At 37.8% G+C, this 109068-nt stretch overlaps 3 protein-coding genes across 6 annotated transcripts; 1 reads left to right on the top strand and 2 right to left on the bottom strand.

Moving 5' to 3' along the window:
* Positions 1–6849: 6849 nt before the first annotated feature.
* LOC134678555 (formin-binding protein 1-like) lies at positions 6850–83844 on the bottom strand. 4 transcript variants are annotated; one of them, XM_063537168.1, is made up of 15 exons: positions 83622–83844; positions 29469–29584; positions 28357–28407; positions 27176–27320; positions 26092–26243; positions 24805–24961; positions 23223–23360; positions 19573–19779; positions 17754–17783; positions 15633–15731; positions 14614–14707; positions 12379–12538; positions 10467–10723; positions 9820–10017; positions 6850–6860 (listed from the first exon to the last, which is right to left on the bottom strand). In XM_063537168.1, exons 1-14 carry the CDS (start codon positions 83643–83645, stop codon positions 9848–9850), a joined length of 1800 nt encoding a protein of 599 aa, XP_063393238.1. In that variant the 5' UTR covers positions 83646–83844; the 3' UTR covers positions 6850–6860; positions 9820–9847. The 4 variants fall into 4 exon arrangements, with proteins under 4 accessions (XP_063393238.1, XP_063393237.1, XP_063393240.1 ...); XM_063537167.1 differs by having other exon boundaries at positions 10467–10738; XM_063537170.1 differs by lacking the exon at positions 17754–17783 and having other exon boundaries at positions 10467–10738; positions 15633–15707.
* Positions 83845–83988: 144 nt separating this feature from the next.
* Positions 83989–87287, bottom strand: LOC134679150 (dynein regulatory complex subunit 5-like). The gene is made up of 11 exons (XM_063538020.1): positions 87122–87287; positions 86797–87047; positions 86547–86721; positions 86009–86186; positions 85673–85860; positions 85215–85362; positions 84935–85112; positions 84633–84846; positions 84408–84541; positions 84197–84286; positions 83989–84117 (listed from the first exon to the last, which is right to left on the bottom strand). Exons 1-11 carry the CDS (start codon positions 87285–87287, stop codon positions 83989–83991), a joined length of 1851 nt encoding a protein of 616 aa, XP_063394090.1.
* Positions 87288–87888: 601 nt separating this feature from the next.
* LOC134678261 (myotubularin-related protein 2) lies at positions 87889–105508 on the top strand. The gene is made up of 13 exons (XM_063536743.1): positions 87889–88160; positions 88491–88679; positions 90424–90498; positions 92232–92417; positions 93439–93654; positions 94621–94757; positions 95719–95844; positions 96247–96328; positions 96974–97144; positions 97810–98017; positions 98685–98815; positions 100714–100800; positions 105348–105508. Exons 1-13 carry the CDS (start codon positions 88035–88037, stop codon positions 105492–105494), a joined length of 1881 nt encoding a protein of 626 aa, XP_063392813.1. The 5' UTR covers positions 87889–88034; the 3' UTR covers positions 105495–105508.
* Positions 105509–109068: the final 3560 nt, after the last annotated feature.

Here is a 109068-nt window from a genome sequence, read left to right on the forward strand (position 1 = left end):
GAATGTTGTAGAATTACGAAGAGCATAAAGCTATAATTGGATAGTTAGATTGATGTAGGTAATTAATTACTTGAGACACATTTTTTCTCAGTACCGATAAAAGCTCGTGATCATGAGTAGAAATAATATAAAAATTCCCAAGTCTAACACAAAATTTTTTGGTACAACTTTAAATAGAAATGCCCATCTATTAGTATTAATAATGGTACCTATCTACTACACTGCTACCTACTAGATAAAGTCAACATCCAAAGTAGCAGATCAGCCGGCCTAGCCAAGGTTACAATCGCTATCGCTTCGACAACGAAAAGCATTGTGTCTCTCTATCACTCTTCCATATTAGTGTGACAGTGACAGTTGCGTTTCGATCGCTACGGAGCGTAAGCGATTGGCATCTTGGCTACGCGGCCAGATGCGCCTCAAAATTATCTACCATTCTCATATGTAAGTAGAACAAATTATTAATACGCGAACTGTAATATCTCTCTTTGGAAAAGTATTTCAGGGTGGCAAATACGTTATTTCATTCGCTAGTAATGTTGATGCTGACTGTACTACCTAGTTGTTGGTGCGTGACTACAGAATAAATAATAGTACTAGGTACAGAAGATTCACTCTCTAACAAAACGCGTCTGTTACGATCAAAGAATATAATACTCACTAGGAGAAGAACGGTAACTCCATACAAAAAAATGTCCCCAACCGTTTATACGTTTATACTAGTGGCGCCGTCTTTGTGTACCAATGGAACTAAAGTTGACAACCGGTTTAGCCTGGCGGGTATTGGTAGGTAGTAATTCTGTTGAGAAACATATTTGTTATCTTCATATCACGAAATATATGCAAGATGCAAATATTACCCCTTGTTTGTGGTACATATTATCAATTGATTTAAATAAAAGGCATGTTTATGTTTATAACATTATATAAATTATTTATTAAAAAATGTTTTACATATAAAAATATATACTGAAAACTGGCAACTGGCAACTTAATAAAAAAATAGACATTAATAAAGCGCATTCATAAAGTTTTCAGTACCTTTTATAGAAATAACATTAGGCATGCCTACCTATTACACTTTACACACAGATACACTACACTTTACACACGGCATTTTACACAGATTTCCAACTTGTATTCATACATTTCTTCACGGTTAATTAATACGCTATCCAGATGCGTTATGACTCGGTTCCTTCTGAACCCACTAAAGTTGTAAATTTCACTCTGGCTGCTTCAACAGCCGTTGCTCCGCATTTAGCACATTTTCTATGTGCATTGCTGTAATACATGTAGGTACAGACTTACAGTCTTAAGTGGTACGTAGCGGTACACGTTGTATGTATTATTTAAAGAGTTAATAAATAAAATTTTCGTTATGAACTTTAACCACAGCAGTTGGACAGAGTCATTGACAAATATATTTTTTATTATGGTGGGTAGACGTACCTACCCTCCATATATTTTATGAACATTGATAAAGACAGTTGGAAGCAAATATTCATTATAAAACTTAATCGCATGTAATTAAGTTTTAAGCGTTTTAAGTCCCGTTTTATGATTAATATTGTATAAAATTCGTGATAATTTAAATCAGAGTTGGGAGCAATGTTGCTGTAGAGAAATGTTTTTATTTTTATTACTCGCAACTTTTTCCCGGAGGCCAACGCACACATAGAAGCTTAAGGCGCACACATGCGCAATTATTTGGGGACATAACTTTCTTAGGAAGTGAATAGGCCTTGCTTACGATCAGCACAGATATGGCCGCTAGGTGGCGACAGCGCCACGCGCGGCTTATGGCTTTCCCCAAAGTAGGGGTGGAACGGATGTACTTTTAGCTACCTGTAGCAAAGCGACGAAATCGCGGAGTGAGCCACGCTTGGCGTGACGAAAGTGTTGTTGTGTTGTTTAAGCCTCGTTAAGGTTTCATAGTGGTTGTCTCCACGGGGTATTTCTCTTACGGATCTTTGACAGCGTCACGTAACCAGCTAGAGTACATCTGCCGGTGTTGAATTGAATAATCCTAATATTATAAATGTGAAAGTGCGTATGTTTGTATGTTTGCTGTTGTTGCTCAATCACATAAGAACCGCATAATGGACTTGGTTGGAAGTTGTCACGCAGATAATTTATAATTAATGATAGGTAGATGGTATGGATTTCTTAAGTTATTAGTTAAAAGTTAGTATGAAGGCTGTGGGAACGGTATAGTTCAAATCAAATTAGAAATTACGTAACGCGGGCTAAAATAAAAATGACAAGTGTTATTTTCAAAAACTATTGATCCGAATGAAAAAAATATGTGTCGAATAGGTATAATAAAGTACCGAATCGAGCGATTATAATTTTTTTTTTTTTTAATAGTGTTAATATGTTCCGGAAACGCGGCGCTATCGGTATACACGTTGTTTCCGGGTGTGTAATTGTTCTAGTCGGGATATGGTGTTTGTGTTTTGTGATTGTTAAGTGTAGTATGTGTGTGTGTTTGTGTGTAGCGTAAAGTTATTTGAAACGCAAGAGATTGAGAAATGAGCAAATGAACAAATGAGTGATTTCGTTTTAAGTGCCGTTGAAAGATTTTAAATTGTTAACAATATATTCTAAGAAATCGTTGAAGCATTTTGTGGTAGATTCTTTTGTAAGTATGGCCTGTAAATTATATGGGTCTATGTTAAGGTTTTGACAGGTGATGAGTAGGTTGTGGCGTCTTGGAGAGAATCTTGGACAGTTATATATTAAGTGGTTAAGTGTCTGTGGTATGTCTGTATTTGGATCGCATGGACATTTATTATCAGTGACTATCTTAAATCTGTGTAAATATGTCTTGTGATAGCCGTGATTGCTTAAGAATTGGGTTATGGCAAAGGTAAGTCTGGTCTTTTCCAGGTACTGCATGAGATCATCGTGGGTGGGAAATAGGGTTTTAGTGTACAGGCAGTTGTTTGGGTGGTTATAGTAATCTTTCCTGCGGTTCTGAAGCTCGGATTTTAGTAGATATTTGATGTGACTAATTGGTATTCGTAAATAGTCCGGGGCGCGGTGTAATTTAGTGGCAGCTTTTGCTGCAGCATCTGCTAACTCATTCCCTTGTATACCACAGTGTGCCTTGGTCCAGAAAAATTCCACGTTTGTAGTCTGCTTGTGCTTGTGAATCAGGATTTGTATACCGTTAGCTAGATGGTTGTAACTGTTTGGGTTCGCGATTTCAGTGAGTCCCGATTTACTGTCTGAGAACACTAGAATTTTGTGTGGACGAGCTTGGTCACCTAACGCAAATCGGAGTCCCTCTTGTATAGCCAGTAATTCAGCCTGGAATACCGAACAGCAGTCGTGCAGTTTCAGCTTCTTAACAATTGGCGGACGGTTGTGTTTTTCTATAACAAAGGCTGACCCGACCCTGCCGTCGACTTTGCTTCCGTCTGTGTATACGTGCCACGAGTTTGGAGCCAGGTGATTTTCTGTTATAGTATCTAGTTCCTGTTGATTGTTGATGTGTTTGTATTCGATTGTGCGTCTATGGGCTGGATGTAGCAGAGATGATGGTGGTGCAGGGCATTCGATTGGTAAGTCGTTCGGTAATAGGGAGGAGTGTCGGCTGATGCGTGCTAACTCGACCTCCGACGCGTAGCGCACAATCGCAGGTAGTGGCGTGAATCTGGCCAGTGTGATGGACAGCGGTGTATTTAGCGTTTTAAATCCTTGGACGCATTTAATTGCAAACAGTCTTTGTAGAGATAGTAGTTTTATTTATTTTAAGTACCATGTAAGTATACTTAGGGGTCATCCATTAATTACATCACACGTTTAGGGGGAGGGAGGGGGTCAAGAAAATGTGACATATTGTGACATGGGGGAGGGGGGAGACACAAACTTTGTGACGTCACTTTAACTTCTTCAGTAACCGAAAATTTATTTAAATTATATTATTCGCTATACAGTTAAATAACAAGTTTTGCAAACGATAATCGTTTTTATTCGTTTAATTTTCTTTCCTAAGCAGTTTTGGGTTATAAAATTACTAATATTTATATCGTCAAAAATATTTTGATAATACTTAGGTACTTACTTAATTCGATTTGGCGATTTCGTAGAAAAAATGTGACGTCACACTAGGGGGGAGGGGTTTGCCAAATGTGACCAAGTGTGACAAGGAGGGGGGGAGGGGTCAAAAAACTTAGAAATTCGTGTGACGTAATTAATGGATGACCCCTTATCTGCTTTTTCATAATTTTCCAGTTGTATTTTGCTAATTTCAATTTGGTTTCCATTGTTTCCATGTTGACGTGTAAAGTACCCTTGTGGCCTATTTGCTGAATAAATGTTAAAGTTTGAAGAATTAAAGTTTAAAGTATCAGCAATCCTATTTCATGCGAGTTGTTAAGCTGTTTTGACATCACCATGTTGAACACGAACAACAGCTTTTAGCAGTCCCATGCGCTCTCCCTGTCCGTATAATTTATAGGAGACTGAAACAACAGTTTTCATATCTCTTTTTATGAGCGTACGAGCTTTTAAAATTATCTGCAGACACCGCTTGACGCAGTATAAGGATCGTATCTAGTACTATTAGCTGCATGAATCAGAAACTTAAATTCAGACGTGCTTATTTTGAGCGGAATTAATATAGCCGCTCTGCAATATTTGCTCATGACGTTCAGGTGCGTCATGAGCAAATATTTTATGGAGTCTATCACTATTAAAATGTTTATTTTTTCAGCAGACTTATGACGCGATATAGCCGTACAATCTTACATAATTCCATAATATAGAGCGCTGACAGAGTGGGCAAACCTAATTAAGGGTTCTCACGGCTAAATTTAATTCCACTCAAAATAAGCACGCCTGATAAGTTTACTTTCCGATTCATGCAGCTAGTAGTACTAGACGCGATCCTTATACTGCGTCAAGCTGCGTAGGTATATAAAACGATAATGTTTTTGAGATACCATCTTAGGCATGTTGCTGCAGAGGTTTATGACGACCTTGACGACCAAAATTAAGTCCCTTTCGCCTACAGATGTGCAAGTTGCAAATGTTTCAAAAAGTGAAATGACTTCTCCGTAATTTCAGTGGAAATTCACAGGAAACAAAGGAATCTTTCAGTTTGGAAATGAACAATTTCGAACCTAAAACTACTAGAAGACTATACTATACCTAGACTTAGGTATGTACACTATACGCTAAGAGAATTTGCTATAAGTACGTCTTATAACCATACGTCGGACTCCAGCGGGCATTTTCGTGGCATGTCAGAATGATTGGTAAGGTTCGCAAATCAATCAATTCACTTTCGAGTATTTGTACTTAGTATTTGGTACCTAGTAATTATAATATAACAAATAAAGCAAATCTTTCTATTGATTAGACGGCACTCTACCAACAAATATAAGTATGAACAACAGTCATAATGACGCATGTCAGCTATTTATTTGTTTTTTAAGTGGCCACTTCAGTGTGCTATCAGTCATCACTTCAAAGAGTATTTACACATTAAAGATGAATAAAATGATAACGGGTAACTAATTTAATTAACTATGTTACAAATACTAGGTACATTATAATCCTCGTAAGTTAAGATTTTTTTGTAAACCTTACCTTGCCCTCAAACTGCCCCCTATAGTCCGACGTTTGCTTATAACTCTTATAAGTATAGAATAGATTTTTTAACGTCCACATTTCTCTGACATCCATTACGACGGAAAACAATTCCGGTACGACTTAGTCGCATGACCGCCATGATCCAATTTATGAAGAGTTGATAAAATAATTCCATTAAAATCGCATACTCACACTAAACTGACCGATGGCGGACAGCGCTATCTGCTGGACAACGAGTGTAGATCTAAGCTACCTTTTTCTTCATAACTCGCATCACAAGCGTTAGTTAGTTCAACGTGGCACGAGATGTCTCTTATAGCAAGTTTAACACGGGCAATTCTAGTCAAAATTCGACGATGAAGCCACGACGAGACCATATTGTACAATCGACGTCAAGATATGTTTACACTTTTTGCCTTATTACAGGTGCAAAACTGTAAACATATTTTTGACGCAGACTGTACTATAGTTCGTCTCTTCGAGCAACACCGGCTTCCGACACGTCGGAAGGGAGGGGCCCAAGCGATATCTCACCGTACAAATCTTTCTGCCATTTTTCGCGGGGGGAAGGTGCACACAGTCGCACTTCTCACACACTTACATACAAAATCTAATCAGAGGCCCTACCGCGAACCACGTTCGACGTGTTGCCTCTCTATGGCACTTGTAAATTCATACGTAAGTGTGGCAGGGAGGCAACACGTCAAACGTGGTTCGCGGTAGGCCCTCTGTAATAACGACACAAATACATAGAAAATGACACACGTCAAAGACAAATCTTGCAAACCTCGATCTCTTTTTGTGTACGGACGAGTGACTAGTGTCACAACACGCACACTAACACATTTTCGTTGAAGTATGTCACTGTATTCTGAGAGATGAGAAGTCGGATTTGTTGCTCGACCGATCCGCAATTTGTACTGAGCGAGCAAAATTGATAAATCCAACAATTACTTGAGACTAAAATATAATAATTGTATTTAAATGTAATTAAACGTATGATATGTAAAAAAAATATTAAATGTGAAATGTAACACTTTCTTTTTGTAAATTTGATGTCCCCGACCTCTTTTTATAGCAAAAAACCGAGCAAACAGGCATTTTTGTGCAGCAGTGTTCACGCGCGCGTCTGGACTCGGTCTAGTGAAAAATCCAAGTGCAACTAGTTTTATTACCCGCGCTAGATTAGATTGACGCGCTAATCTTGTACCTCGGCAGAGGGGAAATAGTGCGAATGCCGCCTCCCTTCCGTGTTGCTCGAAGGTTCGTCTACACTAATTTTGCACCGATTTGAATATAAAAAGGCGAGGGAGTACGTTATAGACGTCAATATTTTCATAAAAAATTGACATTAATGATGAGATCGCCACAATACCAACCAGATTTAGCTTGGTCCCACTAGCGCGGCGTCGTATTTTACACGTAACATAATTGCCTGTATGCTCCCGAGGTGCTTGTCAACGCTTAGAATAGGTGCAAGTGTACCAAGTACCAAGACATTATTCTCCTTTATACAATACATTTGTTGGCATATTCATACTGAGCTGCATGAATTGACAGCCACAAATTTTTAATTTGTACATCTACGACATGCCAGAGACTCAATCGAGGAAATTCGCTTACGCTGACGATATAGCGTTAGTCGCGCAGGATCGCAATATAAGCACCACTGAAAACCGCTTAGAACACGACCTTGCTGTCATGGACGAGTACTTTACTCGCTGGCGCCTGTGTCCTAACTCCGCGAAAACTGAAGTGTGTTGCTTCCATCTGAACAACCGACTAGCTACCAAGAAACTCAGCATCTCGTTCAGGGGCTCCGTGCTCAATCACAACCCGTCTCCCAAATACCTAGGTGTTACTCTGGACCGAAGTTTGACTTACAGCTCCCACCTCACCAACACCGCAGCAAAACTTAGGACCAGGAATAACATTCTACAAAAACTAACGGGGACAACGTGGGGAGCCTCGGCTAGCTGCCTACGAACATCGGCCTTGGCTCTTGTATACTCAACAGCTGAATACTGCGCCCCCGCATGGCTCAACAGTGCCCACACGAGCGCCATTGATACGCAGCTAAATGCTACAATGCGCCTCATCACGGGATGCATGAAGCCCACCCCTGTGCACTGGCTCCCAGCTCTAAGTGGAATTGCGCCTCCTCACCTCCGCCGCAAACACCACCTGCTCAGAGAAGCTGACAAAGCCCTTGAACGCCCGGAACTACCCCTGAATAGAGACTTGGCTACGTTCAGGTGCACAAGGCTGAAGTCCAGAAACCCACCGGCTCTCCTTATCCACCAACCACGCTCCCAGTGGAACCTGAACGACGCCTGGTCCGAAGAATGGTCGCAAGCAGACGTTCCATCTGATCTCTTTGAACTAAACCCGCGGAGCCACGCGCCTGGTTTCAATGAATCACGCCGTACCTGGTGCATGCTCAACCGCCTGAGAACAGGAATTGGCCACTGCGCCTACCTCCGGAAAAAATGGGGATGGAGCGACCAAGAATGCTGCGAATGCGGTTGCCCAAAGCAAACTGTTCGGCATATTGTTTTGGAGTGCCCACTTACAAAGTACGACGGCCCAGTGGAAGATTTTAAGACCATAACGAGTGCAGCCATCACCTACTTGGAAAAATGTAGATTTAGATTATAAATTAACTATGTAATGAATGAACAGTGTAATGTAAATGCCATACGATAAATAAATAAAAAACAGCCACAAAAGGATCGGGTGAAGGTACAAATTAAATGCATAGTTGTAATGTCCTCATATAATTTTATATTTTATATATAAAAATCAAATGCGCTCGTTCATTCCTCCTCTGACTATAAATACATGAAACTATCAGCTCCTTGCATACAGCAAATATTCAGAAAATAGCATTGCCTAATTACGATATTTAGCTAGCATTATAACTATGCAGAATTGAATTAACATTAGCTTTATAATACATCGTGACATATTGAATACACAATACAATAATCAGTTACTCCTTAATCGTAAACTGTACGGGTCTATGAGATAAAAGATTCAGTATACAATATATATTTTACACATAAACATTATACATTTATCTATTTTTGCTATAATTTCATATACTTAATGGCTGAATCACATGAAAGCAAGAAATAACCACTAGGTATTATAATAAGTACGAAAGAACCTTAATTCATAAAAGCTGGCACAATAAAGAGCTAGATGAGTTACACAATCATTAACATTAACATTACACTATTACTGCCATACGGCACACATGAAAATATGTATGTCATATAAACAACGCTATACATAATAAATAAAATCATGGAATGTTATTATGATTTCCTCTTTTTGTTCATATATGGCAAACGCCATAACAACAATCGGAATAGAAAGGACACGTTACAAAAAGAATGCTAAAATTGTCCATTACGATAAATTATAGCAAAAATACTTGTTTACTATATAGGCCAGAAAACAGTGAAAGTGGATACGCTACTGGCAGCTGGCCTTGTGGCGCCGCGCCGCCTGCGTCCTCCGCCGCGCCCTGCACCTTCCGTGTCGCATTACATCTGGAATCCGAATATAAATATGAACATACATTTTAGGTACAGTCAGCAGCAGAAGTTGCTAAGCGGGCCAGTTGTTCAAAATGATCTTGACGAGACTTTATTGTTCAATTCAATTCAATTCAAAGTATACTTTATTCATGTAGGCCTCGCAACAAGCTCTTGTGAATCGTAATTAATCTTAATCTAATTATTATTAAGAGAATAAGAGCACGTCAAGGTTATTTTGAACACCTCGCCTGCTTAGCAACTTCTGCTGCTGACTGTACACATATTGAAAATAAAAACTCGTACAGTTTCACCAGTCTAGCAATCTACAGTTATATTTTTTTCTAGGTTATAGAGACAATGTAAATCATTGTAAATCTTGAGCAAGCTAGAATGTACATTTATTACAGCTTTAGTTACTTTATTTTGTTCAAGTAAATTAATTAAAATGTGTCGTGCGTATAGAAAATCAGAGTCAGTAATAGCAACAAGTAATGCCATTTTTCACCAAGGTTTGACAAATCTAATCAGCCGTTAACACACGCTTGTCGCCATGAAACAGTCGTGTATGTTTTTAGAAAACGTCAATTTTCAGTAGTTGTTTGCTTGTTTTTATGAATAAGAGGGTTAATATATTGAACATTTTGCGCAGGATAGCACTTGGCACTTGCACCAACCTCATTCGGTGTCCGCGGTGCGGGCTAGTGGGCCGCGTCGGCGTAGAGCGTGGTGGCGATGTATGTGGTGGGCACGAAGCCCTCCTCGCGCGTGAGCTGGCGGCGCACGCGCGTCCAGCCGTCGCCCGCGTCCGTCTCCAGCACGAGCAGCCGTTCGCCGCACTCCATGCGCATAGTCGAGCCGGTGCCGTTTGCTACACCACATTCATATTATTGTAACTAAATGATTATAGAGTTACCTGCAATAGTATGGTACATTTCGAAGGCCGCAAAAATATGTGACACGCTCTTAAGGCTCTATATATAAGACCTTGTTAGTTATTTTTGCGGTCTTCGTTGTGTAATATATTATTGAAGGTGACTGTACAGGATGTAACAAAAATGTGGGGATCCGTTTAAGACCATATTCGGTATCGTGTTTTAATTAGGGAAAAGTAGACGAAATTTTGTTTGCTACTAAAAGTTCCAAGCCTAGTCACATTATTGAGATTATATTCTGGTTAAAGAATAATTCTGGTGCTAGGACTGGGGAACATATTTTTTCTGTCAACATTTGTCTGTCTGCGGGTCTGCGTTGTGCTATTAGACGACTTCAGGGTCTTCCACCGTCCATAATCAAAATTAAATAAGTATACCAGCTCACCTTCAAACGGATAGAGTGCCTTGCAGTATCCGAGCGGCTGTAGGTCCGGTTCGTAGTAGTAGTCGAAGTCTGACTCGTGGTCGTTGTCGTGGTCGCCGTTGGCCTCGGCGTGCGCGGCGGCCAGCTCGCCGCCCAGCCCCGACTCGGGCGAGCCGCCGGCCGCGCGGCCCCCCGCGCCGCACACCGACCCGCCGCCCGCGCCCGCGCCCGTGCCCGTCGACACAGACGACTCCGACGCGGACCGCGACAGGGAACCGCTGTTTGAACCGATACTGGAAATTACATTCCTTCTTTAACTTGATTCCTTGTGCACTCTCAACCACACTATTCAGTTAAGAAGAATCTAATTCTATATTGACATTATCACAAAGCTTACAGCCATCCATGTTATAAAGATTCGCTTGGCATTCATATAAGAGTCAGTTCACAAAACAAAGGTCCTAAACTTTGAACTAAAAGTGCAAATATTTTGGATTACTTCTCCAAACTAGCATAGGTTGTATCAAAGCAATTTCAGTAACATTTAGTACAGTTAAGTGTAAAAATATGGGTGCACAAATCATACTCAATAATATGTCCCATAGCTCATATGTCAGCGAATTAGGGACTATGAAACATATTTTTGAGTACTTGTCTACATCCATATTTTTACACTTGACTGTACCTTGTCACAGTGACAATAGTGTGAGGTCTCTAGCAACATTCATATTAACTGTCACGAAATGGTACTAAAATTAAACTCTGATTATACATTCAAATGAAAACAAAATACTAGAGCTCCAAAATACCTGCCTGGTTGATCACCTACTTACTTCGCTTCAACATTTAATAATAGTTTATGGTAAGAAGCCACTTGTAACTATAATATATTCGCATCAGTACAGTAAAGTAAAGCAAAATCGCTAAATAAGTAAAATGCTCGCTAAACAACATTATAATTTATATCAATAATAACACTTCGCTGAGCGCTTCAACTGATTGCTCGCCGGAAGCAAAGTATATGCTCGTTAACACTCAAACACCAAATCATACACATAACTAATTAGCAGAAGCAACCCAATCATTTCGCAACCTCGCAGTGCGTAGCTCAATTAATAACACACATATTGCCAAATGACCTTACCAGTTAGACGATCGGTTTTTTGCCCGATATAAAAAGTCGGTAGTAAAAGTTATTGTTCATTAAATTGAAAACGTGATTTTTATGTAGCTCCAGAGACATTTTTCATAGCGCCAGGGACGCCAAGTGTAGGCCTAAAATTTTATTCGTCCAAATAACTATAATTTTTGCCTTTCAGGAAATTTATGATAATAACCATTTGTGATATAACATACCTCTTTATAGTTTACATAAGGAAAATACCAAGTGGCAAGTCAATGATAAGTCTTGCGTGTATAAATTCGCGCGTGTTAGGATAAGATTACATTTTTTTTTTATAATTAGTGTTTAGTGCGAGTTCATAAATTATTCGTTACTAAACACAACGCAAGTAGCGAATGTATCAATATACTAGCACTAAACACTAATCAATGTGTAAAAAAGCCCTAAAGGCACGTAACGTAGGCAGACTGTGTAAAATGTGCTGTTAAAATATATGGGCACTGCTTTGAATAAAACTCGTATTTTATTTAGTCAATCAAAAAAATATTGTGTCAATGTATGGGATGCATACATATAGAATTACTGCCTTTCAACTTTGAGTAACAGTGAGATTTTTTTCAAAGTAATGCCTATTAGGGCCACCCTACATTTAGCGTCTTTCGAGCGTCGGCGTATGGTCAGCGCTATGGAAAATGACGTCGCTGCGCAGTTGCGTCGACGTTGCGTCGAGCAGCGGCCATAGAGTTGTAGACGCCGACGTTCGAAAGACGCTAAATGTGGGGTGGCCCTTAGGTATGTGTGTTGTATTACCTGGTGGGATGCTGGGGCGCGGGCGCGGCGCCGTTGGTCCGCGCGGCGGGGTTGAGCGGCGCGGCGCACACCTGGCTGTTGGCCTCCGCCAGAAGCTCCTCGAACTTGCGCAGCTGCGCGCGCAGCTTCTTCAGCTTGTCGCAACACTCGTTCAGTTGCCCTGCCGATTACTCTCGTCACAATGTGTGGGACAATAACTTAGACACTAGAATGGCACAGTGACGACACGCACTGTGCGCATTCAACGACGCATGGGAGGCATGTATGTGACGAACGCGACAGTTGAGTAGGTACACTCAATGCAGATCACTTGATACAATTAATTATAGAAAGTAAATCATAAATCTGATTAAGGTTACGCTAGTCCGAACGGAAAATACGCAATCCGCGTAAAAAATGAACAAGTTACATTATTACTAGGGCATATATTCATTATAGCGGAAGCAGTTATAAAGTTGACCCAAAAATTTTTTATTAAGCTATGAGCTTCATCACGTATGTTCCTTGAGTAATTCTAAGCATTTCAAGCCTGGGAGGCAATAAGAAATGTGTGTCTACTCGGATTTGTAATGGATTCAAACTTTCAACCCCTTTTTAACCCTGTTAGGGGATGAATTTTACAAAACGCTGAAATAACTTTTCCTGTCTTTTAATAATATCCCCAAGTACAAAGATTCAAGTCCCGCGTACGAAAAATTTTTTTGATATCCATACAAATTTTCAACCCCTTTTTCACCACCTTAGGGGATGAATTTTCAAAAACGCTGAAATTAGTTTTCTTGTATTTTAATAATATATCGTTTTGCGAAGTTTCAAATTCCTAGCTTAAAATAAAACTTGAACCCCATACAAACTTTCATACCCTTTGTAACCCCCTTAGGGGTTGAAATTCTCAAAATCGCTTCTTATCTCTTGTACACATTACAAATGTAATCTATTGTGCAAATTTCAACTTTCTATCTTTTGTAGTTTCAGCTCCGCGTAGCAAAAATCTCCAACCAAAGTTTTCACCTTTTTACGTTTTTCTTGTAAAATTACTATGAAACTGAAAAAAACAAATATCAGCAATGAATTCTACGTCTTTGGTTTATACGAAAATGATACCAAACTTGCCCTAGTACCCACCAGGATCAGAATAGATTTTTTTTAAAGATGACGGGTGGCGGCCGTCTTTGTACCCCAACCTCCCCCCACCCCAGGCTAGAAATGCTTAGAATTACTCAAATATCAGATGTGATGAAGCTCATAGCTTAATAAAATAAATTTGGGTCATGTATGGCAGAGTTACATAACTGATTCCAGTATTATATTTAACAATAAATGTAAAATTGTAAACTTTAGTTAGGTATTAACTTCACACATCTTTTTAAATATATTTTTCCTTAAAAGCGTATTTCCCTAACCACAGAAAATAAAGCTATGATTAAGGAATTAACAGCAGTAAACACGTAAATAGTTGAGCAATCACCAGCAAGACATGTCACTAATTGTAAGTCTACCTCATTGTGATGATGAGTTGATGATCCAGATGGTATCGTCTTGGGTCGTCCCATTCGTTTTTCGTCAAGTTCTTAAATTAGTCTTATTCTGCTTTCGTCACTCATTCTACATTGAAAGCCACCGACGATTGTGACGAATGTAGAATGAGTGACGAAAGCAGAATAGGACTAATTTAAGAACTTGACGAAAAACGAATGGGACGACCCAAGACGATACCACCCAGATCATCTGATGACGTTACATTACATAGTTTGGTGTTACATCTGAACCATGCGCACTAAAATCCTATCCTACCTTAGTCATCTAATATTATCACTACACCAAACTCAAAAACTACTGGACGGATTGTCATGCGGTTTTCACCTATCAATAAAGTGATTCTCGGGGAAGGTTTAGGTGTATAATTTGTTAACCCGTGCAAAGCCAGGACGAATCGCTACTTCAATTATACATCAGGTAAAGGTCAAATAAGTATAACAATGTCAATGACAAATTTATAGCGGAAAAACCATTAAGTAAAAGAAATCATAGTTCGCAATAAAAAATTGGTTTGACGATTAGTGACTATTGGTGTTAGTTAAACTTTGTTTTCTCGTGAAGTGTTGGTTAAGATTTATTTAAACTGCAAACAAGTATGCTTTCATTTCATTTAAACTTCGGATACAAGAGAGATACTTTAGCACCTTAGTCTCTCTATAACTTATATGTATATGGCATAGCCGATTTTTATCTCACCTTCCACGGTCATTGGATCTCCTAGCGTGGGATTCGTTTCGTAAACTCCTTTCATCTTCATCAGGCCCTCCATGGCGGCTTGTTCCTGGGCCACCTGTAATAAACATTTAACAATATAAGATTCAGAAGTGTATGTTGAGTATTATCAATCTTGATCAGGCTAAATAAAATACATATGTTATATTTTCAAAATCGGTGGTACAGTCACCTGCAATAATATGTTACTCTTTGAACGCCGCAAAAATTTGTGACACGCTCTTATGGCTCTACAAATAAGATCGTGCAAATAATTTAGCTGCCTTCTCTGTGTAACATATTATTGCAGGTGACTATACTGTAATTTTATACGAAGGAAAAAAACAAATTTGAATTAGGTGTTCTGTGTGCACTGAGAGAAAAGTACAACAAAAATACACTTAGAATTACAAAAATAAACTTAATCCGGGGACAAGGAGAGTTAACTAATAGGAACAAATTGACTTTTGCAATTTCTATTAGTTCTTGCAATTTCTATTATCCGTTTGTTGAAATTATATTTGGGATTACTGAGCTGATTGTAGAAATAAATAAACTTTACAGAAATAGTGAAACGTCCATAATTATTACTAAAATTAATTTTATCCCCCAGTACAGAACTGTTTTTTAATTCCTGGTGATGATTCTTCACTCAGTGTGGTAATAGTAAACGATACCTACTGTGGTTATCATGGTTGGTTTTCGAGTAACTTAGTGATCGATCAAATTTTTGGTCTCGGCAAATATATACGATTTTTAAATTCTGGTCAAACAATCCTCAAAAACATCTCAGGCAATAAACAATCGGCATATCTTTCTGACAAGGCTGGTAAAAATGATTACGGAAAAACTATCTAATAATGTAATGATAGGAATTTTAAAGTTGGACATTGGCCCCCATATTAGTGAAAAATCACCACAGCTGCCTTTAAATAAGGTCATTCATTTTAATCGACCCGATATTATTAGTTCACCATATATGGTCGAACAAAAAAAACACTTGCCTGTTTGTTGAGTTCGTGAACCTTGGCTTGCAGTTTCTTTTTCTTCTGATTCGGCGGCAAGTCTGAGTAGTCCTCCTTCCCGTCCGTAGACATATTGTTCTGTAAGCGTTCGACACACCGTGAACATATTATAACGAGAAAAACACACCACACGATCTTCACACACAACTACCTACTAATGTCCAAATACCAAATTATATAATTTACTAAGTTTATAACCATAGTTATTACAAAAATCAAAGTTGCTCACGTTTCAAATTCATATCACCTCAAAATCACTCATAAAATTAGTAACAATATTACAATAGATGTACCATAAAATGGCCCTACTTTGCATTTTCCTTCCTCGCTGTCTATAATATTTCAGTAAAAACAAACATATTATTTCTTTTTAATATTTATGGTTAGTCATTGTATGCATATTTGGTGCCTTCCACTGTACGAAGTGTATTGCTAGGTTCCAATAAAGTGAATACTATCTGCGTTTCCCGACCGATTTATTACATTCAGTAATTCACACTAAATTATACGGAGCGTGAGTGCGGGTAAGTAGTCCTCTTTTACGGTACGTGGAGGGTAACTACGATACACATAAAACAAGAAAAACTACTTTTATTATGTATATACATTTTATACAGATACCAATACTTCATAAAACTGACAGCCCTGTGCCGAAAATACTGAAAGCCGTGCAAGCATGAAAGTTAGACAAGCGAGACGAAGGCAAACTTACGGCCCATTGTTTACGACAAACGTGTACTCGTTCTGATCGGCGTTTACGACTATCATCCGAATGGAGTTACAATTTGGCTTGGTATAGTCATAGCTTTATTAATTGCGTATAACTATTTACTTCGAATCTTGACTTTAGTAATTACACACAGTGTTTACATTAAGGACTGTATCGTTTATTATAAATACAGATAAAACCTGGTCTAACTGTTGACGTGTGTATTATTTTGTATTACTATGTTCTTAAGGTATAATCTGGGGGTATTTTTAAGACATATCTGATATAAGAATGTTTTACATTTATTTTATTTTAGGGACTTTATGATGATTTTAATACCTTCTAGCAAATGTAATTCGGACAAGCCTATCGAGCTTAATTTGAGACTATTTCACCGATTCCTTAGTACGATTTAAAGAAACAAAAGGTTAATATGCTGCCAAAATATGCCATCTAAGTGTCCTTTTCATGATTGCTCAATTGAACATCCACAGAATAAATGTGGTGTATTTTATCTTTACATGAAAACGACTTTTTATGCAACATTTTGGATTCCCGTCAATTTCTGACGCCAGGGAAATGACGGAAACAGCTAAAAGAATCTACCGAAATCCAAAGCCTAACGGACATTCATGGCGTTGAACCATGGCTAGAACAGGTCGATAGAAACGCTCCATGATGGTTATATTGTATACCAAAGTCGGGGTTGTCGTAAGTAACATGCCATATTTTCAAAAAGGCCACCAAGCACAGATCCAAAACTTTTTTTCCAACTAAAAGAAATGATTAGACTATGCCCAGATGTTTCGCTTTACGAATCATATGTAATTGCTGTTTACATAGTACGATTTTTTTTGTGTAATACTTATCTTGTTCGCAAACCGTAAATTTTCTTGTAGTATTTGTCCGAAATCGTTGTAGTTACTCGGGAGGATTGGGTAAATATTGTCCAAACCATATGCTTTACGTGATCTCCCAGGACGAAATGTTACTTATTATTAAAGCACTAATTAAACTATATGTGTAATTTTTTAATAAAAACATAATACCAGAAAAAACGGCTAAGTAAAGTTGTATTTATAATAAACGATACAGTCCTTATAACATAATTATACATATTTCTTTTACAATTGCTACAGTTATGATATGACTCATTACATTATCCTGTGTGTAATGAAATCGTGAATCACTCTCAATATAAATATCGTGCCGTAGTATAGAACAATTTTATATAACCATCTCAATCACTAAATCATGCACTTTATCCTTAAGGATTATTGACACTTAGATAAGTGACCAGTTAACCAGTAGGTAAATGCAAGCCATAACACCGCGACAAGTATCATGTTGTCATAAACAGTGAGGGGCCGAGTGAGTCACGCTGCACTGACCTTGAACGAATTGCACGCCTCGACAATCTTCTGTGGCCAAAGCGTTACGGCGCGGAGTCGCGGGGAAGGCAAACAAACAACATTAAACAAAAAAATGACAGACCAGGACAACACCGCTCGACAGCCACACGAGTGACACAAGCCAACAGGCAACGGACGTCATCCTGCCGCAAAGGGTGTGATCGAAAAAAGCGATATGTCCTACAGTGATTATGATTCAGAAAAGTAAATGATCAACCAAAACGAAACTCAAGTTTTATAGCAAAACAGGTTGTGTTAAATAAAATAATGTAGTGGTATTTATCATGCTTCTCTTACGTCCCCAACCATCCGTGGCTAACTTACATTTTCCATTCGTGACAAGCCACCGGCCGCAGGCAGCCAATTAATATCAATCGGTTGTTATGTGAACCCATGTTAGGTGGGGATCGAGGGAGTAACAGACAAAAATAATTAGTACCTCCAAATTATATTAAATATATAATGTGTAAGCTGGCGTATAGTCATCAAGTGTCCGAACAACACAAACACTTCATTCATTATTAACCGAGCCAGAACAATAACACGGATTACATAACTAGATTCACTAGACACCAGCTGTATTATCATTACATTACCAAATAATAAAAATATAACAATATATTCGATAATGTACGTTCAATTACGTAAATAGTACACATAACATACTTCATGCCGGTGCTCCTACTTATATAAAATAGATATCATATCATTCATATCACATACATGGATCAAGCTCTATGTAGAATAATAATAAGCATAGGTCCTTTAACCATATATGAAAAGCGTACCAAATTAACGTATTAAATCGAAAAAAATATTATCTGACTGCATAAGAAAATATCTACGGTACCAAGACGCTTATGTCTATAATTTCTAGAATTTAATTTCTTCCCAATTATGCTTAAATAATAGAGTCTGTGCGGAAAGAGAAGAGTCTTGAAATGTATGGACGTCCAATACATTCTACGACTCTTTTCTTTCCGCAAAGACTAGACGAAATTAATGGTATACTTACTCTCGCCAACGATCCCCAAATACTAAAGTTATTTTTTAGGATCCTGATAAACTTATGGATCGACAATATTAGTCGTACATGCTGACAGTTTCATTTTTTACTGTCGTATTGTCGGCCACGGAAAGAATTTTACTATGGACCTAACCCCGAACTCTTAATCAAAGCGTGTCTTGGTTGATTCATTTTCATACCGATACGTTTTCTATGGAACAGAGTTGTTATTAAAAAGGTTTGTATGATCCCTGTATTAACCAGATCGTAGGAGACTCCCATGTACTTCTGTTTCGGATCGATATCATTTTACAATAACAGACCTGCTAGCTGCGTTCTCGCGCGCGTCTCCATACATCTAGCGCGTCTTCAAGTATGGACTCGTGTACGAGAACGCAACTCAAGGCTCATTTAGACGATGCGAGAACTCGCATGCGCGTTTCATTACATTGCGGGTTTTGATCGGTCGGTTGAATTGGTCGCAACCAACAGTCCGCAATGGTGCCGTGTGGTGCCGGCATCAGAAAAGAATAGCACCACCCCATCTCGTCCCGTGGGTGCCGTATAAGGCGACTAAGGGAAAACTGGCGACAGACATGCATATGAGCAAGGCTCGCCCGTATCCTTAGCGGGGTCCTCGCTCACAAGAGCTGTGCGCGCGCCACATCGAAAAAAAAAAACAGTCCGCAATGTAACAAAAGTCGCACGCGAGTTCGCGCGCCGTCTAAATCAGCCCTCATGGTAGACCGGCAGATGTCGTAATGTAAACAAGAGTGGCGGGCAGCGGCTCACCTTGTTGGAGCTGAATATGGAGAGCAGGCCGCCGCGCTTCTTTATCCGGTTGCCGGAGACGGTGCCGCGCACGGTGAGCTGCGCGTGGTGGTGGTGCGCCGCCGCCGCCGCGTCCGTCGTGTCCGCGCCCGCGCGCTGCTCCTCGAACGGGAAGTCCTCGGGCGGCACGAACCCCGACTTGTATCTGTCTATTACTAGTTGTGTGTCCTGCGTAACCATTATCAAATACATTACAAAATGAACCTTAACATAACCTCTTAAGTACAAAATTCATACCCTTGTACATTTTATCCGTGATCTGATAGTCAAGTTTAGATAAATCCGTTTCCACCTACGCGCTGCCGTTAGTAAATTGCAAAAACAGAGTCGCTCGAAATTGGCTTCATGCATGAAGTTTAAATTTCAATCAAATATTTTTTATTCGGATGATTGTTGCTATTATATCATGTTACAAATGCATTTCCGTTATTAAATTATCATTGAATTGTTTAAAATAATAAATAAGAAGTACAAAAATTTGCCCGCGAAAAGCTAGTGAACGAAACGCAACGCCATTGGTCGAAACGTTACGTGACGTCACTCGTTGAGTTTAGTGTCATTTTATTTACGCATTAAGCATGTGACCCCATATTAGATCCAATACACTGCATGTGATATTTCTGAAAACATGAATCATAAAGATATCTTTTATTTATAATTTTTATAATCATGAAACTTTGTAAGTATCTGAACGTTTAGTGCTCTCATCTAATTTGTCATTGTCATGCGCACGGGATACTCAAAGCGCGCCATTTCAATTTTATCAATGCAAAATGTGACGTTCCACGGGAAAAGGTACCTTATGAGGGTTTCTAGTTTCGGAGATATGAAATGTTTTGTAAAGAGGTGAAAAAATGCTAATTTTTTTTTTATTGTGTGATCTGAAACCTTAATGCGTAACGTTTGTTTACCTGTTTTTATTTTTGTTATAAGTTAGTTATAAGCCTAGTAATGTCGTCTCAGAGTTTAGTCGAAAAGGTACCTTATGGAAAAAAAATTGAAAATTCCCAAAAAAAACTAGTCATTACGGGAAAAGAAGTTTGGTAGAGAACTGTATTAGCATTCTGCAAAACTAATTTGATAATTTCAGTTCTGGTTGGGGCGCCTAGCAAATATTATAACCGTACATCGACCGACATTACAAATCCAAGTAGCCTGCTATTATACCAAAGTTACTCTCGTCAAGTCTTTCTTAACTAGTATAATCTTCATTTCGTTTGGTCGCATGCAATAAATCAGCCATTGGTTTGCTGAAAAATGCCAATACCCGACGCATTACCTTATGGAATATCTGAGGTCATTGAACCTCAATGCCGCTTGTCTTCAATGGCAACCAAAATATATTATTGATAAGAAATAGACGATTTATACCATCTTTACCCCAAAATATTATTAGTTTATCCTAACTGTTCCATCATCATTATGCCTCATCATGTAACTTAACCACAAGGTACCTTTTCATTACATACAAATTATTGGTCTTTTTTAAGATTATTATGACGAAGAACTAATTAAATTTGTGGCAGTTTAATGTAAATTAATATTTTCTATTCATAAAAGATAAACTTCAATGTGATTGATGTTTTGTAGTGATGTATTATTAGATTTATTTCCATAAGGTACCTTTTCGTAAATGTATGGAGCAAATACTGTAATTGTTATGTAAGTTTAAAGTGGCATAAGGGGTTAAATATAGTATTTAGTTGGGGTTTTAGGATTTATTTCATTTGAATGACAGAATTTCTTTCATATGTGCTCAGAAAAATTGATTGTGTGTTACATTAAAAGTAAAAATATTCAATTTTCTGATTTTATATGAAAAAGTCAGAAAATACATTTTCACCTCTAAATCGGTATTGTTTTTTGCTTAAACTGTCTCTCAGTGTCGTTTTCTAATAGATACAATTTAAATCTTGAGAGCTCATTGCAATCAATCGTGAAAATGAAATAAAACTTTATTTTCAAGAGATTGGTTAGTATACACATAAATCAGTCGATATCAAAGATTTCTATTTGCATTACAGAACAAGTCGCAACATTTTTTTAATCTCAGATATATAAGGTATTATTATTTGTAGTCAACTATGTAACTTACTTCAGGAACATAGTTTTTTAGGCGGCTAAACTTAAAACTTCTCTATCGTAAAGTTGCTCATTTCACAACATTATTTTCAAAAAATCATATCTCTGTAACTACGCAACTTAGAAGGTTGATCTTTTGTGTTATCGATAGCTTATTTATTGTAGATTACTAGGGTATGCATAACTCCATACCCGCCATAAGGTGCCTTTGCCCGTGGGACGTCACAAATATCCAAACAACAAAGCGGTGGAAATTTAAGTGAAATAGAAAATATAAGTATTTATCAAAGAAAACGACGCCACCGAGACGATGACGGACAGCGGGTTTGTCAAAGCGCAATCGGACAATCTACCACACATATGTAGATGCTTTCATGATGTCTGCATATTTCGCCAACAATAAAAATTTCGTTTCCGCTGAGATGAAAGGAAAGAAAGCTGAAAGGTAAATATAATAATATAATGAATTTTACTATGTGTGTGTGTAAAGCTCAAAGAGATAGCAAATGTATAGTTACCATAATAAATAACCTATAAACTGTGTATGTATATTTTCTTTGAAAACGCAAAGGACGAGTAACGTTTTATGAGCATGTATGTGTCAACATTGTTGTAATTTTACAACAATGAAAAGTAGTTTTGGGGTTTAGTTTTCCTCTTTTCATAAGTTTACACCATCGTTTGCGTACTTTCGCATCTCTTGGCACGTCAAAAAATGTTTTCTCGGGTGCATTCTTGGTAGTGTTTCTACACATTGGTACTAAACAATACCTATTAGAAGTATAAAATGTTTTTTTTAGGTTTTTCCATGTTATTAACAACAATACAACGAATAAACACAGAAAGAGCGGAGTTGCTTGCATAAGTTTCATAGAACAGTAAATAATAACAAACGTCAGTTAGTTCACGATCCAACGCGTGACGTCATCGCGTCATCAAGAATTCGCGCCAAAAATTATGAGCGTTTCAACCGCTCAAAATTTTTCAACATTTTAAATATTTTTTAATAAAATAATGGGAAACTTTATCAAAGAATTTTTATATTTTCCGGTGTTCAAACGATGTAAATAATGATTTGAAAAATTAAAATAAAATCACGCATGGGGCTAATTGTTTCTCCAACTGGTTAAAATAATTAGAGTTGGCCTACCTACCTACCTAGACCTATATGCGTATAATGTTTCCTCCTAGTCGAGAACTATAACTTCATAAAATCCAAGACTTGTGGTCGACAACGATAACTTCATAAAGTAATTTTAAACAATGTCCCAGAATCTAGTGAACGGGTTTCATAACGGATTGCTCAAATGCCCATGGTTTATACGGGCCAACGAGCGAGGTCAATACGTGTATTGCTCTACCATTATATCATAATTAGTAATGCATTTAATAAACTGTACTTTTAATCAAATTCGCTATAAATATAAAAACATAAAAACTCTCTAAGCTAATCATACGAGTAGTTTTAAATAAACACATGTTTGACGACCCGCTGTAAAGACCTTTAAACTTTATAAATACTACGTTACCTCTTTTTCATTAATACTATTGGCGGCGTGTTCCATTCCATCTAAGCACTGCTTTATGATAGGAAACACTTTTCTCTCGACCTCGACAGAACTCAACATGAAATTCTTTATGTGTTTGATTCGTTTCTCGTCCAGGTCCTGAAAAATAAATAAATAATATGTATAAATATTTGGGGATAATCTTACACAGACAACCTAGCCCCAAACTAAGCAAAGCTTGTACTATAGGTACTATAACTACAATATACATACACGTATACAGATAATAAATACATACATACTTATATACATTGACTTATATTCATCAGACTAAATACCCTTACCGGGATTCGAACCCGGGATCATAGCAGGCTTCAAAGGCAGGGTCACTAACCACTAGGGGATCGGTCGTCTACAATATACAACGTCATTAATATTAAAAAAAAAACTTAAGTTGTATTAAAGTACATATACCTATATATTATATCTATAGTAAAGTGGTTTACTGAAATAGAAGTGATTTTTCAGTTGTAAAGTGTTTCCATGTGACCTAGTTGGCGTAGTGCCAGAGCGCATAAAGCAGCTCTCGAAAGCGGCATTTCCCGAATTATTCCAAAGTTCACGTGACTCACGGACACGCTATCAGTGAAAGTTGTTATATATCGATAAGTCAAAAACACACCCATGTTTACTTCCGCACCGAGTACTGGTTTTATTAATCCTCGAGTCACGGTTGGACGATTGAGGCTTGGCAGCGAATTGCAAGCCGATTTGTTTTTCCATAAGTTAATTACTGTTAATACCACTTGGAACATAATCACTTTGAAGGAAATTAATCCCATAATCGTATTTCTATAGGCTCTTACCACGCGTACATGGTTAAGTAGTATATGCAAATTAAAGAACATTTTTTTCTATCTTAGAAACTTGAATTGATATTTTAGAAATAAATTTTAATATATTACAACTCTACTCAGTGATTAGTCTACCGACAAGAACATATAGCTCTTAAGTAATGATGATGAATTGATGATCCGAACGATTAATCAAGTTATCATTTATCAACCATTTCGGAAGAGATCCTCGTATGTCTTATAGTTTCAGATTTTCCCATACTAACCGATTTAAATGGGCCACCCTTTATAGTATGTTGTTGACAAAATGCAATGTGCCGTAAAGCCCAAAGAAGACATCACGAGCGGTATTGACTTGTTATCTCACCTCATAGACTAGGAATCCTCTAGACCGAGTTTAGAGCAATTATTTCATGCAACCGATGATGCTAAAAATGCGGGGGTGCGCGGGACGAGGTGAGCGAAGTCCCGTGCCGTGATTGGTCCGTTCAAAGACACGGACGCCACACAAAGACACTTTCGACTCGAACATGGAGTAAAATTACCGTATGCGTGGTAGAGGGGGTAGCGCGACAATGCTAAGGGTCGATTGCACCAAACTGTTCGTATCATTAAAGAGTTCGCTAAATTATGTATGGAAAGTTTCATAGTATAGCGCCGGGGCGCGCGGGCTGACGTTGATCATTCTGTCAAATGTGGTTGGTGCAACTGGCCCTAAGTCTGGAGGATGTTTTTTGTCTGTGTCTCACCTGTAACTGTTTGAAGACATGAGGTAGCCGCTGCTCGTAGTGTTGCCGCTGCGCCTCATTGGTCTTGCGGAGCTGGTCGGCATACTCGTGCTTGGCATCTTCGCACGCTTGACTTCTGAGTTTCATGTTTGCTTTTTGTTTCTCGACCTCAGCGCGGCTACGAAATCAAAAAGAAACGATTATTGTGTGCAAGGCTGCGAAGATTTCACACTCGCTGCTGAAGTATTTTCTCAAACATGTATGCAATATTGCCGGTATGTTCCTTCGAAGTAGCCCATTTCGGGCGCTACTACTAGAGGACTGTAATGGAATTTTCATACAAAATTGAAGGTGCAAAGCAAACGTCTTTTATTTCAATGCATTCGTTTTGTTTTTTTTGTTTGTACGTTTTGGTGGGAAAAGTGTAATTTTTTATAGTATAACACGATTTCACAGTTTTGTTGTGGTTTTATTACACTGCATGTTTCAGCAAAGCACTAAACATGCTTGTTTTCGTGAAAAGGCCTTGCCAGCCTCATACGCGTGAGATGCTGTCGCGGCGCAATAATGTTTCTGTGCAGTTTGCAGACAACGAAATTTGTAAAATTAGTCGCTAGGCAAAAATTAAATTAACACAATAATTTATATCTCAAATCGAATTACTAAATTGTATGATCAAGTATTTTTACGAACGAGGAAAATTAACACAATTATTTATATCTCACATCAAATACCTAACTAAATTTTATGATCAAGTACGTTTTACGACCGAGGAAAAGGTTGAAGCATGTGTATAAAAAGTTCCGAGGTCAAACTAGTGCGAAATTAGCGATAACAGCTAGGCATACAAAGGTGTTCCATAACACCCGCTGACCCGTTTAAGGTCATTAATTATTGGTGTGTATCGTATTCTTAGTGGGAAGAGGTAGGCTAAATAACATTCGTGGTCATAATAATATATGTAACAGTACTATGCTTTTAAATTGGTAAAATAAGTGATACGTCATTCACGTAACTTTAATTTTAGTGTATTGTTTCGTCACCGTCTATACACAGTGGTTCTATTGAATTTCAGTAATGGTTAAGTACGTTTAAGAAGACTGAATGGCATAGTTAATTTAAATAGTTATTTACGATACAAGTGCGGATACAAGTGGCGAAAAATTAAAACACGACCGAAGGGAACGTTGTACGATACACGTGCGAACGCACGAAAAGTGCTATTTCACGCACTAGTGCGGGAAAATAGGACCATATATACCTACTGTAAAAAATATTATAACCCTTCTGCGAAGTAGATGTGTTTACCTCAAATTGAGATCTGCATCTGCCCTTTGGAACGCTTCCAGCGCCCGTTCGGATTCTCTCGCTGCGCGCTCGTACGCTCTCCTCGCTCGGTCTAAAGAACCTATGGCAGAGTTCAGGACGGCCATCTGTTTTGCGCCTTCGTTTAAATGTTGCTGAAATAGGTATCATACGATTTAACACAAGCTTATGCAAGAACAATAATGTTTATTAATTACGTTCGTGATGGATACAAACGCCGAATACTGCATCCGAATGCAATAACAATATTATATTAGCTACTTAATGCTTTAATTACAATACACCTTGTCATCAAGTTGTACGTTATAAATAAGTGAATAAACTCTTATATATGTTGTTAAATTAATATGAAATCTAAAATTATTTTATCAGTCTTTAGAATGGTCACGACAAGCGAACAGCGTAACTACAAATTGGTGACGAAGCTCCGCCGCGATCCGGATCAATGCAGCTTGTTTAGGAATTCATGTTAATTGTCGTAGGGCAAAACGGTTCTTAGAACTAACAGTTCCATAACAAAAAGAGCTTAATACTTTACATTGTCCAAAAGGAATACTTAGAACGAATGTTGTACGTGACCGAGTTCCCGTTCGATAAGACTCGCTGTACGTGCGTCAAACGATTTTTACATGGCACTTGCAAATGCATTAACAACATGTCTAACTAACTAACTATAGTCTGACAAACTAAAATGTCAGTAAAATTATGTCAAAAATTATATTTGAAATGTGTTGCCTGTTTACATTTACAGTACTGAGCCGCGGTCTCCGTAAGCACAGATGTGAACTAGGTCATGTCAAGTAAGTAGATTGTCCTTGTATATTTCAAAGATAACTTATCACTGTTAAGTTTACTATAGTGCTAGTCATCACAATACTATATTAATAAACAACATGCGCAGTTTGTTTCTCGGTACTTTTCAGTGTCAAACATTGGGTAGCTGACCCTACTATTCGTTTTTAAATTTAGATATTTGTATGCGTAATAATAAATTATATTATCATTTAATATTTTGAGATTCGTTTTTCTAGGTTGTTCGGTTGTCAAAACAGAGTCACAAGCGTACCTTCCGTTCTTCTCTGAGTTCCTTCGCTAGCAAATGCAGTTCCCGGACAACATTGGACTGTAGGTTCTCAGCGACTACCTCGCGCTGACCCGCGAAGTCGCCCAGCTCTTGTAACAATTGTCTAAACGCTTTACATGATGTGTACCTGTAACACAGATTATACAATTATAACTATGGAAATGGACTGTGACATTGCGGTATCATTTTTGCTCGTCTCATTCGGTTTTCGTCTTAAATTTCTTATTCCACATTCTGTATTCGTCTCATTGGTCGTATAAGCAATGTTGATCGCATGCCATAAACATATATTTTATAGGAAAATCTTACGAAATCAATTGGCAACAAATTAAAGATAAGAGGTTATGTTACCAGCTTTTTCCATTTTTTTGAACGATATGTATCTTGTATCGTCAAAAAATATACCTACCCGACACTTGTGACAGTTACGAAAATTACACCCTTAGGGAATTATACAAAGATAATATTAATCTGTGTATATGTATATCGCAGTGTACACTTAACTCTATTCTTCGTTATGGTTAAATAAGCTTCTTCTTTGTATATTACTTAGATTGATGATTTTTTTATAGATTTCACTTGATGACATAATATATTCTCGTACATACATGAAAGCAACACGTAATAGTTTCTATAGGGCTAACAAATACAATATTTTTCCTAGAAAATGTAAAGTAGTTACGGAGCATTGCCATAACTCCGGTTCCATAACTAAGATTTATGGTCGTCTACCTAGAGTCTCTTAAATAGAATTCATAATTTTATTCCAACAGGCCGTTATATTATTTAAATTTATTAATAAGTAAATTTCCATATATAATATTTGACTTAATGGAGGCCTAAATCATATTAAAGTATATCGATTCGATTGTATAACGACGGATATATGCACATTTGTTGTTTATATAATGAAATATTTGTTTTTTTATTAATCTATCCTTACCATTTTTAATGAGAATAATAAAACAATACAACGTGTTAAATCCTTATAATTCCAATGAATTTCCTAGTGTTTATTAACTGTTTCGAAATGATAAGCCAGAAATAACATTCGCGTGCGTTTGATCTCAAAACAATCATCGAATCATGTAGAGGATTTTGTAGTAACGGCGGCCAACAACTGGACACAAGCCAAAAATAAGTCAGCGGAATAAAATACTCACTGGTATTCGTCTTCTTCTTTCCTTTTTGGTTGATAATTTTTGACAAGCCTCCTGTAAAGAAAATTTGAAAATAAAAAAAAAAACAGGCCAAGTGCTTGAGTTGTAGACTGGAGTTTGATTCGCATCTCGCATCGCAATTTCATCGTAAAAGGTTATGAACTCCATTTGTATAATAACAAAAAAATCTAATCCAATTTGTTGTTATAACGCCAATTGAAATGTACACGCTGTCAAAAACACTGTTTTCTTATGGCGATTCATTAGATACAGTCTTCTGGCAGACGGACCGACGGGAAACGGAGGTTTAGTAATTACAATAACTCCGGGTCACGTTGCCACCTTCTTCTGATGAATTATACAAATGATTCGTGTGAGTAATCACTAACAGCATAAAATAATTAAGCTGTATCACAACTGAACAAATACACATCGTATTACCTATACACACAGACAAAACATCCTCTAGACTGAGCATAGTCGCGCTACCCCCTCTGCCACGCATACGGTAATTTTACTCCATGTTCGAGTTGAAAGTATATTTTCACCACACCAGCTCGGAAAGGCTTACTTTGCACTTCAAAAACGGATAGCAAAGTTGCATTTTATTCACATGTGAGGCAAAGTATACAAATGCAAATTTTGAGTTGTTTTCCTATGTTTGCTGGTAGAATTGACTTTTGATGATAAATATTTAATAACATTCATTTGGATTTGATTTGGTTTGATTTTGTTTGATATTTTACATTTAATATTTGCTTCGGGTTGGTGTAGTGAAAAATCCTGTGTTTCACTCGGGGGCAAATTTTGTTTAACCCTCGTGCTTTGAAACCCTCGCAACGCTCAAGATTCCATTTTTTTAACCACTCGCTACGTATACGTATCAATATTAGCACGAGCGGTTAAACAACAACTTTGCCCCCTTATAAAACAAATAACTATTGTGTGACGTCCGCGTCTTTCAACGGACCAATCACGGCACGAGACTTCGCTCACCTCGTCCCGCGCACCCCCGGTTTTTTGGCATCATCGGTTACATGAAATAATTGCTCTAAACTCGGTCTAGAGGATTCCTAGTCTATGCCTATAAAGTGTTGTTTAGTGTGAGCGCTCACCTAAGTTTTCCTGCGTATTCTAATTCGATCGCGCATCTCTCCTTTACGAAGTTACCGTATTTGTCTAGAAATTCAATTCCTTTCTGTGTGTGGGCGGACAAGTTATCATATTGATCCTGTGAACAAAGAAAACGAACATGTTAATGACAAAATAACGATATGATAAAAAATAAGTAGGACATTAGAAAAATATTTATTTGGTCATCGTAAAAATGAAAAGGGAACTGGAAGTGATACGGGGTCGGCAAGCCGGGAAGTGCCCGCTGATAATAGGCGCGCGTCACAATGCATATTTACATTAAAGATTTCTCTTTACTAAGCGAAATGCATCATTCATCTCACTATTCACTCCGTATACGCATGCGTCGCTCATCTGAATGGTAATAATAATAGCATTGTCATTACCTCCTCTTTTTGAATTAGAACCCAAGAAAAGAAACAAAAAACAAATGATATTCTAGCGTGGTTCCCACCGGTGATCGATCAGTCGGAACGGGGAGATGGGGCCTGCATTGCGTGCGGAGGTGCACGCGATGCAGCCATCAGCGCGGGCGCAGGTCGTGAAGGCAGACGCATCGCCCTTGACTCCTCTCGAGGTGCGCCGGGTGCAACGACACCAGTGCCAATCGCTCTGGTACTAAGGATGCGAAGCTATGCGTTTTACACTTCTATAAGTAGTTTTTCAATACTCGGGATATTCACTATTTCGGAGCATGGAGTAGAAACGCGCAAAACTAACACATTAATTTTATTTCAACACGTGAATACGAGCGCTCATTAATAGTCATACCATGTGGTAATAAACTGATGTAGTCAACAATTAATAAAATTTACCGAATATGTGGCCTCACACTTGTGTTGATGTGCCAATGAAAGAGCGTTATTTTAGATTGGGACGACTGTGTGGGTGGGTGTAATAGCCTGTGTAGACTATCAATAAAAAGACTATCACGTTAACAACGAAAGAACCAATTTTGAATAGACGATGAATGAATAAAATCAATGCTGAATAGGTCAATAAGGCAATAATGGTAGGGAACACTGTCACAATTCGAATGGATGAACAGGATAGATACAGATACATAGGTATATGAGTTCCATTGTGCTCAACGTAATATAGCCAGAACACAATCCTCATGTTGGTATCGAGCAGCTCTCTATTATAGGTTCATCAGCTTATTGTAATAAACCTACTCGTATATCAAAAGTAACAGGTTTATCACAATTGTACCGTTCATGTGCTCGATGTCTAAATACCCGCACGTATTGACCCACGCCATTATGATGATATTTATTACTAAGGCCATAAGGTCAAGTGTAACTTTCAACCCTGTATAATAGTGTGAAGTTGGGTAATGAGGAATATAATTGCTATAGTAACAACAGACGGGAATGCACTTATGTAATTTATGCTTGTTATGTCCAAATGTCCATGTGAGCGGTTGTTAATTTGATTTTATGAAACTGCAAGCGATAAGGTGGCGACATGTGGAAAATTGCTGGTTCGTTAAGAGCGCTCTTACAAGAAAAGTCGAAATAATGCAAAATTGATGATACTAGTCGACGAAATTCAGGACTTTGTGCTCATTATTAGAAACAATGAGTACTTGTTCCAGTAAAAACGTCTTCTTATCTTTTTAAATATCGTTGTAAATATTAGAAAAAGGACTTATTAAATTAGTAATGAATTTTTTTCTGATGGTCATTTCCGAAAAACCGCGTGAAGCACTGAACGGCAAGCTCTTATTTGGAAATGTTGAGAAGTTTACTCTGCTAAACCTGGCTATTTTGTATTACTAATACCCTGTACTTTAGGCATATCAAACGATATTTTTCCTACATACCTTTGAGAAAGAGAAAATCAAAGTAAAACGAACTCAATTTTCTCTCCGAAACAAGTGTCAATTTCTACGAAAATCTACTTAATATCGAAGTGATTTTCATACTCAAGCAATCTGCAACGTTTGCTTATACTGTTGGTATACATTAGTGTTTATGAAATTCTACTATAATTTTTTGGCAATTTTTTGAAAACTACTCTATATTACCGATGACGCGCGCTCGCCAGCTCAGTGCCGCGGCAGAGCTTGTACAGGCAGGACGTGTGTCGGTCGGCTCCGCACATTTTCAACGGCGACAACGAGGTTTTTTATCATTGTGTGCGGCGGGCGCCGTGTAAAACGCTATAATGTGTGCGTGTAAACCGCAACGAGAGACTTTGATCCTAGCACTGTTTTTATAGTATTATAATTTATAATGGTACAGTTTAATAAACTACCGGACAGGATTAAAAATATTTGAAACGACCTGACATTCTATATGTATTTATTTGACTCAAAATAGTACTCAGGGTCTGATGATGGAGCCGGAAGGTGGTCACCGGTACCAATCAACCATGCAACTAAACCACTTCGTGTTTAGGCTCGTTTTATTCGTCTCAACAAGATCTTTGACACAAGATAGTACTCAGGGTCTGATGATGGAGCCGGAAGGTGGTCACCGGTACCAATCAACCATGCAACTAAACCACTTCGTGTTTGGGCTCGTTCGATTCGTCTCAACAAGATCTTTGACACAAGATAGTACTCAGGGTCTGATGATGGAGCCGGAAGGTGGTCACCGGTACCAATCAACCATGCAACTAAACCACTTCGTGTTTAGGCTCGTTTTATTCGTCTTAACAAGATCTTTGACACAAAATAGTACTCAGGGTCTGATGATAGACCCGAAAGGTGGTCATCGGTACCAATCAACCATGCAACTAAACCACTTCGTGTTTGGGCTCGTTTGATTGGGCTCAACAAGATCTTTGACTTAAGATAGTACTCAGGGTCTGATGATGGAGCCGGAAGGTGGTCACCAGTACCAATCAACCATGCAACTAAACCACTTCGTGTTTAGGCTCGTTTTATTCGTCTCAACAAGATCTTTGACACAAGATAGTACTCAGGGTCTGATGATGGAGCCGGAATGTGGTCACCGGTACTAATCAACCATGCAACTAGTCCATGATTAGTCTCAACAAGATCTTTGACACTGAAGATACACAAGGTTTGATTATGGAGCTGAAAGGTGGCCACGGGTACCAGTCTATTATGTAACTGAACCACTTCGTGTTTAGGCACATTTTATTCATCTCAACAAGATCTTTGACACAAGATAGTACTCAGGATCTGATGATGGAGCTCGAAGGTGGCGACGGGTACCTGTCTATCATGCAGTGTTGGCATCAATCTGAACTAAATCAATCCGGATTGATCAATCGAATTGACGCGTCAATCCGAATTGATCAATTCGAATTTATTTAATTCTGATTGACGCGTCAATCCGATTGAATCAATTGGAATTAACGCATCAATCCTCAATTCGGATTAAATCAATTCTCAAACTAGATTAACCCCTTCCCCTTCCCTAAGATAAGAAAGGGTCCCTTTCCCTTCCCTAAGATTAGTTTTCAAAGGTGTCCTTTTTAGGGACTTACTTACTGGACTTAAAGTCGATATCTGAGGTTCCCAGAGGTTCGAAAACGTGTTCCTGATGTCAGTATTGACTGATGTCCCTTTTAGGGACATTTTTCGAAATTGGCCAATTACGTTCATATTCGTAATCGATGTCGACCATAGGTCCCGAAAAATGTTTCTGACGTCAGTATTGAAGGATGTCCCTTCCATTTCGGGACATTTTTTTAAATTGATCGTTGGCACTTTAAAATGATATCTGAGATTTCCAAAGCTTCCGTAACATGTTTCCGACGGCAATACAGACGGAGTTTCCTTTTTTTTCTGGACATTTATGGGACATTTCTTCCAATTAACCGATTGCGTTCAAAATCGATATCTGAGGTGCCCAAAGGTTTCGAAACATGTTTCTGACGGCAATACCGAAAAATGACCTTTTTTCAGCAGGGTGGCGTAATGCAGGTAGTAAAGTAAGTACGCGGCTAAAGTGTAGAGTCTAAATATTGCCGTTGAAATCATATTTTGCACCTCAGATATCGATTTTGAATGCAATCAGTCACTTTCAAAGAATGTCACTAAAATGTCCCAAAACAGGACACCTTTCAATATTGCAGTTGAAAAAATGTTTAGAAACCTCTGTTTACCTCAGATATCGATTTTAAACGCAATCGGGTAATTTCTAGAAATGTCCCAAAAAAGGACATCTCTCAATATTTCCCTCGGAAACAAGTTTCGAAACCTTTGGGCACCTCAGATGTCGATTTTGAACGCTATCAGTTAATTTCAAGGAAAGTCCCGAAAATGTTCCAAAAAGGACATCCTTCATATACCCGTCGGAAACATGTTTCGGAACCTTTGGTAAACTCAGACACCGCTTTTGAACGCATTTGGTCAGTTTCACAAAAATGGCCTAAATAAAAAGGACATTAGGTAGGTACATACAAAGTAATCGTCAATCCGAATTGACGATTGAGGATTGACCGATCAATTCAAATTAACGATTAGTAATCGTCAATCTTCAATCAGTAGATTTAGAATTAGTTTCGTCAATCGTCAATTCGAATTGATCGGTCAATTCTCAATCGTCAATCGTCAATTCGAATTGATTTTTTGCCAACACTGCTATCATGTAACTGAACCACTTCATGTTTGGGCTCGTTTGATTCGTCTCAACAAGACCTTGGACACAAGTTAGTACTCAGGGTCTGATGATGGAGCTGGACTGTGGCCACGGGTACCAGTCTACCATGTAACTGAACCACTTCGTGTTTGGGCTCGTTTGATTCGTCGCAACAAGATCTTTGACACAAGATACTACTCAGGGTCTGATGATGGAGCTCGAAGGTGGCGACGGGTACCAGTCTATCACATAACTGAACCACTTCGTGTTTGGTTTATCACCTAGTGTCAAAGATCTTGTTGAGACGAATCAAACGAGCCTAAACACGAAGTGGTTTAGTTGCATGGTTGATTGGTACCGGGACCACCTTCCAGCTCCATCATCAGACTCTGAGTATCACCTAGTGTCAAAGATCTTGTTGAGACTAATCAAACGAGCCTAAACACGAAGTGGTTTAGTTGCATGGTTGATTGGTACCGGTGACCACCTTCCGGCTCCATCATCAGACCCTGAGTACTATCTTGTGTCAAAGATCTTGTTGAGACGAATCGAACGAGCCCAAACACGAAGTGGTTTAGTTGCATGGTTGATTGGTACCGGTGACCACCTTCCGGCTCCATCATCAGACTCTGAGTATCACCTATATAGTGTCAAAGATCTTGTTGAGATGAATAAAACGAGCCTAAACACGATGTGGTTTAGTTGTATGGTTGATTGGTAATGGTGACCACCTTCCAGCTCCATCATCAGACCCTGAGTACTGTCTTGTGTCAAAGATCTTGTTGAGACGAATCAAACGAGCCCAAACACGAAATGGTTTAGTTACATGAGAGACTGGTACCCGTGGCCACCTTCCAGCTCCATCATCAGACCCTGTGTGTCTTCAGTGTCAAAGATCTTGTTGAGACGAATCAAACGAGCCCAAACACGAAGTGGTTTAGTTACATGATAGACTGGTACCCGTGGCCACCTTCCAGCTCCATCATCAGACCCTGTGTATCTTCAGTTTCTTGTAACTTGTTTCTTGTAAATAAGCGAGTACCTATAATTTCTTTCGAGTAATATACGTTCATAAGTACGAGTATGGGGCTATTCATAAAGTACGTCGTTTCAAATGGGAGGAGGGGGGGAGGGGGTCTGGACATCGGATGATGGTAGCATGACGTAGGAGGAAACAGAGTCATCCGAAGCATGATTTTTGGATGATTTGAGGGATGGGGGGGTCAAAAATAGATGACGTAATTTATGAACAGCCCCTATGTACATTTGCACTGCATTTAGTATTTTCGTACTTACCAAATAACAGTTTTAGGACTTTATAAGTTAAGTACAGTTAGTGTTGTTATGGTTGATTTCATTATGCTTCGCGAAGGATCAAGAATGTTTAATCCATCATTGTAGTGCGAGTGTGGTAGAAGGGATCGGAATACTGAGCTCGCACGGCCTGCCGCAGCGCGTAAAATACCTAAACTCGCTCAACCCCGAAATGTAATAGCACTCTTAACCTGCTGGAGCAGGGCAGGGCAGGGCAGGGCGGTGCGATCGTGAGAGTGGACGTGGGAGAACTGGAGTGACAACTAAACATGTCGATAAAGCCCCTACCGTACAGCGAGCAGGCCCACTTAGTATGCATTCACTTCGCGCATTATTAAAATTGCAGCTATTTCTGGAGCCATTAAGTTCAGCTCGTATGAGGAGAGAGCTCGCCTTACTAGGGGGGACTGGTGTAACCGCAACTTTTAATTGAAACCTAGTTTTTTTATGGGCATAAATATGAACAGCAGACGTACAAAAGTTTTTTTTTAAATATTAATTTGATCTTATTGATTCAGTTAATTCTTTTATTATTTAATTATTCAAAATATGTTTTAATTGGCACTATTAAGAATGAAAGTAAATTTGATGCTGCAGTCAGATCCCAAACATACTTATAATTTAACTCGCAACAGTAAAAAAATCCATTTTATGTATCATGTGATTTTAAAACAAACGAAAATTATAAATTCGAACGACACTAAAAAGTTTCACGCGGTCTAACATAAAATGCGTTCTCGCGCGCGAGTGCCAACTTGACGTCGCGCTTGATGTATGGAGTCGCGCGCGATAACGCAACTCATGCTAGACCGGCTGGGCCCATTTCTTGAACGGTATTAGGCTAATATGTATTATTAGTCCACAAACTGCCAAATCGTATGGGTTTCCTTGACACCACACTAATAATATTAGCCTAATATTGTTCGAGGAATGGGCCCCAGGATGCCTCATTGGTTTATGCAATAAATTGCATGCAATATTATTTACTTCACCTTGCTATTAAACGGTAGGGGATCTGTTACAAATTTAACACATTATTTTGACACTACACTCAGGTTGCGTCCATCTGATGTTTTTAGCACGAGGAAAGATATATGGTTGGTCATTGTGTTGTTAAAGCGTGTGATGTTGTGGGGAACAAAGCCAAATACAGCATTGAGAAACGTGGCATAAATTAAATAAAATACGCTCGGTGCTAGTGTTAAGTGTGCGCCGTCACGTCACCGGCGGCACAGATTGCAAAATACTGCAGTAGATACGTCACTTTCTATAGTCCCCGTATTGTTATTAGTGTTATTACACTCAAACGTATTACTGCGCCCGCGTTATCCACGATCTAATATGCCCGCTTTTTTTTCCTTCCAGAGACTTAACTGGTAGAACAATAAAGGTAAAAAGTGTGTATAAGCCAATTCTCTCATTTATGTAAAAAAAGACACTAAATAAAGAAGCGCTATCGTTCTGCTCCGCTTTTTTAATTCAGTCCTTTTTTTTCAGTGTCAGGAATGACCATTCAGGCTACTAAAACAAATAGTTATTATAACAATAATAAATGCCATTAGGTAACATCAATTTTGTCTTAAAGGCTGTTGGATTCGGCCGCACGCACGCCCCCCAAAGGTCCGGGACACCATAGTCCTGTGATATGGTAAGACATACATATAAATGCTATTGTAGTATGTAATCTGCGACGTCGGTTAGAGGCGGTCGGTGGGCGAGCAGCGCCGCTGGAATGCGCGCTCGCTTTGCTGGGCCCATCAGAATGCAGAGCACAGTTCGCCTGGTTGCCGACACGTGTACGACTACCAGTTACCTTGGCTAATTATTTCAATTACGTGACAATATGTACTTAGAAATATCCGTGCATATGTAGTCATCGTCTGTTTTGGCAAGACGATGTACAGATACACGCTCACATGCTTAATGTAAAAGAGCAGCCTCGACTGTGTTAAGATTCACCAAAACTATATGATATATAGCGATTATATTAGCGTTGCCCATGTGTAATAACGCTTTTATGGCTATTTTCTTATTGATCTCTAGCAATAGAAATAATAAACGGACAGGTAGGTACGGATGGGGAGCAAAGTTTGATCAAACTTCTTGCAAGTTGCCCTTCTATTATAAGTAATAAGAGATTTCGGGTTAACCGAACGGTTTAAAGACTAAAAATCAATACGACCTAAAACTGTAGGTCCTACCTAAGCTACAAATGAAATGGCACAGCATGGTAGTAGGTACTATTGCCCAAATTGCCCAAGTGAATAATTTTGAATAAGTGTGATTTTTATGAATTTGGGGCAAACCTGAACGCGCACGTTATTAGGGGCATGTCACCGCATACAAATCTATTTATATATAACAAGTCAGAATAAAGCTGGAAGTTTTTCATGTGTTAAAATATCTAATTATATATAGTTATGAACTCAAATAAGTTGATTCATAAAGTTTCCGTGAATTAATATTTCTAATAAAAATACATACCTACATAACAAAATATTTTTTTTAATTTATATACGGCAGTAAATGTGTATGTTTATATTATATATGTAATAAACTAATATTTATTAAGAATAACACGAAAGTGTTTTCTAAATATGCCAAACTGTCATTACGAGTAAGGTCGTGTCATCGCATAGGTACAACTGTGATTAAGAAGTTACAGTAGTATAGCTGAAACTTTAAGGGGCACTTTTATAGGTATGTTCTAAACTTTTGCAGTTATTAAGCTAATTTGCCGAGACTTTGTATAATATCTATTGTTCAGTTATTTTGTTTAATCGCATTGTTAGACGTAGATCACAAATCACAAATCATAAAGGTTCGTTAGTACTTACTGTATAGATAGTATCCCACCAAAAACATAAATGTAAAAAAGGAGAGCCAAGTTCAATACAAAAATTATGCTTGGCTGTGGGGCTCGCCGCAAAAAGAATGGAGATCTAAATGAGTGCCACTGCCAAGTTCTATGCAAAATCCAAATATGTATTTATAGGAACAAAATAACATTATAAACAAGTATTAAACTCTATTTCTTTGCTTTATTGGATACCTATAACAATTGCTGTTATTTAAAAAAATGAGAGATCTTAAAGTAGGTTAGATTTGACTTGGCCAGTTTTCATTATATCAATCATTTTATATATATTGTAATTCTGATAAAACCTGGCCAAGCCAAATCTAACCTACTTTAAGATCTCACATTTTTTTAAATAACAGCAATTGTTATAGGTATCCAATAAAGCAAAGAAATAGAGTTTAATACTTGTTTATAATGTTATTTTGTTCCTATAAATACATATTTGGATTTTGCATAGAACTTGGCAGTGGCACTCATTTAGATCTCCATTCTTTTTGCGGCGAGCCCCACAGCCAAGCATAATTTTTGTATTGAACTTGGCTCTCCTTTTTTACATTTATGTTTTTGGTGGGATATCAATACTTTTTGTAAAGAAAACTAGGCAGGTATTGAGATTTAATGTTTTTTCTTGTGTTTCCGCTGTATGGTTTTTACTTCTGTTCTTTGTATAATTATGTGGTGCCGCGCGCCGCCGACGACACACCGTTGGCCGGTTGTTTAGAGCGTATTACAAGTTTTTTGTATGGGGACACCACTTATTTTTTGACTAAACTTTATTTTAATATAGCAAATTTAATAATAATACATATATTGGGGTAGTTTCAAATATATGCTTGTAACGGTTCCAACGCTACAATAAAAAAATATTTTTTTGTATGGGGACCCCCCTATTTTTTAACTTTTTTTTATTTTTAGATTTTTTCCTACGCTTACACACAATAACCGAGCTGGATTCCAAATTTCATCCTTCTAGGTCATCTGGAAGTAGGTTAGGTTTAGGTACTTATATGTCAGTCCCAATAAAAAATGGTTTCGTTGTATGGGGACCCCCCCTATTTTTAAACTTTATTTTATTTTTAGATTTTTTCCTACGGTTACACGCAATAACCGAGCTGGATTCCAAATTTCATCCTTCTAGGTCATCTGGAAGTAGGTTAGGTTTAGGTACTTATATGTCATTCCCAATAAAAAGTGTTTTTTTTGTATGGGGACCCCCCCTATTTTTTAACTTTATTTTATTTTTAGATTTTTTCCTACGGTTACACACAATAACCAAGCTGGATTCCAAATTTTATCCTTCTAGGTCATCTGGAAGTAGGTTAGGTTTAGGTACTATAAGTCATAAGTCAGTCTTAAAATTTACGACTTTTTGACCTTCATACCTTTATAACCGTTTGAGCTAGCTTCATGAAATTTGGGCTTCTAGATATCCTTATGGATATAATTAAACACACGTAGTTTTATGTGTTTACGTCAAAGATGTTTTGAGTTATAGAAGGGTCAAAAGTGGAACCAAGTGGTTCGTGTAATATTCATACATCGTTATCGCGGGAGCAAATACGATTTGACAATACTGAAAGATTATAAAAAACAGTCAAAAACAGAAATGACATTCGTATAGAGAAACGTTTATACCTACGACCTTAAAATGTATAATTATTTTATTGAATATCAATGCTATCTTACCTCCATACTTGACTTGATTGGTACTTAAAAAGATTACCTATTAGGTACGCAACCTTATCAGTCAATTTAGACATTTGTCAATCTTGACTGATCTTTATTTGTAACAACATAATCAAATAGAAGTTGCCTTTAAAATGCCTCGAAGGAAAATAACATGTGATGAATTTGTGGGGTTGTTTATACAGGATTATCCTGAGCTAGAGGCTCGCGATACAAATCTATTTTGCTCGAAGTGCAATATTAGTTTTTGTAAAACTAAATCTTCCGTGAAACGTCATTTTAACTCTGAAAGACACACTTCTCTCAAAAAAGATTTTAGGTTGGAACTGACAAATATTCTAGTAAGCTGTAACATACCGTGGTCTCAAATAGAGAACCCTGTATTTAAAAATTTCATTGAAGATTGTGTATCTGGAAAATTTGAAAAAACTGTTCAGGTCCCTTCAGAATGTTTGCTGAGGCAGACTTGCGTGAATGAATTATACGACAAAGAGATGGATATAATTAGAGACGAATTAAAAGACGCGTATATATATGTAAGTGTTGATGAAACCACAGATGCTATAGGTCGTCAAATCGCTAACGTTATAGTAGGTGCTATGCTTGAAGATGATGTTGGAACTCCACACGTGCTGTCAAGCAAATGTTTAAATGAAACGAACAATATCAGTATAACTAATACTGTAAAAAATGCCCTGGATGATTTGTGGGGCCCTGGTCACAATAAGCATGACAAGGTGTTGTTGTTATTGACTGATGGTGTGGGGTATATGTTGAAAGCTGGCAGAAATTTTAAAACACTTTTTCCGAACATTGTCCATGTTACATGTTTAGCCCATGCTCTTAACAGAGTTGCCGATCAAGTTCGTGTTCTTTTTCCAGAAGTTAACCTATTAATTTCAAATGTAAAGAAAGTATTTCGCAAATCTCCGAAAAGAGTAAAAGCATTAAGAGAAATGTTTAATGGAATTCCTTTGCCTCCAAACCCAACAATTATTCGCTGGGGAACATGGATCGAGGCTACCACTTACTACAACAAGTATTTTGATGAAATAAAAAGCGTTATAGACACATTTCGTAATTCAGACGCACAGTGCATCGTCAAAGCAAAAAAATCTTTACTCAGTGCAAAAGTTCGAAAAGATGTAAATTTCATAGCAAAGTATCTGCAAGTAATACCAGATGCTATAAATAAACTGCAGTGCCAAAATCTATCTCTTAGTGAAAGTTTGACCATAGTACAAAATACATACAAACATATATCCAAATTAATTTTGAATAAAGATGGAAAACAGATTTTAAAAAAGTTCAAAGTGGTTTTGCAGAAAAATGCCGGATATGAAGTTATGAAAAAAATGTGTGAACTGATATCGGAGAAGGAGATAGTACTAGATTCAACGATATATCGTTCTACATTTGATTACTTCCGTCGTTTTAAAAACGCACCCATTACAACAGTAGCAGTCGAAAGATCATTTAGCCAATTAAAATGGATATTTACTGCACGACGCCGCAGATTAAGAGTAGAAAACATAGAGAAAATTTATGTCGTATATTACGAAAATCACTTAAGATCAACAAAAATTAAATAATGTTGTACAAAATAAATCATGAATATTAATTTGATATGTCGATTCCGGGTCATTATTTACTAACAGAGTGTAAAGCAAGATTTATGAACATTATGCAACAAAAACTTCGTGCTATGTATGATGAACTTCTTGGAGGCTTATAATGTGTAGGCAGAAAGGTCTGTTTTTACTAAACGGGCAGTCTGTTTTACCACTTCTTTAATAAATTTATATTTGCTCCCGCGATAACGATGTATGGTAATATTACACTCGGCGCTGGCTAGCCAGTTTCTTTGCTTGAACTTGGCTTGACACGCTGCCGCGTGTCTAGATTTAGATAGATGTAACAAGTTGTGTTTAAACAAAAGTGTCCCGCGTCTACGACAGCTCGCAATCCGTTCATATTTGGCACACATGCGTCACGTGTGTCGTTGAACCTGTCAAAGCATCGTCGACGATGGAAGGTCGTCAGCGGTAATTGCTACATGTCGCGGCACGCGATAACCAAACATTAGCGTTAGTGATATGTGCTGATATGTCCAACGGCAATTTTGAGGACATAGTGATAGATCTTTATCGGTTGTTTGACCGGACAACTTGCTATATATTTCTGTTAGGGTAGACTAGGCGTAAATTTAGTCTTTGTGTCTGTGGAGCTTTTTACCGGCCAGCAGAGGTGCGATAGTTGATGCATATTTCAGAGAAAACCTTTGCGACCACGTATCTATCTCTCGTATCACGTATATATCTCTAGAATGGGTCCACTCCGATTTAATCGTTCCGGGACAATTCCGTCACAGATCCAAAAATGGAACAGGGTCAGTTTGCTTCGCACTCAAATTAATTCTTCAACTAACAGTTTATCTTAAACGCAATAATGCAAGGTCATCAACTCATCATCAATATCATCTTCATCAAATCGATGCATCAAACAGTTTTCACTCAAGCTAAATATACGCGACTATATAACTGTATGCGCTATCAACATTGTTATAAGAATACTATATGTATTATGATGGTAAGCATTCCGAATGATAGGTACATATAGATAAAAGAATCCAAATAATCCCGCATACAGTTGTCCCGTAAATACATGTTCATTTCTAAAAATAAATAAATAAATATTGGGGACATCTTACACAGATCAACCTAGCCCCAAACTAAGCAAAGCTTGTACTATGGGTGCCAGGCGACGATATACATACTTATATAGATAAATACATACTTATATACATAGAAAACACCCATGACTCAGGAACAAATATTAGTGTTCATCACACAAATAAATGCCCTTACTGGGATTCGAACCCAGGACCATCGGCTTCGCAGGCAGGGTCACTACCCACTAGGCCAGACCGGTCGTCTTGATTTAATAAGTAAATTTAATCCCACCACATAATATACATTTTCACCACACCAGCTCGGAAAGGCTTACTTTGCACTTCAAAAACTGATAGCAAAGTTGCATTTTATTCACATGTGAGGCAAAGTAACCAAATGCAAATTTTGAGTTGATTTCTTATGTTTGCTGGTAGAATTGACTTTTAAATGATGACTTTGGATAAATATTTAATAACATTCATTTGGATTTGATTTGGTTTGATTTTGTTTGATATTTTACATTTAATATTTGCTTCGGATTGGTGTGTTGAAAAATTTTGTGTTTCACTCGGGGGCAAATTTTTGTTTAACCCTCGTGCTTTGAAACCCTCGCAACGCTCAAGATTCCATTTTTCGAACCACTCGCTACGCTCGTGGTTCAATTTTGGAATCTTTCACTTGCTCGGGTATCAATATTAGCACGAGCGATTAAACAACAACTTTGTCCCCATGTAAAACAAATAACTATTATTCGGATTGACCACTAAACTAGTCGCGGCATTATGTGTAAACACTGGGCCAAATTTCGCTAATTCTTTTTTGTTGTGTTTGTAATTGTCAGAAGGTTCTTATGAAAGAAAAAAAGATATAATATAGGTGAAACGAAGTTCGCTGGGTCATCTAGTAATATGTATAATGCATTCTACATTGTACAGCTATCGGCGACGACCTTGTAATCTCGGTACAAGTATCTAGACGTTTCACTTGAATGCAACTGCCGGGTCGTTAGGGTACGTCAAGACCACAATCAGAGTAAATTTATATACCTACATATAAGAGCAGTTCATTTTTAAACAAACTTGTACCGGCGTGGATTAAATAAGTGATAATACCTACGTTACAAGTGCACAGCTAACTTTATAGGAAGCTAAAGTAAATAAATGATCGAAGACACAGACCTATGTTACTGTTATTACCCCTTTACCGTGATATAGGACACTATACTAGACATAGCAACATGTATAAGAACTAAAAGAGTACGTGTTGCATATATAAAAATGTGCCAAGTTGTCATTCAACTCTTAACGAGTGCATCGCTTCAGGTGTCCGAGATATAAAGGATCTCAAGTTATATTAGAGAGAAGCTTAAAGGCAAGACACGAAGTGAATTAAGTGGCAAATGATGTGTTCCACACAGTGATGCATCATATCCGTTGTCTCCCGTTCGGTATCAATGCGAGTCATGACGGAACTCAGCCGCTACTTTGCAATCGATTTGATCGGACAGTGAGTCACGGTGGAGGAACGCCCTGCCGGCCTTAGCTGATTAGTACTCGTTACTCATCGTTAGTTAATCAGACAACAATACCTATCCCGCCACGATAAGATTACATTAATAGAATCGATAGTGTTGACAGCTATGCTTTAATAATAACTACAAATTATGTCAGTCCGCTTCACGTCGTGTTTAGAAGCCCACTGATACTGACTGTTTATTTATTTTATCTTTATTGCACAAGGAAAATACAAACGAACAAAAGGCGAACTTAATGCTACAAGGCATTGTCGACCAGTCAACCTTCGGGCATGGCAGATAACTTTTGTTACTACTGTAACTGTAACTACTAATCATCCTGGCTGATGGTTAGGCTTCGGCACGTCGCAGAAAAAAAAATTGAAAACCAAACTATGCGTTTTCTAAAAACGAACTCTTTACATACTGAAATATCCCTCACAATGGTATAAATCATATTGCAATCGCATGAGTAGAGCCGGAGCAGCTAACAACTTTCGGATCAGCCCTCGTATTATGAAGATTATAAGGCTAAATCATAAAATTATTTTCTTTCATGTTTATTACTCAATAAAAAATAAAATAACAATGAAGCGATTTAAAGGGAGATGTTCTCATAGGTTATTCCAAGGTTAAGAAAGAAATTGCAAAGATGTACATATTATACTGCAATTGACGGAGAAGCCACGTCACAAGAACGATGCTTTCTCAAAACCAGACGACATGGGTGCGGCCCTTACCATCGAGGGAACACGCACACAACTGCACATAAACTTTGTACGCGAGAAATTATTTCTAGAAACGACCTCGCAGTTTTAAAAGGTCATTTTTAAATTACGTGTTTCTACCATTGACGTATAATATCTAAGGACTGGCCTTCCAGGCAATAAGAATGGGGTCAGTATATACTCACCGTGACACCGCTACAGCGCGATTGGTTAATGAGTTCGCATCACGCGCGCGATTAGTCGCAACTAGTTGCTTTAGGCTGCACGATTGGCTCGAATTCATGGGTGACACCGCTGAACTAAATAGTATGGTCAGCAAAGAAAGTGGTCTACCACTTTTCGACTCTATCAATCCGATGATAGAGTCGAAAAGTGGTAAACCACTTTCTTGGCTGACTGTACCATTTTTAGTGCCCGTAAGGCCAGTCCTTAGATATAATACGTCGATGGTTTCTACGTGCTACGCTCATGCGTCCTCATGCGTTGCGTGCGTGCAGTGGCGCATTCAAAAGTACATTTAATAATGAAGTGCGTGGGTGCTTCGCAAACTATACTTGCACAAGCGTTCTCTTTTGCGTTTGAGTGTCACTTTGACGTTTGTGAGCCCGTCCAGCCAACACCGACAAGGGAGGAGGGACAAGTTTTGCTCTCACTTTATGTAATTGCTTGCACAACACACCAGTTGACATAGTTTACTTATAGGTAACGACACCCAAAGTACGGTGGCCAAGTTACTTTCATATTAATGAACTAAATACTTAGAGTATTTAATAACTGGAGTGGCCATTAAGAGCTTACCCCTCTGCCGAAAAACTTGCACAATTGTGCATACATTTGTATGGATGACCTTACGTACAAATCATGTAGAAATAGTAGTACATTTGACGTCCCTTCCCCCGCAAAAATCGGCAGACTGTTTCGTAAAGAAAACGACGGCGATGACATCCTCAGTTACTAAATGCTCTAAGACTAAATAATATAATCTACTAATTTGAGCCACAATGAAATTTTCGGTTATATGAGAACGTAATGCATTAGAAAAATATCCAAATTGAACGACGCTAGAACTTGCATCATGACGGTAATGTTCGCTAAATAAAGGTAAATAGAACCTTGAAGTGTGAAGTCTATGACTTTGTTTGTACACAATCTGGCTTCACCTGCTAAGTACTTGTTTCGTTTTTGTGACGCTGACTGATCTATCAGGCGTATTCTTTTAATAACAGGATAAGAATTATTCCTGGATTAGATATTGATCTGATCAGTCACAGACAAAAGTGAAATTTCTTCAACCATAAACCACTTTTGGCACTCAACTATTTGTATGACTATTACTGTGTTTTATACACACATTTTATAATAGATTTATATAATGCAAAATATCTGAATACAAATGAAATGATACTTCAGTAAAACCTAATATTATTATACAAACAATTGACAACAACATGGACTGGACTACATATATAGCTTTAGGAATTGATTCGTCCGACAGACACGAAAATAAGGTCAAAGCGAATACATATACCCAATATGGCTGTTAGTAAGTCTAGCGACTAGTCTGCGTGGCGAAGTATTGATTTAAGCTACATGAAGCTTATAAAACTCATAATAATTCATTTAATGGCTACAATCGTTGGTGTGGTTAAAAAGTAGCATTATACCGAATACGAATTATATTATATGCAACGCGTAACTACAAATTACACGGAGATAACTAAGAGTACAAAAACACCGCGTAAATACACGCTAAATTTAATTTTATCTACTTAATGTTTACTGATACCGTGATTGATAACCAGACATCGTACATTTTCCAGCATTTTTGGTGCAGCGGAGTGGTGTTAACGGAATTTGTATAGATAATTTCAACTGAAATGGTAAATTAAGGTTAATATTAACGTAATTAACGCGAATTAATCATTAGGGTTGAAATTATTTATAGCAGTTCCGTTAACACCACACCACTGCACCAAAAATGCTGGAAAATGTACGATCATTGTTGATAACTACTGAATATATTTAGTGTAATTGTGCTAATGTGCTTTTATAAATTATGTACATTTGCACTTTTGTTCCATTCTGTTGCTAGTTTTACTAATTTTTTTTTATTTATCTCCTAATACAAGGATATGCGAGGTAATATAAGTTTAATCTGGCGGCTGTTGATATATGCTACAATTATATACGTATACAAAATATCTCACTGATTTAAAAAAGAGTATCTCTCTTTTTGCCCAAAAATTTTGAGAAGTGCATCAGACGCGATCTCAAACTGATTTCTAAATCGGTAGGCGTGAGTCAGGGGCAGTGACGTCACGGGGTGCCGGGTGATACGCACCCCTGCGTCACCGTCACCCCGGCCGGTGAGTCATCGCCCACCTCCGCTCCGCCGCGACAACACATTTCGACTAAAATAAATAATAATTGATACCAATACCCAAGGTTTGTTGTAGTTCGATAAACGCGAAACGATTTGTTTATAATTGTTGTACAGCGGACCGCAAAACTGAATGGACAAATTTTGAATGAATATATTTTAATGATTTCGCTGTATTGTCATTTATAATTTTTTTACGGAGACTAGGACTCAGTGGCTTATTTTCGACAATTTTTATTTGTCACATTTTTTTTACGTTTGGCTAAATGCTAATTTAAATCGTAAGTAATAAAAAGTCATCGTTTTGCAAGATACGTTCCAGATCGGTGGGGTTTGCAATCGAGCGCAACTTACAAGAAATAAATGCAATTGACTGACCTTCGGCGTAATCTGGCTAACCAAACTTAAAAATACATATATTAAATATGTTAGTCTGAAATCGACACATGGTATATCCAACACCAACACTTATTTTGAATATTTAGGTTGCAACAAAATTGATCTTAATACTGTGTTAACTATTATATATCGATTCTAGATATTAAGGCTGGTTTCTAATTAAAAATGAGGTGAATAGGGATGGCGCGGGAGTGAATCGGGATAAATTAATAAAAAACTTTCCACTGAAATTGTATCATATAAAATCTAGTAAAAGGTAGACGTTATTAGGTTAATAGGTATTACATAGTTTCAATCGCAGAATATAATTTATGTGGATAGTTTATTTTAAATCATCTGGTAGGTCTCATTCCAGGTTTTATCCCTATTCAACCCCGCCATCCCTATTCACCCCGGTAGACGGTACCATTTGCTTTAAATTGCACAAATATTTTCATAACCAACGCTAAATAATTTTATAGATGATACTTCGATGCCATGTTCTATGAGATTCCAGAGTACATCTACTACACCACCGTTACGTGACATTAAATATAAAAAAAAATATTATAAAATATACGAAAAAGGCATTCAGGATACATAATCGTGTTTTTTGGCCGTACAGGAACTTAGTCGAAGACATTCTTTTATTACGGCAAGCGGGTTTATAAGCTCAACACGGTATTTTTTGTAGCGTTTTTTGTATATTTTTACCTGTATTTTAGGCAACTTGGGTCTGTTTTTATTTGAAACCGGATAAATATTTTGTTTGATAAAAATATTTAGGGTTTCACATGTTAACCCCCTTATTCATAAACGTTTACTAAAGTTGTAATGTAAGTAAGATAATAATATTAATAATCGTTTGTCCCTTTCCAACGCATTGATATGATGGAAAGGGACAAACGATTATTATCGGCTTGTGAACTTTAGTAAAGGTTTATGAATAAGGGAGTAAATGGTTAAACATATCGAAGAAACAAATTTATTCAGATCGTACATACACTTTCCTTTTTATGCAAACTTTCAACAATTAATGCACCGCGCGTCTTTGGGGACAAAAGAGCTGGCAGCTTCCTCGCTCGACGAATAAGCAAGGGGGGGTAGGGACAATTCAGCGAGGAAATGATTGTTATTTATTGATTAATTTTGATACTTTTAAGTTATTATTTTAGGGATGTATATACCATTAACTACTTTGTATACTTGAACATTTATAACACTACAAAACTACAATAAATAAACAATTTCAGGAAAATAATGCTTAAAAGTGTTGAGCGGTGAGCGAGCGTTGCCCCTGGTGACCGCAAAACGACCCTCATTCATTGCAAAGTTAAAACTCTGAGTGGGAATTTAAACTTTAAATATCTTATCTTAATTTGTTATTGACATCTGCGCACATTCCCCTCGCGTGTAATTTTATTGATACGAGCGAGATGCACAGTTAACAGTATAAAATATATAACATATTAAGTTAGAAGTTCGAATAGGCCTTCTGCTTCGATACGGCATATCCGGCAAGTACTTATTCAAATTCGTCAGTCACGTACAAACTTCTTAACTTTTGGCACTTTCTATATACTGCTGTATTTGTACGCCTCACGTTTAAACAATAAAATTTAAAATGCTGTTATCAAGAGTGGTTTCTTCGTGACAGATAAATAGCTAAGCCGTGGAATTTAGTTATCATGTACAGATCTTACAATACTAAATATAATAACCGTATTCCTACCTTAGTACGTCTAAGCTAACTGTACCGATTATAAAAGAACTAAGTGTGGAAGTCTAATAGTCGTCCCATTTCATAGAAATTTAACATTTATGATAACATTTTCACACTTTGTCATTGCAACTGCCACGCAGTCAGCTTGGGTCCGACTCTATTTGCCTAGTAAATTTAAATAACATTTTTGTTTGTGTAAGGTATACCGGAAGATCGGATGGAGGGGAAGATCGCATGATCGCAATCAGAATTTAACATAAGCTACGTAAGGACACTAACGACATCTCTTCAATAATCATGAAAACAGAATTGCATAATACTCATAGCATAACGTGTATCTAAAGCCAGCCTAATATCCCATGTATATGTATGAGTATTACCTTACCGACAAACCAGCGTTTGAATAAAGGTCGGTATTCCAATAACAGTAAAAATTCTACTGCCTGTGGCTTTTAAATCAGTGTAAGTATTATGTCGGCTATCATTGCACCGATTGCATATAATTTATTTTGCTCGGCAAGATAATCATCTCAGTAAATTGCCCTTGCTTGAATGCGGGACTCGACAATGTAAATACCATTCAAAGTGGACGGACTGCGTACATTCCGCGTAATCACATCAATACGTACCTACCTGGGCTACATGCCTTTGCTAGTTGCTACCAAAGTCAATATCCAAATCCAAATTCCACGGGTTACACAAAATCTTATCTTATCAAATTATACACTATACACCTAAACGAGACTAGAACGCAAAATAACTAGTGTAATATTTAGCCTATATCGCAATTAGTCTACATCACGAAAGGTCTAGAATGCAAAATGACCACTTTTTTATATCACACAGGTAGGTTAGGTTCGTAAGCTATCTTCAAATGGCCGAAGGCCAAACCGCACAGAATAGGAGCCCCGCGGTAGCGGGCCTCCGTCGACATCGCTAATGTAAAGATAAAACGACGGAAAATGATGTAGACATTTTGCGTTCTGGACCGTTCGCAATGTAGACTAAGAGCGATATAGGCAAAATGTTACACTAGCTATTTTGCGTTCTAGACCGTCCGCGAATAACCCGCGGGAAAGTTTAATAATTTACAGAAATATCAAAATCGTCTAGTTGTCGTATTAGTCGTATAATATACCTATGACTCCATGAAAATATTAAGAAACAATTTTAGAGACCTGTCGTGTGTGGCATTGTGAGTCAGTTTCTGGAGACATATTATCTTCGATTCCTGATAGCCAGCTCGTCAAACAGACGTATTAGACACGGTGACTAACGTCATTCCATAGACACGAAAAGGAAGGTAAATATTTGTTTGTGTCCCGTTAATAAATACACAAGGAGAGTTTTGATACAGTTTACTGAGATGGAGTAAAAGACAGATCCTAATATACTCGTGAACAACCTACGGATTTGAACTATGTATGTTCGCTAATCGGTCTGCAAGTTTCAGTTTCGCGGTCGAGAATCCGAAGGCCTCCGCAGACAATGGCTCGGCAGGATTTAAAAGCAGACTCGTTAAAGTTACGCGTCGGAGACGGGGGCTAGGCCTAACGAGTCGCCACCACTGGCCGCGTATCCCCACAGTTTACTGAGATGGAGTAAAAGACAGATCCTAATATACTCGTGAACAACCTACGGATTTGAACTATGTATGTTCGCTAATCGGTCTGCAAGTTTCAGTTTCGCGGTCGAGAATCCGAAGGCCTCCGCAGACAATGGCTCGGCAGGATTTAAAAGCAGACTCGTTAAAGTTACGCGTCGGAGACGGGGGCTAGGCCTAACGAGTCGCCACCACTGGCCGCGTATCCCCTCTGAGCCAGAAACATGCACTTTGCTAGTAAAAATATTATTCATTTGCGCTAACGTACTCGTGCGTTCACCATGCGATTTTTTTTTTCACAAATTTTTATTAGGGTGAACGAGCCAAAGGGAGTTAATGCTCTACTTCTACGTAAACTGTCTGTCCGTCCGATCATTAATCTACAAATACGTCATATAGGCGGCTGTGACATAATATATAGGCATCGTTATGGCGAATAATAAGTCAGGTGTACATACATACAAGTAGGTACTTGTTATCTTTTTAGGGTTCCGTACCCAAAGGGTAAAACGGGACCCTATTACTAAGACTTCGCTGTCCGTCCGTCCGTCCGTCTGTCACCAGGCTGTATCTCACGAACCGTGATAGCTAGACAGTTGAAATTTTCACAGATGATGTATTTCTGTTGCTATAACAACAAATACTAAAAACAGAATAAAATAAAGATTTAAATGGGGCTCCCATACAACAAACGTGATTTTTGACCAAAGTTAAGCAACGTCGGGAGTGGTCAGTACTTGGATGGGTGACTTGGGTGGGATGGGTGATGGGTGGGGTTTTTTGCTTTTTTTTTGCATTATGGTACGGAACCCTTCGTGCGCGAGTCCGACTCGCACTTGCCCGGTTTTTTTTGTATTTTTGTCGTTTCCCTATCGTGAGTATTTCTTAAGAATATGTTAACTATATAATTATAATCCTGCACAATGGTACTGATGGCTCGGTGCGCGAGTCCGACACACTTAGTCGAATATGATGAACACTGGTGGACATGTAAGTCTCCTCTTTATTATGTATTGCCAAGAAAGAATGCCGCCAGTTTCAAATAAGCATGACAAGTTCCATTAAGGATTAGGGAACAGGTATACATCCGCTATTAAATATCACACTCAGAAAAGCATTCATTAAGTACTTTAATAATTCTTAGTACCCGATGAATATCGTATAAGAGTGTAGAAAAGTCAATACATCCCTCACCCTTCCGAAGGGATCCGTGATCGGATTAGTAGGCCCCAAGACAAACTGCCGAACAGAGGGTAACGGTGTAGTGAGATGTAAGAGACGCTTGTGCTTTGATCATGTATGCATTTAAAAAAATGGACCAGTCGCGTACTACCAAGAGTATCAAGTCAGTTTACGTTAAACGATCCTTGAAAGGTTTGAAATACCAAAATGAAAAAACACTGATTCATAATTGTTGTCAAAACAAACGTATCCTCAAATAACAAACAATACTAGAAACATAGTAAGTAGAAAAGACGACACCCTTCATAATAGTACACTGTGCAACGTGGGTGTTATTTCTGGCACCGAAGGGACAGACCCATCGACATTCAGCCACAGTTGACAAAAGTGTTAAAATAATTTAAATGGCTATTAAATTAATCAAATTAATAATTTTTAAGCATAAACAAAAATATTAAATAATAAAGGTCAGTATTTTAAAAGTAAAACTCCTTTATACCTTGACTTTAAACAAAGTATTTTACTTATAATCTACGTGGTTCGTATGAATTAGTGACATAATTAAAAAAAGCTATAACTCCTTAGAGAGTTATTGACTCATAATCCATAACTCCAGCGGGAACAATACAGGCCTTTGTCCTACATGAAATAAGGGATTTTTCGAGCAAGTGTGATGAAAAATATATTTCTCTGTATGCAGATATTTTATTTAACAGCACTATACGGTAAGCTGCAGAGAAAAAGGACCCCCTCACCCCATTTGCCCTCTTAGTGCATACAAACATCTATACACTAAGAGGTATTACATTTGTGATTTGTTATTTGAGGACATTCGTCCAAGGAACCTATTGGCGGTTCCTAGAATAAAATACAATAGCTGCGCATAATGTGGCTCAGCACGAGCCTCGAGCCATTGCATTGTTGAAACGCGCGTTTCCGCTTTCTCGGGGAAAAATGCACGCGTTGTTGGAAAGTAAATGTGTAAGCAAATTTTATGAACGCAAATATGAACAGTGAACACTCGCTGGAGTAAAAGTTAAAAATGGAACCGGTATTTTAATTCCAGTTAGCTTGCGGCGGAAAAGTTGTGTTTTTCTGAGACTCTAGAGTTAACAAAACGTTTAAAAATTTACAATAAATAAAGCTAAATGCCTTATACATATTGTTTAGGCTTGACGTTATAAACGTGTTTTATTTTAATCCGTCTTATCTTATGCGATTCTAGGTTTACTGTAATGAGAGCCACTTTTTGTTCCGATGCATCATATGTATAACAACATAGAAGTACTTGTCCTAACGGAGCTGATCGGCAGACAGGCGCCAACTGCGGGGTGCTGTAACAAGAGCCCCCTGTTCTGGACGTGTCGTTGTGAACAGTGCAATTACTTACGAGGAACTCCGTACAGGCGGTGTAAGTTAGTTTTTATGAATTGAGCATCATATACCAAACGTTCGGCTCGAGCATCCAGTACAAGTCTACCTCTAGATACGTAATAAATATCCGCGATCGGAGTCAAACATACTGAAGCGTCTCAAGCGAAATAGTACATTGTGTTGTGATACACGTGTGCTACGTTGGTGACCAATGCACACGCATTTCATACGACGTTTTTATACGACGCGTTTAACACACTTGCAAGGAAAAAAACAAAACTTATATTTATTCATAAATTAATCAATTTTTAATTCCCAAAACAATAAAAGTTAAATTTTCAAAATGGTCCCTTACAGTTTTAACTTCGAACAATTGCACAAAAGCGTGCTGGGCTTGTAGGCACTTATTCGCCAGTTTTTTTGAAGTAGCTAATAACACGTTTTCTAAGACTGGCTTTTGCTGATTTTCCATTGTACAAAAGTTTCATATGCTGCCAATTATTTATCAACCGATTTTGATGGTATAAGGGTATCGTTCTCGGGTCTTGCCCCTATTAGTATTACTGGCAGTGTCAATTTTATGTGTTCTTCATTTTCAATGCTTGAAATAGTATATTGTACAACAAGGGCATAAAATCATCCATTTGCATATTTATTTTTGCCGTGGGAGGGTGGAAACATTAATTGCATGTAAAAAAATACGCAAGTAAGTATAACGGGCTAGCACTGATTGACTAGAACGTTATTTTTTCGCGGATAAGCACTGTAAAACTTGGTATTAATTAATATGGCCTTTATATTTTTCTAATAACTGAAACAGATCTTAAAATATTTTTTCTTTTAATGCCACACCTGAGATGAATCTAACACACACACGTTCAATTCATCAAGACGTTCCATGTTAAAGTAATGCACTCAAACATATTTACTCTAATGACTACCCTCTGTTCTTTGGCTACTGGCCGCCAGAACAGTCGAGGGCGACATTTCACTAATTACTCAATACGAGATGTAATTTACCGGCTTGAGTAATTAGCCCAACAGAGCAGCAAGCAGCACGCAACTCAACGGGATTGGAATCAGTTACTTGATGATTTTGCGATGCAATCGCTTTTCCTGGTCGCGATGTTACTAGAGCATCTTAGTAGTATGTATTATATTCCTTGATGTCTCCCCTCTGTCTAAGCACGAAGTATGGATATTTTAAACTTTCCACTGTTTTACAGCTAGCAACACTGATGCGTGCTTATGTCAGAGTCCTGAAATAATTTTATTTAATATTGGGCATTCAATTTGGGGCATCCAGGCAAAACTAAAAAAAGTGTAGGGTCTGCACATATGTATGAGGCGTCTAATTCAAATCTAATTTTGATCGAAGGGCGCTTTGATTGTAATAAAATAAAGTGCCCAGAAGTGCTCACTTTCGTGTTCGATCTTTTTCTTCTGCGCCTTTTTATATCTGTGGTGTAACATGTCGGATGTCACTGAACACATCGCGGTTACAAAGCATCGTCTGGGTTATTTTCATGGGGGAAATAATAGGAATGATAGAAGGTAAGGTTGTGAACGGTAGAAGTGCATAATTTCACAGTTGAGTGGACGCGGGACCGGTCAGAGGGGTCCGACCGCAGCAGGTGTAGTCGCGGGCATCGCCGCCGGAGCGACGCTCACAAGACCACTTCAACACACTTTTACAAGAATACAACGACCTAGCTAGTATGGTTACTAAAATAACTTAGAGCGGGTGGCATGGAGTACCTTCTCTGAACATAATCCGGCAGCTGATGTCCTCTAGGACTGTCAAACATTCGATAAGTACCAACTGAACAATTGATGACGATTACAATTAGACGGTTCGGTCCAAGTGGTCCAACCTACCCAACTTTCATTGTCTTGTGACCTACTCATGTATACACGACTGGCTTATTTAATGTTTTGCATTAAGCTTGCTACCAAAATAAAACATTAATGAGACATCGTAATAATTTCTGTATCATTTATAAATGAAAATGACTAACATTCTTTCTTATTAAATATACGTAGTAAATAAGAATGGATAAGTTATGACACAAAATTAAATAAATGACATACGTTGAAATACTTAGGCCCAGTTGCACCAACCATCATTTAACAGACTGATTAACGTGAAACAGCAGTAAAGTATGAAATTTCCCACACAAAAAATTTCGAACGCTTTAACGGTGACAAACGGTTTGATGCAACCGACCCTTATTATACTTATCTGAATAGAATGTAACCGCACAATATAGATAACAATAAAGTAAAACTACTAAATAACAATAAAGTAAGGTTACATCCAATAACTGTTAGTCACAATAATTGTAAAAAATCGCTTGCTGCTTATGAGTGGGTGTAAATTGGGAAGTCAATTTTGACAGCTTTGAATCGAAACAATACAATATTAATATTCGTAAATACGAAGCTAAGATCTACCGTTTAACTGAGCGCCTTAGCATCATATATGTAAGGGTCAGTTCATAACTGTCAAAATTTACTTCTTACCAGCCAGAGACTGTAGTGCGCATTACACAGAAGTCAAAACAAAACTTTAAATATGTCTATGGTTGATTACATCTATGGTTAATTACATCTATGTGGTATGGTAATGTAAATTATCTGTATCTGAGATGATCAGTTCAAATTAATTCAATTTAAATGGTACATGTTTTAATCGTAGTTACAGTAAAAACATTTAATTCATCTCAAATTATTTCAACAGTGATTTCTCTTTGTTCTATAGTGTCCTATCTGGATTTTATATCCTAGATCTAAACGATTATCGAAAAAAATATTCACTAAAGCACAGTGCGACCGTATTATAAGTTTTTTGTCACACGGTCAAATCACAATTCTAAATAAACCAAAATTCGCAGTAGCTAAATTCAATTTAAAGTCGAGTGTTAGTTATTATAGTAAAACAAGCACCGAAATACTTTACCATTCTGAAGCACTATATTTCTGGTATAGGTAATATTGACAGCGGCTTATTGGAGGAGTATCCCAGTCCGCGTATAAATGGTGTGTAATTTAAATTGGTAATTATAATAACAACATACCAATACGGTCGCTGAGTAAAACATAAACATTCGCAATGCATTAATATTAACAATAACTTGAAAACAATAAACTATCATATGTCCACGTACACATTGTTAATAAACAAATGTAAAAATGTTATTATACATCCCGGAATCAGTCATCCTGTTAATGTATAAGACTACCACTTCTCAAACGGTTCGTGAGAAGTTAATGTGATTTCTCTAAGATATTTTTGTACATTAGGCCGTTTGCGAAGATTTTACTCATGCGCAATGATTAAAACTAGAATAGTTAAACTCGACAAAGCCCATATTAAGATACTTAAAATGTAAATATAGCAAAACTAACTAACGAGCTGTCTCAAATATGTGGTTGTGTTTAATGAATGACACAAAATAAATACCAATGAGTAATATAAACCTATTTAGTAAGATTACTTTAATGTTTATATGTAAGTATGTACATAGTTAAATTCCAAAACCAGTATAAGCGAAAAAGTAGGAGGAGGGCCGTTCGAGCACCAATACAAGTTTTACGGATAGAAGGAGCCGCCTCCAGCATACGACGAGTGTAGTGTTTGTAGGAGGCGACGCGGTTTCACGCCGCTAACGAGGGCAACGTACTTAGCTCCCATACTCGTTTTTTGTGCAGATTAAACTGTCTTGCCTTGGGATTCGCACAGGAACGCCTGTCGGCTCTCCGTTGACACGACGATAAAAAAACAATGATAAATCATTTACGAGTACAAACAACAGTACCAATATGGTTGATTATTAACGCAACAAATTCGGACGGCATCATCAGTGGTATTCAATCCATTAACATTATCCAAGTGGCCCTGGGTTGACGTCATCATTTGCCGAAATCTCGCTCACAAGCTATTTTGGTTTCCAGCAGCGTCCATAACACGATGAGTGAGCTGGCATGTTTGGAATTTTCAAGTAGTCTGGAATTAGTGACCAATCATAAGATTATTTTAGAGTAAGAGCCAACACAATATAATTTGCCAGAAAGTATTGTTTATTTACTGTTTATTATTACGCGCCCTGCTCGAGTCTGTTAAATCTAGGAGTCAGAGTTCCCACGAGACATCATTCGAACCTCGCCTGAGTAGATACAACTAAAAGCAAACACATTAACAGTGATTGCTTACAACAAGATGCTCTTTGTCCAGCCAGAGTATATACAATTCTACATAATATGTAATATAGGCCGAGAAAATGGACGATATGTATGAAAAACTACGAATTTGTTGTTATAATATATGTACTCATATGTAAACTTGTAAATAGGTACAGAAGACATTCAACATTTAGGTGTAAAAAAATACGGCCGTGCATCAATTCGAATGAAAGCGAAACAACCGGGAGGAATATGAGAGTATCGTATGAGCATGAGTGCATTAACCCAGTAGCGGACGTTGCTCACAATTAGACTGCCTAAATGTGCGCGCAGGTTCCCGAATTGCCTGCCATTGAAAGAACGTGAGTAAACAAACTAATTTAAACGCGTTAAAAGTATCTACGCACTCTCGCTCGTGTACTAATAGAAAATAATACAAAGTCACATATTCGAAACCTACTAAAAAAACATTATCATGGTATTTGATAGCTAGACGGAAATAAATATCGAATTAAAGTAGTGACTGTGAATGGTCTTGAATGATGTCGCGTTTCCACCCTCGAAATAACCTGAGGTCGTCGACGACATGTGGCACGACAGGGGGACAAACACGGTACATGTTTTAATATAAGCACGCGCTATGAACGAGCGTGTCAACAAAACTAACGTATTCCTGACGCCGTGTTTACTTCCGTGTCTTAATCCCGTCGATTTTCTTTTGAAGAAATACATGAATTCAACTCTCTAAAATTTGCATTTTAGGCACTATAAGTTCATGGCCATAATGCATTTATAAGAATGTAATTAAATTGGAATTTTCAAATCTGGCCGAACACGCCATAAATGGTGTTTTTAAAGCTTATACAGAGCCAACATCTGAGCAGACGTTAACGAATGAAGGTAACTTTTTACAAAAGGAGCCAATTCAATGCTTGAGCCTGCAATCACTCGTTGAATCACAAAACGAAGCTCGTTGCCCCAATGCAACAACAGGTGACGCATTCATTGGCTGCACCCGTGCGCTCACTACGGCCTGTTGTAAACATAGGTAATAGATCCCCAGTCTTCTATTTTAGAAAACGAAATTTGCGTTTAATGCATTGTTTTTCAAAATAATAGTATGCATAGTAGGTATAGTTTACGATTCCTATTTATATACCTACCGATAATGGCGTACGTAGTAGAAAAGACAAAAAGGCTACAAAGACCTTTTTGTTGACTTCTTTTATTGAATCCATACATGGTTTTATATATGTCGGCGGCCGATCGTAAGATCAGGCAGATCGTAATGTTCCTGTGTAATGTTTTGACGATAGGCACATTAAACCAATATATAGGTAGGATAGGCTCGTTGGGTTGCTTCATATGCCCGAAGGGCAAACTGCCCAGAAATAGGAGCCCCGCTAGCGGGGCTTCGTCGGCTCAGAGAACGGGTCAGATTTTCACGTTTCCGATATGTCTAGGAATTTCACGATATGCCTGATCTTACGATCAGCTGCCGAAATATACATACTTACTGGGTTATTCTTATTAGGTCAATCTAATTTGTTGACGATTGTACATATTACTATTTATATTATTAATTACGCCTGATACACTAATATAAGTTAAAATAAGACTCAACGAAAGATCAGGCAACGCTAGTACCATCTTGACTATGGGTAGCTTTATAGATTGTCTGTAACACAGCATATTTAGCCGGCAGCGGCGTCGATTGGATTTGCTCTACGTTCCTTTCACGTTAGCAAAGAACCTTGAAGTGTAATCTCGTTAAGCAGCCGCGCAGCTCACATGAATCGTCCGCCGAACATGGTCCAAGGCGAATTCTCACGGAATGCGCACAATCAAAATCTTATGGAGGAATTCCCACTGGCTCGTACAACAACATACGCTCATTGTTTACGAAAACGAATGAATCATTACACCAGCGGTGCATACATTCAATTGTAAAATGCCTCAATTAAAATAAATAAATTCTAATTGGTAATGAAAGCAGGTGTAATTTTAACCTTTGAGTATGTATGTATATTTAAACTTTTTTATTGGACAAAGGTATAGAATTTTGTACAAATTGCAGACTTAATTCCAAAGTGCCAGTCACTCAAAGGACCAAACAGAAACACTAAAATTTGGAGTCAAGGAAAAAGCAAACAATCCCATAAAAACAAAGTATAGCATTATTGGCATTTGCCTGTCCTTGTCACTTAAACTAACGTTAAACCCTGAATCTACAAAATTCAAGCATTTATTGTTATTCAAGCATGAGCAAGCAACGGTAAATAGCCACGATTTTCCCGATTTTGATTTAGTATGATGTAGGGACTGTAAGAAATTGATATGGTGCTTTTATTTCAAATCTAATACGAGTATTAAATTAAAAATGGCGGGGTACGTGATAGCTTCGTCATCGTAAAGATGCGCTTTAACCATAACCATCTCTACAAGTCATGAAAACATATTTAGGCGGAACCTTTCACTCCGCCATCATGTATGACGTAATGAGCCAACTACAAATGTTGATATATTATTAAAACTAACAAAGCGTAGTAAATTAGCACCATTAACTGATTGGAAGAAAGCGTTAATACAGGTTTGTATCGTTAGTGAGGTAAGAACCGACTGAAGCGGATCACCCACTTGAGGATCGAATCAAGGAGCAGCGCGGGCGCAAGCGGCGACGCGCGACGTCTCGCTTGCTGCCGCGCAACACCGTGGTGTACACGGCATACTCCAACACTTTCGCTGTCCGTCACCGGCCACTGGCCACACGGGAACAATGCGGCAAACCGTTCGACAGGAAACAAACATAGGAATGTCGCGAATAACTATGACGCCAAGTCACCGGAACGCTCGTAGCAGAAATACCAGCTTCGTGTTATTTTACTAATTTGACAGTTATACAGGCGGTGATTGAGTAATTTTGTATAGTAAGCAAGAGTTTTTTCACCACACCGTTAGTAATGGCTCTCTTGATTGAAGTTGATTGTTCAAAAACTAATGAGAAAGTTGCATTTTATCCACATATGGGACAAAGTAATGATACAAATTTTGAGTTGTGTCCTTATGTTGGCTGGTAGATTTGACTTTTAAATGATGACTGTGAATGAAAAATAATAACGTTCATTTAGATTTGATTTTGTATGAAATTTTAAGTTAAATTTAGTGTATCACTCGGCGACAAAATTTGTTTAAACCTCGTCCCTCGTACCTTGAGTCTTTCGCCTGGGTGTCAAATTAGCACGAGCGGTTAAACTACAACTTTGCCCCCTATTAAATTAAACAAATAACTATGTTTTTTACGATTTTCGCACTTTATTTTAACGAAATGATACACAGTAGGTGCCTCTATGATCTGCACCTAATGAATTGATTGTTCTTATGTGCTGTTATATTTATTAGTGTGCAATATGAGTAAGTACATATGTATTATTATTTGCGTTATGTATTCGCTTTAACTAAATTCTTAAATTAGGAGCATGATCCAAAGATAGAATAAAATGGTTAAGTGTGTCAACCGACAATAGAAATCAGGCGTGTAACGAGCGCCATCATCGTCTCGCAGAAAGCCAGTTGTAGACCCCTACGCAATAACACTCTCGGATAAGATCAATGCACTCGCAGGCATTTGTTGTATCTTCAGATCCATTGCGAATTAACTGTACTTTTTAACATATATGTTGATGACACTGTTATTTACATGTTTGTGATTGTATAGGTATAATCATCTGTCAAACAAATTTGTCAGAAAAACGCGCGAAATTCAAATTTTGTACGGCACATTAACCCCTAAGCCTAAATTTTTTTTAAATTGCTGCTTTTTGGAAATGGCTTGACAGATATTAAGCAGAAGCATAATAAAAACAAATAATATATAGAAGTATAAGATATAAGCCTAGGTAAGCTACAATCCGATCCATATCCAAGCGCATCGCGTTGCCCAACGAAGAGGCAGATGGGTATAACCGGGCCCCGGCCCGGCAGGCCCGTCTTAATGTAATAGGTTGCGACATCACACGTGAACAAACCGCAATATATAATGCCATGGGAACAGTACGCGTGTAACCAGCCTAATCGCGACGTCATCGAGACCATCAGACATTTGAATACACATGGATTATAAAATTATACATATAGCTGGTCAAGCAATCTTGTCAGTACAAAAAGGCGCGAAATTCAAATTTTCTATGGCCGATAGGCGATAACCGCCTACATTTTTTTAAATTTGCCGCCTTTTCCTACTGACAAGGTTTGCTTGACCATCTACAATATAATTATTATGTTAAGGGGCCCACTGATTAACAGTCCGCCGGATGGTATTGGCCTGTCAGTTGTTCGAAACTGTCAAAATTTTGTTCTAACTGACAGGCCGATACCATCCGGCGGACTGTTAATGAGTGGGCCCCTTTACCGTCTACCATGTATAGTCAGCCGAAATATTTCATTATTACAACGAGACGTGCGACATCCACCGTTTACTTTATCTTATACCTATTGTATCATCACAGATTACTTATAACTGATAAATGATGTTCAATAACAAAACGGATGGATTAAAGCAATTGATATATTTAGAACAACTATTATACGTCCACAATTAGAGCAACCAGGCAATGAATTCATTCAATATATTCCCGACTTACCCCTGTGTAAACATTTAAAATAACGAGCAGTGTCGGTGCGTCTTGAACTCTGCGGTTAACGACTATGTCGATGATGCGTCTGTTAGTTCAGGATAGATAAGTTCCCGATTCTACTATCTCGATTACTGTCACACGACTATACGTTCCATTTTATCGCATTATCGTCTGGTATGAGCAGGTCTTTAATAGGCCATCTCAAGGAAGATTAAACTATCCGATCCGTGTGAGGCGAAGGAAATTATAGTGCAAGAAACCGTGTAACTTTAAAATTAACAGCGGAGGAGGGTCACTAGGAAATCGTGCAGGAAAAGAAACCTACATACCTCATTCGGTGATAAAGCATGCAAATGAAAAATGATGTAATAAGTGGAACATTACCCGGCGGCTATTCGGACACCGGACGGTCACTACACGTAACCACGTTACTCACCTGAAACAAAAACAAACATGTATACTAGCGTATTATTTTGCGAGTCTAATTGGAATTTTTTTTACGGACGAATGAAGGGTACATACACATTAAAAACATTAATCATCGCCATGTGTAGACGTCGCGTAGGAGGTTTATAAATGTATATTTAATGTAAAGTGTATCGCAAGTGAATGACCTCGAACTTGAGCAGTGCAGATAGCTAGCGTGTGTATGTGTAAACAGAAGCGCTCTGGTAAATGAAATTCCTATCGAGGAAAGGCGCGCTTCCGCGTGGAGCGTGGAGCACACGTGCCAGCCGGAGAAATCTGGCCGCACCGTACGGCAGTATATCCACACCGACGCAAACCACTCACACTCGACTACTCCGCTATGTTACTAAATTCTTTTAGTCAGATAATTACCCAATTCGCACGACTGTGACGGCGCTTGCCGATGGCTATGGACCACAGTAGCTGTTTGACAGTTACTTAATATAAAATAAAACGATAATTAATTTGAGCCCCCGAACACAATAATGATGCGTGAGATGTTTTACCATCATCACTTAATAACTTTTAGTACAGTCAACTTTAAAAATATGGGTGCACAAATCATCTCAAAAATATGTCCCATAGCACTTATGTCAGCGAATTAAGAACTATGGGAGATATTTTTAAATAATTTGGCTACACCCATAATTTTACAGTTGACTGTACCTACCCCACTACGCGCTTTGCACTTATGAACAACGTTATTTAACGTGTACAAAAATATAACATTTTACGAGTACATATTACATTACACTCATCGACTGCAGGAACAAAAGGTTGGTGTGTAATCTATAATTTAATTTAAGATCTATCAAATCGTGCCAGTGTTTTTTTTTAACCGGAAATTTATCGTTACAAAAAACACTAGTTGTTTATGTTGATACTCATTAGGTCACGCAAAAAGTGGAATCCAATCTGTACTAATAATGTTACAACGTCAAAGCATACAAAATTATTTAAGTCTACAAATACATTCGAATCATAATTGGAATAGTTGGAATCAATCGAAAGCGTTCTCATATGCGATGCGCATTCAATTGCTGATGCTGATACGGCGAATAGTTAAAAGATATTTACTACGTGTGTCAAAGCATTAGCGTATTAGCAATGCCAAGTGTTACTAGGACAAGTACTACGCGACGTGAAATGATCGGTATCGCGCAGTGATACCATCTGACAAACAAGTCTTGAGCAACTGTGTGTCTGGCAATCAAGATGAGCGCTGTGCGATGCAAGCGAACCGCACAGCTTCGTCAGGCCCCTGTATTCGTGTTCGTGCCCATCGAATGTCTCAGGGGAACCAATGTAAGTGTAACCGCAGGAACCACAACACAATTATTTCACTAAAAATATATATATTGGTGCGCTTGTGATGAACGATCGCCATCAGTGCACGGCACGGAATGGCAACAACAGCCCAGTTCACGTGTCATACTTGCAGCTTCCCGTGTCAAACGACTGAAGACTTACGATAGTAACGGTCGGCAAGTAAACGGCTTTACTGTACGTTGGCCGAGTTACCACATATTTAATGTGAGCCGTTAAGGTCCGTAGTTCGATTAGGTTAGGTAGCCTTATGTATTATGAGATTTATGAGATGACTCATCGTCCAGTACCGTCTGACTAAATCCGTCAGTTCTTTCAAATTAGGTTGTTCAAAAACTAGTAACTTGCTAGCCTTTTCGAGTCCAACCATTTTCATAATTATTGCAAGGCGTGGATAACGAGCGAGTCATAATATTACTGGTATCTTCATTTGAATTACTTTTATACAAATGAACATCTACAACCTTTTCGCCGCCACTGACTTGATATAAAGTCACTATATTTCGTGCCCCAAACGACTTGATATGTTATTCGGGTTGTTAACATGCAATTTTTGACATGGCGTTGATGACACTTCATTACTTCATTGACGTGGCAGCGAAAAGGTTAAGTAAAAATACTTAACCGCACAACGACGAAACTTGTAACTTGCACAAATAAAGCCACAGACCGATTTGCATTACTATGAAATATATTATGTGTATCAATATTATCGAAAAATATAAATTTGTTATTAATTTTCTTTGATTACGCGTTCAGAAAGAAATGGTAATTTTAATTGCATAATGTACTCGTAATATGACTATAACAAAATTTCTTTAATATCGATTAAATATTCGTATCCGCTTTCGAAAGGTTAATTTACATTTTATTGGTCGATGACATAATTAACATAAGCGAGAGTGCGCGAAATCTAGTTCCGAAAATACTAAGCAGTAGGTAGTTTCGCTTTTAATTCGTTTGAATAAATTCCGGTGACTGGTTCGATTGAGTAACAGACATTGACCTTCGATTTGTCGTTAAGAATTCGCGTGAGAAAGTGTTATTTTTCATAACATTACTTCATTTTCTGTTACCTCGCAGTAATTTTATTAGTAATAATAATCGCGATAAGCTTAGCTCCTAATGCTTATACATACTTACTAATTTTCACATGTGAATTTTATGAAGTTTTAATAGATTTCAGATACTAAGTACAAAGTAGGTATTATGTATACAGGGTCATTTTTGGACGGTGAGCCATATTGTGCAAGGTGATTAGGTAGGTCATACTGAACAACTTTTTCTACGGGACCAACCCCAAAATCCCAAAAAAATCCCGAAATCCAAAAAAAAATTTTGGCCTTCCCATAGAAAACGACGACGACGACATCCACTCGACCAAAATGTTTGAAACAGCCAAAAAAAAACTTTGTGATTTAGGAGTTGATCCCATAGAAAAACTTGTTCAGTATGGCCTACCTAATCACCTCGCACAATAACGGTCCAAAAATTACCCTGTATTTCGGCACATTATGAAGTTTTGCATCTAGTTAAAGACGTATTTTTACTCTCTTCTAATTATACTATCTATTAGTTAGATAATATGAAAAGGCACGCCAAGGTCCATGAACGAACATCTGTCAACATAACATCACGATGCAACGGTGAAAACGTGGAACTTTCACATGACACTTAAAAGTCGCGTTCACATTCTTTGATTATGTAATAATGCGAAATCCTCCTCCGAATAATAACGAAGATGGCGAGGTAGAATTTTACATGTATGGCAAATTCAACTACCTACTTACACGTAAAAAACAGCGGTCAATATCATATAACCTCGTACGGCCATACAGTTTTCCTATTTTTAATTTGAGCCTTTGTTCTATAAGTATATTACTTAAAGGTTAGCTGGAAGAGATCCGTTAACGGGATAAGTTCGCCTTTGTAAGTTTGTACACATTTACTGTATTCTCTCTGTGTTATGTACTTGTTTTGTGCAATAAAGTGTTTACTACTACTAAATTATTGGAATTGGAATGAATTAAGTGTCTTAAAAATCAATGAAACAAAAGATTTTACATTTTTATTTGGTTCATGATGTAGTTCGATTGCCACGAATATGACTGTATGTACATTGACCCTTACGGGGGTAGGTATTGATAAGGGTTTGCTCATGAATTCCTTCTTCCAGAAGCAAAATCGAAAGAGCAAGGGTCTCAAAGGCAAGCCGGATTGAATTACGTTTACTTTTTCTTCATGATCGTAAGATGTAAGTATGTATTTACAATAAAATAAATAAAGTACATACCACTATAGTCTCCAAAGATTCATGCCAGTCGGTATCAAATTATGCGAACGCTACGTTACCGCCAAAACAGGCCCTATCAAATCAGAAGGTACCTGGGGTTAAGACAAATAGTATTCATTGTATTTGAACATTGAATCTTTGAGTAATTCAAAGTCAATCGCAAATTGTCTAGGGGGCTATTCATAAATTACGTCATTTCAAATTAGGGAGGGGGGGGGGTCTGAACGTCGGATGGTAGCATGACGTACGAGAAAACGGGGTCATTTGAAGCATGATTTTTGGATGATTTTCGGGGGTGGGGGGGAGTCAAAAATCGTCAAAAATCGATGTCGTAATTTATGTACAGCCCCTAGCACAATATTTAGTTTAACTCTTTGAGTGGCAGGCCGTCAGCTGCCGAGCTATTATGTCATATAAATTTGATTAATGAAATAAAATTAACATTATTCGAAACTCTGCGTAGGTGCTACCACCACAATCCATCACAATCTGGGGGTCTACCGCGAAACAAGAAAATCGAAATTTCGCTATCTAACCTCTCATGCATATTCGAGCGATAAAGAGGCAGATAACTCAGTTTTCACGTTTCCCGGTAAGCCCTTGATGCATCAATGTCATATTTTATTGTCTGTGAAAACTTGTCAAAAAACAGTTTAAGGCACAGTAAGTATAAATTACTTACTCTATGGTTTACTAGCTAGCTTAGTGCTGCACTCTGGCGGCAGAACATTGCAGTTACACCCCCTATTAACTAAAAACCAACAGCTCAAAAATATGGCGCAACGTTCATAAGCCGTCGTCGTAAGAGAGCAGTCACTACATATGTGCTTGAGAAAGTTTCACGTTCTTGACTTTATAACTCTAAAGAGCAAGTACCTACAATGTAATACGAGTACTTGCCGTTCCTTCTTATTAAAAATAAGTAAATCCTAGAAGTAGTTCAATGACCTTTATAGTTTTCCGGACTCCGGAGTGCCTGACAAACTGGTCGATACTCAACGACATGACTGACACAGGGCCTTTCACAGGCTATATCAAGGAACGGTATATATCTCTAAAACTATTTATTTACCCTTTATAGCAATGGTTTTTTTTAGCATCAAGTTATGTTGTTTTATCGCAACGTTGCGTTGCGTGTAAATGTAGGCGAGTTTCGGAACAGAATGTAGCAAGCGCACACCGGATCAGCTAATTGTACCATTGCCTTCTAATTGCCTGCGCGCCTCACCTCCATCATGCGCATTTTTTCTCAGGGTCTCGCCAACCAGGTAATAGGCTCGACAACTACACTAAAGTATTATTTTCTACAGCATTAAGTGTATTACTATATTTTGCTTACAGTGCGAGCCTTACCCGTATATAGGGTTTTGACTTTTGACTATTATAATGGCCAGAATTGTTCCGCCGGCACAGAATAAGTAATAATCATGAATCTAGGATATACCTGGATCTGGCATGAGTGGTGGGGGTAACTGATAGAACGGGACAGTCTTATGTAACTTTCAGTAGGAGTAGCAGAGAAAGCGGTATTATTGCTTGTCCTTGTCACAGTCTCACTTTTTGTTTGTTCCCCACCTTTTTATTAGTATGGAGAATGGTGGGCAACAAATGAATTCGACCAATCACAGTGTCGCATTTGCGTATGTTTTGTCCCTCACGGAGGCACGCGTATACCACTTCTATGCGATCCTACCTTCTATGGTAATAATACATATCTGCTAGACAGGCATTGAGTGCCGTTGAAAATTATTTTTCGTTATTTTTTGTAACAATTGTATTCGCTATACATGTCTGCGACCCGACAGGAAAATTTCGCGGCAAAGTTGGTTGGAGGCTTCTTTGTAGTAGCAAGACATCGATGAGATACAACAGTCACTCAATATTGATGCGTTTTTACAACTTTCAATCTGGAGGTCGAGGGTTCAAATCCTAGTTAATACCTATGAAGAAGCGGTTGTGTCCGAATGGATATAGCGTCCGATTTTCAATCCGGGGGACGCGGGTTCAAATCCTAGCTAGTACCTATGAGTATTTCGGAACTTATGTATGGATTCTCATTTGTTATTTATTGACTACTAGCGTTTCGGTTTGCGAAGAAATTCAAAGGTGTATGTGAAGTCTCCAGCCCGCATTGGGCCAGCGTGGAGACTTTATCCCAGTATTAGTCAATAAATTCAATAATTCAATATTGTTTAGCCATAAAAATACAATGGCCTATATTTGTAACAGAAAGAGCGAGAGTATCCACTGAATGATTAAATTCCTGCAAGTTTTAACAAAGCCAGTCTCGGGCCAGCTAAGGTGATGGTGTAATAGGATGGTGGCAGAACGCGAACTGAAAATACAGTGATTAGCATGCAAAAATATCGCCCAACTGGACTATAAGCCAACCTTGGAACTAACCAAACCTTTAAGATTAGCGCTACAGAACTGAATATTGATCGATCGGCTTATATCGCAGCTTTAGTCGAATAGGCAGGAATTGACTATAACGTCTTTATTCACATACGACGTTGTTCTACCAAGTGTGCGATATCTTGAGACCAGCCTTGCGTATTCTCGTCGAACCGGTTTTGTGCCTGAGTCCGACTGGACCTGCCGCTACCACTCGCCAAATGAGGCGCGCGCCTGCATTGCAACTAACGACAGTTGATGCTGGACAGTGGACGTACGCCAGCCTACCTAAATCTTTACTAGGTATTATTTCAACGTTACCATCTAAAATAATGCATGCATAAATTCCAAGGCAGCTATATAACCAGAACGCATACCACGATTGCATGATAGTGACAAGATATAGCAATCTCCTCTTTCTACCAGATATTATCTGAAAAAGACTCATTATCTACCGCACGATAAATTAAACCAACATACATTTCAAACTATCATTGATTATGTTAAATATTAGTAAAGTAAGGAAGACCACCCTGCGCAGTCACTAGGCGAGTATAAATTACGAAGCGGGCAGGTGTGGCACCCATCTAGATATTTTTCAGGGTAGCGCAAAGGTCACGTCTGTGTTGGTAATCCAATACTAGTCCAATTAAGTAGGGAACACTCAGGGGCCGCGCCCGTTTACTGTAAATAGCTCTTTGTTTGGCGTAATTAACCATCGACCTATTTACAGAAACAAAAAACACTAACAAATACAGAACAGAACAACATCATCTTAGGTAAATAATAACATAAGGTTAACAAGCATTGAAACTAAACTTAAAAAATCTCTTGGCGTTTTGCATATTTTTGGCGAATGTGACAATTGGTATAAAATACATTAAGAGCGCGTTTTGATGATGAGATCATCCGCTCGCCAAGTACCCATAATAGGCCGAGACCTTTTTCTGGCGGCCCACAAGCGGGCCACATTGCTGACTTCCGTACACAGAATGGCTTAACTGACATCATTTTTCTACTAAACTATATACATTTGTCCAAGAAAAGCGAGACGCGGGGGCTTAGCGTATAATAGTTTGCCAGAATCGAATTTATAAACTATATGATTGAGTGTAGGTGTAGGTGTACCTTCACAAGATTATTTACTACTCTATTATATTTAATATACATACCTACTTCATCCATAAATTTTTCTTAAATTATATAGATCATATCCATCCTCGCTTTAATTATTTTTAATACATAGATTGTTAGGCTGCGTTTGCCACCAAGTAACGGTGGCCAAATATATCCTTATTCCTTATTTATGCTGTAACAAAGGTGTATTACAATACTTTCGAAATATTTGGCTAATATATGTTTTTTGTTGATTGTACACACAGTACACATTTCGCTAAAATCACCACAGCAGGCCAGTGCCATCACCAAGACCCTTGCAATTCATAACGGGTTTTAAATAACGAAATGAATACACCGTGAAATTTTAGTGGTTGTTTTCCCGCAACGAAATGATTCTGCTATCGATATACAGTCGATATGTAATCTTTTTTTTAAATAATGTTAAGAAATGCCAGATTTATAAATGTGTCGAACGAAACTCGAAAGTGACCTAACACCAGTAGTAGCACTGCAGTAGTACCTACCTAATTCTTTTGAGTGAATGAAACAAAATAACCTAAAAAGTAGTTTCATTTATTTTACCTTCACACATTTTTCGTGCAGTTAGTTTGCAGATCCTTAAAAGTAAACATAACAAGTTAAGATCAAGCTTTTAATGATCAAAAACTTAAACAAACACTTAAACTTCCCGATACCGCAATAATTGTTCGAACTGCAATCCGCCACGTTCAATACACAATCACCTCTGCCCTGTGCATGTGCTGGCGTTTGAAACTGCCCGTGGTTAAGCAGCCGCTGTGTTGCGGCGACAATTGTTCGTCCGTGTGGAACTTGGGGGTTTAAAATCCCCCGAAGACGCAGCGACTTTAAATGGTCCGGTTCCGCGTAAAGTCGCCGGGCGGCGTGGGAGTCGTAGTTAGCCCTAGCGTACAGCTGCACCATCGCGACGTACTCTAAATTAGAATATTCGTAATGTCGATCCATTTTACTAGAAATAGCAGTGATGACATTGACAGGATCTGTTATCACATTAGTTTAATAAGCGAAGAGGATGTAATTATTCGATTTACCAAAGTTGACACAACGTAATGGCAATCATCAAACTAATAAAAAGGTTTTATTTCAACTGTTAATCGTGAAGGAACAGTCTAAGTAAATTTTATTTTCAGTTGTCAAACAGTAAAGCACTCTAGCCTGTTACACAGTTTAAAAAAGTAACATGTGCTTGTTTATTTGTTTAGAGTCTGGCTAGCCAAAAATTGTTGACAGATATTTCGTTGTTGTATCACCAATTGTCTATGATTTGAAAAAAAGCTAAAAGTCAGTTGTCAATTTATGTCATTCATTCAAATTGTTTGCGGTTTATAAGGGGTTTATTTTAAATAATATTAACAATGTCTATACTGAGCGAGGTGCGCAAATTATTATTTAAGCTCGTATATAATTACGACAATGTGGGAAGTCGACGTGTAGCGTTGTATAACGAAAAACTGCAATGTTTACAACTCCTAAACAAATGTAAACAAATTAGAAGGTTGGTGCTCTATAAATATTTTGATACTTAGCATTTAGTATATTTGGCATAGTACCCTTATGTATTTTTTTGGTGATGGATTAATATTACGGTGTTATCGAGCTAGGTCTTATTTACATTACATTTCATTTTTCGCCTTATGGTGAGAAAGTGTTAACATATGTGTTTATCGTTAACTGTACTTTACATAGTGGTAGAAATTATGTGAGCTGACTTTGAGTGCACGTCAACGTATATTTAACTTATATCCTTAGGTACCTTACGTGTGCACAGAAAATCAAAAATATTATCTAGTATCAAAACTATAATTCCTACTACACAAAGTGTGACCAGCCCAAGATTTTTTGAATTTCCCGCCAAACGTTTAGGTAAAATTTCAGTAGCCAGACTCTATCTGTTTACAATATCGGGAACTGTCGTCGACTTGCAGTTTTAGTGTGTTACTATTGTTTTTCGCTTGTTCGAGTTTAGATTACTTTTTTGTAATTTTTTTTTTTGGAAAACAGTTTATTTATAAGTTTGTCTATCATAATTCGAAAGTACTACCGATAACAAATCGCCCTGCCGCGCGAAAACAACCACTAAAATTTCACGGTGTATACATATTGATCACACACGTGGTGGTTTATTTTCCTCTTAGCTGGCTAAGAGGTACGGTGCTTACAGAATGGATTCTAACGATCTGTTATGCATTCTGTCATGTCATGTTCTATAAAGTATACGGTTTTAAAGAGCAATATCAGAACAAAAGTTTTGATTTAGACGTATGCAACAGATATTTTAAGGCAGTCTCGTCGCTAATTAAGTGTGATATCTTCCAGAAAACCACTATATCACTCCACTTATAGATTTTGTCACGATAGAAATCATCATAGCCAGTCGTACAGACATCACGATGTTATGAAAACAACAACTTAACTATCGACAACTGCAGCGTTAATGTTTATGATCGGCTGATCGCATCTCAACACAATACCTACGCAGAAGCAGTGTAATATAATCTATTAGAATAGAGAATTCCAAAGAGCTTCCCTTTACAAAATTTCTCGAGAACAGATTGAGAATTGCGACCTGTAGGGGGGAACATCCAGACATAGGTACGAAAGCATATTGTCCAACTTAAAACGCAGACCTTCGCTAACGTTTCGGTCAATGAAGTAAATAATTATGTTTACGTTAGAGATATGAGTATTAATACAAAAACTGAACATTTGATATAAGTAATAACTACTTTTAAGACAATTGTAATTTCCAGTATCACTTTTCCTAGTTGCATATTGGGTACAAATCCTATGTATTGAACACAGACATCTTGACGATTGAGACCACAAAAAATGACAGCCAATAAATACTTTTTGTTGGAATAACTGTACACGAAACAGATATATGAATTCGCCTAATCACTGGTAATAAAAGGCGGTGCCACAGCCGAGATAGAAAAAGTAATCAACGTACCTAACTGTACAGCATTTTAAAATGAACATAATTGTAGACAAGGGCATGTTTTGTGATGTTCTGGCATGCCGTTTTAATAACATCTCAGGTAAAAATTAAGATGTTAGGTGAGAAACGTGCAAGGTATGTAAAAATGGGGCGTTGCTGGTACGGTAAATCAATTTACTTACACACCTCTAGTTTGTAGTAAAAATGATACAGCGATGGAGTACAGAAAGTTGAATCACTGTTTAATTCGTGTATATTAATATAATATCTGGGAGAGGAGAGCTTTGCTCGTATAAATATTAAAAACTCAAAATGCGCGTTTTCACAGAGATAAGACCTAGCTAGATCCATTTATCGCCCCCGAAAACCCCTAATTTCATTGAAATCGTTAGAGCCGTTTCCGAGATCCTTGAAATATATATATAAATATACATGAATAAACAAGAATTGCTCGTTTAAAGGTATTATACATTAAAGCGTCTCATTTCATTATCTGTTAAAGGGCTCTTTCTTAGCACCGTAAATGATATAGTGTTTAATAACTTTTAAGAAAAAAAAAACCGACTTCTATGGGGCCCGGTGAAAGATTATGGTAGATGGTGCACTATGTAGATAATTTTTAAGAAAAAAAAACCGACTTCTATGGGGGCCGGTGAAAGATTATTGTAGATGGTACACTATGTAGAAAAGGAGGTAAAACCACCCACTTTTCTACTGGCATTTCGCTTCTGTAAGGGTCGTAGTTCTAGCCTAACCTAACCCACTTCTCTGATAGCAGTTCGGTTCTGTGAGGATCGCAGTTCAAACCTAACCTAACCCACTTAACGGCGCATGCGGTGCGGTGTACGGGGGTTTAAGCGGGAGGGGCTAGTAAGATTGGCATCATCATACTTATATACTTACACATTTTATGGTAGGTAATCATAGTGGTTTATTTAGTTAAGGTATCATAGTGGTTTTTCGGGTCAAGGTCCGGGTCCGAGTCCGGGTCTGAGTCCGGATCCGAGTCCGGGTCCGAGCCCGGGTTCGAGTCCAGGTCCGGGCCCGGGTCCGAACCGGATCCGGGTATGAGTCCGGTTCTGGGTCCGAGTCCGGGACCCAGTCCAAGTCAAAATCGAAATTCGTAATCACCAAATGTGTACTATGCGTTGTTGAAGAGTTCTATTCTGGTCATCATCAGCAGTTCCATTTCATCAAATGCGACAGTTTTTAATGTAAATGCTTGATTTTATGATGAAAATACAAAAAAATCTATGCGTATGCCTTTAATATTTGAGGAGTTCCCTCGATTCCTTATGGATCCCATCATCAGAACTCGAGCTTGACAAAAATGTGGCTTAAAAACTTAACTTGCTTAACAAACATAACGAAGAGGAAAAATCGCCAAACGTGAACTATGCGTCTTTGAAGAGTTCTGTTCTGATCATCATCAGCAGTTCCACTTCATCAAATGCGACAGTTTTTAATGAAAATGCTTAATTTTCTGAGGTAAATACAAAAATCTCTATACGCATGCCTTTAATATTTGAGGAGTTCCCTCGATTCCTTATGGATCCCATCATCAGAACTCGAGCTTGACAAAAATGTGCATTAAAAACTTAACTTGCTTAACAAACATAACGAAGAGGAAAAATCTCGAAACGTGAACTATGCGTCGTTGAAGAGTTCTGTTCTGATCATCATCAGCAGTTCCACTTCATCAAATGTGACAGTTTTTAATGAAAATGCTTAATTTTCTGATGTAAATACAAAAATCTCTATACGCATGCCTTTAAGATTTGAGGAGTTCTCTCGATTCCTCATGGATCCCATCATCAGAACTCGAGCTTGACAAAAATGTGCATTAAAAACTGAACTAGCTTAACAAACATAACCAAGAGGACAAATCGCCAACCGTGAACTATGCGTCGTTGAGGAGTTCCGTTCTGATCATCATCAGCAGTTCCACTTCATCAAATGTCACTCTTTTGGATGTATATGCTTGATTTGACGATAAAAACCCAAAAATCACTATATGTATGCCTTTAAGATTTGAGGAGTTCCCTCGATTCCTCATGGAACCCATCATCAGAACTGGGTTTTGACAGAAACGGGACCAATCTGTATGCATATACATTCAATCAAAAAAATAATTTTCAAAATCGGTCCAGTAATGACGGAGATATGGAGTAACAAACATAAAAAATAAAAAAAATAAAAAAAAATAAAAAAAATAAAAAACATACAACCGAATTGATAACCTCCTCCTTTGGGATTTGGAAGTCGGTTAAAAAGGAGGTAAAACGAGTACTTTCTAGTAGCATTTCGTTTCCGTAAGGGTCGTAGTTCTAGCCTAACCTAACCCACTTCTCTGATAGCAGTTCGGTTCTGTGAGGATCGCAGTTCGAACCTAATCAAACCCACTTTTCTAGTAGCATTTCGTTTCTGAAAGACTCGCAGTTCTAACCAAACCTAACCCACTTTTGTTCGGTTCTGTGAGGATCGCAGTTCAAACCTAACCTAACCCACTTAACGGCGCATGCGGTGCGGTGTACGGGAGTTTGAGCGGGAGGGGTTTGGCATCATCATACCCACATTTTATGGTAGGTAATCATAGTGGTTTATTTAGTTTAGGTATCATAGTGGTTTTCCGGGTCAAGGTCCGGGTCTCTGAGTCAGAGTCCGGGTCCGAGTCCCGGTCCGAGTCCGGGTCCGAGTCCGGGTCCGAGTCCGGGTCCGAGTCCGGATCCGAGTCCGGGTCCGAGTCCGGGTCCGAGTCCGAGTCCGAGTCCGGGTCCGAACCGGATCCGGGTATGAGTCCGGGTCCCAGTCCAAGTCAAAACCGAAATTCGAAATCACCAAACATGTACTATGCGTCGTTGAAGAGTTCTGTTCTGATCATCATCAGCAGTTCCACTTCATCAAATGCGACAGTTTTTAATGTAAATGCTTGATTTTATGATGAAAATACAAAAAATTCTATACGTATGCCTTTAAGATTTGAGGAGTTATCTCGATTCCTTATGGATCCCAACATCAGAACTCGAGCTTGACAGAAATGTGGCTTAAAAACTAAACTTGCTTAAACAAACATAACGAAGAGGACAAATCGCCAAACGTGAACTATGCGTCGTTGAAGAGTTCCGTTCTGATCATCATCAGCAGTTCCACTTCATCAAATGCGACAGTTTTTAATGAAAATGCTTGATTTTCTGATGAAAATACAAAAATCTCTATACGCATGCCTTTAAAATTTGAGGAGTTCCCTCGATTTCTCATGGATCCCATCATCAGAACTCGAGCTTGACAGAAATGTGGCTTAAAAACTAAACTTGCTTAACAAACATAACGAAGAGGACAAATCGCCAAACGTGAACTATGCGTCGTTGAAGAGTTCCGTTCTGATCATCATCAGCAGTTCCACTTCATCAAATGCGACAGTTTTTAATGAAAATGCTTGATTTTCTGATGTAAATACAAAAATCTCTATACGCATGCCTTTAAGATTTGAAGAGTTCCCTCGATTCCTCATGGATCCCATCATCAGAACTCGAGCTTGACAAAAATGTGGCTTAAAAACTTAACTTGCTTAACAAACATAACGAACTGGACAAATCGCCAAACGTGAACTATGCGTCGTTGAAGAGTTCCGTTCTGATCATCATCAGCAGTTCCACTTCATCATATGTCACTTTTTTGGATGTATATGCTTGATTTGTTGATAAAAACCCAAAAATCACTATATGTATGCCTTTAAGATTTGAGGAGTTCCCTCGATTCCTCATGAATCCCATCATCAGAACTGGGTTTTGACAAAAACGGGACCAATCTGTATGCATAAACATTCAATCAAAAAAAGAATTTTCAAAATCGGTCCAGTAATGACGGAGATATGGAGTAACAAACATAAAAAATAAAAAAAATAAAAAAAATAAAAAAAATAAAAATAAAAAAAACATACAACCGAATTGATAACCTCCTCCTTTGGGATTTGGAAGTCGGTTAATAAATATACCACCATAATATAGAAGAAAGAACTGTTGTGTGGGAATATCTTTAGCTTTTTTCCTTCTCTTAAGTATCAGCCTTGATATTATAGCATATTGTACATTTTATGCTTCTAAAGATTTTTTTATGGACATGGATATTTTTAATAGTACCTACTAATTCGTTTCGCGTATGGAGCGTGTCAAAACGAGGATAACTAATGAAAGAGGGGACCCTAAAATCACTAGAAGCACGAACTCCGAAACACTTGAACAAAATAAGCTGTTGAAATATACAACACAGGCAGGTTTTTAATTTTTAATGTTAATGTTAATATTTTGTCATAAATTCTCCATATATTTTTTACTGTAAAAAATATAAACAAATGATTTAGAATGTACAACAACAGCTCTTTCATATAATACCCCCAGTAAAAAGACTGAAATTTTGCTTGCCGTTCAGTTCCAAATCGATAGCATAAGTAGGCTATCGATTTGTAACTCGAACTCTTGGGATAGATATCTCTGGAACTACTTAGTTCCAGAGATATTTTAGAATTGACAGACAGACGGACATAGACGCACGATAAGGGTTCCATTTTACTATTTTGGTACGGAACCCTGAAAAGACCGTATTTAAAATGTTTCCGACAGATTTAAAAGAGGGTTGCTGTAAAAAATATCGATATCAACACCGCAGAGCATCTACTTTGAGAAAGCTGATCATATACAACGTCTATCAGACTGTAGCCAGTGCAGCCAGTATCCAGGTCACGTTACGAAACAAGCGAACTAGTTCAGGGACATCACACCCAATTCGATTGTGTAACACCTGCTCTTTATTCTCAATTTATAAAAACATAGGTAGCGAAAATATTGAAGACAATCTGCGAGTGACGAGTGTTTACAAACAAAACCCATTTCGCGGATAGTGATAATTCCTAATACGCAATGTCAAGCACATCTTATCTTTGACGTTATCTTATTTTATATCAAATACGACGTTATTAAAGTCTTAATCATAGTATTCGCCGCACAAAGATAAGACTGATTAGTCATTTTAAAGCACACTTAAAACTGTTAAAAACATTGCTAATTTAAGCGAGAACTCATGAATTATGTATTAGTAGGAGGTGGTAAGTTACAAATGTTCTCATTTCACAACAAGTCAACTGGTAAGTACTCTAGTCTGAGTGGAATGCGGGTCGCCAACCAGCAGCGGCCTGTAGCGGCCAGGCTAGCCGGCGTTGACCACTCTCGCATACATTACAAAACGGATACTGCAATATCAATACCGGCCGGTTATATGCGTAGAAAGATCAACGACCTTTCTATAACCTACTCAATCCCTAAGCCGTAGAAGTATTGTATTATGAATGACCTCCACGCAAAGTTATTCTCCTTTTACATCGAAACGCTATCGGTTTCATTTTTCATTGAGCAAACGTAATAACTTAATGGAGGTGTAAAATTACTCGGATTTAGAAACAATAATGGTCTTTTATTTCATTGAAACTATATTCGCGCACGACCAGGCGCGTCCAAGGCCTTTTAAGGTGAAACTTTCCAGCCATTTCCACGCATAAGCGTAATTCGAAACAGCATTACCACTGAGGTTTGGACATGTAAGAGCGAGAGAGTGCTCTCTCGAATATCAAGCCATTAATTCGTACAATTTATGTATACGCACAGGGAGTTTATATAAGAGTTGGGTATAACAACTACAGTTTCACGACTAGAATTTTAAAAATATGAATCAGTGGTTTACTATTTCGCGGTTTCTGAAAGTTGACTAAGACTTGAGTCCTATAATATGTATGTCATTGATTTCCAATATTATATTAAACAAACAATAGAGAAAAATGATGCTTTAATAGATTTTGTGTGGCCACTTTTAAGCTCCATGACATGTATGCAAAAGCAACACTCCCTGAATTTTGTGGTACCTGACCTTTGCAGTTAAAAAATTAAGTAGGTACCTAATTCTCAAGAAAGAACACGCTCGAGTCTCTACAGAAGACTGATCTTTAAGAAGTTAAAAAATTAGAGCAGCATCTTAATAATTGAGGTGGTGTGGATTCCAAACCCTGACATAAATTTGTAGTGTATAGGATTATTTGACAAAGGATCGTCGAGATCCTCAATCCTCACGATCTTAAAACAGCATTGTGTATACAAAACGCATCGCTTAAGGTTCCGGTCATGCACGTATCTGCCTGCCGCATCTCTGGCAGCAGAGGGCCTACCGCGAACCACGTTCGACGTGTTGCCTCTCTGTCCCACTTGTAAATTCGTACGTAAATGTGACAGAGAGGCAACACGTTGAACGTGGTTCGCAGTAGACACTCAATGAGAGTACCTATATATCTACATACAATCGACGTGGAGGATCCTACGGTCGTAACTTTTTCGTTCCGCTCCTTCGCCAAGGACGTCCCGTCTATTTTGCAACACATATGCGTACCAAGTATGGTTAACATTATTGTTTACTGCTTTGTCTTATTAAACGTATATTTTTAGTTGACTGGAACGCGTCTCAATGATGTGGACAATTTCAAACAAATAGGTCGAAATGTAGGTTGTCAGTTAGGTAGATACACAAAAGCTAGCGCGGATTTTGTATTCTAAGAGGCAGCACAGGAGCCGTCAGATTTTTGGTGCGAGGCGTAAATGTTAAGTGTCATGCTTCCGATGGCAATGTACATGTTTATGTTTCCGATTCAGGCCACAAGATGGCAGACCCTCCAACGCGCACAGTCCCTGGGTATTTATTAAATACCTATTTATATTATATTTAGGTATACAGTCATCATCATCATCATCTCAGCCATAAGACGTCCACTGCTGAACATAGGCCTCCCCCTTATGGGGGGGTGAATGCCATAATCTCCACGCTTGGCAGGCGGGTTGGCGATCGCAGTCGAGTACACCGAATTTGAGGGACGCTGCTGCCCGTCCACCGGTGGTCTTGGACGTAGTTTAAGGACATACCCGGGTCCAGGTATACAGTGCAGTTTGATTATTGTGTTAAGCAACAAAAAATCTGAATATGTCATTGCTACAAATATTAATATACCCACTAATCTTTTTTGCTCCTCCTACTGTAATTTACAGATAATAGGCAAATATTCCTTACAATACCTAATAGAGAACAGTCGGTACGTGTATTAGCACACAATATACAACAGATATTATTCAAACCACGGACCATTGTTAACCCTGTTCGGAACCGTCATGAATCAGAGTTGATATAATTAATTCATTAAACATACGTAGTCTATAATTGCATGCGTGTACCCAGCCACTTTATTTAAATTCACATAGGAAAAAAATTTTTCTAATGGTGGGAGATAAATCTGAACCAAAGTCCTGAAAAAGAAGTTGAAGTTTTCGACGACCAGACTTTTATGGTCTGTATTAAATCAAAACTAGTGCCAAAAATTATAAAAAAGATTTCTCCATGCGAATAAAACCTCGTCCTTGGAAGCCTTAAGGACATTTTTGCTTAGCCGTTGTAGGGTAAAAAGACAAATAAGCAGCTTGAAACGCCAAGTGTTGAGCTGATGGCATTTCTCTGACGTCAAAACACAAGTAGCTAACTCATACCCAGACTAGAAAATTACTCTGAACTTTGGAAGGAAAAAACATTAATTCTGAATAGTTAACCTGGTATGCGAGACCTCGTTTTGTTGATGATACATAACGTAGTCATGTTGAACCAACTAATTAACCTGTAAGATGATGATACTAATGACTAGACAAACATACGGTGTCGGGAATTACCTTAATTTTTATAAAACATATCAACAGTCGAACTTATAAATCTTATAATATAAGTAGTGTTATGAACAGACATAGAAGTTTTTGTGGCAAAAACGAGCGTTTGAGAAAACGAAACATCGATAAATCTGTTATCGATAAGTCATAGGCACATTAATATTTAAAATATGTATAACTTCTACTTGCTGTTAGGTAAGTTACTGAGAAATTTCAATACCTAATGCAAATTAATCACAAAGTGGTACAAAATTTCTTTATTAGTGTTACTTACGTATAATTAGTAATTTAGTATATAGGTACATAAAAATTGAAACGTAAACTGTAGTATACAGTGCCAAAAGAATAGAAAACTACCAATATATCAAAAGAGAAGCGCGTACGAGGTAGCTATCTTCTTATAAAATCTATTAAATATCTAAGTACATATAACGTTCAGGTAACATCGATAACAGACATGTCGATATTTCATTTTGTCATTTGATCACTTTATTTGGCCACAAAAACTTCTGTCTGGTTATGAAAGTATAGACATGTTTCTTATACAAAAACTAAAATAAGGACGCTAAGCACGAAGAATATCGTACATTGACCCACCTCTTCCTATTTCAATCGCTCGCGCATGACGCGCATAATTAATTTGCGATCCCGCTCGCACAATGGAATTGACTACTGGCATCATCGGTGGGACAGCAATATACAGATAGAGCTAGAAACATCTAGGGCGGGTCAAGCTACGTAATCCTTCGAGCTTAGTGTCATTACTTTACCTGTGTATGTACCTACCGATTAACTGCTTCTTATTCGTAAACACCATATTATTGCTCATACAGTGACACATTTCATAGAGGAAGATAATAAGGATAATTTGAAATTTAGATATTATAGTACAGTCGAACGGTCAGGTGGTAAAGCCGGCCTGTTCCATTCCGAATGTTGTCGGCTAGTTGTTACTCTTTACGATGGCTGGTCGGAGCAGCTAACAACATTCCGACCAGCCCTCATATAGCACACTCTAACAAAATAGATAACCCGACTAGTATTTTCGTAAAAAAATTACTTCTATTTGAAACCTGAGTAAAATTACTTAATTGATAATATTAAGCAGAGTTAGAACATAGATTTTATTGCTAAAACCAACCAATACAAGCAACAAAAAAAATTCCCAGGCACTACAAGGAAGTAAATCTAAAAGAGTAAGTTTCATAATTATACTGATTGCATGTTAAAATTGTTATTATTGCCTATTCTTGGCCAGGGATATGGTGATCCACAGCCTACTACTCTTTCAAACTAACTTCAATAAAACATTTACCTCGGTAATAGTCAGCAAAAATGAGTGCCTTTCATCCCTTGGTTAATAATCTACTAATACTGACATATTGGAAATGCTCAGTGTTTCTCTGTTTCTAAAATTACTACAACAAACTATGCAATTGGAGTTTTGCGAATACCGATTTAGTGCCAACAAACATTAATTTGCGTATAAAACATTTTGACATTTGAAGAATAGCTGATTTGACTGACCAGCTCCTTTATGGAATTTTGGTATATTACTTTCTTCGTTAACTATGCCGATAACTGGCAGGAGATGGCACAGGATCGAGACATCTGGCGTGTACTTGTGTCAGAGGCCAAGACTCATTTTGGGTCACTGCACCATTAAGTAAGTTTATCAATATAGAATTTTATTAATCTGTTTCCCCGGGCATGAAAAATGTTTTCTAATCATGCCAGAGGCCAGAATCCTAGTAGCAATTTTTTATAAAATGTCAACACTTGCTATATACATATTGATACAGTGAACACTCCAATATGGCTTTCCATCAGAGAAGGGTCCTATGCAATACTGTATGAAATGTTACTATTATGATATAACTAATTTTGCCCATGCAAGCAACAGATTTTCACATAGCTAATACTGAATTACATAGTTACTATATAGGTATTGAAACATATATGACATCCATATCACAGCTAAATACAAGCAACAAAACACCATTGTAACATGAGGTGCTGTACATTAACATTGCAAACACATGCACACAGCGACTGTCCCTCTTCCACAAGTTATTGTAGAAAGTGAGGAAGAGAGATCTTTAGTGCTTGCAATTAAGCACCACACTAATGTTTTAATATATATTTATATAAGGTGGGGTTTGTTATGCACAATAGTTTGTGAACAGCTACCTATTTGGTTATCAAGTCTTGCTATATCTATTCTGGCCTACTGCGAAATTTTGTTATCTGCCTCTCTATCACACTTGCAATTCTTGCATACTCTAGAAATAGGTGGCTTTCCATTAGAGAAGGGTCATGGTTCAAGTGCAATAAAGATGATTCTATCAGAATTACTGTTTGAATTCAGCTAAACTCATATTGATGCAAGAGTACTTCTCTTCTGTAATGGAAAGCCACATAGAGAGATAACAAAAATTCGATTTTCGTGGTAGGCTCTCTGTTCATCATTAAACCCAAATGATATATAGTGTTATATGCAATGGTCTTGTAGGCCTAATTTGTGTTTTTGTTAACAGAGGTTAATGGTACACTACAAAGACCATAATAATTAGCTAAATAACTTAAGCAATTAAGTGCTTTGTGACAATCCATTAACACGAACCTAATTCTATGGTCATTTATTTCCATGACATGAGCTTGTATGCACAATAATATATTAATGTGTTTAAACTAAATAAAGAAACCAGATAAATTATGAGATCTAGGAGCAAGTAAATTAATTTACGAAAACGTTTGACGTAAAAGTACCACCTACAACTTCCCACGAAAATACCATGTTAGGGCCAATGTACTGAGTGTCCTTAATATTACTTTCTATAATGCAGCCGCATTCTGGATTCTTACGTTAACGACTTGATTCTTCACTTAACAGAGCTTGTATCTTTTAAATAAATAATTTATTGAATTTATGAGCTATGACACAAATGGAAACTCATATTTAGACGGCAGTAAACAGTAGTAAATTCAAATGCAGTAGTCAACTGATCTCGCGAACATTTAACTTACCCAAAGCTCCGTGCCCCAATTCATTTTCACGGCAGTGATGTCAACTCACTCAAACAAATAACACATTGAAACTACACTCACAGTTTCCAGTATTTCAAGTAAGTTCACGGGATTAATTAAATTTTATCACTACCACCATTTCAACACATTCCAAAGAAAAACATGGCTGACGAATGTGACACAGAAACTGGCTGCACCGCTGACTACCGTGAAGTGAAAAGCAAATCAAACAAAAACGAAACAGTACCAACCTGTCTATGGATTGTGTTGCCAGTTAAATAATATTACCATTACTATAGGGTAATAAATAAGACATTCATTTTTATAAGTTTATATGTTTATATAAAAACAACAAAAAAAATTAAGACTAGTAATGTTGAGAGCTAACAAGCTCATTAGAAACAAATATTTTTATGTGTCGTGGGCCACAATCACCGCGTGATTGCAGCAATGATCCATCTGAACCACGACGAACTAATGCACTACGTCGTATTTCCTAAAAAAGAAATATACAATTATTAACGTGTCTTTTCATCAACTATTATTATGGAAAAGCTATATTTATAAAAAAATACTTTTACTGGTTCTATAATCATATGATGGCTGGAACGTCTTGACGTCGGAGGGCCAGTAATTGACGAAGTTCGGGACGATGGTAAAGGACTCTGCAATAAATAAGTAATAGATTACATGTTTCTAAAAACAAATGATCCTTTGAGAAAGAGAGTTTTGATTATTTACACATTTGATCTCAGCCGTTAATATTCAATTTGACACTTTATTTACCTTTATCATTGGAACAAAGCTAAAATCTGCTGGTAGTGGTTGCGTTTGCATGCAGTAAATACCATCCTCTGACGTAACTGATACTATAGAAGGACGAGCTGAGAGTTGCTGTGCTAACAATATTGGATCCGCATCTGTAATTTAATTATTTACAATAAAATTTATTTTATTCCTATAATTCTTTCATAAATGAAATATATGAAAGAATGTAATTTGACCAAATACCTATATTCATTCCCTTAGCTACTCTTCGAGCTTGCAAAACTCTCCCAGCACTTCTTCTAAATCGTATTCCTTTTTCCGCTTCTCTTCTTAACCTTTGTGCTGCAGCAGCCGATTCACCTATAGCCATTGCCATTGACGACATTCCAGATCTTTTGAGGTTGACATCTATCAAGTAACTTAAGCAAATAGCATTCGACAAACTGTTATCACTTGGCTGAAATTATAAAACACAAAGTGAGTTACAAAATTACCAATGTACAATGATGGGCGATATTTATGATAATATTATAAATGAGTCTTACAGAGCCAATATCGTTCACACTTATATCCAAAGCGCGTAAAGGTGTTTTAGCTAAGCCAATAGCTCTAGCTAAAAGCTCACCGCAAGTCGGAGGACTATCAGCACTTGTTGTTGACCATACGCCTGCTGGTGCTTTGGTTAGGGGCATCGCGGTAATACCACATCCCGATATATTCAAGCTTGAAAAAAAAATCACATTGAGATCATTTTAAGTGCCTATTTCTATTCTAAACTGAAGATATTTACAATGTGTAGGTATAACATAGTGGAAAATAAATTACGATGTCAAATTACACCCTCTGGCTATTGTTACTGCGATGTGAGCTATGCCCTCTGATCCAAGCCTGTTGTTTAATCTCAAATCCAAATTGCGAATGTTACAGTTAACATGGTTCAGCGCATGTGCTATACTTTCTATCCCTGGAGGACCTAAAGCAAAACCAGTTGTAAACATTAACAAACTTGTCACACCGTAGATACTCACGCTGAATTTCACCAACAGTAAAAATATTTTAAGCTCCAGCTCTAAGACTCATTAAGTGAAATGGGACGCAACGTAGTTAACCCGGAATACTAAGCAATGACACATAACACAAATAATTGTTTTTAATCTTGGAGTCGTATAACATGCATACTTACTCCTATAAGAGTAACACTTGTTTGGTAAGCTTAGCAGTAAGTCTACGTGACAATACACGAATATTAAACTTAATTCACAAGTCCAGTACGTATTACTTACCAAATATATTGTCTGCTAAAATTATGCTGCGTAAATTTTCATGGCGTAATATAAACTTAGCTATTGAAGTAGCCCCCTCGTCTGCTATTTTGCAATGACTAAAGTCCAAAGTTTCCAAACTTTGACTATCAGAAAGTCCTCGTAAGACATATTTAACCCTTTGACAATTCATATCACTTCTAGTAATCCTGTAAGATTCGTATGCATGTAAGTAGATATTTATCATTCATAAGTAGGTACATATAATTATCAGTTAACAATAAGGAATTGCTGAAATTGGCTTCATCTGTACAAAATACCTAATACAACAAATAAAAATAATAACTTTAGATTTACCTCACTATTTTAAGTTGGGAACACTTCTCTAAGCCTCGAGCTAAATTCTTTGCATCATTGTTTGTAAATTGGAATTGATCTTTGCGATATTCTGTGTCTATATATCGAAGTTGATATGTAATATGCAACTCGACCAAATCTGATAAACTGCCTAAAGCAGCGTGTAGAGATATGTGATCTAAAAGTTGATAAGTAAACAAATGTAAAATTAACGCTAATTACTGTTTTATTTAATTAAGTAATAAATTAACGACGGCAAACCTTAACGCAGATGGCGCTGCAATCGTTTTGAAAAAACAATAAGCCATACACTACAGACTTTTATTTTGTTTTAAGTCAGTTGGAACTAGTATTTTTTTTAAATAGTAAACTGATGGTACTCGAGTGCTACAGCTCTCAAACTCCAGCAAGTTGAAAAATTTCCAAAATTTGAATCGACATACAATCTACAATATCTAGGAGAACGTCTGGACATTTTTTGCCTGAATTTTTTTCCTAAGCTGAAACAGACCTTTGCTCCGGTAGGTCAAAAAATTACCTCTGGTAAGAATTTCGTTCTTTTTTGGGGGCTTGGTGTCAGACTGCTGTTGGCTAGTAATTAGATCGGCCATTTCAGGTGAAACCGTTCTTTGTATTGGAATATCCGTCGGAACCAAACTTCGAATGCTCAACGACTGGATATACGGTCCACATAGCTTTACTAGAAGAGTAACCTATAATAATGAAATCTGTATAGTATAATGTAAGAATTAAATTTAGTAATAACGGAAATAATTGTGGGTACCTACCTTTTCAGGGTCGTATTGACGAGGGTTCATATTTTCTAAAATATCTGCATAATGTTTTTCCATAAAAACATTTATCCATCTTTTTTCATTTGTTATTAGAGGTGAATCAGTCCATCGAGATTTATAACATCTTTTCCAAAATAAATCGTTTTTAATATTATCCACAAGGATTTGCAGAGGTACCTTCGTATCCAATATTTGTAAGAATAAGTCCTTATCTTTCGCAGTAAAATGCTCTAACTTCGGATATCCTGAAAATTAGACACAAAGTTGCAATATTATAATATTGCACAAAGTCTGTTGTAAAAAAGTCTTAGTTACGTACCCATCCAGTTTTCACTTAATTTTTCAATACAGATTACTGCAAGTGTCTTTGGGTGTTTAGCATCCCAGTCGAAACATTCCGATATTAATTTTCTATCTGGTTCAATATTTTTTGGTGGTTTGTAAGCCAAATAAGTATTAAAATTAATACTTTCTTGCAACTTCATATTGAATAAATAAAAATTAATCACAACAGATAAGATGTTGGTAATCGTTGTAATGATCTAACAACGCCAGTGAAGCTACACGTATTGTATTTCTGGTTTGGTTACTAAGTGTTACTATCTATCGTTACTGTAGTGTTTATTATGTTTATATTAAGTAGTGTATATGTTATAAAGTAGTATATATGTTGTTATTTGAATTGTCTCCTACATATGCCAGGATTTAAATTCATTCTCATCATTGGTCAAGCGTTTATTTATATTGTGAGACTGTACATTTTATCTACGAGTTGGGGTAAAACAATTGTGCGCTGGTATCACATCCAGAGGTATTTTTCTTATAGAATACTAAGTAGTAAAAAGTGTTAATATTGTATTTCAAATTTATATTCATTAAACCTAAATATTTTTTAGTTACAAATTAATTTATTGTTTATTCTACTTATTGTTTACATGACTGTAACAATCAAGTAACAAAACTATAATAATTCTGTCATCGCATAATAAAATACTGTCTATGCCAAGTCTATGCGTACTAATTGATTTGGTATTTTTTAATTATAAGCTGTATAACCTACGCTTAAAGTGTATTTTTCATTGTGCCTAAATAGATTTTGTCATCAACATGGGCGCGTTTTGCTTACATAAAGTGATTTTCACTGTAACTAGTTTGTAGTCTTGTTAATGTTGTAATTAGGATATTCGCTTTACTCCTACTTACTTATCCACTTATCGTGTCAAATATTAACAATGGATAAACATAATAGTACAGAACTAATCAATTCGGACTTTTCGTTGTCCAAAAACGCTAGTTCTGATTCCTTAGATTCGGATTCAAAATCAAGTTCATTGAATTCTAAACACGGACAGGACTCCGTAAGTTTCCTAAAAGGATTAATTTATTCTTATTCAATGTATATTATAACAGTTCGCTTCCTCTGGCTTTAGCCCGGCTTAGTGATTAGTTTACTGCCAGCTGTTGTGGGTGCTTTACGTTGTGTTGGAAATATATCTGATACTAACATGAGCAAAGCTAAAACGATGCATGTTTGTTTGTTTGTAAATCGAATTCACAGTCAGAAACAGCACAGCAAATTGTTCCAGGCGTGTATAAAACACTATAATACTATAATTATTACTATTACTAAATTCATTGCAAGCACCATATAAAAGTTTAAATTTTCCTAACAGCCTTTGTTTTTACAGCCTCATGTACTGGGTGACATTCAGTTACTGGAAGGAGAGAAGGTGATGGGAGTGGCTCGGGATGTGGCGTACTTGTGTCCATACAATGGGCCTTCTAGAGGAGTCCTAAAAGTGACAAACTATCAACTACACTTCAGACCTATGGATGCTGCAGCTATTCACAGCACATTGAATGTCCCGTTGGGTGTTGTAAGTAACATTTTTTATACAATAACTTATGATTTTATATACAAATATACAATATAGGAAGCTTGGTGAATTCGTAAATGCTCCAGATTGCAGGTGTATGGTTGATAAATATGCAATCTGGGGCTTTACGAATTACTGCCTGTGGTTTGTCTAGTTTTGTGGCTTGCCTTGGCCAGGAAGTGAGATTTTCGGGCCTAGGGCAACGTAAAAGTTATTAAAAGATGCTGTTATATAAAAGAAATAAGTGTATGATAAAAATTTACGAAACATAGTGTTGGTACTAACAACAATACTTCTAACTGTACATCGGTGGACTTTATTACAAAAGGCATAAGGTCCACCAATGTACAGTTAACAGTGTGGGCAATGGTAGTAGCATCAGCAAAGTAATACTTCTTTTCTCTCTCAAATACTTCATTCACAGTCAAAGTTTTAATGTTTTATTACATTTCATGTAAACTATGCTAAGCCAAAGAGCGTTATCTCAAAAGAAAATTCATTGCTAACTTATACTTTAGTTCATATTACTGAGAATTACATTTTCAAAATCATTTGTTTTTGAGATAGCGCTATTCGGCTTAGGAGGGCAGTATAAGGGCCAGGTGCACCAACACTTAACAGACTGATCAACGTTATGCAGCAGAGTTCTATGAAACTTCCCATACAATAAACTTTTGGTGCAACCGACCATAAGGCTTGTAAAACTTGAAGAAGCTTTCACATCTTATTATCATAATAAGATCTTGCTTGACATTGGTCCAAAATTATGATTGTTTTGTTGCCTGCAAATCTATATGTCAAACATATGAGACAGAAATATTGTGCTTCTCTTTAATATATTTAATGCATGATTTGTGTATAGAGGATCTTGGAACTAAATACAGTGCCAACACGAATTGTTTAAAGCCATGCGATTTTTTTAAGAAGTTTTGTTAAAAGATGAGGCAATCCAATAAGTTTTTTAATCGCCATAGTTCTAATATTTCTATTGAACTTTCTCTGCATACTGTTTTAAGTGACATTATGCAAACATCAGAAATAGTTTAAATAAATAAATAAACTATATACTATACATTAAAGTCAAAAAGCGCCTTGCAATTTACTGCATTATTGAAGATAATATATTGTTAACTATTTATTTAAAATATGGCATTTGTTATTTATATTTAGTTTTAGTAAACTAACATGTAGATTAGGTTCAAAATTAACAATATCAGGACTCAGGACCATTATGTTGTCTGTAATAAACTGATTTGTTGTTATAAACAAGTCAGTTACATTTCATAACAAGCACACATCAGATATAAAGGAAAATTACGAAACCCTGATAGATCTGATTTACTTATGTTTAAATCAATTTCATAACTACATACTTAGTATGGAAAGAATTGCATGTGAGAATTAAGTGACACAGGGTTCACCTACAGTTATATTAGTAAAAACTGTCTGTGCAAAGTGTATTAAAATTTATTCATATATATGGTAGAAAAACAAGTCAAGTGTACATTGAGGTATACATTTCTTTTAATACCAGATAAGTGTAGCAGGCTGGGCGAACGTAAATATTGTTTTTGACGATTAAATTTTATGTTTATTGTTTGTCATAGTATGGACAATGCACTTATACTTTAAGGCCTTTACTTTCCTGCAGACGGTTTCTTTCCCATTTATAATATAATAATAAGTAGAGATGACTGAAGGATGTTTGTTGTGTGCAACACATTAAAATAATTTAAATTTATAGGTATCCCGAATTGAAAAAGTGGGTGGAGCTTCTTCTAAAGGCGAAAATTCTTATGGAATTGAAGTATTTTGCAAGGTAATGTTATTTTAGATTCTGATTTTATTTGATATTATAGTTAATTTTTTTTTTAGCATTAGAAAGAACTTCAAAGCAGGTAAGCGATCTTGACATGTCTTTTAATTGAAAAACGCTTTATAAAAATCAGTAAGTACTACTTATGAAAGAAGACGAATATAAATGATCGTATTAGATTCATATTTGTTACATATTTGCCGTAACTTATTTTTAAAATGTGTTTTTCAATTAAAAGACACGTCAAGATTGTTTACCTAATTTCTAATGCTAAAAAAATCGAACTATACAATCAGCATTAAATATACTATAGCTGTTAAAGTGGTATATTTTACGGTGGTGTGAAGTAATATTTGGCCACTTTGACTGCTACAGCTTATTTGACGAAGATTGTACAATGTACCTAGGGTATGGATAAGGTCTCAGTAAACAGTACCACTTAGGTAACTTAGATGGAGACAATCAATATATCGACTATGAACAGAAAGACGCCATAGAAACAGAAACTGCTCTTTTGGTTAGTAAAAAAAATGTTAAGATTAAATAAGATTTACGAATTCCTAGTCAACGGTTGTAGATGAGCGGTTCATAATATGGAATAATAATTAAATTAATATTTCCTTGCCTAAGGAAATATGCAGGACAAATGCATAAGGAAAAAATCTCCATAAATGTGTTCAGGCATGATAAAATAATGACCATAACTGAACTTTAAACACATTCACTGTCAAGAACACGTGTGTGTGTGTGTGTTCATATCGTTCTGGAAACGGGGCGTCCGGCACCGAGAGTGGGAATAATATGGGAATTAATTAAAAGTTTTTAAGGAAAATACTATTTAGGTACCCGAGAAAATGATCACCACTAACTTCCGTTCTGTTCATTGGTTCATTTGATCGATTATTTGAGTAATTTCATGATTTGGAAGTTAGTTACCTCTCCCTCTCATATTGATTCACAACACAAACACAACACACGCGCGCGCACTCACACACACACACACACACACACACACACACACACACACACACACACACACACACACCGAAAGACGTGTCGAGTATTATTCTTTTGGTGGTGGTTTGTTATATTTATTAGCGTTCATTAAGTAAGTAAAGTAAGTAAATCTTTATTTCAGTATATATATGATATTAAGCATAAATTGCATGTAAAAAATTCGCAATTAAGTATAACGGGTTAGCACTGATTGACTAGCACGTTATCTTTTTGCGGATTAGCGAAGTAATATTTTGGTTTTAATGATTCATATGACATTTGAAACATACAAACTTGTTTTCTTTTTACCTACATTGTTTTATTAATAAGGGCATTTTAACATCTGCACTAAATCAAACTAAATGAAGAAAAGTAAGCGTTCCGACTAAATATTTAGCGACCTTCACCAAGGAGAGGTTTAGGCCGAAGGGTGTTAAGTTTCGGTGGTTCCGCGGTCGGCTCCCCGACACTGCGGGGTTGCGTAATGCATCGCAACCATAATGTGATTTGTAGTGTTTATTTTTATAATTTTATTTTATAATACAGCAATAAATTCTATGTAAACTATAATCCGAACGCTCCACTAGTCCGAACAGGGGGTAAATTTTCGGGGTTCGGTTCGGATTAAAGAGGTCCTACCTACTGTATGTATGCTAGTCTTAAGGTATTTACGTATGAGCCACTAGTTGCCTAAAATAAAGATTTTCATTTCATTAAATAAACTTGACACAATCTCTCAGGACATGCGGAACCTCCGTTTCGCGCATAAGCAAGAGAACCACTCGCGGCGCGGCATCTTCGAGAAGTTGCAGCAACTGGCGTTCCCGCTGTCGCACCGGCAGCCGCTGTTCGCGTTCAGCTACACGGAGAGCTTCTCCGAGGACGGCTGGCACGTGTACGAGCCCATCGCCGAGCTGAGGAGGATGGTGCGTATGGGGTCCCTTTGTTTCCCATAAAGTTTTAAGTCATAATGTATTGTTTGTCATATTATCGTTAGTCATAAAACTGAAACCGTAACCGTTAACTTTTCAGGATTTTCGTAGGGTTATTCTGTAGATAGGTTAGGTTAGGTTTGTTTTATGGCTATCCTGAAAAGTGACGCGTTTCTGAGAAAAATCAATTATGACTAACGAACATTCGGACAAACAATACATTATGACTTAAAACTATTTGGGAAACAATAGAGACCCTGGTGAGTATACAAGATTAGAAAGAATCAATTTCACGGGCTCGAGCGAGGTTCGAACACAGGGCTCTAAGGGCCACTTGCACCATTCTACGAATCCGGGGTAAACCGGTTAAACCTAGAGTTACCAGTACAATTTACCACTAAGGTCTTGACCCCGGTTTAGCGGGACACAACTGCCACCTCTATATCATGACCTACTGAGGTTCACCCGAAAGAGCGTTCTTAAAAACTTCGTTTTGATTTTAATTTCTGAGTAAAAAGAGTCCCAAGAAGAAGCGGGTGGAGAAAGAATCAGAGTTTCAAATGCAATCTACCTGTTTGTAAGAACTGAACATATTATTGTAATAACGTACACCTAGTTTCTTTTGCGGATTCTGTACAACCGTTTTTCGAGTCCCAATCAACATTACTTTTTAGGGTCCGTACCCAAAGGGTACAAACGGGACCCTATTACTAAGACTCCGCTGTTCGTCTGTCTGTCTGTCCGTCCGTCGGTCTGTCTGTCACCAGGCTGTATATCATCAACCGTGACGCCCGTGATAGCTGGACAGTTGCAATTTTCACAGATGATGTATTTTTGTTGCCGCTATAATAACAAATACTAAACAATAATTATAATAAATATTTTAGTGTGGCTCCCATACAACAAACGTGATTTTTTGCTGTTTTTTGGGTAATGACACGGAACCCGTCGTGGGCGAGTCCGACTCGCACTCGACCGGTTTTTATATCACAAACTCTGAACCTATCTTTTCCAGGGCGTCAACAACGACATGTGGCGAATAACGCGCATAAACGACAAGTACGAAGTGTGCGACAGCTATCCGGCGGTATGGGCAGTGCCGGCGGCGGCCAACGACGAGCAGCTGCGCTCCGTCGCGGCGTTCCGGTCCCGCGGCCGGATACCGGTGCTCGCCTGGATACACCCGAGCTCCCAGGCCACCATCACGAGGTGCAGCCAGCCGCTGGTTGGGGTGAGCGTTGTAGACATACCTACTACTGTTCGAATATTGACCGTAGTTCGAAAACGACCAACAAATTTTTTTTATCAAGCTACTGAGTCAGGGTGTTACTCACTTTGACAAAAATAAAAAGTTGGTCGCTTTCTACAGGACTACGGTCAATTGGTCGATAGCAAACTTTGTAAACGACAAGTACGAAGTGTTTAAGTGTTCACAAAAAGAAATCCGCAAAAACAAATTAAATAATACATTTTGTAGGGAAATGAGGGTCTCCGCGATCGAGTTTTTCACTAGATGACAGCACCCTGGCGAGAGGTAGCTATCATAATCCACCAAACCAATCATATTTAACCATGTTTTTTTTATTGGTGGAGTTTGACAGCAGCCGTCAAAAAGAACTTCCGTCATGGTGCTGCCATCTAGTGAAAATCTCGATCGCGTAAACCCTCATTCAACCACGAGATTTCGCGTTAATGTACAGTCAGCCAAGGAAGTTGTCTACCACTTTTCGACTCTATCATCTGATTGATAGAGTCGAAAAGTGGTATACCACTTTCTTCGCTGACCGTACGATTCCCGCTGACCCGAGCGGCTGGATACCGTCCGGAGCCGTCCGCGTCCGCGAGGAGCCGACCGGCTTGCGGGCGGTACAAGTGTGAAATGCGCTCCGACTCCGCCTATTCGGTGGGAATCGTACTGAAATACGTCAATTAACGAAAAAACAATTACTTTCTTAGGTGCGGGTCATATATCTCTGTCAAATCTTGATCCTGAACACATCATCTCTGTGCATCAAGCTGAGACTAAAAGTGCAATCTAATTTGAACCTTTCATGAACCAAATAAAGTAGCATTACTTTCCTTTCCTTGCTGTTTAAAACAAACGAAATTCGTTTCAATTTACTTATTGCATAAGGTTCAAATTAAAAATCAGGAAACTTTATTTGGTGGGTCTTACAAGGTTATAACCTCTTTACAGGTCAGCGGTAAACGCAGCCGCGACGACGAGCGTTACATCCAGACGATCATGGACGCGAACGCTCAAGCACACAAGTTGTTCATCATGGACGCCCGGCCAAGCGCCAACGCAATCGCCAACAAGGCCAAGGGAGGCGGGTAAGTGCCATTACAAAGGAAGGTTTTGGGAGGGATCATACAATCAGATCGGTCGTTGTTAGCAACTGCGATGACGAGAGGTACATCCAGCAAGACAATCATGGACGCGAACGCTCAAGCACGCAAGCTGTTCATCATGGACGCCCGGCCGAGCGCCAACGCAATCGCCAACGAGGCCAAGGGAGGCGGGTAAGTGCGATTATAAAGGAAGGTTTTGGGAGGGATCATACAATCAGATCGGTCATTGATTGAAACTGGGATCACGAGAGGTGCATCCAGCAAGACAATCATGGACGCGAACGCTCAAGCACACAAGCTGTTCATCATGGACACCCGGCCGAGCGCCAACGCAATCGCCAACAAGGCCAAGGGAGGCGGGTAAGTGCGATTATAAAGGAAGGTTTTGGGAGGGATCATACAATCAGATCGGTCATTGATTGAAACTGGGATCACGAGAGGTGCATCCAGCAAGACAATCATGGACGCGAACGCTCAAGCACACAAGCTGTTCATCATGGACACCCGGCCGAGCGCCAACGCAATCGCCAACAAGGCCAAGGGAGGCGGGTAAGTGCCATTACAAAGGAACGTTTAGAATGGTACCATACATCCAGATCGGTTGATAAGAATTGGATAGCTTATCATGGAACGCACACGAGCACACAAGATGATCACCATGGACACGCGGACGAGCGCCAACGCCATCAAAGCCAAGGCAAGGGTGGGGTGGAATATTTCTAGGGATTGAGCTGAAAGTATATAGTCATAAATAAATATTTAAAAATAAGATTGTAAGTGATAATTGTTGTAACATGTCACAAAAATTGTAATAAAATTACAACAGTTTAAGTTAAACGTCAAACCAGTCTCTTTTCATACTCAAGGTTGTGCTGTAAACTGCACGTTACAATAATCATATTATTTGTTTGTTATTGTATTAAAATATATTTTTCGTATACAGGTACGAGTCCGAGGATGCGTATCAGAACGCGGAGCTGGTGTTTCTGGACATACACAACATTCACGTGATGAGGGAAAGCCTAAGGAAACTAAAGGAATTATGCTTCCCACAGATTGACCAGACGAGGTAACCATTGTCACCATATTCCTCAATAGTAATTTTCTAGCTGCATTCTAAATGAGACACGGGGTTCGCATGGCAAATTCATCATAACTATAGAACTAGTCCTTATTGGGATCAATTGTGTCAAGTTAGTGAGAAAGACTTATTAATTTTCAAGCGGCCTTAGAGCCTAACCACTTTGTTTTTAGATCAAAAAATTAATCCCTGGCGCATTCTTGAGTTGCGAGCAAACATGGAGTAAGGGCTGATTTACACGATGCGTGAACCCGCATGCGAGTCTAATACCATTGCGGGTTTTGATCGGTCTGTTGAATTGGACGTCACCAACAGTCCGCAATGTAATTAAAATCGCATGCGAGATCGCGCGCCATCTAAATCAGCCCTAATCTGTAAATTTCATTTCAGATGGTTTAGCGGTATAGAGGCTAGTTGTTGGCTGAAACACATCAAATGCATATTGGCCGGTGCTGTGCGGATTGTTGATAAGGTATACTTAATACCTTAGAGAATGTAACCAAACGGAGTGGTCATTAACAGGCGTTCCCCTCTGTCGAAAATAGGCGGCCGATGGTCAACCACATGTCAACCACATGTATGGGCTGACGTTTATCTGACATGGCTATTTTGACGTTACGTATTATACATTTTGATGTGCCCCTCCCCCGCAAAAAACGGCAGATTACCTTGTACCGAAAATTATAGAAGTTTCGTCTCCGTTTGGTTATACATATCCTCTAAGCTTAATACTAGTCATTATAAATTAATATTTAAAAATAAGATCGTTAGTGACAGTTTCTGTTGCCGTCGTATTTCTGTTTTAAATCAGCATATATAGGTAATATAGGGTATTTGACGGTATTTGAAATAAATTATTTTACACTATGCATGAAATAAAGCACTTGAAAATTAATAGAACATCGTATACAGCAGTTATATTTTAAATCCCGTATAAAACCATAAAGAGTAGGTAATTAGATTGTGACGTCACATGCTAGTGTTTCATATAAATGTTATAGTAGCAAAATCGTTTTGACAGTTCGAAAAAAGAAACTGATTGGACTAGTAGACATATACCCTATTATACCGCTTTTGTATTTATTTAAATGATTTCATCATCAACATATGTTTATAGGTTGAGAACCACAAGACATCAGTGTTGGTCCACTGCTCGGACGGCTGGGACCGCACCGCGCAGCTCACGGCCCTCGCTATGCTCATGCTAGACCCGTACTACCGCACACTGAGAGGCTTCGAGGTCCTCATAGAGAAGGAGTGGCTCTCCTTTGGACACAAGTTTCAATTGGTAATTATATACTTTTACTAACAACTAAAATGTAACAAGTAATAAAAACACAGAAAAGTGATTTGAATTAACTGTCATTAAGTGTCATTAGACGCGAGACTAGTATTTAATAACTGGAGTCGCTTTAAAGAGTTTACCCCTCTGCTGAAAAACTTGCACAATTGTGCAAACTTTTGTACGGACAGACATGGCTATTTGTATCATCATCTCAGCCATAAGACGTCCACTGCTGAACATAGGCCTCCCCCTTGGACCTCCATACGTGCCGGATGGGGGGTGAATGCCATAATCGCCACGCTTGGCAGGCGGGTTAGCGATCGCAGTCGAGTACACCGAATTTGAGGGACGCTGCTGCCCGTCCACCGGTGGTTTTGGACGTAGTTTAAGGACATACCCGGGTCCTGGCTATTTGTATGTTACGTACAGTCGTACAAATCATGTAGAAATAGCAATACATTTGACGTCCCCGCCCCCGCAAAAATCGGCAGACTGTTTCGTACAGAAAAAGTCAGCGATGACGTCTCCAGTTACTAAATGCTCTTAAGACGCGAGAGTATAGTGAAACTAGTATTTATAATAATGATACCACACGATGTAAATCATGCGCATACTCTATAAAATAAAAGTCACCAAACATAGAAGTTAATTATGAACCATACCCACAGCGTATAGGACACGGCGACGAACGACACTCTGACGCGGACCGCTCCCCAGTATTCGTGCAGTGGGTGGACTGCGTGTGGCAGCTACAGCAACAGTTCCCTACAGCGTTCGAGTTCAGCGAGCGACTGCTCATCACCATACTGGACCACCTCTACTCGTGCAGATTCGGCACGTTCCTGTTCAACACCGAGAGGGAACGAGTCAAAGAAGGTTAGTTGTCTCTTTCATAGCTTGTTAAACACTGCGCTCCCCAGTATTCGTGCAGTGGGTGGACTGCGTGTGGCAGCTACAGCAACAGTTCCTTACAGGGTTCGAGTTCAGCGAGCGACTGCTCATCACCATACTGGACCACCTCTATTTGTATTAATCGTGCCGAGTCTGCAAAATCTAAATGGGTCAAAAAAGGTAATATAGAAATTAGGCAGTTCGGAACTTGAAATTATTGTTTTATAACGTGAAGCTGTTTTTCGGGACAGTTTACACTTTGTCGGGAATCGGGAACACATGCCAAAACTCGGGAGAATCCCGCCAAATCCCGACCATCTGGCAACCCTAAGGGAAACGGTCAGTTTACAACAAGTAAAAACGTAACCATTGTAGAGAAAATTCTCTATGACGTAACGGAAAATACGAGTACATCTCGCTCAATCCATAATAACCCAACTGGAAACAAATGACACCCAATATATCTTGAAAATAAAAATCAATTTGGTGATTATTTACCGTCCAGTGACATATTATGTAAAGTTGTGTTCATAGCGAAGTGTGTCAGAGATTTTGTTACATTAGGTTGATGTCAAAAGTTTAAATTTATTGACATTGTTTTTTTTTACTAATAATATCAACAATACCTTATAAATGTATTCGTCTGTTACAGAGGTGAAAACCAAGACGGTGTCCCTGTGGTCGTACATCAACAGCCGGCAGGACTTGTACCTGAACCCGCTGTACTGGGGCCCGGCGGTGTCGGCGCCCGCGTCCCCGCCCGGGCCCTACTCGCGGCCGCAGGTACCATGTCCCACACTGTTAACTGTACCACAGAATAAATTAGTACATTACTACAGAGGCCGGGACGAAAGGGGTTGCCGGCCGAAGACATATAGACTAGGATAGGTCTGAGCGCGGGCAACCCCATTTCCCGCCGAGGTATGTATAGTGCTTTTCTCAAACATGCAATGAAATAAATAAAATAAAAAATCCACGAAACCCAAGTTTTATTTATAGAAAAAACTAAAAGTAAACTACACCCAAATATCCCAAAATATAACCAAGACGTACCTATATCATTATCACGCGTATGTTTTACACGAGTCGTGTATTTTTACTACCCGTATATTTTCATGTATCTTTGATTTTTTCGCCTTGTATCCGTCTGACTGTCGTTTTCGTCACATAAGTTTACATAGCCTTTCATGTTCACATACATCGTTGCTTTATGCATGGAGTAAATAAGTATAATTTCCACAGTGTTGACGAGTTTGTAGTTACATTCATTTAAAATATGCCACAAAACTGTTTCTAATAAACTGTAAGCCATTTTCTTAGTTTCTCAAATAATAAAATTGTCATAAGCAACCATATACATACTTCGTCTTTGACTTGGCGGCAGAGGCAGCAAGTTATTTAAAATCAATTCTGCTTACGCTGCCAATCCCAACACCTACGATTACAATTAATTTCATTATTTCGTCGGAACTCATATTAAAGTAAAAAAATCAACAACGCACCATAAATCCAATAAAACAGAATGAAAATTTTTCAATTTTACCTCCATAACAATTTAAAAAAAAAACTACGCGTGTTTGAGTAGACCTTTTTACCGCTAACGTTTAGATGAAATATTTTAAATGTTTTTATTTGTGTAGTTAAATTTATAATTTAAAATTATAAAATTTGGTTAATAATATATTATTTATTAAGTTCATGTTGATTTTATACAAATAAAACTGCAAAATATAGCAAACATTGTTTTATGTTTTTTTTTATAGGCGTAGTGGCAGTTTCATTACGAACCTTAAAGCCAATACTGCCTCTAGTTTTTTTTTAATGGATGAATGCCACGATGCTGTGTCACAAATATCTGTGAAATGAAAATTAAAAAAGAGGACTTTGCCGGCCTAGGCCTGCAAGATTTGTATGAAATTCCATTAAATACCTTTTGTCCTAGCCGCACCTGAAACGTCATACTTCGCAGCCTATTATAAGGAACATAACATCAATATTTCATTGCATGTTTGAGAAAAATAGTATTATCATACAGAATTCGCCTTACCAGGCCCAAACAGGAGGGGCAAACCAAGGCAGCGGTGGCGTAACGTCATCGCCAAAGATCTAAAAGCCTGTGGGTTAGCGGAAACCGATGTCCGGGATAGAGCGAAGTGGAAGGAGAAAAGTAGGAAAGCGGACCCCGTCACAGTACGGGACAAACGCTAGGATTTGATTTATTCCTATGTGTATTGCGTCTCACATTTTGCTTTACTGAGAGATTCAGATGCACTGACATTGGGCAAAAGAATTAGACAGGTGGAATACAACCCTTACACACAACATTTGTCCTGAAGTGAGGCATGCGGCGTCTGGGCTTGCGTATAAACATGGGCCCTTAGAGTGCAATGTTTTTAGATCATTTTAATAGTCCTTTGAACTGTAAAGCCCCTTTCGCACGACAGCTTTTTTAACGCGCGTTAAAAAAGGTCTTGAATCTGTCCGCACTCTAAATTCGATTTAACGAACAAGGCTTAAAGTCGAAAATCCAACAACGCTTGATAAAAAGCGCCACCGCTGTCGTGTGAATACATACTTGGCTATCCATTTGTGTCATTCGAACGCTTTTTTAACGCGCGTTGAAAAAGCTGCCGTGCGGATGGGGGCTAAGATTTGATACACATGTGTTGTATTGTGTTCAGGTCGTGCTTGTGCCGGTGGCGTCGCTCAGGGTCATCAAGCCGTGGAAGGCGCTGTACTGCCGGTGGAATCCTACGATGAGACAGCAGGTTTGTATAATATTTATTAATTATTATAAAAATATTTGATGTTTATGACTGTAGCCAAAGATAACGTATGTTTACATAGTTATCATAGTGTTATTATAAGCATATCGAGTTTGACTTATAACCGATTTATTCCGATACCATGCTTCGATAACAAATTTATTGTTTCATATATACATATTTCTCCTTCAAAGGTCTTATATGTACGTATGTAATTGTTGCTGCCGAAAAACTTAAATGCAATATAGTATTGTTGGAATCCCTGCATCAGTGGCGTAAGCTCTTCTAGTAGCTCTGCATTGGTAGTATTATTTGTTCCCCTTGAACGGCGTACATTATTTTTGAATGGGAATAACCTTAATAAATCAAAAATGTGAATAAATTATAATTATAAGAGGCAAGGAAGTTGGTTAGAGGCTTGGGGCGGCGTCTACGTGACAGAGGGTGCGATCCCCGTTCAGGCTCCTACCTAGTCCAATAGATATCGCTTGTCATCCAGCGCGGTAATGCCGCTATAGTCATATGCCTTATGGGAATATAGTTCAGAGCCGGAAACCGCTACCAAATTTTAGTATGTTGTTGGGCATGGCATTGGGTCTCCAAAACTCCCGGGAGACAGCGGCGCCGGCCATCTACTTCAGCGGATTGACGTCATCAAAATGACTCCCGTTTCGTTGCGAATATTGCATCATTGTACCCGAACTATGCATGGCACATAATTGTGTGGGGTATTGAATGAAAGCCAGTTAAATATGCTATATTTCATTTATACAGTGTGTACCAAAATATTCAGCCATTTAAGAGCCATTTGCAAAAGAATCAAAATGATGTAAAAAAATATTCAATTATTTGGGTTTTACAACCAAACCAAAAGTCGGACGTTAAAGCAATGTACTACAAAATTAAAGACGACGTCTGACGCCATACGTTGATATCAATCAAGTCAAAATTGGGCCAAATATGTGGAAATTATGCATCAAAATGTAGATATTTGCCCATACAAATGCATTAAAGTTAAAAAAATCCAAATTGGTCATTTTCAGGATAATCCGCGTAAGCTTCTAGTATGTTATTAGCAATATGACCTGGATTCTAAAACTGCCGGGAGACCATCTTTGTTGTTCCTCAGTTACAAATAATGACGTCATATAAATAATCACTGCCGAATTTCGCAAAATGTAAATTATAGCTATACCACGAGTCTCACATACACGTGAGTTACATGTAATGAAAGGTTAATAAATGTATTATGATTCACCTACACATTGTTTGTAAAAAAAATGTACGGTTTCAGAGCTAGAAACAACGAAATACCACTTTTTATGGAAAAAGTAGATATGTATCAATTTTATAGCTAAACTAAAATCGTCAAAAAAAATTTGCGTATAATATTTGAAAAACAAGTTATTCAACTATACATCACAGATTAAATTTTACATTTCCGACAAAAACTGTGTAAGTTGTGGAAAAAAAACTAAAGCGCCCCAACAATTCTACCTTAATGCGCTCATATTATGCAAAGAATAGTCCTAATTATCGACTATTAAATGAATGAACATTACATAAAATACATGAAAACGACATTTTCAAATGGAACCATAATTAAAAAAATAATAATTTACTTGATAAGTAAGCAAAATACTGTTTCTTTAAGTACCTAATCTCCTCCTTTCAAAGTCGGTTAAAATGTGGCTTTTGTGACCTGGGCTACAAAGACAAATAAATTGACACCTCATTTATCAAAATCAGTTCAGTTGTTGCTAATAACATACTAGAAGCTTATGCGGATTATCCTGAAAATGACCAATTTGGATTTTTTTAACTTTTATACATTTGTATGGGCAAATATCTACATTTTAATGCATAATTTCCACATATTTGGTCCAATTTTGATTTTATTGATATCAGTGTACCTATGGCTTGAGACGTCATCTTTAATGTTGTAGTACAGTCAGCAGCAGATATACCTGAGCGGGCAAGGTGTCCAAGAAAACATATACACTTCAATCGTCACAAAAATAAAGACATCTAAGATGTCATTTTCACGTAGGCTTTCAGTTCGTCACAAATACCTTAACTTCTGAGTTTTTCTTTAACACATACACCCTTATTTAATCACAATGACAATAACGGTTAAAAAGTCAGTGGTAACTAAGCAATCATATTCAAGCTGCTGTCATTAATACCTACACGCACTGCCAATCACGTACGTCAGCAGCCAGGGTGCCACCAGTTGCTAAGCAGTTGTTATTTCAATGGTAACTAAGCATCAACATTTTATCTGTTTAACTTTAAAATAAATACTGTAGCACTACGAATTGACACCTCCTCTCTTAAAGAAGTATTTTATCGTTAAGTGTCAAACTTATACAATAAATAAGTAGGTTCTACTAGAATGATCGTTTTTTTTATTTTAACTGTCATATGCAGCTGTTCTTCCAAACCGTTGATCATATTATATACCTATGTTAATATATTTATTTAGCCCACTTATTGTAGTAAAATATACTATACAGGGTGGCCCATTTAGATCGGCCAGTATGGGAAAATCTGATACTATATGATATACACCGATCTCTTCTTAGGAATCATGTCATCGATTTTAGTAACACGAAAAACTGCATTCATACATTTAAAAAAATGTGTACTCAGCTCGGGAATCGAACCCCGAACGTTTTGAAAAATAAAACTAAGACTATTTCTATTTAGATATCGATTGTGTAGGTCTTAAGCAATAAATGTTACTATGAAACATGATGTCTGAAATTAATAAAATGCATTGTTTTCATATCCTTTAATTTAATTTAGTCAGTTTTCGAAGAGACCAGCATTTTTAGGGTTCCGTACCCAAAGGGTAAAACGGGACCCTATTACTAAGACTCTGATGTCCGTCCGTCTGTCCATCCATCCGTCCGTCTGTCACCAGGCTGTATCTCAGGAACCGTAATAGTTAAAATTTTATTAATATTAGTATTAGTTTATTAATAAAAAAACTAGACAGTTAAAATTTTCACAAATGATGTATTTCTGTTGACGCTATTATAAGTAACAAGAAATACTAAAAACAGAATAAAATAAAGATTTAAGTGGGGCTCCCATACAACAAACGTGATTTTTGAGTAGTAAATATCAAATGGCATTCCGCACAGGAGTAATCTAAGTAACGCCCACTGCGGGTTCAAACCTACAACGTCCTGATAGAAAGTCGTACATACGCTACATGTGACATTATCTTCAAAAATTATATAAACTAATGCGAAATTAACATACAACCAGAAGACACAAATTAATAATAGAAATGACACCCAAAAAAAAAAAAGCTGTAATCTCTAGGTGCGTACGACTGAGATTTGAACCCGCGGTCTCTGCTTTAAAAAGCAAACGCCTGTTACTGAGACCACGACGTGCCTTGACAATTGGCTCTAAATTCGGCTTCAGTTAGCTTTTGCTATGTGTCATTCGTCTTGACGATTCTGTTAAACGAAATAGTTTGCAGTAAGTTGACCGAGAGGCTCCTGTCAAATGGTTGAAGGGCAAAACGTGAGATAGATGTATGTGATGACAAGACTGTACTGCTTTCGATGATTGTCAAAACGCTTTACCTGAAATTAGCATGGCTATCTTTTATTCAATATTCGACCATACTTGTATGCTTTAAAGTCTATTTTTCCATATTGTTCAGATATATTTGACACGTTGACCGCTTAGATACCATTGGTTTTTTGACAGCTAAGGTATCAATGACTTGTTGTAAGTGTAGAAATTAATGAATAGCGACTGTTAACATATTTGTGACACGTTGAGCGCTCACAAGTAAATACTACCATGACAGTCAACAACTTTTTGACAGTTTAAACGTTTACCTCTCTTTGAGCACCTGGAGTGTATAGCGACTTCTGCTGCTGACTGTACATTGCTTTATCGTCCGACTTTTGGTTAGGTTGTAAAACCCAAATAATCGAATATTTTTTTACGTAATTTTTATTTATTTGTAAATTTCTCTTAAACTGTTGCATATTTTGGTACACTTTGTATAAATTAAATATAGTTTATTTAATTGGCTTTCATTTAATACCCCACACGTGTATGTGCTATGCATAGTTTGGGTGCAGTATGCAATATTCGCAACGAAGCGGGAGTCATTTTGATGACGTCATTCCGCTGAAGTAGATGGCCGGCGCCGCCGTCTCCCGGCAGTTTTGGAGACCCAATGCCATGCCCAACAACATACTAAAAGTTGGTAGCGGTTTCCGGCTCTGAACTATCTCTGCGACCGTTTCCCATAAGGCATGGCACTACTAGCATCTTTGGCACTTTTGGGCTGGGTGGGGATCGGAACGGGGCTGATAGTGTAAGTAGGATGGTATATTATTAATGTGTTTAGATTTTAATTTCGGACATTTATTTTAGGGTATATGTAGATTGATAAGTAGTATTGAAGATTGACTTGGAATGTTGTTAAGTAGTGTTTAAGATTGACTTAGAATGTACCTACTAATAATGTTTGTGGGTTAGAAAATAAAGACTTTAGACATTGTATTTGGCAACAGGACCCGGTGTTCCAACGGAGCCGCGAGCTGGTCGCGCTCCGAGCGCAGCTGGAGGCAGCGGTGGCGGCGGCGGCGGGCGACCACGCGGCGCGCCAGCACCGGCTCGCGCTCACGCCGCCACGCGTCGCCAGCCCGCACCACGTCTAACACGTGAGGTCGTATGTAACCGCAGCAACATTTAAGGCCTGTGCACACCGGCTGCGTGTGCTTGACGTGCACGTGCGCGTGCGGCGTTGTAGTATACAGATCCTTATGAGAGACGGCACACCGATTGAGTGACGTGTGCGTGTGCGGCTCCAACATTTTAACGCACGCACACGCGCACGTCACGCACACGCAAGCCGGTGTGGCTCGGCCTTTAGTAACTGGAGTGGCCATTAAGAGCTTACCCCTCTGCCGAAAAACTTGCACAACTGTGCAAACTTTTGTATGGACTGTCATGGCTATTTGTACGTTACGTACAAATCATGTAGAAATAGCAATACATTTGACGTTCAATCGGCAGACTGTTTCGTAAAGAAAATGACAGCGATGACATTTCCTTTTTGAATGCTTTAAGTATGTATCATTTGAGAACGGCTGCCAGACTACGCGCTTCTCTTAAGCTCTATCATCTTAAGGCCACTTGCACCCTGGGTTAACCGGTTAAACCTGGAGTTACCATGGTTACCAGTACAATTTGACACCGGGTTAGCAGCTTAAACCGGTTAATCCCGGGTTAGGGGTATTGTACAAGTAGCCCTTAAATGATAGTGTGTTAAACCATTGCTACAGTAACATGACCCCTTTAGTAACATATATTGCTTTTACTGAGGCTTAGCAACACCTCTCTTGGCATTTTATTGTTATTAAATATTAATTATTTGTACTAACATTATGTTTAGACCTGACCAAAAATAATTAATAGATGTGTATTTGTATCTTATATTACTAGTAATGCATTTACCTGTTATATTCTCTATTACTTACATACAAGGCTTGCTTAGTGTATATGAGTAAAACATTAGTTATACCGAAATTTGACCTAAAACTCTGGCAACGCTGGTCTAAACTTTACGCCTACCATCAGTTTGGCATTGACATAAATGCTATCGTGAACGTAATTTACTTTCTATATATCGCACTAATATGTCAGTACGAGCGAAATGCATAGGTAGTAAATTACGTTCACGATAGCGTTTGTCAATGCCAAACTGATGGAAGCCGTACTTATATATATTTCGATAGCATCACGAGCGTTCATTTACATTAAGTAACATTAAGTATTACAATTTTAATATTCTGTATTTTTTTATTTAAAAAACACGTTACGTATCTCGAGCATCGTAGATGGACTGTTGAAATGAAGTTGCTTGAGTTTACGCCACTTGTTGAATTTGACATTTTCAGGCTAAAGAACCACATAGTCGGCTTTCAATAAGGTTTTTTTTCTAAACTAAAAATCCATATTGCCGTCTTATTTCAAACCGTTAATATGGTACCTAAGGTAACTTATTCTCGAAAACGGTGAATTGCGAAACGGACTGAAGTTCTTGTGTAGTAAATTATGTACTTATACACTTTTTTTGCTCTAGTTATAATAAGCCTTCCTATTTTTATCTGCACCTTCTATTGGTTGGTCTCTTCTAGGGTTCGCCTCACAGATTGCATTTATGTTTTAGTAGATCAGAACTTCAATGTGATTTTGATTTGAACATTTATGATTTATTTTTATTTATAGGATCAATATGCTATCGCTACAAGTACATTCGGCCCACACCAATTTTGGTGTCTAGCCTTATTAGTTGCCGCGCACCGCTACGGAACAGATGCATGCTCACGCTTGCGCCTCCTAGCGGTTATGACCGTCATAATAGACGCGTTTTGTTAGAGAGGGAACCTTCTGTACCTAGTACTATTATTTTATTATGTGGTAATTGTGGTATGTATACAGTAAGCCATGTTAATTTTATTTTATTGACTTCTTGGTAGTTACAATACTTTTTTTATATATTTATATTACTGTGTTGTTATCATAATATGCATTATGGTAGACACATGTAAACATTTTTTCTATTTATTTAATAGATTGTGACAGGAAATGTTTCTCGTGTAGTGCCAAACATATAATATGGATATGCTGAAACATTTGACTAATATATTTTCTACAGTTTTATTCCAAGTATTTTTAAGGTCTTTCATTCTAGGTGACGAATGATAAATTACAATGAAGTGAACAAGTGTCGTATGCACGTCGAATTTTTATGACAACAAGATGTTTGTAATGACTTGCCACACTTTGTTCTGACAAAGTCGGTGGATAGTAAAGTTAGCTTAGGGTGGTATTCCACCTGTCCAATTCTTTTGTCTAATGTGTATTTTGTCTCACATTTTGCTTAATGAAAGAGTAAAACACAATTTCATGGACAGATGGAATAACACCCTTAGGTTCGTATTCCACCTCTCCAATTTCTTGGTCCAATGTGCATTGCGTCCACTGCGTCTCACGAGAGTGAGAGATCACTAAGCAAAATGTGCTAGACATTGGACAAAAATATTGGACAGATGGAATACCACCCTTAGATGGACTCTAAGTGTAAGGCCTGAGGGCCAACCGCGAACCACGTTGGACGTGTTACCTACCTGTCACACTTACGTACGAATTCACAAGTGCGACAGAGAGGCAACACGTCGAACGTGGTTCGCGGTAGACTCTCTGAGTGAACGCCGGAGCATTCGGCGGGGCGTGCAGCGTGGCGTCGGACTCACAAGTGATTTGAGCAGCGTGCACTAAGGCCGCTCCTACACGTTTGCATTTGTTTAACATACACGCCGCACGTCCCGCCCCGCTGCAGTTGAACTCGAGCGTCCACTCAGTGGGTCTACCGCGAAAACCGAAATTCGCAAATTACGGGGATCTTTCTCGTTTACTCTTATTAAGACGTAATTAGATTGACAGAGAAAAATGCCCGCAATAGACGATTTTCGTGGTTATAGCCCAGGCCTTAGTGTAAAAATTCTAAATATTTAAAGTAGTTGACAACAATATTACAAATAGTGGTCAGTGGGCGTGTTGACACATGTACGTTAGTATGGGGCTGTCCATAGATTATGTCATCGATTTTTGACGATTTTTGACCCCCCTCCCCCTAAATAATCCAAAAATCATGCTTCGAATGACCCCGTTTCCTCCTACGTTATGCTACACCCCCTAATTTAAAAATAACGTAATTTATGAATAGCCCGTATGGCGTATATTTTATAATAGCAACGTGTATGGATTTCCAAACATTGTAGGGAGGAAATCACAGTACCTGGTAGGTATAACATCTAGTTAATATTAAACGACTATTATAAATACTTAAGTATTACTTTGACTGTAAGTACAATATATTTCTTTCGTAATTTTATGCATATTCAGATATCAGTCCGTTTACCCTGATTAAGGCAGTAATTAACTGTGGCTTTATGTCTCTTCATTGAGAAGTGTCGCTTACAGATAATTCTTAACTCTGTAATGTTATCTGTTAATTGACGCAAAAAATATTGTAAATATATTTCGTTTAAGTAAATAAATATTAAACTTGTACCCAAGTTATTGTATAAATGGTAGTTTTATTCCCCAATTGTTTATGTTCTTACACGGTTTTATTGAATTGTTGTTATTGAATATATGTAAGTCTTATTTTAAGTTTTACCCCTAATTTAAAAACAGCAAAGATAAATTGAAATAGAGGAATAT

Source organism: Cydia fagiglandana, chromosome Z, assembly GCF_963556715.1.
Source record: "Cydia fagiglandana chromosome Z, ilCydFagi1.1, whole genome shotgun sequence".
In the NCBI taxonomy this organism is placed as follows: Eukaryota; Metazoa; Arthropoda; class Insecta; order Lepidoptera; family Tortricidae; genus Cydia; species Cydia fagiglandana.

What these genes read in the sequence shown, in the direction of transcription:
- LOC134678555 (XM_063537167.1), bottom strand. Translation starts at nt 83,645, where the DNA reads ATGAATTGGGGCACGGAGCTTTGG. An exon ending in AGATCCAATGACCGTGGAAG is followed by an intron (nt 12,539 to 14,613) that starts GTGAGATAAAAA and finishes AGTAATCGGCAG; the next exon opens with GGCAACTGAACGAGTGTTGC. An exon ending in GGCACTCTATCCGTTTGAAG is followed by an intron (nt 10,018 to 10,466) that starts GTGAGCTGGTAT and finishes AATGTGGTGTAG; the next exon opens with CAAACGGCACCGGCTCGACT.
- LOC134679150 (XM_063538020.1), bottom strand. Translation starts at nt 87,287, where the DNA reads ATGAAGTTGCAAGAAAGTATTAATTTTAATACTTATTTGGCTTACAAA. An exon ending in ATTAAGTGAAAACTGGATGG is followed by an intron (nt 87,048 to 87,121) that starts GTACGTAACTAA and finishes TCTAATTTTCAG; the next exon opens with GATATCCGAAGTTAGAGCAT. An exon ending in AGCTAAGGGAATGAATATAG is followed by an intron (nt 84,542 to 84,632) that starts GTATTTGGTCAA and finishes ATTAAATTACAG; the next exon opens with ATGCGGATCCAATATTGTTA.
- LOC134678261 (XM_063536743.1), top strand. Translation starts at nt 88,035, where the DNA reads ATGGATAAACATAATAGTACAGAACTAATCAATTCGGACTTTTCGTTG. An exon ending in CTGTGCGGATTGTTGATAAG is followed by an intron (nt 96,329 to 96,973) that starts GTATACTTAATA and finishes ATATGTTTATAG; the next exon opens with GTTGAGAACCACAAGACATC. An exon ending in TTGGACACAAGTTTCAATTG is followed by an intron (nt 97,145 to 97,809) that starts GTAATTATATAC and finishes CCATACCCACAG; the next exon opens with CGTATAGGACACGGCGACGA.